The following is a 144,179-nucleotide window of genomic DNA, read 5'->3' on the forward strand; positions in this document are numbered from 1 at the left end:
TTGAAGTTCCTCCTGAAGAAGATGCACCACCATTTCTCTGCTCCTCAGAAATTAGAAGAGCAATCAACTCCTCAAAATCAAGAAATCTTTCACGAACTGAAATGGATGTCCAAAACTGTGCATAATCCTTTCCTAGACCATTCAAGGTCACAGAAACTAAATCATCATCTTCCATTGGCGACCCAATGGAAGCAAGTGCATCTCCAATCTTCTTCACCTTCATGTGGTAGTCATTGATGCTCATATTTTCTCTTTGCACATTGTGCAACGCTTGCTTGAGCTGTATTTTCCTGGCTTGTGTGTTTGTGCTATACATTTTTGACAAAGTATCCCATGTCTCCTTTGGCGTACTTGCATCTTGAATATGCACAATCATAGAGTCTGAAATGCTGATATACAGCCAGTACATAACTTTCCTGGCTCTCTCATGCCATGCTTTAAATGCCTGCATTTGCTATTGATTGGGAACATCAGGAAGAACTGGTTCTTCTTCATTTCCTGCAACAAATTCCCAATATCCTTTTCCCATAAGAAATTTCGTCATTCTAAACTTCCATGCTTGGAAGTTGTTCTTGTCAAGCTTTTCAGTTACAATCTATGAAAGAGAATCTAACGCCATTACAAAACACTGCAAAAAAATCTGTCACTACAAAAAAACATAGCTTCACCCTCACAAGGGCAAATCTGCAAAACTGGTGAAAGTGGCATTTGACCACATAGTCACTTCCTAGTGACGATTTTGCATAAACAGGAAACAAGGATGATTCTGTAACTCCCAATGTCTCTGCACACAAGCATACGATGCAATTTCTGTGGTAACTTTTCACCGACCTGTAGAACTGTGGTCGCATAGCATAAAATAGGGTCTTTTCCTGAGTACGTGCAGAAAACGTCCGCCTCCAAAATAGGCCCCGAAATGGCCTCAAATCAAAAAAACAGAGCAACCGAGGGCTACACCGCAAAGGGAGTCTCAATCTGAGACAATGCACTCTTGCACTTTCTGGCTGTGCTACCTGCAGAGACTTGCTCCCAAAATAGAAAAATGGAAGCAACACTGATCCTCTTACCAGAATACCGTGAACTTGGCTTGCTTTGTCCGAATCGGGCATTCGGCCCCTGTAATTCGGACCTGTTGGGCCAAATTTAGATTTTCTCAAATTTTAACCTGAAGACAGTGAAATTGACCGAGAAACCATACAGAGTCGAAACCATATCATAGATCGATCACTGGGTTGAAACTTAGAGCAAGTAGTTCAAAATTCGGCTATAAACGGACTTTCAAATCACGTATGGCATTTACCGTAACGGCTCTGCGGGCCAGGGGGGACTGCCCCCTCTGGACCCCCGCAGAGGGGGCTCTGCCCCCTCCGCACCTCCCCCGAGTAGGTTGGAGAGAAAACGTGCATTGTGACATGTCCTCCAAATTGGACCCTAGTGTAGCAATGGCTCTACATGAGCATGGATTCTCACTTGCAAAAGAATAACCAAAAGCTCATACCTGAATAGAGACAAACAGAGACCCTAGAACCTCAATGGGCCCATGTAGCCAACAAGGGCAAAAAGGCCACACCACGAGAACACAAAGACATTGTGTTCATACCATGTCTAGTCAGAGCGAAATGCAACATCAGCAAGCTGCAAATGCCAAGATGACTAGACATGACACTCTTGACGAGAGATGTGCCTTGAGCAACAATGCACTGACAACCCAAGACATTGGTGGAGAATCCACGTCTGGTCATGCAAGTGGGGACTCAAGGGCATCTATCAGAAGGCTTAAATTTACAAGCCAGGACCCAGAAGATGAAGACATAGTACCACCTGCTTATCTTAGGGTCAAACTCACCGCGAAAAGAGAGCATATTATTGATGCTCTGATTGATTACGGTGCAGATTTTAACATCTTGACCTATGAATCATGGACCCTACTAGGCCAACCAGAGCTCACACCGACTTGTGCAACTCTTAGCCCTTATGGGGGACACCCACAAGCACTCATAGGGAAGTGCAAAATCCTTGCGACAATTGAAACGGAAAGCTTGCCTATCCTATTTCATGTTCCTCCAAATAGTGTTAGTTGCGGGAAAGAAACCCTCCTAGGAAGACCCTTCAAAAGGGCGACCAAGTGTGAGGCCGACTATGTAGCACAGAGGATACATCTGACACTACTAGGTGTGAGGATAGTCACAACCTTCAACAAGGGTGACCTCATCAAACCTCAAGGGAAAGGCAAGCAAGGTGCTGACATAACAGTCAAACCAACTAACAAGAGCAAGGACTTGTTGGAAGAGTTAATCCAAGCACAGGTCGAATAACGAGAACCAGTGAGTGAGGCCATGCCCGAAACAAGAAGGTCAAGAGATAATGCCAAGGACAGGCTTTGGACTTACAAATATCGTAGAAGACCCCAAAAGAAGCCCAAGCCTTATAGACGCAGGCATCGATGGAGGGTCAACACAACGCTGCGATGGATATCCAAAGTGTTGCTATGTGCTCAAGGGTACTACGCAGGTAACCAATGGATTTGGGTACCAAAATCCCTTGCTAAACCGCCTCTATCAGCTGAAGGCCAGAGTGCATCAAAATCATGGCACAGGAGGAAAGTTAAGAGAAACTCTAGGTCTCGTGGCAAGAAACCAGACATGATTGTTCGAAGGAAAGAGCCTCAGCCTAGCATGCTAAATAGACAGATGTCATATGTAGCCATTGAGCATGCACAAAAATCGTTAGTGGCCAAAGAGCCTTTGATTTCCCAAGAGGAGAACAAGCATCATAGGCACAACATTGCTCAAGGCAAGGCTGATCGCTCAACAAAGCAAATGGCACAATCATCTAATAGCCTCGAGCAAATCATTCAGCCAGTGCCAAGTCCACCTAGGAGTCCTAGATCTCCTACATCCTCTCTTTCTAAACGGACACAGGAAGCACAATAGTGGTTGTCAAGGGAAACTGCTCAATTCCAATCTCTATCTCCATCTAAGCTTCCAAATGTCCAAGAGGTGGGACATGACGCCATATGTAGCTCTCGACCCAAGGATATGCATGAGCAACCTAATGTGACTAGATCAACTCATGCTCGATCTACACAGATGAGTGCTCAAAGGGCAACAAAAAACACGGCCACTTTCGATCGCCCTAGGGACTTGACACCGCAATCCACCAAGGGTAGCCAACCCACTAAACTACCTGCTACTACTTCCAATCAGGAATCATAGCAGTCAGAGCCCTTGGCTGTGACAATGCCCCTTGTGGAACGTGTCCTTAGTAGTTTACCTATGGAGGAGGTGTCGCAACCAAATCCCTCGACAACTCCAGCACTTTCAAAGTGCCTAAAGCCTAGGTTGGAGGAGTTAAACACAAGGGAGTTGGTTGAAGGGCCAGACTCTCCGAAAAGGGAGGTAGTTGTGCTCTCACAACCTAGTGAGGCTATTCAGCAGGCCACGGCCATGTCCCGTGAGGATACACTAGAGGAAGAGAATGCTGAGGCCCAACCAAGCACATCAATGGTTGACCTAGTCCAGGGTCCTGAGTCGTTGAGAGATGCACCTTCATTGACCAAGAAAAAGAGGAGAAAACATCGAAAACAATAGCAACTACATGTGGTTGTGGACCCCAAGAGCATTGAGACCAAGAGCGAGGGAGAGCTGGGGAATAAAGCATCAAATCCATCCACCAATGAACCCATTGATGTCTCTCCTAATAGCGGTGAAGCCTCAGTCACATCCGTGTGCTCTGAAAAATCGAAGCAGCCATTGCCATCAACAGTTGCTTTCAACACTCAATCCACCGACAATAGAACTCACATCGACCAATCAAGAGTGGACACAACGTCGTCACAACAGGGTGACAAACCTATACCAGTCACATCTGAGAAGAACCATAACAAAATAGCAGCAAAACCTCAGGAGAAACGTGAGAACCCCAAGAGCATAAGAAATCCTAGCGTTGACCAATCTTGCTCATCTAGGCCTAAGCCCCCAGCTATGCTAAAGCCTAAGGAAACTCTTAGAACTTTGCATGAAATAGCAACCAAGCAAGCCCTCGTTGAACATAGAAGTGTCATGGAATGCTTAACTGAGTTGGATGCTAAGCTCAAAGTGTTCGCATGTGTCTACGTCCTTGCGGACGTGGGCACAATCCCCAAGGAGCAGCTTGGAGATTACTTGCCATTCCCCTTATCGTGGGAAGAGCAAGAACATCTTGACGAGCACTATAACAAGCTCTTACGTGAATGCATGCGACTCATCTCTGACGAGGAGGCTGACGAACTGCGCTTAACCATCACATTCAATGAAGTGCTCTGCCGACCGAAACTCATAGACATAGAGCAACTAAAGCGACTGTCAGCAGGCCAGAGTCAATTTGAGCAGCATTGGTATGAAAGTCGCGTTGTAATGGCCGAACTAGGGGCTTAGATCATGACAGTCTCTGAGGAGTGATTGGCCAAATGGCGATCCAAAAGGGACCCAACCTATGTGGCACCAACTTCCCTTCGAGTGCTGTCTGTCGTTCAAGGTATGGACTTGGCTAAACCTGGACAAGAAAGCTCTCTGTTTGATAAGGTTCTCACTGAGGAGGAGCTACATGTTGCCAGTAGACTCGGACAAGGGTGCTACTCGATGTGGCAAAATACCTATCGGTACTAAGTAAGCTGCCACGAGTGCTGGATGCGTGTGCTACGCTCAAGTACAACCCCGAGTTCTACAATTGGTTCTTATCCTCGTGAAGTGACATGGATTCATAAATATGTATATAAATAAACACTGATTTTTGTGTCACCGTGTATAAACAATATCAACACACACAAGTAATGATAGTCAATCAGTGCAGGGAGAAGAGTTGGGTCTGACAGGCTAAGCTCCTCAAGTCTTCCTCTCATCACGCATTTAAAAGTTGTGTGACCATCCCCACCTCCAAGTGAAGGGCATGCAACCCTCATTACCGCCATAGGAAGCCTTGACCAACAACTTTGATGGTGTAGACAGGGTACCGTCCCTTTCTATACACCTTCTTCCCTTTCCGGTCTATCCTTCCGAGGAGGAGCCTTGCCTAAATCCATGACCGCCAACCGACGTAACTCGGCGTGAACCAAGATCTGCTAATGGCAGGAGGCTAAATATACATCACAGGGGCCATCCCTCTACAACAAGCACTACATGCCCTACCCCTCCCCTTCTCATCCTATGCGCTTGATAACCTGCACTATAATCCCTTACATATGAATGGTCTTATCATGTAACAAATCCTAATCCTTGATTCGCATCTTGCAGGGTCCCCGCGAGGAAAACATTGAGAACCAAGGGCAGCTAGCTTGCAAGGACGCTCTCCGCAGTCGTCGGGAACATGCAGCACACATCCCTCCACCAGTGTGCTACGTGCCCACTCTTAAAAGGTACGCCAAGAAACGCGGCCCTTAGTGACACCGCCCCGAACGAAGGCCGAAGAATCCGTGGGCCAGGGGAGTGGATGCTCAGGGAGGCACACAAAATGTGGCAACGCTAGTTCCACAGACCTCCAACGCACGCTCGGGCACCAGGTGCTCACGAAGTGACAGGGCGGCCAGGGATAGGGCAAAATTTAATGAATTGTTTAAAGACATCCTGGAAACGGTAGCGGCTCGAGACTACACCATTCATGTCCCGACCAACAAGTTTCTTGCCCACCCTCACGGAAGCCCCGCACCAGCATCGCCCCGATCGCCTAGCCAATCAGCTCACCCCGCCTCATACCTATCAACTAAATCCCTATGATGTGCAAGTAGCTCGACAAGTTAGCATGCCAGAGCATTTTCTTTTTTTGATGAGTAAAGGGGCAAGATCCCCACTTGTACACATTCCCGTTACTTCTCGTTAATGTATGCGACCTTAACAAGCAATGAAATAGGCATCCCAATAGACATCATTGAATTCTGAAAAATTATGTCTTATCATGATTGCATTTGTTTGATGCACTTAACACAAGCGAGCATATACTCTCACGAAGTGACAAGTGGATGCAGGATAATACAGGTCCTTGTGCGAAAGTGTTCAATCCCCGATCACCGCAAGACCATTGACCCCACAAAGAGCCGCAACAAAGCCATGCTGCCAAAAGCAAAGATCACCCTTGTCGACTGCCCACATCGCATGGTCCAAAGCACATTCATGGGCCATGCTCCCTTTCTAGGTCAAACTCTATAGTTGGCTCATGACAGTCGTTACCTCAATTGTGCCAACATCGTGTGTGTCGCAAGGAGCTTTGCAATATCTCAAGTGTATCTCCCCATCTCAACAATTGCTTCTCTAACAACGAGGCTAGGGCACAATCATCACTGTAATATCCATTTCCTGAGCCTTCGAAGCTTGACATTTTCCAACCCATTGAAAGGCTGATAGCCTCAACATATTGTAATGGTTGTACTCAGGCAAGTCCAAAAAAAAAAAAAGAACAGAACGAAAGAAAGAAATAAAGAAAGAAAAAAAAACACAAGAAAAAGAAACAAAAAGAACGAAAGAAAGAAAGAAAGAAAGAAAGGAAAGCAAAAAAAAAAAACGAACGAAAAGATAAGAAGCACCCACGATCACAGCACAGCACCTAGGGGTCCTCAATTTAGGTACGTTCAGTGACCTTGGTCGACTGGATCCGTCCCTAGTCCCCTAGCCCTTTAGCATCACCCACAATTGTTCAAGGCACATCAAGGGCAGGACATACCTAAGGAGCTTGTCTCGCCTATGGTTAGACCTGTCACCCTGACCCACTTGCACAATTCTCCCTTGCACTCTGTCTTAGTACCATTGCAATGAGTGGTGGTAAGCACCGCATGATTGGCCATGAAAAGTACACCGTCCTCATCAATCAAGTCCAATAGCTTCCAGCCTACCGAAAGTGCGGTGTCCTTGTATTCAATTATGCTCCGTCGTGCAGTCACAATGCAAATGATGTCTCATATACCTTCACGTGTACTTCTTCTCAACATGGACAACTTTGCTTCATCCACACATTGTTACGAGAAACTAGCCCACTGTCTTCTAACTACGTAATATCTAAGTATGCACGAGCACTTACATAATATCTACACCAAAGTATATACACAGTTTGGGTCCTCAAGTGCAGGACAATACTCTCAGCTTGCTTAGAGTTCGACCTGTCTCCCAAACTAATCAAATATGTCTTGTGCATGATAAGAAGACTAGCACTACCCCTTAGGAAGAGACCACACGAGAGGTTTTCAAATTGCAGGTATTGAAGCCTCCAATGAAATTTCAATCGCTCTTTAGCGACACCCAACTCTGAATGCTTATCCCTTACCATTCCACAAGCCCGCAAAGAATCGTCATATAAAGAATCCCCAAAAAACCTACACTTGTGCTAGCCATCAATGCAATCCCCAACACAGAACAACCCTACCAACAACTCCAACAACCCTTCCACCAGCCACCTTGGCCACCAACAGGCCCCCAGGACCTTCTTTCACACCACCACCAACACTCCTCCACAGGCATCCTTGTCACCCACGTCTTCGGTACATGCTACAGCCTGCTACCTACGATGGTGAGTGCCATGGGACTGGCACTCGTCTAGGAGGGGGGTAATGTTAACCCAACACGAAGGAAGCAAAAGGAAATGAAAAAGACGCAAGGCAAAGGCGAAAAAAAGGTAGCCCGACTGAAGAAAGAAGAGGAGAAAAGGCCGAAAGCGCAAGGGCAACCTTAAAAGTCCAAGGCAAATACAAAAGGGGAAAGGTGCATTTTAAAATACAAAGGCGCACCTTGAAATCTTGTAAAAGAGTGCCAGGCGGTGGAAAATCTGGAAAGCTAAAACAGAAGATAAAGACAAAGGCCAAGGCAAAGAGAAACGGAAGACAAAGGCGCACAAGGAAAAGCGCAAGTCAAACTATTGTAAAAGAGTGCAAGTGCAAGCGCATCATGGTTTAATTCAAGGAGCGCCGGGCTCTCACCCATGCAATTTGTAAATGTAGACGGGCAATGGAAAGGAAGCTAGGAAGATAGAAGGACAATGGGAAAAAGGGCCTAGGCTACGGCCGGCCATGTAAAAAAAAGGAAAAGGGGATGACTGCCCAAAAGGGATTTAGGGTTTTGTATATAAAGTTGAAAAGTGAATGAGAAGCTCATTCTTGTGTGTGGCAAAAAGTAGCTCTCCCCTTCTTCTTCTTCTTGTTCTTGCTTGCTTGAGCTTGTGCTTGAGAGAGGGAGTGTGAGAGTGTGAGGGAGTGAGTGTGTGAGGGTGAGGGACCGAGGAGGAGAAGCTCTCCATCTTCTCCTCTCTTCTTCTCTTCTCTTCTCTTGTCTTGTCTTGCTCGCGGCAATGGAGCTTGGAGCGTGGAGCTTGAGGATGGAGCTTGCTTGAAGCTTGCACTTGGATCGTGGAGCTATCGGAGTGCGTGGGAGAGGAGGTAACTCGAACGGCATGGAGGTAAGCTCACTACACCCGTAGATATGGATGGCGCGTCGGCTATGTGAGAGGTAGCCATTAGTGCTCAGCTTGGAACGCTTGAAACAATAAGCGGTCCGTGGGTCTTGGCGGTTGAGTGAAAGCTCCCACATGCATTTGCGCTGAGACCAAGAAAAAGATGAGGAAACAGCAAAAAAAACAACAGTTGCACGTGGTTGTGGACCCCAAGGACATTGGGACGAAGAGTGCTGGAGAGCTGGGGAATAAAGCATCAAGTCCATCCACCAATGAACCCATTGATGTCTCTCCTAATAGCAGTGAAACCTCAGTCACATCCGTGTGCTCCGACAAATCAAAGCAGTCGTTACCATCAATGGCTGCTTGCAACACTCTATCCACTGACAATAGAACTCGCATTGACAAATCAAGAGTGGATACAACACTGTCACGACGGGGTGACAAATTCGCACTAGTCACACCCAAGGAGAACCATGACGCAATAACGAAGCCTCAAGAGAAACATGGAAACCCCAAGAGCATGAGCAATCCTAGCGTTGACCAATCTTGCTCATATAGGCCTGAACCCCCAGCTATCCTTAAGCCTAGGCAAACTCCTAGAACCTTGCATGAGATAGCAACCGAGCAAGCCCTCGTCGAACATAGAAGTGTCACAGAATGCTTAATTGAGTTGGATGCTAAGCTCAAGGTGTTCGCTCGTGTCTATAGCAGACATGCGCGTATTCCCTAAAGAGCAGCTTGGAGATTACTTGTCATTCCCCTTATCTTGGGAAGAGCAAGAACATCTTGACGAGCACTATGACAAGCTCTTACATGAACGCATGCGACTCATCTCTGATGAGGAGGCTGACGAACTACGCTTAACTGTCACGTTCAATGAAGTGCTCTGCCGACCGAATCTCGTAGACATAGAGAAACTAAAGCGATTGTCAGCAGGCCAGAGTCAATTTGAGTAGCGTTGGTGCGAACGCCACGTTGCAATGGCCGAACTAGGGGCTCAGATCATGACAGTCTCTGAGGAGCGATTGGCCAAATGGCGATCTCAAAGAGACCCAACCTATGTGGCACTAACTTCCCTTCGAGTGTTGACTGCCATTCAGGGTATGGACTTGGCTGAACCTAGCCAAGAAAACTCTCTCTTTGATAAGGTTCTCACTGAAGAGGAGTTACATGTTGCCAGTAGACTCGGACAAGGGTCCATGCTGCTCAATGTGGCAAAATATCTATTGGTACTAAGTAAGCTGCCACGAGTGCTGGATGCGTGAGCCACGCTCCAGTACAACCCCGAGTTCTACAATTGGTTCTTATCCTCGTGAAGTGACATGGATTCATAAATATGTATATAAATAAACGTTGATTTTCATGTCACCGTGTATAAACAATATCAACACACACAAGTAATGATAGTCAAGCGCAGGGAGAAGAGTTGGGTCTGACAGGCTAAGCTCCTCAAGTCCTCCTCTCATCATGCATTTAAAAGCCGTGTGACTATCCCCACCTCCAAGTGAAGGGCATGCAACCCACATTACTGCCATAGGAAGCCTTGACCAAGGACTCTGATGGTGTAGATAGGGTATAGTCCCTTTCTATACACCTTCTTCCCTTTCTGGTCTATCCTTCGAGGGGGAGCCCTGCCTAAATCCATGACCGCCAGCCGACGTAACTCAACGTGAACCAAGATCTGCTAATGGCAGGAGGCTAAATATACATCACCGGGGCCATCCCTCTACAATAACACTGCATGCCCCACCCCTCCCCTTCTTGTCCTATGCGCTTGATAACCTGCATTATAATCCCTTACATATGAAGGGTCTTATCATGTGACAAATCCTAATCCTTGATTTGCATTTTACAGGCCCCCCCGCGAGGAAAACATGGAGAACCAAGGGCAACTAGCTTGCAAGGACGCTCTCCGCCAGCCGACGGGAACATGCAGCACACGCCCCTCCGCCGGTGCGCTACGTGCCCACTCTTAAAAGGTATGCCAAGAAACGCGGCCCCAAGTGACACCGCCCCGGACGAAGGCCAAAGAATCTGCGGGGCAGGGGAGCGGACGCTCAAGGAGGCGCACACAATGTGGCAACACCAGTGGCACAAACCCTCAACGTACACTCGGGCACCAGATGCTCAAGGGCAGAAAGGGCAGCTCGGTGTTGAGATATCGAGCTCCACTCGTGATATGCCAGGGCGACCGTTGTGCATTTATGTCACCGACTTGTCAGTTCCAGATGCAGTTGGTACACCGCCCATGAATAATAGCTAGATGACAGCTATCCTTATCTACTCTAGTTCGTGGCTCAGTTAGCATGCCACTTTAGTTAGTTGAGTTTGGTTTGAGACCCATATATAGGGTTCTTCTATTTCTTTATATGAGAGTTCATTTTGGCTTACACAACTAAGAAGAGGAAAATTGTTTTCAGACTCTAGCTTTGTGTGTATTCCCCCATTGTGCTGTCTAGATCGCCATCTAAGCTTCACACAGTGGAAGCACAAAAGAATTTACTGATTCTCCTCTTATCTATTGTGTACTCTCTATCTCTTTCTCAGATTCTGTTCGCTGCGATGTGTAATATTTTACATGGTATCAGAGCCTAGGGGGCTCTAGAGATCGGAGAGTGTGCAAGAGCAAAGGCTTCAACAGCAAAGAGAAACTATGTCGACTTTCGAAAGTGGTTCTAGCGCATCAGGAAGCGGTACAGGAGGTGGTGCTACTGTATTGCTATTCAAACACAGAGGATTCGTCCACCAACCTTCAGCGAAGGCAAGTTAGATGGTACAAACTACACCTTGTGGAAGTTCAAAATTACAACTATCCTTGATTCTTGTGAGCTTCTGGAGACTGTGCTGGGGACTGACGCAGAACCACAGCCTACCCCCGACCCATCAAATCCTAGTGTGATGATTCCTCCGAATGCAGATCTTCTACGAGCTTGGAAAGGAAGGAATGCAGATGCATTGTGTGCCTTAGTTACAAGCTGTTCTGACAGTATACAACCAAAGCATCAGAGGCTTGGAATGTACTAAGAAGTCAGTATGAAACACGAAACCAAACAAGGACTCAAAACTTGGAGAATCAACTAGCAGCGGAGAAGTTTGTTGAAGAATTCATCACTCGGATTAAGAATCTGCGCGACCAGATGGCTGGCACTGGGATACAAAAGACTACCGAAGAGCTAGCTCGGAGGTGTCTTCGGATTTGTCCACAAAAGTTTGATGGACTAGTAACTGCCCTTAATACTCAGGTGAGACCTCAAGCTTTGACTTTTGAGGAGTTTTGTGCATTATTAATGGAGGAGGAGTTGAGGCTGAAAGCCCGAGAAGGAAGCAACAATGGAGATGCTGCATTCTCTGCCAATGCAAAAGGCAAAGGTGGTTCCTCCACCAAAAATGATGGTGACAAAAAGAAGAAGGGCGGCAAGAAGAAGTTTCAAGGAGAGTGCTTCTACTGCAAGAAGAAGGGGCATACAATTGCAGATTGTCGTGTCAAGAAGGCAGATGAAAAGAATGGTACCCTTAAAAGTAAAGGGAAAGAGACAGCCAATACGGTTGAAGCAGAGTTGGAATTATTCATGGTGACCATTGAGGAAGTGTGCTCCTCGGCGCAAGAAGAATCTACCACTGACTCATGGGTGTTGGATAGTGGGGTCTCCGATCACATGACCAACAAGAAAGATCTATATAGTTCTATGTAGCCTCTACAATAATCCATCACTGGGACGGTTGGAAATGATGCTAAATGCCCTGTTGCGGGCACATGTACTATTTCTTTTGTTGTTGCAAATGGTGAAGTCAAAAAGCTTTCAAATGTGTTGTATGTTCCCGAAATCAGGAGAAATGTGTTATCAGTTGTGCTGCCATAACTGATCTTGGTCATGAAGTGAGGTTCAAGAAGACAGGTGCATAAATTCTTGATAGTGCTGGCACAATTGTTGGCAAAGGAGAAAGAAGGAACAACCTATATGAGCTAAGTGCTCTTACAGCCACCGCTGGAGTGGGCACAAGTAAGCTTTGGCATGAAAGGTTTGGACACATCGGATTTGCAGTGTTGAAGGAGATGCAAAAGCAAGGTATGGTTGCTCACCTACCTACAATAACTGAATTGAAGGAACCATGTGAAGCTTGTATGATGGGCAAGCAACAGAGAAAGACATTTCCACAAGAAAGCAAGAATAGAGCACAGGCTCCTCTAGAGTTGGTGCATGCTGACTTGTGTGGTAAGATGCCTACACAAGCCTTGGGGGGATCTTCTTATTTTATGTTGATTGTCGACGACTACAGTAGGAAGATGTGGGTGTACTTCCTTCGTGATAAGGCTCAAGCTTTTGATAAGTTTAAAGAATGGCTAAAACTTGTTGAGAATGAAACATGAAAAAGTGTGAAGAAAATTAGAACAGATGGTGGTGGTGAGTTCAACTCAAAGGAGTTTGAAGGCTTTTGCAAGAGCAAAGGGATTAAGCGTCAATTGACGACGCCTCACACACCTCAGCAGAATGGTGTTGTGGAACGCAGAAATCGCACCATTGTGGAGATAGCAAGATGCATGCTAAAGGGCAAGGGATTGCCTAATTATTTTTTGGCTGAAGCTGTTAATACTGCAGTCTACATTCTAAATCGGAGCTACACAAAGGCTCTCAAGGGAAAAACACCTCATGAGGCTTACACTGGTAAGAAACCATCTGTCTCACATTTCAGAATTTTTGGATGTGAATGTTATGCACATGTTCCAGCTGAGAAGAGAAACAAGTTAAAACCAAAAAGTAGAAAATGTATCTTCTTGGGTTATAGTGATGAGTAGAAGGCTTACAAATTATATGACCAAGAGGTAAAGAAGATCATCGCGAGCCATGATGTGGTGTTCAAGGAGGAGCCGCATACAGTGGAGGAGGAGAAGGCAAGTTCTTCCACTTTATCATCAAGCGAAGAAGTAGTCCACTATGAACTTGTCCCGAGAGCTGTCCCTATCCTTAAGGAGGAGGAAGCATCATCTTCAGATGATGAGGAAAAAGTTCACCAACCTGACATCACTCCACCGGAAAAGCCATTGCCGGGCTGGGTGAAGCAACTCTATGACCACAATAATCCTATGCCTGCATCTGTTGAGGAGAAGGCAGACGGACCAAGGAGGTCTTAGAGAATAGAGGAGCAAAGGAGGGCTTCTGCTCACATAGTCAATATGGCCTTGATGGTTGAGATTATGAGAGAAGTAAAGAAGCCAATTGACTTAGAAGAAGCACTTGCAGATCCATCATGGAAGGTTGCTATGCAAGCGGAGTATGACAGCATAATGAAGAATGACACTTGGGAGTTAGTGGATCGACCAGCAAAGCGGAAGGTTATTGACACCAAGTGGATCTGGAAGGTAAAGTACAAGGCTGATGGTACCTTAGAAAAGTACAAAGCTAGACTGGTTGCCCAAGGATTTTCACAAGTTGAAGGGTTTGATTTTCAAGAGTCATTTGCCCCAACTGCTAGAATGACCACTATTCGCATGGTACTTGCAGTGGCTGCCCACAAGAAGTGGCCAGTGTACCAAATGGATGTTAAGTCAGCGTTCTTAAATGGTGACCTCAAGGAGGAGGTGTACGTGGCTTAGCCACTAGGGTTTGAGGCCCCCCATTCCGAGAACAAAGTGTGTAAGCTGAAGAAGGCATTATATGGGCTGAAACAAGCCCCCAGAGCATGGTACCAATGGATAGATGAGTTCTTTTTAAACCTAAACTTCAAAAGATGTGCCTCAGATGCTAACTTGTATGTTTACAGGGATGGTAAAAAGTCTATAGTGATTGTCCTATATGTGGACGACCTTCTTATTACAGGTGACTATGAAGATATGTTCAACCAAACTCGAAAGGCTTTGAGTTCTGAGTTTGAAATGACAGACTTGGGCTTGCTGCATTATTGTTTGGGAATTGAAGTCTGGCAAGAGCCAGGAAAGATCTTCATCTCTCAGAAGAAGTATGCATGGGAGATCTTGAAGGCATTTGGCATGACCGAGTGCAAGGAGATAGCTACACCTATGGAGGTGAATGCAAAGTTATCCGTCGAGGATACATAAACACTAGTAGACATTGGGAGGTATAGGAGGTTGGTCGGCAGTCTGATCTACTTGTGTAATACCAGACCAGATATCAGTTTTGTTGTTGGTGTTTTGAGCAAGTTCTCAAACAAACCTCATGAGAGTCATTGGAAGGCTCGGATGCGGGTGCTCAGATACTTGAAGAAAACTCTTGACTATGGTATCACATACAGTTTCGAAACTTCTCTTGTGGGGAACTGTGACTCATATTGGGCAGGAGACAGTGATTCCAGGAAGTCAGTTTCTGGTTATTGTTTCTCTTTGGGTTCAAGAATTTTCTCTTGGATTAGTAAGAAGCAACCAACAGTGGCATTGCCTTCTACCGAAGCAAAGTACAAGGTAGCTTGTTTTACTACATGTGAAGCAGTATGGTTGAGAAGGATTCTATGGCATATGGGAGTGTAGGATGAACAACCAATTGTGCTGAGATGTGACAATCAGAGTTGCATCGCCATTGCCAAAAATCCAGTGTTTCATGCACGCACCAAACATATAGAGATCCATTATCACTATGTGCGTAATTTGATGGAGGATGGGATAGTGGAACTGGTCTACTATCCACAGAGGAGAATGGAGCATATATCTTCACCAAAGCACTTACGAAGGATCTGCTTCAAGTTCATATTCAGAGACTCGGCATTGGGCCGAGGAGATAGTTTACCTATGGGTGGACATTGAGGGGGGGTGTTAGATATGATCAATGCCCCAACCTCATTAGGTGCCACCAATGATCCATGGTGCTTAAAGTTGTAAGGCCCCCATTATGAGGAGAAGCCAAATGTGAGCCCGGACATTGGTGGAGTCCTGACTTATATATCAGATGAGGTCTATGTGACCGGATGGCAAAAAGGTGACCATTGTGGGTCTAATCTTTGGGTTAGACAGAATTCCCTAGAATATTCCTTGGCCGACTAGTGGAGGCTCATATGGTAGGTCGGTCAGGCCGACCTAATAGCCTTCGCGGGCTATAAAAGCTAAAGCCCTTCACAGCCATCCATCATTCATCTTTCACCCAGTCAGAGTTGTTGTTTTAACTAGCCTTAAGCTCTTCATCTATCTTCTGTCTAGATCGCCATCTAAGCTTCACACAGTGGAAGCGCACGGGTGGACAGATCCATCTTTGTATCAGTTGTTTGGAGCTAAAGAATTTACTAATTCTCCTCTTATCTATTGTGTACTCTCTATCTCTTTCTCAGATTTTGTTCGCTGCGCCGTGTAATATTTTACATTACATTGGGTGAATTAGTGGATTAAACCCTTTAGTGCCTTAGATACCTTTGAGGAGGCTAGTAACTGTTGGGAAAATCCTAAGGTGAGAAAGCTAGTGTGAGAAGTGGTTACTCATAGGTTAAGGGGGTTTGAGCTAATCATGGATGAGACAAGGAAGCACGAAAATATCCTCTTTTTATCTTGAAAAGGAGGAGGAATGGTTTTTGCCTTGAATACTAATTCATTTAGGTTCTTGAGACCAATGGGCAAGATAGAGATCAAAAGAGTGAGGCATATTTGGAGGCTACAAATAGGTGAAGACAATCTAGCTACTATGTTGAACAAAATTGGGTTGGTGAAGTAGAAACAATCAAGCATATGTTTTGGAATGGTTTTTTGGCTTCAAATGCATGGTCAAAAGTAACTCCTAGGTTGAAAATTCAAGGAAACGAACAAGATACAATTTGAAGCATGCACAATATGGTGAAAGCGATGTCAATAGGAGCAATAGAAAGATTAGCAACTATGGTTTTTAGGTTCCCAGGTTTTAAAGGCAATTTGGGAGGCCATACGTAAGTTGGTTTTTCAAGATGACAAGACATGTCAAATGGGGTGAAATAGAGTCCAAAGTCAAATGGTTTTCTGAACCAATGTACAAATTAGGAAATGTGAGAGGGAGAAATAAAAGGCACTTAGTGTTGGAATGTAATCTAAGATGATGTAAAGTACAAAACGTTATTATTTCTTTGCTAATTAATATTACAATTTGTTTGCATCTAATCAAAGGTTTTGAGCTGATATCTAGGATCTAACTCTTCGAGGAAAGAGAAAGAGAGAGAGAGAGAGAAGAGAAAAAGAAAAATTAGAAAAAAGGAGAGGAGAAGAGAGAGAGAGAGAGATAGAAAATATATAAACATAAAGAGAGAGAATTATATATAGGGAAAAGTTAAAATTTACATACTTTAAGCGAGATGGGGGGAGGGGGAAAGAAAGTGAAAGAAGAGAGAGAGAGAGAGAGAGGGTATATGTAGAGAGAATTATAAAGAGAGGAAATATAAACTTTAAAAAGAGAGAGAAATAAAATATAAAAGAAAAAAAGTGAAAAATAAAAGAAAAATGCAAAGAGAAGAAAAAAAAGAGAGAGAATAAGAAAAAAAGAACAAAGATAGGGAGAGAGAAAAAAAAGAGGAGAGAAGAGAGAAAAAAGAGAAAAAGAGAGAAAATTGTGAGAGAAAAAAATTTAAACTAAAATAAGAGAAAAAAAGAGAAAAAATTAAACATAAAGAATTTGGGAGAGAGAGAGAAAATAAAAAATTAAGAACAGAGGAAAAAAAGGAGAGAGAACGCCGCAAGCGACCTAGCGTTCCGGGCGCGCACGCTAGTAGTTATTAGTTTACATATAAAGGCAGACGCTCTCGGATTGTAGAATCTCAGCGCCGCAAAATGTTCGCCTGCATCCTGACGAGGGTACTGCGGCAGATAATAACATCATCCTGTGTTTATAATTAATGCATATGGCGACGCTTGGCTTGCGGTCATCGTCATTAGCAAACGCTCGCTTCCACCCTTTCTCCTTCCTTGACGTTCCTTCTCGTGGTTCTGCAGTTCGCCTTATCAACCTCAGCTCCTGCGCGCCGCGGCTAGTAGCAGGTGATCCACAGAGAGAGAGAGAGAGAGAGAGAGTGTGTGTGTGTGTGTGTTTTTTTTTTTTTTTTGTTTTGCTTTGCCCAGTTTAATTTCTGCAAATTAAAAGTTTAATCCCACTCCCACGAGTCCTCAGTTGACTCCATATGGCTCTGCAAAGATTCAGAAGCAATTTATAAAGTACTAAGGCCCCATTCATTTGAGCCTCACCCAGCCATCTTTAGGTGGACCCCGGTGACCTTCCTGGAAAATCAGTTCCTGAAGGTACTTTCGGTCCCTTGTATGCCCCCAGATTGATGTCTTATTCGACAAGCTGGTGCAGTGGGCTTCATTTAGCTGGACTTTGAAGAAGTCTGGCTGTCACCAGATTAGTGAGCTTAACATGCATCTAGAAGGTCAAAGCCCTAGTATATCAGATCGTTGTGTGGCTCACAATGCAGTAGAATACCCAGCTCAAAGGAGGCATTTTTGCACTTACAGATGCTACCAGATAAGACTTCCATTGGACATGGATGGATGAAGGATCTGAAGTTTCCTTAAAGATGCTGAAGGCTGTGTTCTTCTTACACTATTTTGAGGTTAGCAAGTCTCATGCGGTGGTTTGTAATGCTAGATCAGTGGTGGTGTGAGTAGCGTTGCAACAACACGGATGCTTGGTAGTCTAAACTTCAGGGCTGAGACAGATTAGCAACACTTGTTTAGTTGTAGGAAGATACTGTGAAGAAGAGTGTGGAGGCACTGCTAGGGTTTGCACTGAGGAAACATAGAGTGCACGACCACAATAGAAGCACAATGAGACAAACACAGACATAGAAAGTAAAACGCAAACCCTAAATGCAAAACTCAAAACTCAAACACAAATAGAAGAAGGGATAGAAAGAATACAACTCTAAAGTGAATGAATGCTGTAAATGAATGTAAGAGTATATAGTGTACCCAAGGGGAGAGCAGTGTGCCGGAGAGTGACATCCATCAGAGACAGATCCCAAGTGCTATGACTACTAGTCAGAGTGATAGAGTGAGAGAAACACCAAACTCTAATCACCAGAGCGTGAGGAGACTAAGGTGATTGCAGATGATGATGCGGATGAAACGGCAAAATGTAGCAGTAGAATGCTGCAATAAAATGCCACAGTAGAACGCCGCAATAAAACGCGACAGTAAAATACCACAGTAAAACGTGGTAGTAAAATATAGTAATAGAACGCCACAGTAGAATGAGGTGATGGCAACAGTCGTAAAGGTTGGACTGCCATGTGGTGGGAGACTAATGGTTGAGATCTGCACACAAGGGTGAGAAACTTGCACAGAAGAGATGGGACTGAATGGGGGACAGCTTGTCTATTTATAGATGAGGATGGATCTCCCCAAATTAGGGTTTCATTGAACTATCTCGAACCACTCATTGTTTTAGGGTTTTCATTAAATTAAGCTTGTTTTGGGGCTGTTTAAGTGGCTAATCAGCATGGAATGCATTTCTTAGCTCAAGAGATACACCATCTAGATAATTGTGGTAATCCCTTTCTAGTTTGCTTGGAGATTAAATGTGTGGCTCTTGCAAGGATCAATGTGGTGGTGGTGGATGCATTTAGCAAATGGCCACATTAGGGTATGGTAGGTCACTATAGAGTGCTTTCTCTTGTGGCTGAAAACCACCTTTTGCTACCCTCGGAGGGTGAAACACAACATCATGTTGTGTTTTGCCTTAACAAAACAGAGACTGATGCTGCAGCACAAAATAAAAATCAGCTTTCTGATCTTGTGTATCTTTGAATAATGGTGCTGAAGTCCTGAATGTAGCTGAACCAACTTAACGAATAAGCTTAAGATGTGTTGCTTCACCTTGATGAAACACAGACTTGTACTGCAGTATCTAGTGGAAACATGTCCTTTTGATGTCATAAATCCCCATGCAGCAATGTTGGAATGTTGACTGCAGCTCAACCAGCTCAATGAATAACTTGACATGTCTTTTAATAGAGAAATACACGTTGAGATTGCAATATTTTATGATTAGCAAGACTACAAGTAAATAATGAAGATGCAAAAGGGGGGGGTGTGAGTTGACTCACATATCATGAAAGAAAATTGAAAACAAAGTGTTCACACTCATGCTAACTCTTAACTTTGTTAGTAGTCATTTGTGTCTTGCACAGTCATCTCTTGCTTGGGAGCCTCAATTAGAGTCAAATGAGGACATTAGGAGCTTTACCATTCTGTCCCTTTGTCATCTCATGTGTTTCGTCAGAGGAGGCAACTCTTTCTAGAGCATGCACTTCAATGTGTTTCTTTTTGAGTGAGTTTTAGTGTGCCCTTTTTCCGTTGTACACTCTCACATGATATCATAGCCAAAAGAGAGGACTCCAAGGTTCTACGAAGAGAAGACCACACTCTACTTGCTGTTTGGTGCAGATTTTGTCGTAAAGAATGCAGATTTTCTGCGTTCTTTGGGCCTTTTAGGAAGTGTGAGGGCATCTACAATTTCCTTTTGCAGGGTGTAACTGATTTGTCTTCCATTTAGGCAGCCCAAACTCAAAATACAGCAGTTTTGTGTGTTTGTAGATTTCTTTAAAGAGCTACGGATTACTGATTTGATGACTCAGATGAGGAGTCAATCCATTCTTTTGAAGACAAGAATATACATGAATCAAATTGTTGCTAAGAGAGGCAGGAAGATCAAAGTTTAGAGCCATGATTTTCTAGAGATTGTTACTCGGATAGATCTAGAAGATTGGAGCAGCCTTATTCCCCTCGCTTTTCTATATGTCTCTATTAGGGCCCTTGTTGAGCTAAAATATGCATTACTTGCTGATTAGCCTCTTAAACAACCCCAATACACACTAAAAATGCTCTTTTAGAGTAAAACCCTAAAACGGGGAGCGGTTCGAGAGAGTTCAATAGAAACCCTAAAACGGGAAGCGGTTCGAGAAAGCTTAGTGGAAATCCTAATTTTTGGGGTGCCCTTCTACATCTATAAATAGGCATTTAGCAATCATCCTTGTTTTGCAGGTTACACCAGCCCACACACCCTCTGCTGCTGTTGGTGCCCAGTTTCCAGCCTGCAACTCGCCTCCATTTGCTGTCTAGCCATCATCGACTGCAGCCACATCGTCTTCAGCTTGTCCATTGCTGTAGGCGACAGCTCTCAATTGCTGGCGACTGCTCCAAACTGTCCCAGACTGCTGTTCAGCCTGTTGTCCATCATCTCTAGGGTCAACCAACCTGCGTTTTCAGCATTGCAGGCCTTGACACTCTCAGACACTTTTTCAGCCTGCTGTTTACAGTAGACTGTGCACAGTTTCCAGGCCCCGATTGGTGGTACATTGCTGCGTTTACCAGTTTCCAGCCTCCAGACTGCTGCGTTTTGGTGACCAGCCTGCTGCCATTCACTATTCAGCACTCCTACACTCCGACTGGTGGTCACAGACTTGGGATCCTTCTTCGGTGGACGTCACACTCCGACATTGCTCTGCCCTTGAGCACACTGTACACTCCGTTCATTTACAGCATTCATTCACTTCAGAGTTGTGTTCTCTCTCTCCCTTCTTCTGTTTGTGTTTGAGTTTTTATGTTTGAGTTTTGAGTTTTGCGTTTAGGGTTTGAGTTTTGGCCTCTATGTTTGTGTTTGTGTCTGTGTTTGTATCTTTGTGTTTCTGTCGTGGTCGTACACTCTGTGTGTCCTCAGTGCAAACCCTGGCAGTCTTCTTAATAGCCCCTACTATAGGTCCTTGTATGGTCGTTCTGGCACCATTAGTGCAAGTGCCTGTTTTTCCTTCTTTGCCCAAAGAAGTTTGTCTTGATGGCTCAAATTACTCCCTTTGGTCTTGCAAAGTGGAATGCATACTTGATACCTTTGATTTATGGGCATTTGTCACCATCCCTATACACTCTCTAGTGGAGGATTCCCGCATTGGTTCCACGATGGACCAAGATGCCTTTGGGATTAGCTCAACTCTAGTGTCTGGACCTCTCTTTATGAGTTTGTAGGATTCTATCCTTGTGTACGTGTATAGACTTTAGATGACAGTGGAGGTGTGGATGAAGCTTTCTTCTCTTTATTAGTAGAAGACCTTTGCCCAGCAAATAGCCATATAGAAAAAACTTTAGATGCTTTGGGTTGATGACTCTCTTTTCATGAAGGACCATATCAACAAGATGGAGGAAGTGCGAGATGAGCTTGCATCCCTTAGCAGAATGATTTCATTAGATGGCGATGATAATGAGGTTATAGCTAGTGGATTTGGATCTACAAAAGCTTTTATTACAGGTTTAGGAGGGGACAACAAGAAGGACATCAAGAAGGCCAAGAATATGAAGAAATAGGTTAAGCACTTGGAGACTTCTTCAGGCCATGACATAGATTCAGAGAAGCCTTAATGCTAATATTGTGAAAGGGCACCCATCTCAAGAAGTGCTAGAGGAAATATCCTTCTCTTTATCGGGGAGTGAAGGATGGATGAAGCTACATTATTTGAGTTCTCTATCTCTACCCTAATTGCTACTTATTAGTTTGTGTTCTTTCACATCCATGAGATGGAGGGCAAACTTTCTATAAATAGACAGGATGCGTTCCATTCTGTCAATCTCATTTTTGCAGATTACAGGTGTTGAAGCTTCATTGTCCACATGCCGTTCATGGAGGATATCTTAGTCGGAGTTGTCCAAGATTGTTGTCTATTCACTATTGCCTATTTTCGGTTTGGTCGTTGTGTAGAATGCATGAGGAGTGACAATGGAGGTGAATTCATCTCCCACGAGTTTTCCAAGTTTCTACAGGAGCACGGTATTTCACACCAACTTACCTCTATTTTATCAATATATTTGGATTGTGACAATCCAATGCCTCTAGTATCATGAATAAACTGAATGCCCAAATAGTAATGCAAAGGCTCCAAATCTGACATTTCAAAAGTTGGCTGCAAATTTTTCTTAAATGCAAAAATTTGACCAGCATGTGTCCGTGTGAGTAGAAGATCATCCACATAAAGACAAATGACCAGCAAGGATCCCCCTCTTTGTATATGTAAAGAGTAGACTCTGATGGACTGTTAATGAACCCTTGGTTGAGTAGGAAGGCATCAATTTTGGCATACCAAGCTTGTGGAGCTGGTTTCAAACTATACAAAGCCTTTTTCAGCTTGCATACCTAATGTTCGGATCCTTTAACTACCAAACCCATGGGCTGTTGAGCATACACTTCTTGAAGTTCCCCATGTAAAAATGCAGTTTTAATGTCGAGCTGGTGTACAATCCAGCCATAATGGGCAGCCAATGCAACCATACATCTAATAGTGGTCATATGGGATGTAGGAGCAAATGTCTCCTCATAATCAATGCCTTTCTTTTGCACATCGCCTTTTGCCGCAAGCTTGGCCTTGTACTTATCAATGTATCCATTCACTTTTCGTTTTAGCTTATAGACCCATTTAGTACGAATGGCTTTCTTTCCAACAAGTAATGTAACTAAATCCCATGTTTGATTTTTTATGACAGAATCATATTCAGCTTGCATTGCTGCCATCCAATGCACACTCTGTTGTGCATCCTCAAAAGAATCAAGCTCATGATCATCAAGTGTGTTTGCTGGCGTAACAAACTTCAAATGCCTTGGTAGGGCATTAATTCAAAACGTGACAAGCACATATAATTTCTTCTATCCAAAATCCATGGGTAATTTTTTAGCTTTCAGCATACATTTGGCCATCTCCATGATTGACGGGTTTTTCCTTTTCGCAACCCATTTTACTACGAGTATATGTGGTACGTAGTATGGGGGAGTTTCGGAAACAGGAAAAATCAGAGTTTTGGAGTTTCGGCCAAATTTTGGAAACAGGGAAATGACGTTTCGGATTGTACACTAAAAAAAATAGTATTATGTGGGTACGTAAATATATCAATGCCTACAACATGTACCGAAATTTCATATAAGTCTTTGAGTCTTTATGTCATATGATTGAAATCATGATTCATTACACATTTCACGAGTTACGAGTGAAGATTGAGGAGTCAAGACTGAGGACTCAATGGCTGAAACTTAAGACAGCTTAACACAATTCAGACTCAATTTTCAAAACTTAAGGTAACAAAATGAATTAGAATTTATGACTCATGAATAATCTATGATCTAAAGAGCAATGAAGACTGACATGAAGAACAATGGAACAAGAATCAAGATGCCTAATAAAGTGGGATCAAGATACAATGATATATGTAACTATGTCATGTGAATAATCTATCAAAACTCCAAAGTCCAGTGAGGCTATAAGTATCGATATCAATGAACAACTGGCAACTCTAGTTTGGACTCTACACTGCTAAACTATCTCCTGTATATCACCGTTTACGAGTCATGACTCATGACTCATCCGGACTTTGAGGATCTGTGTACCATCTCCTCGTCCGACTCCGAGGATCTTGATCGAGAAGTTGATGAAGCAGCCTCAGCCTCATTCTCAAACTTTGGCTTTGACTCTACCTTTGATGCACGACCACGTGTGGTCCTCACAACCCTTCTCTATGCACAAGTCTTATGCACCGGTGCCAATAGCTCCTCATAGAGCATCGAGTAGATATCCCGTTTCTCCTGTGGTATCTGCGGAATGTCACACACCTTCTCTATATCAATCTTGTTAACATTCACCTGTAAAGGTGAACGAGACAAATATATATCATATGAGAGGAGCATAGTTGCACGAAACGCCATTTTTGGCCCTCAGAAACGGCGTACCATTTCTGCTACGTAGAAACACCGTTTCTGCTACGTAGAAACGCCGTTTCTGACCCGCCCACTTTTTTTTGACTTGTCAATGCATTCTTTGCAGGCCTTTTTAGGTGATTTTGCCCTATGTTTTTGAGTTCCCACGTGAAAAAACGAGAGCCCCAATTTGAAAATTGCTGTAGCCTGTGCATGCTCGTTTCTCGAATGCTGCCGGCAGCCATGGGCTCTGCATACACCTGCATTTTGGCCTGCTCTCTCTCTCTCTCTCTCTAGACTCTCACACATACACAGTGCATACACAATCGTTGGCACTGGAGTCTGGGCCTTGGCACTTGCAAGTTGCTCTCTCTCTCTCTCTCCCCCCCCCCTCCCCACCCCCCCCCCCCCCCCCCCCCCCCAACATGCGCATGTGCGACGCAGCGAACTCAGGATTTAGGTGGGATTTGGGAATACTCAACATGCCAAAGGATCAAGCATGGAGTCATGTCACAGTGCTTCAAGCTTACGGAGGTGGTAGTGGCTCCAAGCGGTGGCAATGCAATTATTGCGGCATTCAAAGAGGAGGGGCAGCCACAAGGATCAAAGATCATCTTGCCCATGTGCCCAATAAAGACATTGGTCCATGTGAACATGTGCCTGCTGATGTTAAGGCTTCCATGGAGCATTGGAGGCTCAGTTGCTTGGCTCTACAGGTGCATCTAGTATAGGAGAGGGAAACCATAGAGATGATGAAATTTCAGCAACAGGAGGTTCTATAAAGAGGAGTAGAGGAGCTTTAGAGACTGACACAATGAGTGGTGCACATATAGGGGGTTCTATTGGTGGAGCACACGGGACACCTCGGGCAACAAAAGGTTCATTGCAGGGTGCTAGTATTAAAGCGGATATTCAAAAGCAAGCCATTACAGAGGCCACTAGAGAGCTCACTCGATTATTCATTTAGTGTGCCATTCCTTTCCATGTCTTGCGCACGCCAAGATGGAAATCAGCCATGAGGGCTGTCAGCTGCATTGGATGTGAGTGGGAAGGGCCATCGTATGAGGGTATTCGGACAAGAGAGCTTAAAAATGAGAAAGCCCGCATAGAGGTTCAGTTTGCAGCCATTGAAGGCCACTTGGATGAAGTATGGTTGCATAATCTTGTGTGATGGGTGGTCTGATGTACGTAGATGAAGTGTCTATAAGATTCTAGTCTCCTCTTGCAAGGGGACAATGTTCTTGAGGGCCATTGATACTTTGGCGGTTGGCACAGTGGTCGCTAGCTCATATATTTGGCAGCATATACACAAGGCAATCATGGAGATAGGGGCAGATAATGTGGTTCAAGTAGTCACAAACAATGGGTCCAATTGTGTTTCCATCATACTTGAGGTTGAGTTTCTGAAGATAAGGTGGACCCCATGTGCTTCTCATTCTTTGGACTTGCTTATGGAGGACTTGGAGAAGTTAGATTGGGTTGACAAGATTTTTTCAACAACCAAGTCCATGGTGCATTTTGTCACAAAGCGGCCTAAGGTGCAAAGTATCTATTGTTCACACAGTGAGTTAGAGCTACTCAAGCCCTCAAGCACAAGGTTTGCATATATGTTTATTGTTGTGGAGAGGCTTGTGCGAGTGCGCAAGGACTTGATACGCACAGTGGTGTCCCGAGAGTGGTGTGCTTTGGAGGATAGCCAAGATGCAAAACACATATCTTTCTCACGGATGGTAATGGATCAAGAATGGTGGGAGGAGGCTGAAGCCTTAGTGAAATCAATCCAGCCCATCTATTTTGTATTGTGCATTACTGATATGGAGGGGAGCACCATGGGGCTACTCTATGAGTACATGGATAAGATTGGAGAGGCCTTGAACAACAATACCTGTCTTCCTCGTAGAAAGTAAGTGATTTTTATGGTTTATGCAAATATGTATTATCATTTATGGTTTGCAAATTTATGTTTATCCACCATAGCTTCACTTGCCCATCTTGAATCCAGGATCGAGGAGCTTTGATGTGTATGGCAAACACGATGGAATTGGTTTCATAGACCAATCCATGCAGTTGCACATGTATTGCATCCCCTATGGCGAAGTGAGGATCAGTCTGCTGATGATGAGCTAGAGAATAGTATTTAGGAGTACTTTGAGAAGTGGGTAAACGGAGATTTGCAGATGGTCACAAGGCTTGAGGATGAGGTTCTCCTGTTTCGTAACCATAGCCTCTCCTTTGGTCGCTCGACAACCCAGCTTTGAGAGACAGTTGCAGCCTGTGTCTTGGTGGGAGAAATATGGGGCATTTGCACCTACCCTAGTAAGTTGTAGGCTGAGGCTCTAGCTTTTAAGTACTTAGTGTTCATACATTGCGCATTAGAAATGTTGTGCAATCTGAAATTTCTTTTCTTGTGGATTGTGAAAAAAATGCCTTGCTATTTGAGTTCTTTCACAGGATTGCAGCTTAGGCCCATGTGAAAGAAATTGGAGCACTTGGGCCCTCTTCCATACAAAGAAGAGGAATCGTTTAAGCATAGCTCAGTTGGAGAGGCTGGTCTTTTGTCATTGCAACCTTCGCCTTCTTGAGCACACATCTACCTCTCTTGAACCTCGCCAGGTGAATGTCCACAAGGTAGACATAGAGAAGGTGAAAGACATACCAAATATTCCTCGTGAGGAGTTGAACATCTACACCATGTTGTATGAGGAGATGTCAGCTCCTGCCCATCGCACACGAGCTTCATGGAGGGCCACTTCGCGACGGGATGGGGCTAGCACTTTAGCAGTTGTAGCCTCACTCTCTTCTACTAGTTCTCATTCTGAGTTAGATTCTACTTCTTCTAGTGCATCTGCTAGTGATGCAGAGGCCGAGGATCAGGATGATGAGTAGTCACTCCAGAGTCTAGATTCCAGACATGTTTCAGACATTTCAGCTATTTATGATTGTATCGAGGCTCAAGCCTTAACTCTTTATCTTTTTGGTATTTTGCTTTGATGATCCACTATCCATTCATGATTGCATATGTTCACAGTATCTTGTACTCTTCTTTTTGAAATGATATAGACACATATGGATGGTGGGAAGTGCATGTGTACTGTGTAATCTCTCTTGAACTTTAATTTGATTAGTGTTCTCTAATAATTGATTGTTGTAGACTATAGTTAAGAGTCTATAAACTTATGAAGACTCTAGAGGGCCGAGTGGCCCGTGGGAGAAACCAAATGATATTTATCTTTGCTTTGGATTTGGATGGTCAATTGTATACAATGGTTAATGAAATTGTTTAGTTTGTTATATTTTACATGTTTTTCCCATTAAATTGTTTTCGCCGTTTCTTGTTTCTTGTCAGGACCGAAACTTTGTTTCTGCCGTTTCTTGCCCGTTTCCGTTTCGCCGTTTCAGAAACTCCTGGCAACTATAGAGAGGAGATTCAATATGTTCAATATTCATATATATCACAATTTACAATCCAACTTTCAAGCAAATTAGCAATGTTAAGTGTCAAGGACTCAAGGTTAAAAAGTTAATTATACATAATACTAATCATTACCAATTTACTTATGAAGGCTCAAGGTCCTCTCAAGAAGCTGGAGATTGCAATGGCAAAACACTCAACGCTCCAGCTGGGCAGTTGTGAGCTTGTTTCTCTTTTTGGTGTGAAAGAGGGCCCATGTGCTCTAGTCCCTCTCAGTAGGTCCTAAATTACAATCTTGCAAGAGGATGCGAATGACAATGCGTTTCTATTCAAATTTAAGAGATTGAGGTTAAGTAATTGGCAATTGCTAATATGCATGCCGCAAAATCAACATTTGAGTGGACAATAGATTATAGAACTTGTTGCCTAGGTTGCATAATGCATTAGATAATCAAGATTCAAAATATAAAAGTCACCAGTCACATAACAAAGTAGGAGCACAAATGCTGTATTTCTCCCACCAAGAGACAGTGTCTCTCAAAGCCTAGCTGTGGGTTAACCAAAATGAAGAGAATGATTGTGGAATGCTAGCAAATCATCCTCTACTCTTTTCATTATATCTATATCATCCCCTGTGAAGCGTCTTATGTATTCCATGAAGCCCTTCTCTAACTCCTTTGCTAGTGTACTGCTTCTCGTTATGCCAAAGGTGATGCAAGATATGTGTGACAACATGGATTGGTTTATGGAACCAATCCCATCGTGCATTCCACATTGCAGGAATCTCATCAACTCTATAGATAAAATAAGTTAAAAACTTAGAAGTTAGAATAATGATCAATTATCAAGGAGTCGTTAATACCAAATAATTACATGTGTAAAAATTAAACAAAAACTTACTTGTCTTGGGGCAAAAAACTGTTGCGAAGCAAGGCCTCGTCAATTTTACCCATATACTTATATAGAAGCTCTAAAGTACTCCCCTCCATATCAGTGATGCGCAATACAGTGTAAATAGGAGTGAGACTTTTCACCAATGCCTTTGCCCTCAATCCACCAACTCTCATTTAAAATAATGCGCCTAAAAGCAAGAGCCTTTGGAGACTCTCTCTCACTCCATGTGAGCCATTCTTGGCATGGAATGGTCCGTATTAAATTTGGACTGCCCCGTATCAACCTCTCCAATACAATAAACATATAAGCAAATCTAGTGGTGAAGGACTTTAATAGCTCAAGTGTGCTATTGGCTCGAAACATGCTTGTGACAAATGGCTTTTTCTTCACAAATCTTACCATGCTTGTTGCCATCTTGAAAATGTCATCCACCCAAGATATTTGCCTAACATCTTCAATAAGCAAGTCAAGGCAATGGGATGCACATGGAGTCTATACTATGCTAGGAAACTCCTTCTCAAGCATACGTCCCATAGACACACAATTGCTTCCATTATTTGTCACCACTTGCAACACATTTTGGACTCCTACGTCCATGATGACCTGTCGCATGTGCTTCTAAATGAAAGTTTCTGTGATGATATGACCTGAGGCAAAGACATCGATGGCGTTAATGAACATGGTGCCTTAACATGAAGACACGAAAACATTGTAAACATTCCTTCGGCGCATATCTGATCATCCATTGCATAATATTGTGGATCCATATTTCACCCATGTCTCCTTCAAGGGCTCCAATTGAGACTCTATGTATGCTTTCTTCTTTCGAAGCTCCCGTGTGCGTAATGTATCTGCGGATGGGCCTTCCCACTTACACCCTATACGTCTTACTGTCCTGATTGTCTTCTTTCATTGATGTGTAGTGGCCACATTGAAAGGGATAGCACACCGAATAGTTGCCTCCACAATTGCCTGCCTCTGAAGTCCTGTATGGACACTTTCACCATGCAAGGAGCCCTTTTGCCCACCACCACTAGAAGATGGTAACGGGATCCTTTTTGCACTTGGATCCGATACAGATATGGATGCACTTCTTTTTGATGGGCCACTGGCACCTCCAATTTAGCTAGCGCTACTAGGTTCACTAGCCTCTCTTTGCCCCACTTATGCTTTATTAGCCCGATGTGGTGTTGGATGAGAGGATTCATCCTTTTCTAGCTCAATACCCATACGCTTTTGGCGCCAAAGATGGAGACTTACTGTTACTTCTGTTGGCACATTTGCACAAGGCCAATGTTTTTGTTGGGAACGCATGCCAAGTGGTCTTTCACGCTTGTTACACTCCCCGATTTCTCCAATCCACAATAGTTGCGCCGCCACTTCTTTGATTCGCCGGAGTCCTCGTATCCCTTGATTGGAGTGATGTGCCTCCAATATGGGTTTGGTGCCATGATATGATTAGCCTTTAGGACCTAGGTAATGGATTAAAGGAGGAGGAGAAGAAGAAGAAGAAAGAAGAAAGGAGAAGGAGAAGGAGGCGGGAGTTGGAGGTGGGAGCTAGAGGTCCGAGGAGAAGGAGGTGAGAGCTACTGGAGTGTGCTGTACGCGCGAGTCGGTCGTTTTTTTATTGCGGGAAGTAAGAAACGATACACTGATGATAAATACCTCGGGATTCAAGATACTCTGAAAATTATTTAGAAAGATATTCACCTCCCCTTGTCGATGCCAAGGGTTCGAATGCAAAAGCTTCTTTGGTTTTTCATCATGGTAATAAAATTCTTGAAGCAAGAAATGACTTTTGACTTGTCAAGAATTGCGTGGTGGGGGGAACTTGCTTGAGCTGTTGCACTAAACACACACCGTACACACAACAGGAAGCTCACTCAAGAACACAAGAAGAGAGATGGAGACAAAAACGTTTTCTAGCTGGTTTCTTATTCTTTTTTCAGATACAATACAATGTACACAAAGTATAGATACGATACAATATAAAGGAAAGTGGCCTACTAAGTCGAACAGTGCATAACTGACTATACTAATTGAGTGGCGCTATATCTATGCCATCTCTAGGTAGGTGTAACCAACTAAATATAATAAGTAATAAGTCAGTGGCCATGTGAGGATCATAATGACCACCGACATGCTAATTGTAGACGCACGGATCCAACTAGCCAGGCAGTCCATCATTAATGTTTGTATGTCTTGAGCTTGCCATCTCAACACTCCCCCTAAAGCTCAACTGTATCTTTGTGACTCCAAGTAAGCTTTGAAACTTTTTTAGCTTCTCTATACCCAATGCCTTTGTAAAAATGCTAGCTATCTGATTTTGTGTGCTGACATATACCAAGTTAATCTCTCTTGCGAGTATTTTTTCTCTCACAAAATGTCAGTGTGCCTCAATGCGTTTTGTCCTTGCATGCAACACTGGGTTACTAGCTAGTTGTATGTTGCTCATGTTGTCACAATGAATGATAACTAGACCATTTTCCTGCACATCTAAATCACCCAATAACTTTTGCAGCTATACCACCTCATATACTGCCATAGCAACACCTCTATACTTGGTCTCTGTACTCGATAGAGCAACTGTAGATTGCTTTTTGCTGCTCTATGTAACTATTGCATTACCAAGGAAAAACATGAATCCACTAGTAGATCTTCTGTTTGACATGCTAGCAGCCCAATCTGCATCTGTGTATCCAAACACCTGTATATCCTTACCTGTCTCATTAAAAATCCATAATGTAAAGTGGACTTCACATATCTCAATATGCGTCTAATTGCATCCAAATGAGGCTTTCTAGGCATTTGTATAAATTGACTGACAAGACCAACAACATAGCTCAAGTCTGGCCTTGTGATAGTCATGTAAATCAGACTTTGTACTATCCTCTTGAACATAGTAGGGTCTTCTATCTCATCCCCAATGTTAGCACTCAACTTCACATTTTGCTCTAATGGTATTGAAAGAGGCTTACGTGTTGTCATACCATATTTGGATAATATATCCAAGCCATATTGCCTTTGAAATAGCCATATACCATCATCACATTTAATCACCTCAATACCAAGAAAGTATCTCAGCTCATCCAAATCCTTCATCTCAAACTTCTTCATTAAAAAGTCCTTGACTTCAGCAATCCCATTGTCGCTGTCACTTGTAATAATCAAGTTATCCACATAGATGACTATAATGACCAAATCTGCATTTTCTTTTCTCACATAAAGTGAGTGATTAGCATCAGAAACATAAAAGCTTCTGGTCCAGATCTTGTTAGATGATGTTATATGTGCAGGTTAAAGAATGTGCTCTATGGGCTGAAGCAAGCACCTAGAGCATGGTCTAACAAGATCGGAGAGTATCTTGTTAATATTAGCTTTTATCAGAAACATAAAAGCATCAGATGATGTTTCTGGTCCACTAAGGCTCCGTGATTCTTGCTTTTCTTTCTGTACATAGCTATCATGATCATCATCATCATCTAATACGTCACTAGTAGATGCATACTAATTGCTCATCTCATAAAAAATAACGTCCTTGCTTATTTTGAACTCACTTGTGATAGGGTTATAACAATGATATTCTTTCTGCTCTAAGGAGTATCCAATAAAAATACATTTTTCAGCCTTTGGATCAAGCTTCTTTCGCAGCTCATCTTGCACATGAACATATGCAATACAACCAAACACTTTCAAGTGTAACACATCGAGCTTCTTGCTTGTAAAACATTCTTTGGGGGTCATCCCATGAACTTCAGTTGTGGAAGTTCTGTTCATAATATAGACAACATGATGAATAGCTTTAGACAAAAAGTGTTTTGACATATTCTTTTCAGTCATCAATGCCCGTGCAACTTCTCCAATATGCCTATTTTTTCTTTTTGCAACCCCATTTTGCTGTAGGGTATACGTACAAGTAAAGTGTCTCTTTATCCCATGAGACCTTAAGAAGCCGCTTAACTCATTAGAGAGATAATATTTTCCTTCATTTGATCTCAAGCACTTTCAAGCCTATTTCTGTTTCAATAGCCACTTTGAAAGATTTGAAGTGCTTAAATATAACACTCTTTTCCTTCTTGAAGTGTACCCATAGATAATAAACGTGACAAAGTATTTACTGCTACCAAGAGATAGATTCTGTGTAGACTTCCAAACATTTGTATGTACAACATTAAGTATATTTTTGCTCATATCTCTGTCATGTAAAAAGAGTTGTCTTGCCCAAGGTTGTCCACATCTAATGGACGGGTCAACTCGTCCAACCTGTCCTGTCCGGTTCGCTTGTCCATTCTCTATGACCTGTCCGATTGTGCCTCATGAGACCGTTACGCTGCACGCGAGTCCCGACTTCCGTACGCCTGGGCCTTGCGGCCGATAAAGTTATAAATGGTCACTTTTTTGACCGTTTTCAGGTCCGTTTTTGTTTTCTTTCTTACCTTTCTTTTCTTCTTTCTTTCTTACCTTTCCTTTTTTATTTTTTTTCTTTCTCACAAAGACTCAAGAGAAAAGATTAAAGATTAAAGTTTTAAACTAACAAGTTTAAAAACTCTCTTCTTTCCTCTCCCCCTCTCATGATTCAAATTTCATCCATCTCTCTCTCTCTTATACACACACAATGGATTATGGCACAATGCAACTATCGTCTCCCATGGATGATGGGCCACCATTCAAATTTCAGAATTTGAAATCTCTCTCTCTCTCTCTTTCCCCCCCTCCCAAGGGCCAATCCTAAAACCCAAAGCACTCTCTTTCTATAAAATCTCCCCTCCCCCACTATCTCATTCATCCTTTCAAGTTCTTCACCCCTGCTACTCCTTTCAAGCTCTCCATCCTTACTACTCTCTCAAACTCTCTCCTTGAGTCCTCCCTTAACCTCTCAACCCTTCCAACCTTCTCCTCCATCAAGCTATAGCCTCTCTCTACCCCTACAAGCTCTCTACTCTTTCCACTCCTTTCTTTAATCATCTCACCCTCCACCTGTGACCCTCTAGACTCTCTCTATACATCATCAATGGCACCCCCTCTCCATGAGGCCTTTCACTTTGCATTGTGCCTACTTCGAACGAGTGAAGGAGAAATCGAACACTTGCAAGTGGCAATGCAAGTATTGCCCAAAGCTCCAAATCTCATCTGTCACTCGCCTTTTCATCCACCTTTGCAAATTAGGAGGGGAAGCCACACCATGCCCTGGTATTCCTAACGATGTCTATAAAGATTATCGTTGGAAATACTTGCCATTGAAGCGACGCAAAGGCCTTTCAAGGGTAAGTGAGGAGGTGATCTCTCCTGATCATGAGGTCTTGAATGCGGAAGACGATCCCTCTCCAACTATCTCGGTTTCCTATGTTAGAGAGGCCTCTTCTATCCCATCTAGAAAAAGCCATTTGATTGGTGTACCGATGTCCAAGAGACAAGCCACTCTTGCCCAAGCAACGATGCAAGTTTCCGGTTCTCTCTCCTTTCTCAAGGAGAGGTAAAGGCAAGTGGAAATAGAGATTGCACGAACCATAATTGAGTGCAATCTCTCTTTCCATATTCTCAAAGTGGATCGATGGAAGTGGATGGTGAAAGCCATTGCCGCTGTTGGTCCATGCGAAGGATGATACGGTGTCATGTACAATGATATGCGTACCAAGAAACTCGATGAGGAGAGAGAGGATTGATAAGTCCCTTGAGCCCATGCGTGCCGGTTGGGCAAAGTATGGATGCTCTATCCTATCACAACACCTCGAATTGTGCATCTATGGGGCGGAAACTTGAGACCGAGTTTCCGTCCATAGTATGGACACCATGCGCTACACATTGTCTAGATCTTCTTATGAAAGATATAGACAAGTTGGAGTGGGTAGCGAGGATTGTCAACGATGCTTGCACAATCGTTGGCTTTGTTAACTCCAAGATCTGAGTTATTGCGATTTATTACTCATACTTAAACTTGGAGTTGAAGAAGCCCTCAAAGACTCGGTTTGCGGTCATGTGGCTTTTTCTCGAGTGTCTCTATGACGTTTGCAACAAGCTACGAAAAACAGTTGTCAGATAAGTTTAAGGAATGGCTTGAAGGGGAGTCCACATCAGGCCAAGTGGAAGCAAAGGCCGTTCAAAGGCTTTGCTTAAAGGATGAATTTTGGATGGATGTGAGGGGCATTATCATTGCCGTCACTCCCATCTACAAGGTGTTTCGCATGACGGACTTGGAGGGAGCTACTATTGGCCTTCTCTATCATCTTATGGTGGATGCAATGGAGGAGATACAATCATCGACCATCTTGGATAGAGAGACCTTTTCTTCATGGTATTGTTAAAAAAAAGAAAGATTCATGCTTCTTTTTAGTTTTAGAATCTATATTTTATATTGTCTCACACTCTTTCTTTTCAAATTTCACCTCTAAATCTCTATTATCTTACATCTATTGTAGTGATATCTTGGATATCACCCCTAAAGAGATGATATTTTCTTTTTGACAAAGAAAAGATAGGAGTGGATAAAGCGACCCATACATGGGTTTGCGGCACTCTTGTATCTTGTCTTAAAAAAACCTTCTCTCTTTATGAATACCAATGTCCTTGCCGATCGTAATACATTTCTTCCAAAGGCTTTGATAGAAGAGCACCATGGTGCCTTTCTCCAGGAGCTTATTAATTATAGTTATCAAAGGGGCATCGCTTTCGCATCTACCATTTGTTGGAAGCAGGAATCCTTGATGAAGCCCCTTTTTTGGTGGAAGTCATTTGACTACGAATTGCCTCACCTCTAAAGAGTGGCCTTATGTATTCTTACATAGGTTTGCAAATCTCTTCTTTTTTTTCATTTAATTCTAGTTACAACTTACAATGTGCAAGTTTAAAGTTTAAACTTACTTTTTCTTCACATGGCTTAGGATTGTTCGTTGGATGCATGTGAGAGGAATTGGTCTGTCTATTTCCTTGTGCACACCAAAATTCATATTAAGCTTAGTACACAACAATTGGAGCGACTAATTTATTGTTGCTCCAATTTACGCATGCTGCGCAATATGCATGAGATGTCTATAGCAAGACAGGTATCGTATATCTAATTTTTATACTTTTTAGTTCATAACTTTATTCATAGATTATGAAATATATTTAAAAAAGTTTCATTTATTTAATCTAAGGTCTTCATTATTTAAATGTATAGATAAATGTGGATTCACTCAAGCTTTCCGTTGGTATATTTAAAAGTGTGACTTGCGAGAGAGACTTGGAGAAGGAGCAAATCTTTAAGGAGCTTTACTTGGAGCTTGAGGAGATAGACCGGTGGGTCTCTCGCACTCATGCACGGCGTGTTCGTGTTGTTATTCGCCCTCGTGCTGGTAGCGATGGAACTTTCACTTCAACATCCACATCGGTTGCTTGTGATGCTTGTGGGGCCCTTAGATGCTACACGAGGTGTGGGAGTGGCTCGAGAAGTACTCCTAGTTCGGCCTAGGAGGACATACCTATCATTGCCTCCCACCTAGAGCTTAGAGAGCCCGAGTATGATCACGAGGGAAATGTCATTAGTGAGGGTGATGGCTCCTCAAGCAGTGACGATGATGCTTCCACCTTCGATGCCAAGAGTATAAGAGTACCTAGAGTAATTATGCATCTTGATTTGGATTGAGCCATGGATGATGGCTTTTATCTCAATCCATTTTTATACACTTTTTGTATGAGATTGCACATCTGGCTTATAATAAAGTTGTTGGTTTTATTACTCATGCTACATAGTATACTCTGGAGTCTTGTTTCAACTCTCTTTTGCACTTTTGACTTGAATCTCTAAGTTTATGTTTTAAATTTTAAGTCCAAACATTAAACATAGACTTAAAATTATATGTATTTTTTTTTTCATTGGACGTAGGTCCAAGATTTATTAGTCCGATTAGTACCGTCCTAGCATCGGACTGTACTAATCGGACACCATCGGACGTGACAACCATAGTCTTGCCGGCTTTCCAAATCGGTAAGCTTCACACACTTTATGAAATTCTGTAACTCTAAAAGTAGGCAACCTTGTAACCAATCCTTTGGACTGCATTAATTTCAGTCTTTGCAGATTTGCATGTCCAATATATTTATGTCATATTTTAGTGTTTGCAACCACTCTTTTTCCTTTAGCATACATAGCAACATTCATTGTAGGAATTCCAGTACCTAAAGTGAACATGTAGCCAACTCCACTTCCTTTTGCGACCAACCTGCACTTATCATTAAAGTCTTCTACAAAACAACCTTTTGTATTAAATTGAACATACAACCCTTGCTTTACTATTTGGCCAATATACACTAAATTCTTTGTGATTGATAGCACATGTAATATATTTGTCAGACTCTTTGTCTGACCATCATGCAAGGACAAGGAAACCTTTCTAATGTGTAAAATTGGGTGGCATGAGTCTGTCAGAGTGCAGCGGTGCGGAAGCGTAGGACTGAGAGAGAGAGAACGCAGAGAGAGAAGGGAGAGAAAGAGACAGTGGACGATGAAGATCTGCTGTATATAGAATGCTGAATACAAAGATATACACGGGCGCAGTGCGCTGGACTGCGTGTCTCCACCTCGACGATGCGACCTGCTGTCCACCTCGAAGTCTGCTGCAGTCTGCACTGTCTGCTGTCTGAAATCTGTGAACAGAGACAGAGACTGCGCGTCACCGGTCTGTAATCTGCGTCAGAGAAGAAGTGTACAGACTGCTGAAAGTGTCGACTATTAAATAGTCGAAATCTGCCACGAACTGGGGCGCCAGAAACAGGGCGCAGCCTGGAAACAAGTCAGCTGCATTAAATGCAGCCGACTGGGCTGCAGACAGTCGGACTGCCACGTGGCAGTCCGATTGACTGTGCAGGCTATGATCTCTCTAACACCCCCTCTCAGAGCCTGGACAGGGCAGAAGCCTGAGGGATCTGGAATGTTGCCGAAGTAGAGCCTGAGGAAGCGCCTTCGTAAACAAATCCGCAAGATTGTCCTCCGTCTTGCAATACTCCACAGTGATGGTCTCATCCAGAAGCTTTTCTCGGATGAAGTGGTACTGAATCTCAATGTGCTTCATCCGGGCATGAAAAACAGGATTCCTTGCCAAGGCAATGCAACTTTCATTGTCACATCGCAGCAATGTAGGACGAGACTGGGGGCACCCAAGCTCCTCCAACAATCTGCGAAGCCACACAACCTCGCATGTGGTGGAAGACGCGGCCCGATACTCCGCCTCAGTAGACGAAAGGGCTACCGTAACTGCTTCTTGCTACTCCATGAAATAACACCTGCACCCAAAGTAAAGCAGTAACCTGTAGTAGACCGCCTGTGGTCCACGTCACCGGCCCAATCCGAGTCGCTCCAACCTGCAAGTACAAGATCTGACCCATCTGTCCCTGCGGGGTAATGAATCCCCAAATCAGACGTCCCCCTCAGATACCGAAGTATCCTCTGAGCAGCCTGCCAATGCACCGTCTTAGGTTCACTCATGAACCCTGCCAAGAGCCCAACAGCAAAACATAGATCAACCCTGGTGTTGAGAAGCCAAATCAAGGGCCCAATCAACTGTCGATAGCGGGACGCATCCGCCAAAGGAGAAGCTGAATGGGAAATGGCCTTCCAGTTCGGTTCCATAGGAGTAGAGAGGGCCCGACAATCTTCCATCTCAAAAGACACCAAGAGCTCTTGTACATATCTCTGTTGGGAGAGAAAGATCCCCCTCTGAGACTGATAAATCTCATGGCCCAAAAAGAAATGGAGTAGACCCAAATCCGTCATCTCGAACGTCCGATGTAAAGCTGACTTTGTCTCCTGGACCTGCTGTGCAGCATCACCTGTGACAATCAAATCATCAACATATAATACAAACAACACACAACCATCCTCGGAAGTGTGAACATACAGCTGCGGATCGGCCTTGGACCGCCGATATCCCAACTGAGACTGGAGGAACGAATCAATCTTCTCGTTCCAAGCTCGCGGGGCCTGCTTGAGGCCATACAGGGCCTTCTTCAACCTGTAGACTTTCCCATCTGAAGAACCAAAGCCAGGAGGCTGCTCAACGTAGATCTCCTCCTTCAAATCACCATTCAGGAAGGCCAACTTCACATCCAACTGAGAAACAGGCCATCTCCTATGGCCAGCCAAAGCAAGAACAGCTCTAATGGTTGCCATACGAGCTGTGGGGGCAAAGGTGTCATGACAGTCAATCCCTGGGCGCTGTGCAAAACCTTTAGCAATAAGGCGAGCCTTGTGCTTATCCAAAGTACCATCACTGAGATATTTGGTCTTGAAGACCCACTTGACTCCAATCACCTTCTTCTTCGGGGGGCGTGGCACAAGTGACCAAGTGCCATTCCTCTCAATAGCCTCCAACTCAGCTTCCATAGCTTTCTTCCATGGGGCGGACTGTAAAGCCTCCTTCACGGAGGTGGGCTCTCGATCCTGCATAACACGGGACATCAAACAATAGTTGGAGCAAACAAGCTCCGAAGAATGCGCCTGGTGCCTCCGTGACCGCCGCGGACCATCCTGCGGTCCCCACTCCTCAGGAACCCCCTCGATCCCTGAATCACGGAGTGTGTCACGGGCCCAGCGAGGAGGAGGTCGAACCTCCCCTCGTCGTTCTCCATCAGCAGAAGACTCTGGAATATCCACCAGAGGTAACTCCTTAGAGGGGTCCGGTGGAACAGTAGACTCTGTGTCAGAAACAGGATCATAATCAAAAGGCACGGGCTCCAGTGGAACTGTAGAAGGAGCCCAACTCTCCCCTGGATCGCCAAGAACGGGATGCTTCTCACCCGTTGAAGTAGCCGGAACCTCCACAAACCGCACATCACGGCTAGTGTATACATCCCGCTTGACGGGATCATACAGTCGGTAGCCTTGGGACTGGGAGCTGTAGCCAACAAATACCTGTTTTCTGGAAGCCGCTTCAAATTTATCACGGTGGGCCTTGGGAATGTGAACATAGGCATCACAGGCAAAGACTCGAAAGTAAGAAACATCTGGCTTCGCCCCAAAATAAGCCTCAAATGGAGTCATCCCTTCCACGGCCGAAGTAGGGGATCGATTAAGAATGTGGATTGCAGTAGCCACAGCCTCGGCCCACAGAACCTGAGGGGTCTGTCGGTGCTCCATCATGGTGCGTGCCATCTTGATCACACTGCGGTTCTTCCGTTCTAGAATACCATTTTCTTGAGGAGTATTGGTATTGGCAAACTCCTGGTGAATTCCTCTATTTGCACAAAACCGAGCAAATTCATTAGACACAAATTCACCTCCCTTGTCGGATCGCAAGGTCTTCAACTTTCGGCCTGATCGGTTCTCCTCAAAGAGAAGCCAATCCTTGAAGTGCGAGAAAGCTTCTGACTTTAGTGCCAAAAAGTAGGCCCATGTCATCCTGCTGAAGTCATCCACGATTAGCATGAAGTACGAGCTCCCACGCAGGGACTCATTCCTCATAGGGCCACATAGATCCGTAGATACTAGCTCCATCGGTGAAGTAGACCGCCGCGAAGCTGTGTGGGGAATGGCATCTCTATGCTGCTTCCCCCGTATGCAGGAGACACATGGCTGCTGGCTCACCACTATATCCGGCAACCCTCGAACAAGCTGTCCACGTGACGCCCTCCGAAGATAGTCATAGTTCAGGTGACCAAACCGAGCATGCCATAACTCAGACTGTGACTGTGAGGTAAGAAGAAGAGTAGAGAGGGCAGTGGAAGACTTCAGTTTGTAAATGCCGTTCTCCTCATATCCGGATGAGAGAACCTTCCTCGATCCACGATCAAGGACTTGCACAGTAGAACTGTCAAACTCCACCAAAAGACCAAGGGAGCAAATCTTATGAACTGAAAGGAGATGGTACCCTAATCTTGGTACATGCAAAACCTCTGAGGTATGGGTGTCACCTCGTCCATCCGGAATAAGCTGCATCTTACCCCGACCTGCAATAGAAACTGAAGAGCTGTCTCCAATGAGAACCTGCCCACGCGAAGGTCGCAGCTGGGCAACACCATCTGAGGAAGGAGTCATGTGCCGTGAGGCACCACTATCAACAATCCACTCTCGAGCTTGGGGAGCCGTCATCGCAGCATCAGAAGCATTCGGTGAAGCGTCCTCAATGACAGCTAGATGAAGAAATGCAGCTGATGAGGGTGCAGCCACCACTCCTCCTGTGCGCCCACACTCGTTTCAGCCTTGTTCCAAGGCGTAGCCCTCCTGTCTGCCCTTAAACGCAAAAAACGCAAATTTGTGTCGCGATGGAAACTCCTCTTCAGGTTGATTCTGCGCTCAGTCAGCCCTCAAACACTGCTCTGATACCATGTCAGAGTGCAGCGGTGCGGAAGCGTAGGACTAAGAGAGAGAGAACGCAGAGAGAGAAGGGAGAGAAAGAGACAGTGGACGATGAAGATCTGCTGTATATAGAATGCTGAATACAAAGATATACACGGGCGCAGTGCGTTGGACTGCGTGTCTCCACCTCGACGATGCGACCTGCTGTCCACCTCGAAGTCTGCTGCAGTTTGCACTGTCTGCTGTCTGAAATCTGTGAACAGAGACAGAGACTGCGCGTCACCGGTCTGTAATCTGCGTCAGAGAAGAAGTGTACAGACTGCTGAAAGTGTCGACTATTAAATAGTCGAAATCTGCCACGAACTGGGGCGCCAGAAACAGGGCGCAGCCTGGAAACAAGTCGGCTGCATTAAATGCAGCTGACTGGGCTGCAGACAGTCGGACTGCCACGTGGCAGTCCGACTGACTGTGCAGGCTATGATCTCTCTAACAGAGTCATCACCCGTCTACACATAACCCAGATTTTGTAAGTCTTATCTCTCTCCAAACTATTCTACATGACTGATCATATGATTAGATGCACTTGAATTGACATACCATACATCATCATGTGTCCCTTTTCCTATAATAGTATTCATCATATGTTGCATAATAAACATGTGCTCATTTTTGTCTTCACTTTGTCATGAAGATGATGCATAGTTTTCTTGTTGCAATTTACCATTATGGATATCATCCTTCTTAGCATAACAATGGGTTGCAATATGACTTGTTTTGCCACAACAATGACAAACAATAGCAGAATTTCTAAAACCTCTATTTTGCCGTCCATTTCTTTCTCTAGAGCTCCCTCTGTCTCTAAAGTTTCCACGGCCTCCTGAAACTTGCATTTTACCAAATTGCTGATTTAACTTGTTTTGCTAGTTATCACCAGCATGTGTCAGAAGTGGTGCAGCAATGGAAGCGTAAACATAAGCTGTAATAAATTACTGAAACACAAGACAAAAGAGAAAGGGAAAGAAATAACACAATATAGATGAGAACTCAGATGTATGCTCGGGAAATGAAATCCATATACCAAGACATGAGACAATACAGAAGCAATGTGAGTCACCGGCTGTGGAGGCACTAGCACATGCTCCCTCTCTCCAAGAACTGTCAAGTGATGAATGAATGTGGAGGAGGGAGCTTGACAATATATAGGCTAAATAACTGTAAAAAATATGACTGGTCGGCCAACATTAAATGCTGGCCAACTGGCTATAAATAATACCAAATTTCCATAAATACTAACAAATAAAATGCCTAAAATATCTCTAAGCCCAGCTTGTTGTACCACATGTACAGACTCAACCATAAACTGACTAATCTGCTAATACTCCCTCTCAGATCATAGGTGATCTGATACAATACAATATATAATGATAAAGTCGCATCATAGTACATACAACAATTTCCATCAGCGTAGAACCATGGATACGAAAGTAGTGGGTGTGCAAGATACTACCAGGGTGCCTTGGAGACAACATGATGTCGATGTTGATCGTACCAGCTCCTGAAGATAGAGAAGATCATAGCAGCTCTCAATGTCTGTCTACAATGCCTCTGATGTAGCACATGTGACCACCTTGTCATCAATGCTGCAGCGCATAAATGACCATGGATTCCCCTTCTTTGGCAAAACTGCTAAAGTGTCCCCTCATGTGAGCTCTAGACGAAAGCCACCTGCTCTCTGTCAAGTAACCAACCCATCATGAACCTGGATGTCAATCCTAGCTCCAAGATTTGTACTTGCCAAACTTCGGTCGATGCGTTAGGGATGCCCCTCTCTGGATCCTGTGCATCCGTATAGAAATATAGATGAGGCACGGCTGCCCCATCACACCACCCTCTCACACTCCCTCTCTAGCACTAGAGAGTCGTGAGGGATGACCTCATCACCACCACTAGAAAGCAGTTGAGGAAGGGGCCACCAAGCCCTTTCCACGATCTGAATAAGAGGATCCCTTCCGCGCCGTGGACTTCGCAGTGGCCGGAGGATCGGAATCGGAATCTGAGGTAGATGATGAGTCATCGGAGGAGTTTGCATCTCGCTTCGTCTTCTGCTCCTTTTTCTTCTTGGAAGCCGCTAAATCTTTGCAGTTCTTCCTTAAATGACCCTTCTTGCCACAGTGGTAACATGGGGCCTTCGACTTTTTTGTCTTCAAACCCCTCTCTGAAGTAGCAAGAGCCTCACTTAAATCTCCATAATGTGACGGAAGCCTCCCCTGTAGTCATAGAGTAGCCTCATGCTCAAGTAGCATAGAGGATATATGAAGAAAACTTGACGGGAGTCGTAGATGTTTGTGCCGGCAAAGCATTCGCCACTCCATCAAACTCCCGAGGAAGCTTGTAGAGGACCGTACCAACAAGATGTGCCTTTGATAGGGCAGACTGCATAGTGTGAAGCTGGTCCTGGGTTGGGTAACTCGAAGTAGAAATGATTGAATCGTATCTTTGGATTCAAACTTCAGTTGCTGGAGTTGGTCATAGAGAATAACGGCCCGCATGGTGGAAGGAGCCTCATACATCAACTACAACTTCGACCATACGTCTGAAGCTATCTTGTAGGAGGTGACTGCCGGTAGGACTTCTTTGGAAATACATCGAAGTAAGGCCGAATAAGCACCCCATGTAAGCATTGCCTCCTCATGGTTATCTTCATCAAAATCAGATGGAACAAGAGAAGGCTGTTGAGGACGTGCCATAGCTCGGCCAACCACGTACCATAACCACTTCTAGATAAACCATGCCTTCATCACCGCACCTTCATCACCGCACTCCACATGTAATAATCAGGTCCATGGAGCTTATCATCAATGGATGTGCATGAAGGAGCCATCTATAGAGGATTGAGAAGAGAAGTAGAGAAAAGAAGGTATTTGGAGAGGGAACACAGCCAAAACACAAGCACAGATTGCAAAAAGCAAGAGTTCACATACAGTATAACCCAAAATCTGATCAAAATAAGACAAAAGCTATTGTAAAAAGTTAAGAAATCAATCAAAAACAGCAAAAATGGCTTGATAATGCAAGCGCCCAGCCAGGAGGAGATGCTAAAGCACCAAAACGCAGGCTGGAGCAGACATGCAGGCTGTACGGATACTGACATCAACAAAAAACGCCTGTAAAACAGGTCACTTGGTTGGAGCAGCAGTCGCCTGATCAGCAAGGGTAAAAACAATCCTGAAATCAGCATGAAAACATAACAAGAACACAAATCTTGAGCTTTGATACCATGTCAGAAGTGGTGCAGCAATGGAAGCATAAACATAAGCTGTAATAAACCGTTGAAACACAAGACAAAAGAGAAAGGGAAAGAAAGAACACAATACAGATGAGAACTCAGATGTATGCTCGGAAAATGGAATCCATATACCAAGACATGAGACAGTACAGAAGCAATGTGAGTCACCGACTGTGGAGGCACTGACACATGCTCCCTCTCTTCAAGAACTGTTAGGGGATGAATGAATGTGGAGGAGGGAGCCTGACAATATATAGGCCAAATAAATGCAAAAAATATGACTGGTCGGCCAGTATTAAATGCTGGCTGACGGGTTGCAAATAATGCCAAATCCCCATAAATACTAACAAATAAAATTCCTAAAATATCTCTAAGCCTAGCCTGTTGTACCACATGTATAGACTCAACCATGAACTAACTAATCTGCCAACAGCATGTCCTATACCACGGCCTCTCGAAGAGGATCTACCACGTCCCCTTTCTAAACTACCAACTCTTCAAAATTTGGAAATGGTTTCTATACATATATAGAAGTAACGAATGATTTTCAAGCCTTCTCATTATTAAGACCACCTAAAGTGGATGAAACTAAATCATCATCATTAGGCATTGCATCAATCGTTGCTAAAGCATTTGCAATGCTCCTCACCTTCAAAACATACTCATTGATGGATATTTTCTCTTTCTTCAAGTTATTCAACTCTTGCTTGAGTTGAATCTTTCGTGCCTTTGTATTTACTGTAAACATGTTCTCAAAACAAGCTGCATGTGAAGTTTTTGCATTCCTGATATGTCCTAGTATAGTATAATGAATGAGTGCAGATAACCAATACATCACCTTTTTGCCTTTTGCATTTCATTCTTTCCATGCCTTTAATTCATTTGCAGTCGGAGGGATATTTAGCTCTGGTTCCTTTTCTTCACGTGAAACAAACTCAGAAAGGCCCTTTCCAATGAGGAAGTTCGTCACACGGAACTTCCATGAAGGGTAGGTGTTCTTGTTGAGCTTCTCAATGATGGGATCTCCATTGTTCTTTGCCATTATGGTAAAAATGATATAAAACAACAAGTTTTATGCAATCTTTCATAACAAATGCACAACAATACACCAAGCAACCTTTTTCACGGATTGCTCAATAATACATGTAATCTGCAACATGTTTGCAGATAACACTTATGTTTGCTTGTTGGCAAACACCTCAAAAATTATAGATTTTTAATCTGCAACTTGTGCACCCACTTTTGATCGATACAATCGAAATCACAGTATACTTTGAAATTGCTGTCCGTAACCTTGCGGCTCTAAAACAGGGCTCAAAACAGCTTCTGATGCCCAAAAAGCAGCAGGGAGGCTCTAAAACTTGAAGGGCTTATTTATAGAATACATAGTGCTTTGCACGCACACCAAATCTCACAACAATTTGAGATTTTCACTCTGCCTTGCTTTTTGTGCCTCCATAGGCACTATCCAAGAGAGAGAGTGGAAGAGTAGCCTACTAAGTCAAATAGTGTATAACTGACTATACTAATCGACTGGCATTATATCTATGCCAGTTTTAGGTAGATATAACCAACTAAATATAATAAGTAGTAAGTTAGTGGCCGTGTGAGGATCATAATGACCATTGATGTGCTAAGTGTGGACGTGCAAACCCAACTAGCCAGGCGGTCCATCATTAATGTCTGCACGTGTTGAGCTTGCCATCTCAACAAGACTTATATTTCAGTCCATTAACCAAGTGAATTGGAATTTGGCATCTATGAATGTGTGAAAATATAGAAATCCACCAAATGGATTTGGTCCTCATAGGACCACAAACATCACTATGAAGGAGATGCAAAATAGATAGCAAATGAATGTGAGAATCCTTTGGAAAGGAGAATCGATGCATCTTACCAAGTAAAGAACCTTCACAAATGTGATTTTGATGGCAAGTGAATTTTTGGAAGGTCTGTGACCATATCCGTTGATTGGAGCTTCATCAATGTTTAATAGTTAATGTGACCAAGTCTCTGATGTGATAAATGTGTATCATGAAAATATTTCTTTGTTAATAAGGCACTATCAATAGGATTTTAGCAAGTTGCTAATCATAAGTATCAAGATGATAGAGACCTTTAGTGAGGGTCCCTGTTAGGACAATGGAAGAAGAAACTTGATCATCATATATTGGATATTGCGGGCCATAAAAAATGACGCGAAACCTTGAAGTTGCAATGGTTGAAATGGAAATAAGATTCTTCTTGATGCTGGGCACATAGAAAACATCATGCAATGTCAAAGGAGTGCCCAAGACGGAGACAACCTGCACATATCCAATGCCTTTAATTGCATAAGAGACATTGTGAGCACACATGACTATACCCCCCTTAGGTATATCAAAGAGAGATGAAAATAATGTTTGGCAAGAGGTGATGTGCTTAGATGCTCCATTCTTGAAATACCAAGTAGAAGCTGCATCAGTAATAGAAAAACGAGCGTCATGAATAGAAGGATTATATTGACACTTGAGCGAAAAAAGTATAATCCTTAAATTGAGAATAGTTCGCAGTCTCATGTGTAAGAGCAAGACCAGATTCCTTCTTTCTCTTCTTTGATGCGATGTGCTTACGATAGTCAGTGATATCGTGCCCTATCTTTTAGCAATAATTACATCTCTTAGGTTTGGTGAATGTACACTTGGAAGGATTGAAAGAGGATGGAGCAGCATGGAAGGGTGTCGTCGATGTTGAAGGGGAGGAAGAAGAAGGATGACCAGCTTGAAAGTTTACCGATTTTTGTCTAGCAGCCTTGTTTTTTACGTTCGGTTTGGGTTTTCCACATTGGTGGATGAAAAAGGCTTGTTCGGTCACCATGGTAGCATTGCGGTTGAGCTAGCTTTGTTCTTCCTACAAGAAAAGAGATACAAATTGGTGGAAATGGTTGGTAACATGGTTACCCATAGTTATCAACCACAAGGTGGTAGCAAAACCTTGATGTGACTTCGGTAGTCCATTGAGAGTGATGGATACAAGCTGATTATTAGGAACTTTTTCATCAATATTAAATAATTGCTCAATAAGATCTTTGATGCCGGTGAGATAGGCATCCATATTATCTCCTTCTTCCATGCGAACATCTTCCAATTGCTTACGTAGGTAGGCAATGCATGCTTCATTGCGCAGTTAATATAATGATGCAAGCTTATCCTTTGATTCCTTGGATGTCTTGCATGATTGGATGTGTGGAATGATGACTCTCTTCATTGATAAAGCAATTAGGGCATGTGCTTGGACATCACGACCATCCTATCAAATTTGATATTGAGTGGGAGGCGTTGTCAAAGAAGATGATTCGGTATCATAAGAACCACCTCACAATGTGGAGATGGGAGGTGGTGCTTGTGTTGGAGAAGTTGGCCTTTGCTTGGTGTCGTTCACAACATGCTATAGACTTTTTGCAACAATTATCACATCATGTAAGCTTGCATTGGGTAATTGGTGCTATCGAGCTGACGCCAAGCATGCCCAACAAATCATTATTATTGCTGGCCATGAGTGGAAATCAACAATAAAATGATATTTTCCAAGCGAAGAAAGAGAATATATGCCCGAATAGTAATAAATCACTAATAGAATAGATGTATGCCTCAATGAAGTCAAATAATATGTAGAATTAATTTTTTCTTGTTGTTTTTCTGTTGAGGAGAGAGAAAAATATGCACAAAATCATTTTTAGAAATAAAGTATTACCCGATCAAGGTGTCAAGCATCAATATGCTGAAATCAAAGATCAATGGCTGAAACTACTCCAATAATGTGGATAGCAATAGAATATACTGAATATTCGCGCAATAATACGCCAAAATAATAAAATTTGTCATCAATGTTGGGAAAAAAATAGGGCCAGCAGCCAAATTATATGATTTTGGAGCACGTCAAGGGCTAAGAAAATGAATTGAGACAAAAGACCCAAATTTTGGGTGCCTCGGTGGTGGGATTGGGTAAAAGTCTCAAATTTGACCCAAAAAATGAAGAGGAATTGAAGAAATCAGATAAAATTTTTACCCAATTAATACTAAATTCTGCACCTCAAGGTGAATTGAGCCTCGATATTGGTGAAATTTGATGAATTTTAGAAAAGCCCGAAAATTTCTAAAGAAATTGTGAAATTTTTTACCTGAATGGTACTAAATGTTACACTGGATAATGAATTGAGGCTCAATGCCAACGAAGAATGCCGAATTCTGGAAAAGCCCCAATTTGGTGGCAAAATTGGAGTTAAATTTGGTTAATTTGTTGAAAAGCTTCAATTTTGATAAAGACCAACGACTTATTTCTTCAATTTGATAATGAAATAGAGTAAAATTGATGGAATTCGTGATGGATTGGGTGATTGTAATGGAAATCCCCAAATCGGTCCCAAACTGTGCTTGAGAAGGGGCTAGTTGAAAAATAACAAAATGAATAATTTTTTAATGTTTTCAATTTTGACTCTATCGAAAATAAGGCGGAAAAATGTTGTGATGACGTGGTGTCTTGTCAGTAGGGCCTAGGGAGTGCAAGTTGTTGATTGGCATGTCGGCAGACAGGGAGCTGCGTGAACGCATTGGTAGGTTGGTGTAGAGGCAGTCATAGTGTGGCGAATTGTGAGGTGGCGACGTGTGGTGATCAAGTAGTTGGTGACGAGACAAGGATGCAGCAGGTCATAGGACCATTGTGGTGAGACAAGGATGCAGCAGGTCATAGGACCATTGTGGTGAGGCAAGACCAGCGTGGCAGATCAGTTGTAAGACGATAGTCAAGTGACACTCTTGTTTGCTGGTCAACGCCAAGCTCTTGGCGGCAACAATGATTGGATTGTAGGCGTGTGATGATTCTGTAGGAGCACAAGTAAATAATGGAGATAGTTGAGCCTTCAAGGGCAGTGAGCTAGGTCTAGTTGGTTGGGTAAAGATGGCGGCACAAAGTGTGCAATTGCCAATGAAACTTGAGCCGGCGCAGGGGGTGAACGGCTTGTGGGATAGCCAGCCAAGCGGGGGTTCAATGGCAATGGTTGGTGGCGAATGATTGTGAGTGATGGTAATGGCATTGAAGGAAAATGTTTTTGATACCATTGTTGGCCCATGCATGGAGCAATTGTGCGATTAATTTAGTGGAAAATGAATGAAAATGAAAGAATTAATCGATGCACAATGATACTCGATCACGAATGAGAAGCAATGTATTGATGAGTGAAAGCTCGGCTGAAGGGGCTCGAGAAATGAAAATGTCCTCCATGGGGGTTATGTGATAGATAGCTCCATTGTCCACAATCAAAAGAGTAGTTGGAGTACTCGGTTGTGACGAGTGGGCATTGTAGTCACCTCATTAGGAGGCAATTCATGGATGTGGGTAAGACTTGCATCCTCAAATGTCTCTACGGAGATGATATGGGTCTCTTCAAACCACAAGTCCTTTGGCATTGAGAACATTGTGGATTGTGATGGTTGACCGGTGGCAGCATAGGTCTGGACTCTAGCCTCGTCCTTGCCCTTATTAAGGGTTGCCACCACCCTACCATCCTTGCTTTGGGTTGCCCGACTGAGGGGACGTGGTTTTGTATTTTAGCTTTTGGTGTTGTGCCGCATGTCTTTGATCGACACTCGTCGTAAAAGTGGCCAATCTTTTGACAATGTTGACAATACCGATTTTTTTTCAGTACATTTTGCTACCCGGGTATTAAAGAGGATTGGGAGTTTCCTTGGGTCTCACTAGTTTGATTTTGATTTGGATTGGAAATTTGATTTTGTTTATCCTCGATGCCCCTTTTGAGAAGAAGCAATGAGAGCCCCTTGTGTAGATGTCAAACTATGAAACTGATCGAATAGCTGAGTGTAATATACTAGTTGACATTCAAACTCATAGAAGGTGGGCATAGTGGGTTGTGAGATCACCTGCTGCACAAAATGGAAATATTTTTTGGTAGCTTGTTTAGAAACAGTGTGACCTGATCGTCTGAGGACTTAGAAGCCCTTTTGGTAAAGAGATCGGCGAGAAGGCGCCGATACTCAGCTAACTTGATTTTCAAGTCATCTCAATTAGTGATTAAAAATTTTTGGAGGTCATGATTCAAAATGATGCAATGGGTTCTATCTCGAGCCGCATAGCACTTAGTTGAGTGTGCCCAATGCTTAGACGCTAAGTCAAAATGTTGAAGCTGTGAATGAAATGTGGGTAATAGATCTTGTATGAGCTCGACAATAACGAAGGCATTCCTAGCCTTCAATGAGTGGACAACCTCATATGGAATAACTACAGGATTAGGTTGGAGTTCCAACCCTTACACAAGATTTCATAGGTTCTGTGAGTCAAGGACATGTCTTATTAGATTTGACCAAGTAGTGAAGTTTGACATGTTAAAATGAGTCTTATCATTACAGGCATGTTTGGCTGATGAGGAGGAGTAGCCATGAGATTTCAGATAAGTGGAATAAGAAGTTAGTGGTGGAGGGGGATAAGTAGGAGGGGGAGGTGGGTAGATAGAAATAGGTTGAAAATGTCCAATGGGTGCCGATTGATGTGGAGGTAGTGGAACATGAATGTTCCATAAAGTGCCGGTGGAGGTTGAGGCATTGGGACATTTAAGCTTTGTCCAAAGGTCGTTGGCTGGGGCATAGCAAAATGATCAAAAGGTCCACTAGATAATGCCATGGAGGCAAACTGTGGTACCAACTAATCCACACTTGGTGAGGGATGGGTGCCATTCCCAAGTCGTGAAAAACCTGAAAGCATGGGGATGGGAACCTCCATCATGGAGACACCACCTAACTAAGGAGATGAGGTCCTAAAAGGCGTGCCTAAAGGTGAAGGACCCCCCTGGTGTGATGCGTGAAGGCATGAAAGGTGCACTTAATGGAGATTGAAAGGAGGGTGCAACAGAACTAATGGGTGGGAGATTAAATGGGTTTGTCATTTGTGTTAGGTTCCTTTTGTCCATTAAATGCAAATGAAGAAATAGATGAATGACCAAAATCATATTGATTATGAGGTGTAAAAGCTAGAGGGAAAGATAAGGAAGGCTGCCTTGGAGATTGCCATGTGCGATGCCACGAATATGGTGGATCTAGAGGCGACCACTCCTCTTTGAGACTAAGCAAACAAGGAAGACTGCCATGTGCAATGCTACGAATATGGTGGATCCAGAGGGGACCACTCAGAAAGATTGAAGAGGGATAAATGCGCACAAATGTATGTTTGGAGAATAGAATGCCAATGCATAGGAGGTGTGCAAGAGGCAATGTAGGTGTGATCATGCTCATGCAAAATGCTATGCAATAGTGCCACTTGGATAGTGCCCTCATAGGGGAATTTTTCACTTGCTGAAGTGCCCTCTTAAAATCATGTCATTGTGATGATGCGGATGAAGATACAAAGTTGCTTGCCTATGTGCTGATTGGTAGTTACATGTGTGCAATACCGAAAGTATTGTTCACACCTAAGAGATGGTGTGAACTTATACACTAAATAGGAGCAATGTCTCGGTCCTAGAACCCATCATAGCGCAGAGCTGGGAGGCTCACATATTGTGATTGAAACCATGTTTGAGACAATATGCTTTCTACATTTGGCTGTACAATACCCCAAAGGACAGGTACTCTAGACTAGCCTTCTAGTCCTCCGCGACATCTAGCAGCAGTTGGTCGTAGGTTCTAATTGACAAGTTGATATTTGGTTTTGGCTACATGGGTTCAACCTCTAAGTGTTGCCAACCAGCCGGATGCTCTATGATAAATCTGTTAGGAGGAGACAGTCAGAGAATCACTACATGTGGGCTGCCCAATGGGCTACCTTTGATACTGGCCATATGCCAGCGCTGTTGGGTGCACTTCCTCTAGATATGGCATGTGCACTTGCCTGAGGGAGTGATCTTGGGTGGAGCAACAGAGATCAATATAGCCCATGGCCCAATTTGTTGTAGGTGGGACAGGACCCACTACCATGGACAGGTCTAGGCACATCATTATGTGCTTCCAAGGGCACCCCAGCCACTATTTTAATGAGGAGGATATATTCACCATGCTTCAATGACCCATGGGGGCCATCCTCAAGAGTCAGATAATATACAGTTCCCTACCGATCCAATTTCCCCACACGAGTCCTGTTTCTCCCCTGGCACCGCTGTACTCTCACATGATATACAGACATGTACCTCGCTACTCTGTTTTCAGTTTCAGCATTCTAGCTTTAGCTTAAGAAGCTCTTCCTTTCTTTTGTCCGAGAGATGTATGTATCAGAATCATGGCATTGTATTTGTTTGGTCTCATGGGCCACATTAGCCTCTTTAGAGATAATTTAATGTGTGTGTGTCTTCATCATAGGAGTGTGCATGCTTTCAGCTTTCCCACGAACCAACAGTGAGGAGGCAGCAGCAGCTTACGCTGTGCACACTGGGTGACATCGATCTAGGTTGGCTAGTAAGGTTGGACCTAGGTTGCATTTGGTTTGGTTAATATAGGGATTATCCTACTTGTTCAAGATTGTCTCCTTATCTTCTTTGTATTCTCCATCTGCAGCTATGGAATAGGCTTTGTGAGCTAGTGGGCCCCATCCCTGCTAGTCCATCTTGGAAGTGTTCACATGCAAAGCTCTAGCACAAAACTCAACTCTGAGAGCATAAACAGTGCATGTGCATTGGAACAATGACCAGTACTCCAATCGATTATAGTAGTTTGATCATGGGAACCCCTTGAAGCTGGCTGCTTGTGTTTGATGGGTATCATATGATACAAAAGTCCAGTTTTTCTGAGTACATGGCCTGCATGCATACTGACAGGGAAACAAGAGGACAATGGGCCAAACCAGCTGCATATGGATTGTGTTTACTAGGAAATGCTTAAATGGCTCAAGGGAAGTGTCTCCTGTTAGAGATCAGTCGCCTGGTTGGACTGTAGCCAGGCTGTACAGTCGAACTGCCACGTGGCAGTCCGACCTGGTACAGTACAGTCGGCAGCCGACAGGCAGTTATTTGGCGCCCAGTTTTTTGGCTATTTATAGCTGTGATTTCCAGCAGTCTCCCACACACTCTTCTGCTCGCAGATTACAGACTGGAGGCTTGCGCAGATTCCGTCTCTGTTCGCAGATTTCAGACAGGAGATCGTGCAGACTGTAGTGGACTTTGAGGTGAACAGCAGGTTGCATCGTCGAGGTGGAGACACGCAGTCCAGCGCACTGCGCCCGTGTGTATATCTGCATATCTTTGTATACAGCACACTTTATACATTAGATCTTCATCTTCCACTGTCTCTTTCTCTCTCTTCTCTCTCTCTGCGTTCTCTCTCTCTCAGTCCTACGCTTCCGCACCGTTGCACTCTGACATGGTGTCAGAGCAGTGTAGAAAGGCTGATTGAGTGTAGAACCAACATAAAGAGGAGTTTCTATCGCGACACAAGGTTGCGTTTTCAGCGTTTGAGGGTAGGCAGGAGGGCTGCGCCTCGGAACAAGGTTGAAGCGAGCGTGGGCGCGCGGGAAAGGAGTCCAGGTGGTGGATTTGCTGCTGTTTACTGCTGTTTGACGAGGAGGAAGTTTGAGTTTCAGCTTTAAAGTGCAGGTTTTGCTTTTTCATCGCCTCCGGCGCGGGTGAAGAAGTTTTGGGACGCAGAAGAGCCCTAGCAGGCTGAGTTTTCACAGTCAGAGGGGGCTGCTTTTGCGTTTGTGAAGGCATTACAGGTGAAGATGTCTACCGAGATTGACTTGGAGTTCCAGACGATTATGGACCGGAAGGTGCCTGTCTTACCGGCTCTTCCCGCAGATCAGAAACTCGATGGCGACAACTACCGCATCTGGCGTGTGATGGTGTTGGCCATCCTTGAGTCCTATGATTTGGCGGAGCTTGTACAGGAGATTGACCGGCCCTCGGTGAGAGATGAGTCCAAACTCTCTTCCGATACTTGTGCGGAGTTGGCCAAGGCACAGTCTCACTGGGACAAACTGAATGCCAGGATACGTTCCTTTCTTTTTCTGTCTTGTACTACAGCCGTGATAGCTCACATCGAGCACTTGACGGTGGCTCGGGAGATATGACTGGAGCTTGATCAGATGTATAATCGGATGACCCTTATGAAGCGGGTTTCTTTGGAGGTACAAATGCGGACCTTGTTCGTGAACAAGTCTTCTTTGTTGCGGGAGCACATCAACAAGCTTAGACAGCTTCAGATGCAGGTTCAGAATGCGGGGAAGCCGATTTCCTCCGAAGACATGGCGATCACACTCTTGTCTCAGTTGCCGCCATGATTCGGTGCTTTCTACTTCGGCCTTATTGCTTCAGGGCGGGAGTCCACTCTTTGGTGGGAAGAGTTGGTTCCTATGGTCTTGGACCAGGAGGAACAACTGAAGGGACAGAATGCTTCCAAGACGGAGGCACTGAAGCCTCTCAGAAGAAGGGGAAGGACCAAAAGAAGAAGAAGGGGGATAACAAGTCAAAAAAGGATAAGGACAAGGACAAAGAATCCACATGCCATATTTGTGGAAAGACTGGCCATTGGAAGAAGGATTGCCCTAACAAAGACAAGAAGGACACCAACAAGGACACGAAGGATTCTGGAGCGGTGGCTGCACCCTCATCAGTTGCGTTTCTTCAGTCGCTTGGTCGGACTGTAGCCAGGCTGTACAGTTGGTCTGCCACGTGGCAATCCGACCTAGTACAATACAGTCGGCTGCATTTAATGCAGCCGACAGGCAGTTATTTGGCTATTTATAGCCGTGATTTCCAGCAGTCTCCCACACATTCTTCTGCTCGTAGATTACGGATTGGAGGCTTGCGCAGATTCCGTCTTTGTTTGCAGATTTCAAACAGTAGATCGTGCAGACTGCAGCGGACTTCGAGGTGAACAGCAGGTTGCATCGTCATGGTGGAGACACGCAGTCCAGCGCACTGCGCCCGTGTATATATCTGCATATCTTTGTATACAGCACACTTTATACAGCAGATCTTCATCTTCCACTGTCTCTTTCTCTCTCTTCTCTCTCTCTGTGTTCTCTCTCTCTCTTAGTCCTACGCTTCCGCACCGCTGCACTCCTACAGTCGGCTGCATTTAATGCAGCCGGCAGGCAGTTATTTGGCGCCCAAATTTTTGGCTATTTATAGCCGTGATTTCCAACAGTCTCACAGATACTCTTCTGCTCGCAGATTACAGACTGGAGGCTCGCGCAGATTCCGTCTCTGTTCGCAGATTTCAGGCAGGAGATTGTGCAGACTGCAGCGGACTTCGAGGTGAACAGCAGGTTGCATCGTCGAGGTTGAGACACGCAGTCCAGCGCACTGCGCCCATGTATATATCTGCATATCTTTGTATACAACACATTTTATACAGCAGATCTTCTTCTTCCACTGTCCTTTGTATACAGCACACTTTATACAGCAGATCTTCATCTTCCATTGTCTCTTTCTCTCTCTTCTCTCTCTCTGCATTCTCTCTCTCTCAGTCCTACACTTCCGCACCGCTGCACTCTGACATCTCCATTGTGAAACAAAATTATCATGTGGTTATGTTTCCATAGGATGCTTACGGGCATTCTGCTCATACACAACATAAGGACTCGTATATTTAAGTCAGTAGGAGCTGACTGGCGTCGTAATTACACTGCCTCTCCTCAGGACATCAAGAGTTTGTTTTTTGTCAACTTTACTCATGAGTTTGACATGATTAAACGGATTGGAGAACAGAGGAATTTACAAGTCTGGTTTACAAGACATTGAATCTTCAGATTGCTTTTAAAAAAAAAACGTCAGATAGTTTGGATCTGAATAATTTTGGGGCTTGTGGTTGGTTCTGTTGATGTTGTAAAACTGATATCAGGTCTGTGATGTTGCCACATAAAGACTAGTTGTTTGACATCATCGCATAGTTTGCATCTCAATGATAGTATGATAATGTCACATCAGTGCATATTTCGAGTTTTACATTGAGGTCACAGCTGTGCTTAGTTTGCATCTTAACAATCTTGGGCTTGTGATTTCATTTTGTAAAATTGATGTCAGTTTTATGATGATGTCACATTAACATTAGTTGTTTGACAGATCCATGTGATACTCATTGATTTTGTGAAACTGACGTCAGTTCTATGATGATGTCACATTAACCTAGTTGTTTGACAGATCCATGTGATAGTCGACATTCCATTAACATTTGTAGGGCGTCAGGACAAGGAAGTGCCAGCAATCCAGATGAAGACTCTGGCAAGGATAGGCATACTGGTGCTGGATCCCCTTGCAATATAGATTGGCGTACCTTCCGTGCAAGATTGGTTGCAAGTGAACAGATAGTAAGCAAAACAAAAAGTAAAAAGGAGCCTAGTGTAGAAGACAAGTCTATTAGCGTTTCTATGCTTGGTGATAGTTGGGCACACCCTCTTCATGGCCCTGAGACTGGATGCCTCCTTGTAGCCACAGATAAGCTAGATGGGCAAATTCCCTTTGAGAGAACTGTAATCTTGCTGCTTCAATTAGGCTCAAGAAAACCAGTTGATGGTCCTTTTGGGATTATCCTCAATAGGCCAATTGTACATGCAATGAATGAGTTCAAGGGTACATCACAAGAAATAGCTGATGCCATCAGGAATTGCCAGCTTTTTTATGGCGGTCCTCTTGAATCAAACATGTTCCTTTTGATGGACGAGACTGGAGGGAAAGATGGCCTTGAGGAAATCATCCCTGGCCTCTACTATGGGTACGCCGATGAGTTGCAGCCATTCGACAATGAGGCCTTCCATCCACAAGATTACCGATATTATGTTGGCTATTCAGGCTGGGATTTTGATCAGTTGATGGCTGAAGTAGAAGCAGGTTTATGGCATGTGGCTGCTTGTAGCCCTAACCTTATCAAGAGGACTTCATGTGATCGCCTTTGGCAAGAAGTACTGCTTTTAATGGGAGGATCTTATGCAGAGCTCAGCCAGAAGCCAAAAGAAGACTTTTGAGCAGGCATAATCAGTGCACCTATAGCATGTGCTCTGCCCCCGGGCCAGTGGGACTTTTTTAACAGTCTGAAAGATTGTAATGAAGTATTATAACTTTTTTGTATAGAGTTACAGCATATTTCAATACTTGGAAGTTATCTTCAAGGAGGTAATCCTGCCATGTTACATTCAGGGAGCCTAAACTAGGAACTATTCTTACACAGCTTGGTTGATTTTTGTCATTGATCGACTCTACTTGAGGGATGCCTACGAGCTTTCCTGCTACCTACCATAAGACACCCTTGCTGATTGTCAAACATGCCTTTCAAAAAGCTACAATGAAGCATAGAATCTGCAAATAACTGAATGCAAAAGCTACATTGAAGCGTAGAATCTGCAAATAACTGAAAGCCTCTGTTGATGTTCAGCCTGAGATGACACATATAATTAAATTGAGGTGGAAGCTAGACACTGTCCTGTTTTGATGCTAACTTGTATGTGATAGATGTTCATATGCTACTTATTAACTCTTCGTTATCCAGCAAGCTATTTTCAGTAACATGCAGTTTGGACAGACTACTGACAGACAGTACTGAAGGAAGTTATCTTATCATATCCTAATTGTACAACCAACTTTGCAAAATTAGAACCTTAGCTGGGGCCTTCTGTCTAACATTGCAGAGCCAGTACTGTGGCATTGAATCCTTTGCTTGATCAGATCCCTCATGAAGTCACAATTCATTGCAACAGATAATATGTGGTAGCAGCGACCAAGTATAAGTATGATCCAAAGGTTTACCCTACTGGTCTACACCTGGCAGAAGTAGGGGAGATGGCGGTTAGAAATCTAACAGGCTGAGGTGTGCTGGTGTGTGTAGAGTTACTTTCTTGGCACCCTAGGTTTTCTCATAGATAAAAGATGTTTCATCTAAGTCATTTGGAAGTCTTTCATGGCTTTTGTTCACTTTGATAGTGTTTTCCATGGTTTATTGTTGGCTCAATCAAGGAAGCTTGTTCTGCAGAAAGATCTTGGCTTGACCTGAGATATATTTGCTTTGCCATGACTTGTATGAATGGCATCCCTATAACCTGAGAGTGACGGTGCATAGTATCTGAAACTGTTTCAGAAACTTTGAAACGTGTTTCGGATCAATCTTATTATTATTATTATTATTATTATTTTGGTTGAAGAAGAGTTTTTGTTTAAGGAGAGACCTTGAACTTTACTGACATGTGTTTCGGTTTTTGCTGATAGGCAATGTGTTTTAGTTCACCTTCCAATTCTGGCCTTCAAATTACACTTTTATTGCTTGTGTTTGCATGCCTATTTCTCTTCATTAAAGCCATCTATAGTGAGGATGAAAGAAGTTATAGCAAGATTTGCACAACTCAGAAGGTAGTACTAACTCTCAACTCTTGCTAACAAGCTGTAGCTGAAGGCAAGTGGTGTTATGTGCATTGATATATTAAATTACCTATTGAACTAAAATCTGAACTCCTGTTTTCAAAGCTGATCAAAATTTGGAAAATCTGTTTTTCACCACTTCCTTTTCCCTTGTTTCGGGAACTCCCCCATACTATGTGATGATGATATGAGATGCTGTCATGTATGGGTGGGTTAGCTCATACTTAAGGAGAGAATCACAACCTCACCTACAAGATTGATGGACTTCCATGTCATGTTGGTGAATATGCATGCTCTTTTGTGTTTATGGGGACAGACCACCATGGATGGGCTTCTGTGTTTGATTGGTGAGTTATGCTCCTCCTATGCATTCTATGAAACTCACCATGTATGGTTAGGAATTTGCTTTTAGGTTTTGCTAGTTGTATCAGGACAAACCTAATAACCAAGCATGCATTTATGCATAAAGTCTGCTCTCTTATAGCTAGATTTTGGTAAAGAAAAGGGAAGAGGCATGAGTGTGTTGGCTATTATGTAGCCAGGCAACAGTGAAGCATATAGGTAAAGTCCACAGATTCGACCTCTACAAGTCTGTAAACATCATCCATGATTGTTTGTGTATGAGCATCAATTCTGTCAGGCATATCAAGTGACCCCATTATGAAACCCTGGATGCACCTAGTGTTGAGCACAGCTAAATTAGGCCATAATTATGTTAATTATTGACAATGGCCAAATTTACATCATACAACATTAGTGCCAATTTATATCATCTTCAAGATTTGAGTTTGGGGAGGACAAAACCCTGTTCAAAACTTTGTTAAAGTGGGCCAATGGGGAAGCTATCCTTCATGCCCTTGCTGCTGCCATATCTGCTTTAGGACAACCATGACACCATCTTTGGCCTCCATGACTGCACTAGACTGTAGTCTTGCTGTTCTAGGCTCTCCTATTCCTATCTAATCGTAATGGGTTAAAACACCCTTTCTACAACCTTGACTGCTGCTCTATCTTGTCATTCTACTGCATAGCTTCTGATGCCTGATGGCTGAATGCTGTTGTTTCAGCCTGCCATGCAATCAGACGTGATCAAAATGCAGTTGTTTTCTACCCCAACCACGGCAGCTGTTGTCTGGACTTTTGCTACCGGCCAAAGCACAAAATTTCCCTCATTATTGGCACCCAAACACAGATTTTACCTTGCAGTTTGGTACACCTATCTCGAGCACTTGCTGGCCACTCAAATTCAAGTTCTGTACGAGTGACAATACGCTCTATAGCTGCTATTTGTGCCATCATTTGGCTCTATGTTTAGTGGCAATGAGCCAGACCACCTCTCCTACTGTCCTTGATCCTTATGTGACCCTACTATTGCCCTCTATGTTGAACCTTCACTCCTTTGGCCTCCATAGTAGTTAGCATCTATACCATTGCTCCTCATGCCGAGCCTTTATTGCACCAAAGTAGTGGGTGTATGGATTGGTGATCCATTGTGCTTGTTCATCCATTTCTGTATGCGTTGTACATTTCCCTTAACAAGGTACACTGTACCTATTCAATCCGACCAGCTGTATCACTCGAGCATAACAACCATAATTGGTACTCCTAACCTCGTCAACATGAGTAGAGACAAAGTATCAGAAACAAACCATCCCTGAGATCCCATAACAAGTGAAATACACGTGCACATATTGAACCTTAAGGGCTAACTTTACATATGTCATTGTAATCAACACTCAAATGTAAAGAAAGACTATGGCAAGGTGTCATGTTTTATGTACGACACTTCAAAAACTTGAAGGAACTAAAGAAACACAGTACACATGTGTACTTGAGTTGCACCTAGGGGTCCTTTAAGTTAGTGATGCTCCAAGGCTTTGTAGTCAACTATCTCCTTCACTACATCCCTTGCCCCTTCTTCTAACCCCACACATGCTCAGGGCACACCAAGCATAAGACATACATAGGAAGCTTCAACGACCTAGCTCCTTGAGTCATGATGCATAATTCTTTTCCCCAATCCCTTGAGTTCTCTTTTCCAAGTGCCATGAACCAATCCCCGAACAACAATGCTAGGAAAAGGTATCACACAAAAGAAGTTTTTTGTTTCACCAACCTTCTCTTCAATTGATAGTTGAGTCAAGTGGAGGCATGCGTGTTATTGTTCCACTTGGGTAGTGAATCCACAAAACTCTATTTTAACATTTCTTGTCAACATCTCATTTTCCATGCCTTGTTATCAATCAAACGCTTCCTATCCCAACAACAGATGGCAATCACCCTTCTCGCACTAGTCACTAGTTACCCGAAACAACGACCACAAAAGAAGTTGATCCCTTTAATTATGTCTTTATCTATGTAAGTTGTTGTACTCACACTCCAACCTACACACATATTGGGTCCTTAAGTTTGCTTTCCAAAGAGAGAGCATTGCCATTTAATCGCGGGGAGACAAAGAGAGACAATCTTAGGTAATGTCTCACACTTAACATCAAATTCCAAAGAGAGAACGTCGCCATTTAATCATGGAGAGACAACCTTAGGTAATGTCATTTAATCACAAATCAACTTATACATAGACTGGGTCCTTAAGTGTGAGAAACTCTTGGAAAGGTACATCATAATATCAAATTCATACAAATTTTTGAATCAAGATTATGGCATGTATATATATAATACACATGTATAATGATGTCCACTCATCATTGATATTCTTAGGCTTTCATTGGTAATATGCATAAAATCACCTAGACAAAATGCACTATTCTTCATCTACTTCCTGTTTGGAAACATCCATATAGTGTTTGATTGACTATTTCAATCTATGCCAAAAGTTTAAAAACTTATAGTTCAAATTGGAGAAACTAATTGAAAATGTTTACGGCTTGCAATTGATTAGGACAACATGGATTGGAGATTGTTAGTGTATATTCATCAAATTCTACCATGTGCCCATGATATTTAACGTTCTAATGTTTCTATTGTTGGACTTCAATTTGTGACTGTTATTACACTAAAATTCTAAGGTCCACCAATTATTGGACTAAAATTCCAAGGCTCATTGACTACACTAAAGGCCAAAATATTATTGTATTCATAATTATAAGGAGAGAGATTTATGCTCCATTCATTGTTGAGTGGAAAGTCAAAACATAGAGGCCCCATTCTCTCAAGAGGATGTGGAGATCCATGGCATTGTGTCTTGTATAAAAGACTTCCAAAGGCCTCCTAGAAGAATTAGAGATGAGCATTGTTAAGATGATTTAGTTGAAATGAAAGATTTAAAATTAATCTTTTCGTGATTCAATTCAAAGGAAGCTTGCAAGTGACAACAAGATGTATCGCTATGGATTTTCTTGTAGACATCTATGTCTCATGTTAAGATGGGGATTTGTCAAAAATTGAAAGGGCCAAATCATTACATCATGTCATAATTTAAGTGAGGAATCATGCCCTCTATTGGAAATATAGGACTATATTTAGAACCTAGAACTTTGTCTTCATTATGATGGAAACAAAGGTGTAGAGAGAATGGAGTGCAAAGAGAAAATGAATAGGAAGGACTATGAACCTAACATAGCTCCCTAGACCAAAGATGTTGATTAGTGAGAGCTCATTATGTACATGTGTGTGGCATCTACTGCTAAACCCAAATTTAGAAGGCTTCAAAAATATTGAAAAATTTAACAACATCCAAGGATTGGTCAAAGATCAAAGGAATCATATGAGTCAAGTTAGTAGACATTAATGAAGTACCAAGCCAGTTAAAGCATGAAAGGGTGTCAAAAATGGTGAGTGAAATTTTCGCAAAATATTAGGAAAATTTGATACTAGAAATCTAGTGGCAAGACTTTGTTTTAAACAATTAGATTTAATATCATCCTACAACAATGCATCTTTATTAAAAAGTGATATTGGATTCGCTCATGCAAAGTGTAATATCTCTTGTAGTCATAGTTCACAAGGTGACCTTGCAAGAAAGGAGAGGCCACTTGTTTTGGGGGGGGGGGGTGTTGTGTGAGCACCTATTGATGTATTGCTAGTTAAATAACATGTTCTACCCCAAGTACTCGAAATTATATGTTTCTTTATTACTTGCATTGTATATCATTAGGCAGCAATAGCGTGAAACTTCCATGAAGCAATATTTCTCTTAGTGCCTCTCTCTGTCTCTCTCTCCCTCCCCTCTTCTTCCTCTTTTTCTTCTTTTACCTATTACCTCTCTCTCTCTCTCTCTCTCTCTCTCTCTCTCATGTCCTTTGTATGTTGCCTTGTCTTCTTATTCTTCTCCTTCTCTATAGTTTTGATTTGAGCTATTTTATTGATTTTTTCCAAGGCAGCATAGATTCATTAAGTTTGTATGAGATTTCAAAGCAAGATGTGTAGCAGTCAAGTCAGTTAGCCAATCTCTCTCCATTTCTTTTGGTCTCAAAATTTTTTCCTATTTTTAAATCTCTCTCTCTCTACATATTTATTCATATATATTTCTTTTCTTAAAACTTCTCCAATTTTTTTCCTTTCTCTTTATTCTATATTTGGTTTTCGCTCCAAAATTTTTTCTTCTCTCTATCTTTATTCTTTTTGTCATATTTCTTTCCTCCTCTCTCTCTCTCTCTCCATATGCTTGTAGCGCCTGCCTAGCGTTTCTTTGCCTGCTCGTCCAATGGGACACTGTTCCTCGCCATGTCTACTCATATTGCTCATCGCCTTGTTTGATTCTTGCCCTGTCACACCCACCCATCGTTGTTGGCTGCCAGCCATAAGTGCACCCAATCTGCCGCTGCTTGCGTGCTACGTCTTCACGTAATCTTCCTGCCACCTCAAGCTTATCCTGACCTTCAACATCCTACGCACTCCTTCAACTCTTTCCTCTGCTGTCCTATCCTTCCACTGCCTCCTCTTGTCTTCTACACAACCCTTTGAGCTCACCTCGATTCCTGCCTTGTTGCCTCCACTTGGTCCTCCTGGTGCCCCATGAGAGAGAGAGAGAGAGAGAGAGAGAGAGAGAGAGAGAGAGAGAGGTTTTGGAGAAAGAGAAATGTAGAAAGAGCCATTTGTGGAGGGCGGGAGGGGAGGGGAGGGGGCCTAAAGTATTGTAGGTGAGTCGAGGCTCCCCAACAAGTCTTGACGTGTCCTATTGCCAAACAAAACGAGAAGAGAAGCTAAAGGATTAGAGATGAAGCTAGCTATTTGGCTAATGCCACTAGATGCAAATAACTTGAGGAACCCTCGTATTGTGGAGTGCTTCTGAGTGCATATTTCTCATATTTTTTTTGTCTTTTCTTTAAATATAAATAAATACAAATTGTATAACTAGGCTCATAGCAATGTATAGTTGAAAATGGAGAGACTATAATGGAGAGATTAGTAGGTTGATTGTAGATAGTAAACTTGGCTCATAGAATGGAATTGTGCACTATAGTGCTCCTAATGAAGATTGAAAATTGAGCCTAGATCTTTAAAGTACAATGCATTGTTGTTAATTAAGTTGGTAAATAATAATTATACTAGATTTAATGAAGTAATTAACAACTCCTCCTAAGGAAGCGGATAACCATTGAATATTGAAAAAAGTGTGTCTCAATGTTGATGGTTTCCTTGTGTCTTTGTCTTTTGCTTGAGATTTTAGATTAATCTTGTTGTTGTGATGTATCTACAACTTCGGATATTCAAGGAAAGCTTTAATTGCTGATATCATCTTTTAATCTTGGGTTTTCAATGCTTTTTCATGCATTGCCATCTTGCACTCAGTTAGTGAAGACTTCAGAGTATCATGCTATGGATTCGAGGCCAAAAGATAGAAAGAATTAATCACAACGTACTAATTTTCACCATTGTACTTGTACAATTGCAGTGAGCTCTTACCTCAAGGTTGTTATGTCTCTCCACAAAATGTAGCAATGATTTGAAAGTTGGAGGGATCCTCGGGTAAGTTACTCATGAATATATGTGTGCATCATGTGGGTTCAAAATAGGGTATTTTTAAAATACAAAATTTCAAAATTTTATACATAGAAGGGTGTAATATAAAGGGATTATTTACAATTTGAATAGAAAATGGTTATGTTTTATTTAGGAAAAATTCACAGATATATAAATAGGTCTTGAACAAACGTGATGTAGAGAATATACATGTAGTAACTTCCTCGAGGAGGGATCAGCTTTGTTGCAAAATTTTGAGCAAAAGAATACACAAAAAAACTATGTACAGAATTTGAGGGTTAGTTATGGACAAGAGTTATTGTTTTACAAATTCAAGAATCCATTAGGTGTAGAAATTGGGATTATACTTTGATCCAATAAAAGTATTCAAGTCAGTTTGGTGATCACCCCACAAACATAAGTAGTCAGGTTACAAAGCAAGGAAGGTCTTGTAAAATAATTGGCTATATCTAATTTCTTTTCAATTAAAATCTTATGAATCAATGGGTGATGTTGCAACTTTGATGGCAAGTTCAGATTTCAAGGGACAAAGATGGAGCAGAGAGAGCTAGAGGCATGACAAGTAGGCTCTACTTACTAGTTATTGATGTCATTCTTTAACCATCATCATGAGGTGATTGCCACCACAAGTAAGATCAAAGTGACATGTGTAATGCCTTTATAAAAATGGAATTGAGGAATTGCAATTCTTCTTAAGCTCACATTTGTTACTATTGGTCGCATAAGCATAAGAAGGAATAAGTTGGGATGATTGCAATTACTTCTTAGAAAATGTTTTTAAGTTTTCCTTGATAAATATACTTTTGTGAAAAAGATGCTCATTCTCTTTCCAAGTGGGGTACCATTTTGAAGCAAGTTGAACCATGTTATCGTTGATAAAGCCCATATATATCATGGCGAATAGTTTCACAAAAGTACAAAAAGTAGAGTCAAGTTGGAACAACTTTTAGATTTAAAAGAATTTTCTTTTTTTAGAAAATCAACACCCATATTGATAAGTAGGGGGATCGATTTGTAGAAAGGTGTGAGCAACCTTTTCGAGAGTATTTTGGGTTTTAGTCTGCATAGCTTGGTTTGATTGGTGGGTTGGGTTAGTCAGGACTTTAGTAGCTTCAGGTTTAAAGTTTAGAATCTCAAGCATAATGCTTTTTGCTACTATATTCTTATTTGTACAAGTTAGTAGGAACTTTAGTAGCTTCAGGCTTAACGTCTAGAATGTCAAGAACAATGCTTTCTACTACTATATACTAATTAGTAGAAGTTTTATATACATCACTTTGCTTCATAACATTTCATGAAGATATGCTCTGTATAGTAGTGGAAGTAGAGGAAAGATTAGGTTCAATGTCATTCAATCATGGAATAAACCAATCAAAGAAGTTAGGGTTATATTGAAGTGAAGCATATCCATCAAGAAATTTATGGTCTAGGGTAAGGCCAAAGATATATGTTACGACATCCAATACCGTGCTTCATTTTCCCAATCTACTGGCAATGCACAACTCTTTCTTTGAAAGGGTTTTGCCATACAAATGATGTTTTTTTGAAGGTTTAGTAAGTTTGATACCATATAGAACTGTAATCAATCTTAGGAAAGTAGGGGTAACATATATTGAATCATTCATTGACATCTAGAGAGCCTTTTTTTTTTCTCCTTCACATTCTAGTACGTTTACTTTCTCTTTGCTTGTCTTGCAATGCTCATTATAGAACGAGGGAATCAAGTGAAGCTCGTAAATCATCGGGTTCATCATGCTCTTTTTTGTACTTGAGTTCATTATCTACTTGTGATGGTGAAGAACCAGAGGCTTGTTCCTTAGTTGAAGCAACATGTTTAGTCATAGCTAAGGGCTATGATTGTTTGGGTTCTAGTTTGGATTTAGAAGTAGTAACCATTGGCTCAATGGAGTGGTCAACCTCAGCAGCCAAAGTTGACTATTTAGCTGGATCCTTGGATAGATTTAGAGGTAGTCTTAGACTTGGGAATTCTAGATGTGTTTTTGACAACACTCTTAGAGGGATGTCATCAAAATTTTGATATTTTCTTGTCTCTCCCTCATGGATCCTGTTTCTTTGATTGAGCAGTTGCACTACTAGATTATTGCCATAGGATTTCTTATTATTCTTTAAAGGTGATAAGCATTCTTTTTGGATTTGGAGGAGTTTGGATATTTGGGGATACTAGCAACTACCTAGGCTATTGCTTATCAACACATGAGGGTTGTGTCAAGTTTGACTTGGGATATCCTCTTTCAGCTTGAGCTACATTGTAAAGATGTTGATACTTCATTTCCTTCTTTTGACTTGATAACTTCTCATACACTATAGGTGTTTGTATTAGACTAGTAACCACATCATAGTATCATGCATCCATGATTGTAGAGAAGTGTCTTTTTGCAAGTATTGGCATTTCACTTGCAAGTATTGGCTTGTCAATCTCTAATTTCTCTAGTTTTGTTAACTTGGACCTTGACCTAGATTTGCATTATACCTTTTTCTCTTTTTCCTTGATTTTGATAAAACTTGGAATGTGCTTATGGATGTGGTTGTGCGGGTGGTCTTTGTAACTAGATCCATTGATTTCCCTTATAATACCCTTATGCATGTAATGTCACTTTTTGGGAATCCATTGCGGCATTGTGCTAACTCTTCATTGATGCTTTCTATTGTATCTCCTAGGTCTTCTCTTCATTTTGGATAAAGTTATTGTCCTTATAGCCATAGAAGCTAGTGTGTTGTTCCTAGCAGCTTTGGCCTTTCCTTAAGTTCTAGGAGGATTCTTATTCAATGATTCTCTCTTGTTCTCCTGTGCCTTGATCACTTCTTTCAGAACTCCCTATCTGTCCTCATTAGGGCTCTTACGACATCATTCTTACCCTTCCCCGAAGAAGAGAGAAGGTGGCCTTTACTAAAAGTGACGACTCTCATTACACATAGTAGGCTCAAGTGTATTTAGTGTGCTTCATAGGCTACTTTGCAGTTGGTTGTGTGATGAAAGGTCTTCCAAGCATATATTCCTTCTTCATAAGGTTTGATAGAAAAATTTGTCATATTGACAAATCTCAATCCATAAATTATAAATCAAGATGTTGTAATCCAACCCTTCATCAATGAGAGCATCAATGATGAGCTCTTGCTTAGAAGTTGACCTTAAGATATGTAGGAGGTATTAACTCTTTGTCTTCCAGGTCACTATTCCTGGCTTTGAACTTTTAGATGTTAGGCCTTGCAGACCTAACTAGGGGGGGCTATTGGATGCCTCACACATTTGGAAATCATGATAAATGTAAGTGACATCTTAGGTTTGCCTTGGTGTTTATGCTTATCTCCATCTGGTCTGCTAGCCTTGCATGTGGATCTTGTGTTGCTAGCTCCATTATCTCAACAAGAGATGGTTGGATGGAAATGTTCTCTCTTTCTTGTTGACTCATAAGATTTGAGGGCTAATTGAATTTGTAGTCGAGTCGGTAGTTTAAGCATGACAATAGAGTATCATGCCCTCAATAGCTAGACGAGAAACTCTTTGACTCTGAGTCTTGTAGTGCCAAGTTCTTATGTGTGTGTCATAGTTTGGCTTTTGAATAACTTTATGTGATTTGACCTTGTGGGTGTGTTTCTATCCCTTGAAGCTCTACGCTTGATCCATGAATCTTCTATAGCCTTCTCAATTTTGTTCCCTTTGTTTAAGTTCTTATCTCATTAGTTTTGATGATTGTCTCCTCGAGCTTTTTATTCAATGGATCTTCCTTTGGTCAATCTCTAAGCAATTGATCTTATAATTAGGATGGGTCAATGTGCAATCAAGTGTGTTGCATGATGTTGTTTTAAGGTCAAGAATTAGTGCCTTAGTGTTGGGGGTAAAGGTGCCTTTGCCTAGCCGCCCGTGTATTACTACATTGACAGTCACCGCCACTGCACACTGCAGGTGGTGGGCTCACCGTCACTTTATTCTTTATTCTTTTAGTGACAGTTTGAATAAAGGAAGGCCCGGTCACACATTGTGACTTTGCTCTGTCGCCATAGCTCTCGAATCCAACCTTTGATCCATCGCTCCCTTTCAACTAGTATCAGAGCTTTGCTTTCTGACTCTTGAGCTTGGTTCGTGGGATTCTTAGCATCCCATCGACTCCCTACTTGCATTGGGTCTCCTTCTCGATAGCCATATCCGACTCCTTCGAGCTCCCGTCACTCCCTAGCTTCCCGAGCACCTTCCCGGCATTGTTGGGCATCTTCAGGGCATTACATCAGAGGTATTTGATCATTTTCTTTAGGATTTACTTTAGTTCTCAGGTCTTATAGGCTGTAAACAAGTTGTGGGCAGCCATAGCTCACACCTCTTGGAGCTTCCTTCACTTGGATCTTGCTTCCAGCCTATTAAGGCTTGCTGAGGCTTGGTGTAGGCATTCTTTGGCCCTCATTTGTGCCCCTTTGGGCCCCATTTTTGACACGTGGGACAGCAGACCGCCCCAGCCAGCTCATGTTTTTTTTTTTTTTTTTTTTTTGCGTATGTTTCAAAATCTGGCCCAAAAATCACTCTTTTTGTCATATCTCGGGCATTCGGAACCCGATTCAGGCAAGGTAAGAGTCTAAGTTGGGGTTTTGGAACGCTCCCGACGCGATGGTGATGTCAGATTTGCCAAATTTTGATGACAGAATCTTCTGCAATAGATTTCAGATTTGAGACAGCATGTATTTGTATACCTATGCTTGTTTGGGCATGACTACATAACCGGTTTGATGCCTATTGCATCCCGATTGATTGGGGGATTGAAGCTACATATAATGCTTTGATTTTGACCTGATTTTGGGACTGAAAATACACAGTTTATAGCAGTAAATGCATGTTGAATACTCTTGGGTTGAAGCTATCTTTCATGCTTTGACATATGCCTATTGGTTTCGGATGTATATCTTAGGTTATGCTATGATGTATTGATCATCGAGGGACGACTTTGAGCTTGTCATTGAATTGGATGCTTTTGGAAGCTTAAGCTTATTTCAGCCCACACTTATTGACATTGGTATATGCTTTGACAGTGATGCTTCTTGGGTTTATGCATAGCCGTTGCCTACGGCTTGATGCTCATGTCACGGTTGATTACCCTATGCATACGTTGAGCTTGAGTGCTCATTGAAGCTCCACCTTGGATGAATTTTGGATTATTTGGAGTAGTCTTGGATGTTACTTGGCTTGTCAGAGTTTGGATTGGGATGTATTTGATGTCTTATATACTTACGGATGCTACATACAGATGCTCTACCACCTACATGTTCGGGATGTACTATTGATGTATTGTCTTGGACCTATGTCATTGGCACTGTGTCTTGCCTTGGCTTGAGCTCTTGAGCTCATACATACAACTTTTGTGCTAGTGGGAGCATTCTTGAATGCTTATCAGACATTGAGCAGGCGGTACTTTTATGTATTGAGCCGTTACATGCCATTGAGCAGTTACATACACTTGAGACTTTGGGACTTCTTACCTTTTGGGATGATACATCATATGTCTTGGCTCACTATATGCTTATGAACTAAGTCTCATTTTTGGATCCGTATCTTTGTGAACTGACACCTACTTGTGTCAAGTTTTGGTAGTGGCAGGAACACTTTGCCCCGTTGACTGGGGGGTGTGCCTACTCACTGGCAGATGTTTGTATGACATACTTGGGTGTTAGATTCATGCTTATCGACTGTCATATTCTTATGCTATGCCCGCATGATGCCGGCTTTGGTCTTGGCAATATTTGATTGCCTTGGGATCCGATTTTGGCACTGTTAGCTCTCTTTTACTGAAATTTGAAATTTATTACAACAAGCATATATGTATGGACTGACATGGATTTTTCATGTTGAAACACTCTAAAATGATATACTTTTACTAGTACTTGGTGGGCAATAGCTTTGGTTCCACTTTCCTCGCCATTTTTCCTCGATTTTGGTGATTTTTTGGTCATTTTCTGCAGTAAACAACAAGTAGTTTTGAAATGTCTATAGTCTTCCAGCCTGCATTGTGGCGAGTTCGTCCATTGATCATGCTATTTTCAACATCACTAACCTTGATGGTACGAATTACTCTTATTGGAAGAGCTAGATTTGGGAGGTGTTGGTGCAGAAATTGCAGATCAAACCTTTGAGGTTAAGCGGACATCCGCCTGCAACTATGCTAGATGAGGAATGGCTTGAGCTTGATGAGTTATGCAAGTCCAACTATTATATTGTCTCTCACAGAACAGGTTCACTATAATGTCTTTGAGGAAGAACAGAGTGCATGGTAGTTGTGGGAAAAGATAAAAAATCTCTATGACAAGAAAAGTCCAGCGAGTCAGATGTATTGGCTGAAGCAGCTTATGGATCTATGCATGAAGGAGAATGTGACTATGTCTGCTCACTTGAGCCAGTTCCATGCTATACTCAAGAACTTGACTTCGCAGGATATCACTTTTGCAGAGGATGTCACTCCTCTTTTCTTGCTTGGTACTCTTAATGAGTCATGGGATGTATTCCGCACTGCATTATGTGCCTCTACTGCTACCTTGAAATTATCTGATGTTGAGAGTGCTCTTCTGCAGGAAGAGGTTAACCAAGTCTTGTGGGAAGTCATGTAGCAAATCCCGTGGCAGGAATGCAGATGTTACTTGTCACCATTGTGGGAAAAAGGGCCATATTAGGCCACAATGCCATGAATTGCACAATGAAAGGTGCAAAGATAAGGGGAAAGACAAAGTGGAGGATAAGTTTTCTGATCGCAACATAGTGCTTGCAAAGTCCAGTGTTAAAATTGAAGAGATCAATATTATACAACCTGATGATGTTGATGATGATGATTATATCCTAGCAGCTTCTTCTAGTGCTTCGCAGATGACAGAGATACACTCTATGTATGCATAGTGTTGGATCTTGGACTCAAGTGCGTCCTTTCATGTGACACCTTGCCGAGAGTGGTTTCATTCATACCATACTATTTCGGGTTTTGTGCACTTGGGTGATGATAACACTCTTGATATTGTGGGCATTTATGATGTTAGGCTGCAGTTTCCTTCTGGCAGCAGTTTTGTTATGCAGGATGTACATCATGTACCTGCTTTGACACGCAATCTCATGTCAGCTGGACAGCTTGATGACGCAGGATATCATGTATGTTTTGGAGACTCTGCATGGAGGAAGATAACTCGTGGCAGACTTGTGATTGTGAGAGGTGCCAAGGCTGGCAGTCTCTACCCCTTGATTGTATCAGCTTTTTCCCTTGATCATGTTTTGTCTGTGGGTTCTATCCCACATGTATCTCTTTGGCATGCCCGTTTGGGCCATATGTCTTTGAAGGGAATGAAAATGCTTTCTGGTTTGCAGTACTTACTGCCCCTTGATTATGCATGTTTTGATTCATGTGAGCATTGCCTTTATGGCAGGCAGACTAGGTCTATGCATAAGAAGTCTGGTTAGCTATGCATGAGTGAGCCCTTGGCATTGGTACATTTGGATATCTGTGGGCCCATGCCTTGTTAGTCTATGGGTGGTGCAAAGTATTTTGTTACGTTCATGGATGAATTTTCACAGAAAGTTTGGGCTTATCCTATTAAGCTGCAATCCGATGTCTTGGATGTGTTTCAGAGATGGCTTGCATTGGTTGAGAACCAGTCTAGGTATAGGCTAAAATGCCTAAGGACAGATAATGGGGGTGAGTATGTCTCACATACTTTTGAGAAGTTATGTGATGAGAGGAGTACTAAGCGTTAGTTGACCGCCCCCTACATCCCCCAGAATGGTTTGGCTGAGCGGATGAATAGAACCATCTAGGAGCGTGTATGTAGTATGCTTAGCCATGCAGGCCTATCATAGAGCTTTTGGGCTGAGGCAGTTAGTATAGCTGTGCATGTCATAAACATATCACCCTCTAGTGGTTTGGATTTCCAGGTTGCAAAGGAGGTATGGACTAGAAAACCTCCCTCTTATGCGTATCTCCATGTCTTTGGATGTGAGGCATTTTGCTATGTGCCCAGGGACAAGAGAAGTAAGCTAGATCCCAAGAGTGTCAAATGCATTTTCCTTGGTTATGGGGATGCATGCGAGATGGGTTACCGTCTCTGGGATCCGCAAGTGCGGAAAGTCATTCGCAGCCATGATGTAGTCTTCCATGAAGAAAAAATGCATAGGCAGCTTGAGAGAGTTGTTGAGATCCGCAGGGTCATATTTCAGGAGGAGCCGAGAGCTCCCGCATAGCCAGTTGGGCAGTCTACAGCTGCAGTAGATGCTCATGGTCAGGGTGTTGGACAGGCAACTGGGCAGGCAGCAGAGCCTGCCGTGAGACGGTCTACTAGAGACATACGTCCACCTGATAGATTTCAGCCCTCGATGCATTATGTCTTGGTTACAGATGTAGGAGAGCCTTTCACCTATGATGAGGCTATGCACAGGGGTGACAGTCACTCCTGGGAGAGGGCTATGCAGTCTGAGATAGACTCCCTGCATAAGAATGACACTTGGGATTTGGTTTCCTTGCCTACGGGCAAGAAGGCTTTGCCATGCAAGTGGGTGTACAAGCTAAAAAGTACCCCTGGATACCCCAAGACGACATACAAGGCTAAATTGGTAGCAAAGGGTTTTAAGTAGGAGGATGGTGTGGACTTTGACAAGATCTTTTCTCCTATGGTTAAGATGACCACCTTGCGCTTAGTCTTGGCTTTGGTTGCTCAGCTTGACTTGGATTTATACCAGATGGATGTCAAGACGACTTTCTTACATGGGGACTTACATGATGAGATTTATATGGAGCAGCCTAAGGGCTTTGCAGAACGTGGCAGGTAGTACCTAGTGTGCAAATTGAAGAAAAGTTTTTATGGCTTAAAACAGGCACTTAGGGAGTGGTATCATAAGTTTGATGCCTTTATGCAGTCATAAGGCTATAGCCGGAGTGCTATGGATCCGTGTCTTTACACAAAGAAAGCTCATGATGGTTCTTTATTGATTTTGGTACTCTATGTGGATGATATGTTGATAGTAGGGAAAGCTCATGATGAGCTAGTTGCTCTTAAGGCTCAGCTCAAGAAGAGCTTTGAGATGAAAGATTTGGGACATGCCGCTCACATACTTGGTATGCGCATTACATGCGACAGACATCAGGGACTCCTCCACTTCATTAGGGCCAAAAACGTTTCAAAAATGGCACTTGTAAGAAAATGATTAAGTTACTAATTAGTTGAGATTTTAAAATAATGAACCCTCCAAATTTGGCCATTCAGACGTGATTAATGAGAGAATTTATTATTCATTTAAGAGGTTAGCCATTAAGTGCCTAAGGACGTTAACTCATGTCAGAGGTCACTTTTTAGCCATTATTCTTTCTTTTTGAATATTCTACTATCACGTTTCCCACCAAAATCACGCTTCTTTTTTCGTCTGCATTCATTTGAATGATCGTTCTCTCCTCTTCACTTTGTTTCTTAGTTCTTAAAGCAGATTTTACTCTGTCGTAAAATTTCTCACCAAAATCACGTCCGGTTCTTACCAACAGCGTGCATTGGTCTCCCTTCGTCTCCCTTCGTCTCCTTTCACAAAATCTTGAGAAGGTGATCAACAATCAAAAGAGTCTCTACACAGAGGATCAATACCACTTACTTGCCGATTGAGCTATAGAGATATGGTCCTCTATGGACCTGAGACGAGATCATCTCATTAGTTTTCAGTAGACCCAACTAGGTTGGGACATCCAAGACGCATCTTTACTTCGACCCCTAAGACATCCATTCTGTAAGATTTTGTTTCAATTAAATCCAAGCTTTTTCTTCAATCTCTTCAATTTGATTCATAAGAAAATGGGTAAACGAGTCCCATGGTGTTGATGCAAATGTTTATTATTCAATTTTGTTTATTAAAATATAAAAAACATTAAACAAGTAATAGATAGAAGTATTAGTGATATTGTGTATCATATCAACTTTAGGACTAAGATGATTTTATGTGTGCAGGATGCTTTGAAGAATATGAAGGATACAACTTCTTACTTGATATTAGCTCTTGGGAGTATTTTTCTCATCATACCCTCAACTATGATTAGCACTATAGGGTTTCAAGTTTCAATATCTTCAATTGTGATTCTTATTAGCACTATCAAATTTCAATATCTAAATGGTGGCTTGATGTCATGGGATGATACTACTCATGCTATCATATCCTAGCAAATCTCTTAAGATCTCTTCCCTTGATTTGTAAGAAGAAATAGAAAGGACTTGACTCTATTTCTTTCTCTCAAAACTCTAATTCTAATGCAGACTGATTTTATAATTGAAAGCATCACTACATTATTGATTCTTTATCCTTGTATATCTTTTTTCAAATGTAATATATCTCAATTTCACAAAAAAAGACAATCAAAATAATCTTTGTGATTATAGATCTCCTTTACTCTATAGTATTCATGATCTTATTTATTTTTTAAAAATAGTTTAAAGAGTATTATATGATGTTAAACAAAGTTCTCTACATGAAATAACATGAACTTTTGACAAGTCAATGAAGTTAGATAAATAAATAACATGAACTTCCTTGAGCTAAAGAGCAAAAAAGAGCCTAAAAAAGACCCCAAAAATCACAAAAAAACACCCAAAAATAGCATGTCCGATACGGCGCGAAAATGGGGTGTCCGAGCTGCTCGGACACCCCATTTTCACGTTTTATCGGACATGCAATTTTTTGTGCCGTATCGGACATGCTCGGACACCCCCCTTGTAATGACTTATTTTTTGTGAGACCTTAAACCCATAAAAAAAATTCAAAAAAAAATTCCATAAGTTTATTATGCTCTTATAAAATTTTAGAATTTTTAAAAGATTTTTTTGAGCTTGTTTACTATTTTAAAATAAATTTTTAGTAAAAAAAGAGCTTGCTCGGACACCCCATTTTCGCACCGTATCGGACATGCTATTTTTGGGTGATTTTTTTTGTGTTTTTGGGATCTTTTTTAGGCTATTTTTTACTAAAAAATTATTTTAAAATAGTAAACAAGCTCAAAAAAATATTTAAAAATGTTTAAAATTTTATTAGAGCATAATAAACTTATGGAAAATTTTTTGAATTTTTTTGATGGGTTTAAGATCTCACAAAAAATAAGTCATTACAAGGGGGTGTCCGAGCAGCTTTGAAGGACCCCTACGGAGATTCTCGCACCATATCAACTCATCCACAATACGAAGTGAGAAGTATAGTACAAAACATTATGCTTTTTTCCACGCTCGCGCCGTATGAGCTGCTCCACGATACAACACGAACATGACCCTGCGAAAATTTGGCTTTGCTGCTCTCGTGTCATATCAACTTATTCTCACATGGTTGACTTTATGACTTTATGAATTATTCTTACATTGTTGCTGCTCATGCTCATAAGATCACCCTAATGAACAAAGATTTTAATATGATTAGCAGAATAAGGTACCGAGGATGATGTTTGTAAGAGAAAAATCGATGTACTTGGACCTGTTAATTATAAGAGAATGGGTGAGGTGTATGGGCAAATGGTTATCGATGTTTCTTGCACTTCTGAGGAAGAGGACTATCTTAGTATATCTCATGAGGACAAGTCCATGCTAGTTGTAAAAATGATATTTAATTGTTAGATTCTGTAGTTTATTATTGCATAAGGTAAGGCATTTTGACTCTAAAAATTTTTAGTATATAGAATAATTGTGCTATTGATTGCAAATAACACCCCTTTATTTTTGCGATTAGCTTTAGGACATTGATTGCATCTCTTAGCCAATAAATCTCTAAAATTATGTGTATTGTTGATCCACTGTTATCAATGGAATTTTTTTCGAGATTTGGTTCAAATATAGCAATGTCTTTCAAAGCTTTTGATTCCATCACAACTACCATATTTTTTTTAATTACATCGGATACACTCACCAGAGAAATTATCCTCATGAACTCTCTAAGTGGTATCCATGGCCAAGGAAGAATGTGGGTTGAATGGAATACTGCTTGCTTTTTGGTTAATTATTTATTTTATTTGATTGTCTATTTTAGTTACATGTTTCCATTTGCAGTGCTAGCAGGCTCATGACTACCTTATTGGACACCACATATGAGGATATTGTTGATCCTAGAAAACCATATAACTCTCTCTAACAAGAAGTACCATCGTAAAGTCACAAAGTCATACATATACTTGTGGAAAGAGAGTGCTTTTCAAATGGCTGCAGGACAATAGATTCAAAGATACTCAAGATAGATGGAGTGAATGCAAGTCTCTTTCATATTGTTGGTTTTTTTAGGGACCCTTTTTTACCAACTTGTCACATTTTTTCTCGTAGTGCTACGATTACCCTAACTCATATATGCGATGGATAAGGGAGCAATGTATTGAGTTGATTTTGGATAGGGTAATCACACTAGTTGATTCCGATTCCCCTCCACAAAGCCACGAAACATGCATAATAAAAAAACCCACAATCTGATCAGCATAGATAATGTATGTGAACACCTTATGAATCGCATGGAAGGTTCCACTTAAGCTTTTCATAGGTTTCCATTCTGTACTTGTTGATAGAAATATATCTACAACCAAGAATTCATTATTAGTACTTGCTTAAATGAAAAAAAAAAAAAACGTTATCAACTCAAGTCTTACAATGTGTTTGCTGCGAAACATACTCGTTTGGAGGCAAGTGGATATCCTTCACCATATAAACATGTTGCAGTTTGATAAACTACCCTTCATGCATAATTTTGAAAGAAATGATACGTCCCTTCCAGTGATGTTTAATATCCTTTCGTTTTTTTCTTTTCACCTTGTGAGAGTCCTTGCAAGAGGGCAGCATGGCAACCTAATCGTTTATACTAAAGATCTTTGGCTCCCAATTTTCATCAACTTTGCTATAGACAGTGCAAGAGTTTACTAAACGAGAAGAGCGCCTTCTGGATGCCATACTTAAATTAAATTTGCAGAGAAAGAAGCTCATCGAGAAAGATGAATGAACCAAAAAGCAGCAAAAGAAGCTCACTGAGAAAGGTGAATGAACTAAAAAGGAATATTAAGAAGACTAATGAAAATATATTGGGCGCCAAAAAGTTTTCGACTTTCAAAAAAATCATCATTAACTTCACAACAACTTTATTATGTCATTTGTCAGATTTTATAAGTAAATAAGGACTTCGGGACTACCAAAACATGTCAGACATTGGAGATTTTGGCTAAAAAGGAGGAGAGAATCACGAAGTGGACTCTACTATCTCCAAAAAAGAGGAGACAAGAATACCATATTCTTACACACATGGCAAACTCTCTTTGGCCCTTTTCTTAATCCCTGATTAACAAAAGTGCATTTTTTGAAGCGTTTTTGGCCCTAATGTGTCACAGAGGGAGTACATTCATAAAGTCCTTGAGCGCTTCCGCATGCAGGACGTAAAGCCTATTGGCTGTCCATTGCCTTCTTATGTGAAGGTATCACAGGCTGATTGTCCACAGACAGAAGAGCAGAAGGCCGAGATGGCCAAGATTCCCTATGCATCCGCAACGGGCAGTCTTATGTATGCCATGATAGCCACTTGTCCAGATATTGCCTTTGCAGTTGGTGTTGTGGCACACTATATGGCTACACCTGGCAAGAAGCATTGGGATGCCGTGAAGGGTATCATGAGGTACCTGAAGGGCACTGCAGATATGTGCATATGCTATGGCAGCCAGGATACAGGATTCATGGGGTACACTAACTCTGATTATGCAGGACATGCAGATAGTATGAAGTCCACTTCCGGCTATGTATTCACATATGCTGGAGGTGCTGTTTCTTAGATGTCCAGGGTGTAGAAATGTACAGCCCTTTTTACTACATAGGCCGAGTATATTGCAGCCCCACTGAGGCTTGCAAGGAGGCCATTTGGTTGGGTCGTTTGGTTGCTGACCTTGGGTATTGATGCTATCCCTACACTGCATTCGGATTCTATGAGTGCTATTCAATTAGCCAAGAATCCGGTCTTCCATGCGAAGACGAAACACATTGAGGTGAGGTATCACTTCATATGTGGGGTCATTGAGGACAAGTCTGTTGACCTTGTCAAGATCTCGATTGACCAAAATCTTGCAGGTCTGCTCACGAAAAGCCTCTCTACAGAGCGCTTTGCCTTCCTCAGGAGGTTGATGGGAGTGGGATGAGATGACGTCTTTCCTCATTCTGTTGTACATGTGTACATGTTGTACTGTCTTTTTTCTTTTTCTTTTCACTCCTCACTGGGGCATATTCGCCTTTAAGTGGGAGGTTGTTGGGGGTAAAGGCGCCTCTGCCTTGCTGCCCGTGTATTACTACACTGATAGTCAACGCCACTACACACTGTAGGTGGCGGGCGCCCATCACCATCACTTTATTGTTTATTCTTTTAGTAACAATTTAAATAAAGGAAGGCCCAGTCACACATTGTGACTGTTGGAGTTCCCATTTCTAGTCTCTCCCTTTCTTGTTCTTGCTCTCCCGCCATAGGTCTTGAGTCCAACCTTCGATCCGTCGCTCCCTTTCACTTAGTAGGCAATCCACTCAATAAATTTTCTTCAAGTGAATCAAACTCACTTGAGTTCAACACAAAGAAAACATAAATTTTCTTCAAGTGAATCAAACATAGCGTTTCTTGCTCTCAATTAGCTATTGTTCCCTTCAAGTTGTGCCTAAATGACTATGTGGTTGTTTGGGTTTTGATCCTAGATACCCATGATTCTAGGTGCTTTGTCCCTAAGTGATTCATGCCTAATTGATATCAAAGTTAGATCCTAATGATCTAAACCTACGAGTGTTGTGGCTAGGTGTGAGGGAAGCATGATAGGGTTAGGATGTGTTAGTTGGTGTGCTAAATGTGCACACGTAAGATGATGACAATCTCTATATAAGGTGACTTGTGAATAGGCTAGGAGTGGATTTGCTAGGATTTGATGTGCTAAGGTAAGTGTAATGTCCCATGCACCCTATTGTGCATGACCTAATGATAAAACTCTACTCTTGAAGTTTGGTTCCTATAATGCCTAAGAAAGAGTATAGGACACTCTTAACTTGTGACTTAAGGTCCCACTATACTAGGACAAGTTTTAAGGGATGAAACTGCAAAGGGGATGTAGCTTGTACTTTGCGTAAGCATTTGGGGTCCCTATGGTCATCGTAAATTGTGGTTATTCTAATGTGGGAGGGCAAGGCTCAAACCCTTTTGCTTGTGCCTATATGAACAATTCTTATGCTCTTAGAGTAAATAGGTTCTATTTCCTCTAGTAAGGTCGATGCATCTCCAAGCGCTAACTAGGATACCAATCTTCCTAAGTGGTCTTATGTGGCTTTTGTTTCATGGGCCTACGCAAAAATGCAAGACCAAGGGTGTGCTTGGGGTGCCCGATTGTGAATGTATGTTATAGAATTTTGTGCAAGAAAGATGATGCGAGTTTTTTACCCTAACACCATCCTTATGGGGGTAATTTACCCTAAACTAAGATGTGCATATATGCTTGAGGCTAAAGAGTCTGCATCACTACCCAATGTGCACTAAGGTGCCTTAGCCTAAGATCTCATGCAAGAGTGTACCTATGGATCCGTGTGAACTATCCCTAGTGAATGTGTTGGTTAACCTATGCGCCTAGGTGCACCTTGAGAGGCCTTTAAACGTTTTGTGCATGTCCAAGATGTCCTAAATGCACTAAATGGTGTGATTGTGATGCGAGGAGTGCCACCCTAAGTGCATTAGCCTAATTGTGATCGAGTGCTTTTGCATATATATAGTGCCTTCTAAGTGTTTGGCTGAGTGCATCCTTAGTGGAGTACTTTTCTATTGTGCAAGCTCAGCCCCGCGAGTCCATGTGAACGCACCCTATACATAGTGAATGAGTGCATTAAGTGCATGTGCATGAATGAGTCAGGGGTCATGGGTGCATGTGGACGACTACTTGGTGCACGAGTGCGGACTTATGGTCGTGCACGGATCGTGCGCATGAGTGCCCTCTTAAGCGAATTAGTGCACAAGAGCCTGGCCGAGCCGGTGTAGTATAGTGTGTGGTGTGCACGAGTGCCGAACGTGTTGTGTGCAAGTGGAACTAAATAGATCTACGTGAACGACATGATGTGAGGCCGCCGTGCAGAAGTGCGACGTAGTGTGTGTGCACGAGTGTGATTTGTCATGTGTGCCACCCTGAGAGCTTGGAAAGAAGCCGACCGAGAATGCCTTTGAAGCATAGATCGAAGCAACCAAGAATGCGTTATGCATGAATCATGCTTGAACTAGTGACAACTGCAGCTGGGACGTGGATTGGCCGCCAAGTCGAGTTGTTCACTCGGACGATCTGCGTGTTATGGAATGCTGTGCACGAGTCACAGGGGGCAAAACGGCTTGAAGTGGTACCGCCCAAGACGGCCTCAGTCAACACAAGATGTTCGCCACCTGAGGGGTGCAGACAGGCAGCCAACTGTGGTATATTGACCGCCGCCACACTGCTATGCACGAGTGTGTAGAGGATCGAGGTATAGCACGTGCATGAGTGGCAGCAGGTGGAGGCAGTGTGCGCCATTCATGATTTAGCAATGAGTATCAAAGTATTCATAGTAAAAATAATAGAAGAGACTACTCCTGTTACATTGGTGGAGATGGCGGACACAATACAAAGCATCTCTACAATGATGAGCTCTCATGCATTGCCTTGAAGTCTCACTTCTTCTACACAAGATACATCAAATTTACCTTGAGATAGAACTATTGACGTAGGTCATTACCACATTAATGCATATGGTTAACCAAACTAATCACACATTGTTCACAATGTTGTATCATTAGCAACAGCACCAATATCAATCAAAGCCTCGAGTCCAAAAAGCTTTGTCCCTTTGCCCATTATTGAAGGCATCCTCTTATGGGTATATCACTTTTATAAGTGTCATATGCAACCATCATTGGTCTAAAGATGAAAAAGTAATAGTTAAAATCCTCTTAGAGGGAATAGAGTTGTTGTACACTAAATAAGGCCACATGCAACACTCATAGCAACACAATTTTCCATCATTTAATACATAAGAAACTCTTACTCATTTGGCTTGATGGCATATTGATTCAAACCAAGACTTGAGATGAGCATCTTCAGATGCTTCATGATGTTCTTCATCCTCCTCTAGGAAAAAAACTATGAATCCAATTCCATCTTCAGGTGCTCTCTTCCATGAGGAAGCATCCTTGAAGCTCTCTTCCATGAGTAAGCATCCTTGAAGTAGCTTTTATGATGTATTTATCAAATAATAGTAGAGACCCATAGCATCCTTGATTGAGTCCTACCATAACATGTCAAGTACAAGTAAGACACTTCTCTACAAATTCACTAATTTGACTGAGTCCTACAACTTCATGATAAGTGCAAGTAAGATGCTTCTCTACAACTTAGGGCCATCAACATGTACATTAGTATATGAATCCATTGTGATATAACCAAAAAGTGTCTGTATATCCTTAAAAAGAAATTCAAACATTTCATACCTTTCATCATGGAGAATGCCCAACTACTATACCATCTTGAAGTGTTGATATCATCATCTAGCTAGCAAACTCTACATTTTCTGCACACTTGACTATGTACCTAACGTCATTAGACATTTGTGGATAGCTACTACTGATGTGTTTTAGGAGAGACATCTATTCAAATGACACCTCACCTTAAAACTATTGTACCCCACTACTTTTCTAGAGGTGCAAGCATTGATTAAAGGCAAAGTTTGTCCAAGAAACCTGTAGTATAATCACACAACATTGATTGATGGTGAAGCTTGACTTGTAATGTCAAAAGCATCTCTTTAGAACAAGCTCTTCACTTAGACCAATGGGGATAAAAAATATTTCTTCAATCATTATGCACCATTTTTTTTTCAACCCCAGGGTCCAACCATATCTCTATGTTGTGTTGAAGGATGTTCCTCACTCTAACTAGGAAGTACCAGCTAGTATAATCATCACTGACTAACAATAGAAGAAACCCATAGCATCTTTGACTGAGTCCTACCAACATGTCAACAAGTAAGAAACTTGTTTACAACTTCACCAATTTGACTAAGTCCTACAACAACATGACAAGTGCAAGTAAGATGCCTCTCTACAACTTATGGCCATCAACATGTACATTAGTATATGAATATATCGTGATATAACCAAGAAGTGTCTATGTATCCTTAAAATGGAATTCAAACATGACGTACATCTCATCATGGAGAATTCCCAGCTACTACACCATTTTGGAGTGCTATGTTATCATCTAGCCAACAGACTGTCCATTTTCTACACATTGGGCCGCATATCCAACATAATTACACATTTTTGGATTGCTACTGATGCTAACAAAATGAAATAATTAAACATTTTGTAGTTACATATACATTTTGTTAATGTGCTTGTAGAAGAAGACATCCCTTACTTGAGTATCTTCAATCTTCAATCCAAGGTTGATGAAATTATGAGCCTCACAATTAAAACTCCAAGACTGCAAAAAAAATCCAGCTCATAACATATTTTAGTTGCGTAGACATATCATAGTCTATACTAGTTTAGCAATATTGCTACATTTAAAACCATAGTCTGAAGTACTTTAGCAATAGAGCTACATACGTACTTTAGCAATAGTTATCTAAACCATACATAAACAAAAGGTTAAAAAGCACGATTAAAGGTGGGCCCATGGGTGCGATTTCAATGGCATGGCTACATGTAGAGTCCACTGCATGCAGCTCTGACAGACTATCCTCCTCCTCCTCCTCTCTGCAAGAGGTTTGCGATCTTAGTTTTCATGCATGCTATGTCAAAGGAACAATACAGTTCAGAGAAGCACGATCTTATCTCAAACTTCAACATCTCTAGACATGAAGCCACAGGTCAGTTCATAGGTGCAAAGAGACTCATCTGAGTAATCACTTTCAAATAAAATTTCCTCCATAAAAGCTTTCTTTGTAGCCCTGTACTCTTCCACACCAATTGAGAGCAACCAATTTTAGGCTCATCAAGAACATATGACTCCAATATAGCCACAAGACACGCCACACTTTCAAATGAGCAAAGTAAAAATTATGAAAGTAATGTACTTGTTAGTATCTAATTGTTGATTGGAAGAAATATGAGGAATCATCTATCACTCCCAGCATTAGAATTGTAGGCTTTTGTTTTCATCGAAGAGCAGCATTACCCTGTAAATAGCATGGAGTAGACAACGGGCAGTCGCAACCACTCTTGATTCCAAGGAAGGGCCTATGGTCTTTATCAGTATTAAATGACTAAAACTAGGGAATAGGAAGTTGCAACATCTTCTTCATTCAAAGGAAGGGCCTTTGGTCTTTATCATTATTAAATGACTAAAACTAGGGAACACGAGACATAGAATGCAGTGGGACAGTGTAGATGTTTTCATCTAACTGACTGAGAGCAGTGCTCAAAGAATTTGTGTAAATGATCAACTGACAAGAATACAAAGAGGTAGAAGAGAAAACGGATATACGAAATCAAAGTTGATCTACTCATAGCTTGGTAATGAATGGAACAGGAAGAAGATCTGAAAGTACCACACGAGGGGCAGTCTGCACATTCTAATTGTGGAACCAAGGTAATTTTTTTAATGCACCTCCATGGGGAGGGCAACATTAAGCACCCTGGAGGGGATGCTGACGGGTTGCCTTCTTATCTCAGACAGGTATGAAATGTGACTGAAGAGATGACCGGATGCCGTAGAACGGAACAACAAAACCTATGGGGCCATCAACAGATCCAATCCAGATCAGAGAGATGATTGGCACCATGGAAGCATCATTAAATGGCTAGTAGGCACTGTGTCAATGACACAGAACCTGAAAAGGGGGATACAAAGACATTAATGCGCTTCTTCCGGGGCGTGATGCCATCCCTCTCCACAAGGGCAGTCATTGCAGCTCTCATTTCTCTCATGATTTTGGTCTACTAGGGAGAAGGGATTGGAGTTTCCTATGGGAGATTCAGGAACTATTGATCCAAATACTTGTGTCAATAGATCATGCTGAGCACATCGGAGCTCCGAATAATACTTGATCTGGTCAAGAAGTGTGCCCACTAACCTCTCAATACACAGTTATTGAAATTACCTATAGAGCATGGATCCAAGCACAAATCCTAGCCCCTAATCCCCGAGGGGTGAGGATCTACAATTCCTTTGAGGATACGTTGTTGATCTGCATGTATCTGGGAAGGGGCATCTTCAGATCCACCATCTTTGACTAGAAGGTAGGTTGCAAAAAGAGCTTGACAGCTCTGTCCAGCTGCAATATTGCAGTAGTTTTTATTTGTTGAGATATCGAGCTCCACTCGTGATACGCCAGGGTGACCGTTGTATATTTATGTCACCGACTTGTCAGTTGCAGACGCGGTTGGTACACCGCCCATGAATAATAGCTACATGATAGCTATCCTTATCTACTCTAGTTCGTGGCTCAGTTAGTATGCCACCTTAGTTAGTTGAGTTTGGTTTGAGACCCATATATAGGGTTCTTCTATTTCTTTGTACTTGAGTTCTTTTGGCTTACACAACTAAGAAGAGGAAAACTGTTTTCAGCCTCCACCCTTGTGTGTCTTCCCCCATTGTGCAAGCAAGAAAGCTTCAAGCGAGACTCCTTCCTTCTCTCCCACAATCTTGACATGGTATCAGAGCCTTGTTCGTGGTAAGGAGCTCAAGAAAGCAAGCCAAGCTCGCGGTGGTCTGGTAAGAGGAGCAGTGTTGCTTTCATTTCCTGTTTTGGGAGTAGATCTCTGCAGGTAGCATAGCCGGAAATTGCAGGAGTGCATTGTCTCAGGTTGAGACGCCCTTCGCGGTGAAGCAAGAGGGCAGTATATGTTGCGGGTGAGGGCTTTAGCCCTCGGCGACCTTGTTTTTTTGATTTGAGGCCATTTCGGGGCCTGTTTTGCAGACGGAAGTTTTCTGCACGCACTCAAGAAAAGGCTCAGTTTTATGCTGTGCGACCACTGTTCTACAGGTCGGTGAAAAGTTACTGTAGAAATTGCATCGTATGCTTGTGCGCAGAGACATTGGGAGTTTCAGAATCATCCTTGGTTCCTGTTTATGCAAAATCGTCACTAGGAAGTGACTGTGTGGTCAAATACCACTTTCGCCAGTTTTGCAGATTTGCCCTTGTGAGGGTGAAGCTGTGTTTTTTGTTTTTTGCAGTGACAGAATTTCTTGCAGTATTCTGTAATGGCGTCTGATTCTCTTTCACAGATTGTCACTGAAAAGCTTGACAAGAACAACTTCCAGGCATGGAAGTTTAGAATGACGAATTTCCTTATGGGAAAAGGATATTGGGAATTTGTTGCAGGAAATGAAGAAGAACCAGTTCTTCCTGATGTTCCCAATCAACAACAAATGCAGGCATTTAAAACATGGCATGAGAGAGCCAGGAAAGTTATGTATTGGCTGTCTATCAGTATTTCAGACTCTATGATTGTGCATATTCAGGATGCAAGTACGCCAAAGGAGGCATGGGATACTTTGTCAAAAATGTATAGCACAAATACGCAAGCTAGGAAAATGCAGCTCAAGCAAGAGTTGCATAATGTGCAAAGAGAAAGTATGAGCATCAACGACTACCACATGAAGGTGAAGAAGATTGCAGATGCACTTGCTTCCATTGGGTCGCCAGTGGAAGATGATGATTTAGTTTCCGTGACCTTGAATGGTCTAGGAAAGGATTATGCACAGTTTCGGACATCCATTTCAGTTCGTGAAAGATTTCCTGATTTTGAGGAGTTGATTGCTCTTCTAATTTCTGAGGAACAGAGAAATGGTGGTGCATCTTCTTCAGGAGGAACTTCAAAAGAAGCTGTCTTCTACTCAAATGCTGGAAGAGGTAGAGGCAGAGGTAGAGGAGGCCGATTTGGAGGCCGTGGCAGAAATCAGAATATGCAGCAAACTCAAGAAAACCAGTCCTATGGAGGAGGACGTGGTAACTCTAGAGGCAGGGGGAGCCAAAGAGGTCGTGGTGGATGGCAAAGAGGCCAAAATGCAAACAGTAATGTTGAATGCTACTACTGTGGTAAAATGGGTCATATGGCTAAAGACTGCTATAAAAAGCAGAATGACATCATGAATGGAAAACTGCAACAAGGGAATTATGCATCTTCTAGTAGACAGGGTGATGACAGAAATGAGCATTTGTTCATGGTGCAGCACATGAACAATTCTATGACAAGTGCAGAAGAAAGCAATGATGTATGGTATGTTGACTCAGGTGCATCAAACCACATGACAGGTCATGCAGAATGGATGGAGGATGCAAGGAAAATGGAAAAACCAGGATTTGTGGAGACTGGTGATGATACTGCACATCCTATTGTGCAGATTGGAAAAATTCCCTTGTCTATGCAGGGTGGGAAAAAGAAATACCTGTCCGATGTATTTCATGTCCCGAATATCACCAAGAATCTGGTTTCAGTTGGTCAAATGGTTGAACAGGGCTTGCAGGTCAGATTTAATCCTCATGGATGCTTTGTTGAGGATATGAAAAATAAAGGTCGCTTGATAGCAAAAGGAAAGAAGAAGGGCAGAATGTTTACATTGGATGCAGACATGTCTGAATTGAGTGCAGCAATGTTTGCACATGGGACCGGTGTAGTTGCAGATATTGATATCTGGCATAAACGCATTGGTCATGTTAATGTACAGCGACTTAAATCAATGCAGGCCCAAAATATTGTTGCAGGATTGCCCAAATTCAAGGTTGCAGAAATGCATAAGGTATGTGAAGCCTGTCAGTTTGGAAAACAGGCAAGGAAACCATTTCCTAGACATGTTCAAGAGAGTGAGAAGCCATTGGAATTAATTCACTCTGATGTGTGGACAACTAAGGCTGCATCTCTTGGAGGCTGTCATTATTTTGTCAGTTTTATTGATGACTATAGCAGAAAAGTTTGGGTGTATTTTATGAAAAAGAAAAGTGAAGTTTTTGGGCATTTCAAAACTCTTAAAGCTATGGTTGAAAAAGAAACAGGCTTGCAGATAAAATGCCTAAGGTCAGATGGAGGGGGAGAGTACCTCTCAAATGAGTTTGCAAAGTTCTTGCAGGAGCATGGCATAAAGCAGCAATATTCATGCAGTTATACCCCACAACAAAATGGAATTGCAGAAAGGAAAAACAGGCATATTGGAGAGGTATCTCGTGCCATGCTCAATGAAAAAGACTTGCCAGATTTTTATTGGGCTGAAGCAGTTGCTACAGCAGTCTACATAATGAACAGGACGCCCACTGCAGCAATACATGGAATGACTCCAGAGGAGAGGTATACTGGTAGGAAACCAGATATTTCTCATTTGAAAATTTTTGGTTGCATTGCCTATGTACATGTGCCAGATGAGCTGAGATCCAAGTTGGATCCAAAAGCTGAGAAGTGCATCTTTATTGGTTACTCTCTGCAGCAAAAAGGGTATAGATGCTATAACCCTTCTACTCGTAAGTTTACAGTGAGCAGAGATGTTGTTTTTGATGAGATGAGTAGCTGGTATAAACCAGTAAATGTGATTGATGATGAAGATGCACAAAATGGTAATGCTACACAGAATTCACAGCAGCAGTCACAAAATATTAGTGGACCTGGAGCGTCCTCTAGCAGTGGTTCACATTCTTCGCCATGGACAGGCAGATTGAGATCAGGAGAATCTTCTCAAAGCAATGCAGATAGTGGTATGCAGGTATCACGAAAAGGAAAAGAGAAGGTTGATCAGCCCATGTTTGATGTGAATGCAGGTCACTCTTATGTGGATGGTGAATCCAGTGGCTCAGAACAGAGCATTGATGATGAGTTGGGTATTCCTTCTATTGTTACACCTGGAGTAAGGAAGACCAGGGATGTTTTGAGAGCACCTGGGAGTGAACCTACTTTGCGCAGGTCTACAAGAGCTAGGTATCCTGTGGATAGGCTGAAATATGATGGATTTACAGCCATTCACTATGCATATATGGTCAAAGTGATACAGGAACCAGAACCCACATCTTTTGAGCAAGCCATGGGAAAAGAAAAATGGGAGAAAGCCATGGATGAAGAAATGGATGCCTTGGAAGCAAATGCTACATGGGAGTTAGTACCTTTGCCTAAAGGTAAGAATGCAATTGGCTGTAAGTGGGTTTATAAGGTGAAGCACAATGCTGATGGTTCTGTGAACAGATACAAGGCAAGATTAGTAGTCAAGGGGTATGCACAAACATATGGCATTGACTATGAAGAAACATTTAGTCCGGTTGCAAGGATGGCAACCGTAAGAGCAGTCATTGCTATGGCTGCATCAAAGGGATGGTCTTTACATCAGATGGATGTAAAGAATGCCTTCTTGCATGGTGATTTGCAAGAAGAGGTCTATATGGAGCAGCCACCAGGTTATGTGCATGCTGTTCATCCTGAGTTTGTTTGCAGGTTGAAGAAAGCCTTGTATGGCTTGAAGCAAGCACCTAGAGCATGGTCTGACAAGATAGGACAGTATCTTGTCACTATTGGCTTTCAGATTTCCAAGGCAGATTTCTCACTTTATGTGAGAAAAACAGAGAAAGGTATTATGCTGCTTGTCATTTATGTTGATGATTTGATTATGACAGGTGACAGTGATGAAGATATCCTTCATGTGAAAATGCTATTGAAGCGGAAGTTTGAGATGAAGGATTTGGGAGAGCTGCGTTATTTCTTGGGCATTGAGGTGATTAGATCACCAAGTGGGATACAGCTCTTGCAGAGGCAGTATGGATTGGACATGCTGTCCAAATATGGGATGACAGGTTGTAAGCCTATTTCAGTTCCTTTGGAGCAAAATGTGAAGCTGAGCACAGATGCAGGTGAGCTTCTAGAAGACCCTACTATGTATAGACGCATAGTAGGAAGTTTGATTTATATGACTATTACCAGGCCAGATTTGAGCTATGCTGTTGGATTGGTAAGTCAGTTTATGCAGGCTCCAAGGAAACCACATTTGGATGCGGCTAGACGCATACTTAGGTATGTGAAGTCCACATTGCAGTATGGACTATTTTATGAGACTGGGGTTCAGATACAGTTGCATGGATACACTGATGCTGATTGGGCTGGTAGTATTTCTGATAGACGATCTACCAGTGGATATGTATTCTCTTTTGGGAGTGCTGCAGTCACTTGGAGCAGCAAGAAACAGCCTACAGTTGCCTTGTCGAGCACAGAGGCTGAGTACAGGGGTGCAGCAATGGCTGCATGTGAGGTAGCTTGGTTGCATAAGCTACTTTATGATATGCATCAGTCTACAGATGGGCCAGTTGTCATTTATTGTGACAACATGAGTAGTATACACTTGGCAAATAACCCAGTCTATCATGCTAGAACAAAGCACATTGAGGTGCATTATCACTATGTGCGAGAGAGGGTTTTACTAGGTCTTATTGATCTAGTTTATGTCAGCACAGAGGATCAGGTAGCTGACATATTCACGAAGGCATTGGGCGCAGAGAAGCTGCGCAAGTTCAGAGACCTGCTTGGTGTGCAGGAATTGGGATTGAGCTCGAGGGGGAGTGTTGAGATATCGAGCTCCACTCGTGATACGCCAGGGTGACCGTTGTATATTTATGTCACCGACTTGTCAGTTGCAGACGCGGTTGGTACACCGCCCATGAATAATAGCTACATGATAGCTATCCTTATCTACTCTAGTTCGTGGCTCAGTTAGTATGCCACCTTAGTTAGTTGAGTTTGGTTTGAGACCCATATATAGGGTTCTTCTATTTCTTTGTACTTGAGTTCTTTTGGCTTACACAACTAAGAAGAGGAAAACTGTTTTCAGCCTCCACCCTTGTGTGTCTTCCCCCATTGTGCAAGCAAGAAAGCTTCAAGCGAGACTCCTTCCTTCTCTCCCACAATCTTGACATTATTTTCCTTCCATGGAGAGGACTATCACCAATACCCTCAACCCCTTCTACACCACAAGAGAAATATCCAAGCAGGCCTCACCCTCTATAAGCAAGCTCATCATCACCAAATCCGCCTACATTGAAGTGTTCATATGTGTTGCTACATGTGATTCTTATAATTCATTTAGCTTTGATGATCATTGGTGGACTAATACAAACATGAAGTCAATTCACATTAGTATACTAAAAAATGATAAGGCTCATCTAGCTAATGATAATTTATCATGTGTATGATTTACCTTGCCAAATTTAGCCCAAAATCCACCAGTTTCTCCTTGTTCATCCTCGTATTGGCGAGTGTTGGTCTTCATGATTTTTAGGGAGAGCAAGACCTCGGCAATTGGGAATGTTGTCGAAGGCATGGTTGCTAAATTTTTGGAGGCGTATTCCTTGGTGGGGGTACTGGTTGTGATCGGGAAGCCTTCAAGACAAAGACGATGTTGCTACAAAGGCCTCCCCAGAGAGACAACAGACGACTGCCCTTCAAGATAGATGATGGGCAGAATTCGACAGAGAGCTACCCTTCAAAAGACCCCCCCAGATAGACAACAGACGACTGCCCTTCAAGATAGACAACGGGCAGAAGACGACGGACGGCTACCCTTCAAAAGGGTGTTACCATTAGCAAATTTGTTTTAAGGGATGATGCTGCTACAAAGGCCTCCCCAGATAGACAACAGACGACCACCCTAAGACAGACCATGGGCAGAAGACAATGAACGGCTACGCTTCAAAAGGGTGTTACCATTAGCGAATTTGTTTTAAGGGTTTTGCAAGATATTTTGGCCCATGTAGTTTCATTTGTTTCTAATGTTTGATCATCCTATGGGAATCCTTTAGAAATGAGCCCATGATGGGCTTCCTTCCCCATGCTCATGATCACAGTATATGCCATGGCACGGATGTTGAGCATGATGCATGAGCATATTTTTCCTAACTTTCAATGTAGATTAAAAAATTTGATAGATAAATATTGTAGAGATCTCTATCAAAAATGCAATTTGAAGCATTTTCAACTAAAGTATTTAAGATTTCTAATCTTGAATTTCTACTTTTAAGTATAGAGAACATATTTTTTTCTAACCCCTCCAAGGATTATAATACAATTTGATTTGAATTTTTGAGAATAGTGATTTATGCCAAGTGCAATTATTTTGAACTTATCACATAAAATTGCTCTTGACCATTTTGGAAACAATCATTTCCAACATTAACATTGCAAATAAAACATCTACTCACAAAATTGAATGATGATTGTGTGCATTATAGATGGGGTTGTTGATACATGGAAGAGCTCTTATGACTTTAATTTCTTGTAAATCATGGCTCATGGCTTAAATTGATTTATTTTTAGTTCTTTTACTATGATATGATGATATAGATATTTGATATATTCTATCCTCATTTACTACTCTTGTAAATATGGCCATCCTAAACCCATGCTTCAATGATAGAAGGATTAGAATTTGTAAGAAAATAGTAGTAAAGTTAAATTATGCATAGGTCCATCTTCACTTGGCACAACAAGCATAAAGACTAGTCTTGGCAAGCTATAAGATATGGAGCTTGAACTATCATGAATTGGAGCTTGAACTGAGGATAGTTGTGCTGTGAGCCCCTTCATGTGAGAAATGAACTTACCTAGGTCTTCTCCTTGCTTATACTCCAGACTACAAATTTGGATCTTAAGGAAATTTTTAGAGTTCTTTCCTATAGCACCATAAAGCTTGAAAATATTTATGGTGCTACATAGGGTTCATATGCCTATGTCTCAACATTTAGTTCCACAGCTCCTTGGATATTATATATAAAGATAGACATCGTAGATATTTTCTATCATAGATATAACGGGCTATTATGTCCCTAGCCAAACATGAGTGACTTAAGGTAATGTCCTTGGTCACATGATTGGTTGCTACTTGCAAAATATTGCAAGTAAATTGTGTGTGCTATAGAATATGAAGGACAACTAGATGGGCTATGGGTATAGGTACCAATGCATTTTATATAACCATTTTTCAATCTATTTCCCATTTTTATTTCTTTCTAAGACACACTTCCATGTGCAATCTTACCATGCCATTGGCACTTTATGTTCATTCCAAACTACTTGGGATTGGGGGCAATCCCAGAGCAAGTGCTTGGTACATTCCTTGTTATTCCTCCATGATACATGCCACAAGGGTACCTTAACAATCTTGGAGATCCTAGCTCTAATAGGTAGCCTATGTTGATTGTCACGTGCCACTATATCAGTGCATTTGATTTGTTTGACTTCATAGCCCACCGCGCCTTTTGAGCTCTCTTTCTCCATGTTGATGGTCTAGTGTGCAAGAATTCCTTTCTCCATTCTACCTAAGTCTCCATAGCCAATTTGGTGGGCGCGGGCCTTTAATATCCCTTTCTTTCTTGCACACCCAAAGTGGGTTGCCTATGGGGGATGTTATAAGCTTAATTAGGTGCGCTAGTTTGGAGGCTGGTGAAGTTGGCCATTGGGTTTTGTGTTCAGATGTGACCTTACGGAGCCAATGAATTTCTCTCTCTCTAAGGCCAATTGATGAGCAATTGATCACATGTAGTTCTTTCTAGGTTCCTCCATCCCTAAGATTTATTGTTTCTACCTACTCCACAATGTTGTGTTGATTGGAAGGAGAGCTCATATATATTTTGTTCGATGTAAGGATTGACTAACACTAACCTTGGATGCCGATAGAGTTGGAAACTCCTTATAGATAGCCAGTAAATCAATCCATGATTTCTTAGCTTGCAATATGCTAGCATTGTCATTAGTGAAAAATTGCACCATGAATTGCTATTTGTTAGATATGGGTAGGCCCTAGATAGCAGCAGCGATTGCCTTATCATTTCTTTTAAGTGAAGGGTCGATGATGAGGGCAAATACCTGTGTGTGTGTGTGTGTGTGTGTGTGTGTGTGTCTTGCTTGTTTACAAACCTGTAAAATGCCATGCTCAGGTTTCGACACTTTTTTATGAAGCCCCTTTCTCTCCCGTTTTTTATTTCTCTCCATCTCTCTCTTCCTTCCCCTCCCTTCTTCTCTCTATTTCTCTCCCTCCTTCCCTCCCCACTCTCACTCAACTCATCTCATTGCAAAGACAATCAAAGATAGAAAATAAAAAGCTTAAAAAATAATGATATTGAAAGAAATGTCACTCCACCTCTCTTTATCTCTCTCTCCCCCCTCTCCCTTTACTTTTCTTTCTTAACCTTCTCTCTCATTCTCTCATTGTTTTCCTATTTCTCTCTCCCTCTCTCTCGCTCTCTATTTTTTCTCTCTATCTCTCTTTCTCCCTTTCTTCCTCTTCTTTTCACTCTCATTCCTCTCTTTACCTCACCCTTCTTTTCTACCTCCTCCTCCTCTCTTCCTTCCTTCTCCCTCTCTCTATTTCTCTCCCCCTCTCTTTCTCTCTATATTTCCTTTCTTTGTTTCCTCTCTCTTTTTTTCTCCCCCCCCCCTCTCTCGTTGTTTCTCTCACTCATCCTCCTCTCTCCCTCTCTTCATCTCTCATTTCTCTCTTCCTCTTTCTCTTTGTTTCCTTTCTCTCCCTCTTTCTCTCTTCCTCTCCCTTTATTCTTCTCCCTCCCTTCCTCCCTTCCTCTCTTTCCATGTATCCCTTTGCAAAGAAAAAAATAAAAATAAAATAAGAGAACGCCAAAATAAAGCAAGAAGAGGCAATGTATCTATCTCAAAGATCTGAAGATGAAACCCTTTATACCTTCTCTTCGCACCTTCCCTCCCTTCTCCCTTTGCACACTTCTTTTCCTTTTTTGTGTATAGCAGCGGTGGAGGTGATGATGGTGATGAGCTCCCTCTCCCTCTTTGTTAACCCCAACACGAAGAAAGCAAAAGGAAGCGGAAAAGACGCAGAGCAAAGGCGGAAAAAAAGGTAGCCCGACTGAAGGAAGAAGAGGAAAAAAGACCAAAAGTGCAAGGGCAACCTTAAAAGTCCAAGGCAAATGCCGAAGGGGAAATGCACATTTTAAAATGGAAAAGGCGCACCCTGAAATCTTGTAAAAGAGCGCCGGGCTCTCACCCATGCAATTTGTAAATGTGGATGGGCGGTGGAAAGGAATCTAGGAAGATAGAAAGACAATGGGAAAAAGGGCCTAGGCTATGGTCGGCCATGTAAAAAAGGGGAAAAGGGGATGACCGCCCATGGGAATTAGGGCATGTATATAAAGTTAAAAAATGAATGAGAAGAGCATCCTCGTGTGTGGTAGACAGCGTCTTCTTCTTCTCCTCTTGTTTCTTACCTTCTTGCCTCCTTGCTTGTGCTTGAGAGAGGGATTGAGAGCGTGTGAGGGAGTGAGGGAGTGATCGTGGGAGGGTGAGGGATCTTGGAGAAGAAGCTCTCCATTTTCTCTCTTCATCTTCTCCTCCTCTCTTCTCTCCTCTTGCCTCGAACGTGGCTATGGAGGATGAAGCTCATGGGAGAGGGATTGAGGTTGCTTGAGCTTGCCTCAAGGATCGTGGAGCTGCAGGGGTGCAAGAGAGAGGAAGGTACTCGATCGAGTATCAAGGTAAGCTCACTACACCCACAAGGTAGGCATTGCACGATGGCTATGTGAAAGGTAGCCATGGCTGCTCAGTTCGAAACACTTGAGTAATAAGTGGTCCGTAGGTCTCAGAGTAGAGCTCGAAGAGCTCCCACACACTCTCTCTCCCTCTTCCTCTCTCTCTCTCCCTCTCAATAGTGATACTTATAGCGATGCTAATGACAAGACTATACTATAGGAAGAAAAGGATTGAAATAGTGGTGATATCTTTGCCGTGATTATTGAGAGAGAGAGAGAGAGAGAGAGAGAGAGAGAGAGAGAGAGAGAGAGAGAGAGAGAGAGAGAGAGAGAGAGAGAGAGAGAATGCGTGTGTGTATTTGTATGTATTGCTAGGGATAAAAGAGTTTGTGCCTATGCTGCCTATGTATGCCTATGTATTCACTATACTTCACTACGCTTATGGTACTCGCACATCTGTACACTACAAGTAATAGGACCATACACCTATACACTGTAAGTGGTGGGTGCCCATCATTGTCACTTCATTATTTCTTCTTTTAGTGACTAATAAATAAGGAAAAGCTAGCCACACATCGTGACTATTGGAGTTCCCACATCTTGAGTCTCTCTTTTCCTCTCTTTCTCTCTTGCTCCATTCTCTATAGCTTGCACCTCTCTTGCTTCTGCTTGCTTGTGATATTTCCACTCGGGCTTCTCCCTTCAATTGATATTAGAGCTTTGATGAAGGAGCTTCACTCGTCAACCTAGATTTGAATACCTACCATTCATACTTATGGCAGCCATGACTTTAGCTTGCAAGGTATGCATTTGATGTTCCCTTTCTTCCTGGTTGATTAGAGCTTCTTTAGAGCATTCCAGAAGCTAAATTGAAGCATCCTTGAGCTCATCCAAGTGAGCATTTTCTTCAGCAACACTAATAGGAGCTTAGCTTAGCTTGGCTCAGAACGTGGGTAGAAACAAGGTGGAGTTTTCATTAAACTCTTTGTGCATTGGCGTCTCACTTTTGTGCTCCACTAAACTTGCACAACAAGAAAAGAGAAAAGCCTGGTTTCGCACCGAGCACCACGAAAGCACTAAGCACAACGTGTGAGTAAGGATCAACGCTGCTTTCAAATAACAAGGAACACATCTGGATACCTAATAACATTAAGGAACCCACTAGTAGGAGGAGACCCCAAGACTTAGACAGGTACCTGAACGCCCTACTAGTAGTACCTGGAGAAAACACAAAGACACGGGAAGCAACAAGATAGAGGAGTGGAAGCTACAGGAGCTGATGGGATTCATCGACAACCTCGTGGAGCTGGAAGTAGAAACAATGTCGGGATCAAGAGGCGATCAAGGGGAAGACCAATTAGATTTAGGAGAATTTCCAACTTCGGTCTAGGAACTGGTACATGACTACGATCTACTCACCAGGACTGAGATCCAAGGTAGACCTGTAGAGGAAGTAGTGGCTAACCTGGAAGAAGAGAGAAGAGCTATCAAGAGAGCATTGGAAGGCATAATTGCCTACAACCATGAGCAGAGGGCTAGAATGCTGTAGCAGGACGTGGATATGTACGAGGCTAGACGAGTACTAGACCTAGTAGGGGCAGCCAAGTCCGGACCGAACGTAGAGAGGGAACGGGTAGCAGAGAGGCTGGCATGACGTTGAGTGAATTGGTTGCAAAGCGACTCATGGACAATACATCCGCGGTGCAAAGTGCTACTGCCCTAGCCAACGGGCTACTATCAGGATTGGAAGTCACGCAAGGAGCTAAAGGGCAGGCTAGAATACCCATAGTGGCAAAACAACTAGCTCGATACGAACCTAGCAGTGACCCGTACAGCTTCATGGAGCAGTTCGAGCAAGTGTGTGAGGTGAACGACCTTACTGACCCTGCGTAGCAAGCTCAAGCTTTTGGCCTGTGCTTAGGCGACAAGGGGAGGACATGGTACTCTAGTTTGGATGACATAGAACATACAAACTTCTCTTGTCTTAAGGGCCTCTTCAACAAGAGGTTTTCGGAGGTAGGGTACTCGGACAAACTCATCGTTAGGTTGATGAATATTAGTCAAAAGGAGAAGGAGGACGTTAGGGATTACGTTATCTAGGTGCGCAGTCTCTATAATAGAATCCCTGCCAATGAGCGACCCACCGAGAGGGCAATGTCTACAGTGTTCATGAATGGGATTCGAAGCGAGGAGCTCTACAAGGCTTTGGCCAGTAACTCCACCTTACAACGATATGTGCTAGCTCAAGTCTTCGAGGAGGCAATATGCGTAGATGATCAACTCAGGGAACGCAGCATGAGGATTACCAACCGAGATAGTGTGAGTCAGAGGGACCCTGAGAGATCAGCCATCTTAGGGGAAAAAGTAACTGCTAGCGCGCATGACAAGGGAAAGAGTGTAGACCACGACCAAGGGATGGCAGAGATGAGATTGGAGATTGCGTGATTGCAAGAGCTCATTAGAAAGCCTGTGAGATTGCATGTACAATGTGTGTACTGCAGTGGTAATCACCTCCAAGTGGAGTGCCAAGATCCTAGATATCGGCTGTGCTCAAATTGCGGTAGATTCGGACATGATGCAGCGCACTGTAGAATGCCAAGGAGACTCCTGTATACACAGCAGTACAACCCTCCATACTTAGGCAATAGGCCACCAAATTTCTTCGGCAAGGAAACCTAGTTAGCTCTTCCAGCACCAATTGACCAAAGACCTGTCGTGCCTAGGCTGGAGATGAACCCAACTGGCATACCTAGGCCACCAGGGCCTTTTGTGACTCACCCACCTAGCAATGCTCCTGTTCACTTTGTGGAGGAGCCCAATGAGGAAGAGGCATATGTCAATCCTTATGTATCCTATGATGAGGAGGGCAACCCAGTCCTGATGGACTATTGGCCAGTACCGGTGATGGCCTTAGGAAGAGGACGAGGCAGAGGCTTTAGAGGGCCAAGCCAGGATCTGGTCACATGCTGGACTTGCGGCCACCCAGGCCACATTTCATCACGCTGCCCAGAGCGAGAACAAGCTAACAAGGACAAAGCGGATCTTCGATGCACAGAGTGTGGAATCACACATCTGTTTCCTAATTGTCCTAGGCGGAAGCCATCAACGAGCGCTACCAACATGCCATCGGTACCTTTGGGGCTCTTTGGAGTTGAGACTTTCGGTAGTGAGGATATGCCCATCCCACTACATGCTATGACGCGAGCTCAAACGAAACAAGCAGGCATCTCCTTACTAGGGCCAAGTAACCTTGATGCAACCTCAATAGGGAAGAAAAGACGGAGGAGACGAAAAAGAGAACTGATGTGAAGATAACCCTTAAAACCGAGGAAACGACTACATTGGTAACGGGAAAGAGGGTCATAGACGCAGAGGTAGAGACCTCGGCTCCTAAGATAGCAGAGCTGGGGAGTGCCAAGGTAGGGGAATATCCCCATCCCAAACGGCAACTTGAAGCTATAGCCAAGGTCAAGGAGTGGATCAAGGATGCCCAAAAGCACCTTGAAGATGCTGAACCCATATTGGAAGAACCCATGGACGACTTCTCCAGTGTTAGCACATGAGTCTCACCCTCAAAACCACAGATTGGGAACATGCTTGCACTACTAAAAGCGGCTCAGCAACAAGGCCGGAGGGAAGCTTACTAGGGCAGACAAGATGCATGGCCTAGGACTGCCAGCCTCAAAGGAAGGCAAGGGTCCAATAGCCTCTTCACAACTTTGCTGTCCACCCCAGTAACTCTAAGCCTGGAGGATCTGCTTAGGCAAAATCACTCCTTGTGGCAGGAGTTAAAAGACTCAATCGAGGGACACGCGGAACTTGTGGGCACTGATCCTCAAGATTACGACGCAGTTACATGGATCCCAAGTCTAACTCTACATGCAGATCCTAAGTCTTTGCACATTAATGCTTTTTGGGAGGGCACTGAAATGCATGCAGTTTTGCCCGTCCTAGCCTTAGGAGACATGACTCGGAAGGGAATTGTAGACACAAGCGCCGGTGTTAGTGTGCTAAACCATGCGGTCCTAGAGGCATGGGGAAACCCTCCCGTAGAGACCGCTAGATTCAATGTCACGCCAACAAACGGAATGAAGGTAAGACCATTTGGGGTCTTAAAGAATTGGCCAGTAAAGATCGCCGGTGTGCAATTCTTGGTAAACTTCATTGTCATGAAGGGAGTGGATTACGACATACTATTAGGCCGACCTTGGATGAGGAATGCACGAGTCATAGAGGATTGGGAAAATGGATTGATTTTCCTACGGAATAGAACTAGTGCAGTGAGGGTAGAGATGGACACTTGGACGATGACGTCTGTTGACCTGACAGCCATCTCAGCCATGCTGAAAGGCAATACTCAACCGACCAAGCCCTACGGGTCACTTGCTAGGTATATTCCTTGCCCTGAGGATGAGAGGGATTGGATGCACGTGCTGGCAACCATTGACCTACCATTCTCGAATGAGGAAGGACCACATCAGCAGGCTGCTAAAACCGCCACCGTGACAACTGAGGAGCCAGTTGTGCCGCTTTGCATGATGGTAGGAAGCTCGCGCAACCCAAGCAAACCGGCCTCGTCTCACATCCCCAACAACAAACTAGAGCTTCAAGAGATTGTAGAGTATTTGACCGATAAATTGAACGGCAATTTGGCCGCTAACTTAAAGCCTCTACGTGACCTTTTAGCTAAACCAGAATGGAAATGGAACAAAGTCCATGACCTGAACTTGTTATATAACTGGGCTTTAGTTACTGACGATAAGGAGAGTGAACAGGGAAGCTTAGGGGATGATGAGCAGTCGGAAGAACATGACCAGGATGATGAGGAGTATGACGACTGTCGCTCTTCGGGAGAAGAGAGTGAAGAAGAGGTAGACACGATAGAGTACGACACGGAGGGAAAAGCGATAGAGCAAGTCAGGGTAGACTTAAGGCCTAGAAAAGAGGAACTCAGTCAAAATGAAAAAGGAGTCATACTAATAGAGTGTGACAGATCCTGGCTAGAACGAATAGAAGCCGTAGATTACGAGCAAGCTGGAGTGGCACAATGGTGGGTAATCCCAGTGCTCAAGACGGATTCACCTACGGAACTAAGACCCCCTGGGGAAACACCTTCCTCAAGTGAAGGATGCAAGTTCAACTCAGAGTCGGAAGTTAGTACTGAGAGTGATCCCGAGATACCACAACCCTCTGAGGTCAAACGCACCAAGGGAGACTTGCCAGTCCACCTGAGGCGTAGGAGGCTAAAAGAGGAGGCAAAGAAGCAAGCAAGGGGCTCGGAAGCGGAAAGGCAGAGGAAACCACAGGATCTACCCAAATGGTTTACAAAATTTAAAAAGGGTGACAGAGTGGTGGTCCTGCTAGGTGCAAAAAGACAAGGTCAGACTAGTGAACCAATAGAGGGACCCGCCAAAGTCAAAGAGGTTAACTTGGCTAGGAAAGGCGAAAAACCAAGACCGGTATTCATCGCAGATGACTTGGTGGAAGAGGAAGAGACCAAACTTGTTGCACTCCTGCAAGAGTATATCAACGTGTTTGCCTGGACATTGGACGAACTTAAGGGAGTTGACCCTAGGGTCGTGACTCATAACATCGCAATGATTCCAGATGCAGTGCCAACAAAACAACGACCTTACCCCATGAATCCTAAACACGCTCATGCAGTGAAGGAGGAGATTGACAAACTCATGAGGGTAGGTTTCATATATGAGATTGAGCACACGGACCGGGTGTCACCTATCGTGATTGTCATGAAGAAAAATGGAAAGATCCGAGTGTGCGTAAACTACAAAAAAGTGAATGCTGCTACGAAGAGGGATAATTATCCTTTACCTTATACAGAGCACATGCTGGAGAGGGTAGCAGGGAAGGAAGCCTACAGCTTTCTGGATGGCTTCTTGGGTTACAATCAGGTGCAAGTACACCCCGACGACAGGCACAAGACTGCCTTTGCCACGGAATGGGGCGTATTCGCCTACATTGTCATGCCTTTTGGGCTAATGAATGCTCCTGCAACTTTCCAGCGCCTAATGTGCACCATATTTAAAGACATGCTTAGGCGCGAACTAGAAGTGTTCGTAGATGACCTATGTTTACACTCTAGTTGGGACGAACACTTGAAGAAATTGCGAGCTGTCTTTGAAAGGTGTAGGTTGTACCACGTCTTGCTAAACCCCTTAAAGTGCCAGTTCTGGGTAAAACACGGATGCATCTTGGGGCACGTAGTGTCAAGGAATGGCATTGCCACTGACTTCTCCAAAGTCAGAGCCATTGTTGACCTACTGCCACCCGACAACTACAAGGGAGTTCAGTGCTTCCTGGGACACACTGGATACTATCGACGATTCGTGCTAAATTATGCATTAATAGCTAGACCTTTGTACAAGCTATTGATAGTGTTTGAGTGGACGGAGGAATGCCAACGCGCATATGAAGAATTGTAAAAGGCTCTTACGACTGCACCAATCTTGCGAGCCCCAGACTGGAACACAACATTCCATGTGCACATAGACGCCTCTAAGTTCGCTATTGGAGCCGTGCTATGCCAGCTTGGTGAGCATAACTTGGATTACCCGATGAGTTTTGCCAGCAATCAGCTCACAGAAATCGAGATGAACTATTCCACGACAGAAAGGGAGGGGTTGGCCATGATATTTGCGGTAAAGAAATTTAGGCATTACCTGTTGGCCACTCCCTTCGTCTTCTTCGTTGACCATCAAGCCCTACTATATCTTGTGAACAAGCCTTGCGCTATGGGGCGCATAGCTAGATGGTTACTCCTTTTACTAGAGTTTGAGTTCTCTGTGGTTGTATGCAAAGGAAAGCAGCACTACATGGCTGACCACAGTCCTGCATACCCACAAGAGAAGCCGCTGGACAAGGCGTGCCTGATGATTTGTCAGGACGCCCATCTTTTTAACTTGTCTAGTGAACGAGAATTGTTTAGAGCGGATCTGACGCCATATTGGGCCGATGACATAGTGCAAGTGCTAGAAAATGGATTACCAGAGCGACCCATTGAGAAGGCCAGGCTGAAGAGACTTATTCTGAAAATTCAGCCCTACCAACTGATAGCTGGCCAACTCTATAGGATGGGACAAGACGGTTTATTGCACATATGTGTGTGTGAGCACGAGATGCACGACGCATTAAACGAAGCGCACGACGGAATCGCTGGCGGGCATTTTAGTGGGGACACAACAGCTCAAAAGGTGCTACAATCCCAGTTATGGTGGCCCACCCTATTCCGTGATGCAGCTAAATTTGTAAAGCACTGCGATGAGTGCCAAAGGACCAAAGTGCCTGTGCGAAAGGACAAGATGGAGATGACCCCTGTCATAGCCAGACAACCCTTTGAAAAATGGGGCATCGATTTTGTTGGGCCTATCAGTCCTGCAACACAATATTCCCAAGCTCGATACATCATAATGGCAACCACTATCTAACAAAATGGGCAGAGGCACAAGCCACGAGGAAGAACGATGCTAGGACCACTGCAAAGTTCTTGTGGGAGCAGGTCATTTCACGGTTTGGTTGTCCAATTGAACTAGTAAGCGACCAAGGCACACACGTCATTAATGAAGTGATTGCCCACTTGCTCTCTACTTTCCTAATAATTCATCGGAAGTCCTCTCCCTATTACCCTTAGGCTAATGGCCAAGCCGAATCCATGAACAAAATCCTGGTCAATGTGCTTACCAAAGTTGTGTCTACTTCGAGAGAAGTGACTGGGATAACAAGCTAATGGCGGCCTTGTGGGCCTATCGCACAGCTTATAAAATGGCTATAGGATAGACGCCCTTTAGGCTGACTTACGGAACTGAAGCCATTCTGCCCGTAGAATTCTTCATCCCTAGTTTGAGGCTAGCAGTCCAGGAACGTTGGGAGGGAAAAGAGGCTTGGACCAACCGTTTAGTAGAACTTGAGCGCTTAATGGAGACCCAACTCCTCGCCACTCATTCTCTAATTTGTGAGAAGGCTCGACGAAAGATGTGGTTTGACAAGCATGTCACGCAGCGAGACTTCGAACAAGGGGACCTTGTTCTGCTATACTCAGTAAAAGGGCATAAACAGAAGATGAAGTTTCGGGGACTAGGGCCTTTCAGGATACGTGTAATCGGTAGGACCGGAAATGTCGAGTTGGAGACACTCGACGATGAGGGAATAGGCTTTTTTAATGGTAGCCGCATTAAGAAGTACTATCCTCCTTCACATCCATTGCACGAGCCGCCCATGCTAGAACCCCCACTGAACGTCCGCATGGCTACTTTAACTAACCTGACAGATCAGGATGAAGAAGTAGTGGCACCGGCATACCTGCGGATCACAGTTGCAGCAGGAGCGGTGTATTCTTTCGACGCCTTGATTGATGAAGGTGCTGACTGCAACATTCTAACACATGACCATTGGACACGCATTGGTCAACCGCCACTACAGCCCACTAACGCCCAACTCACCCCGTTTGGGGGTACTGCTTACCCAATCCTAGGGAAATGCAAGGTGGTCATTTCCATCGAGTCTGAAAGTTTACCGGCCTTCTTCCATGTGTTGCCTGACACTAAGGACGCTGGTAATGTATCACTATTAGATCGCACTTTCAAGAAACAAACCAACTGTAATGTGGATTACAACCTAAATCACATCCATCTTGCCATCGGCAATGTGCGCATAGTGACGACTTTCAGCAAGGGCTTCCCTAACTCCCCCACTTTTACGAAGCCGCTGATAGAAACCCCTACGACCATGTTTCAGCTCGAGTCTAAACAGACGAAAACTACGGCCACGTGCCAAATTCTCAATCCCAGACTCAGGCCCACCAAGAGCGCGCCCAAGGCCAAAGAGTCCAAGTTTCTATGGGTGCCGAAACGTTGCAAACCACATCCGGGTAAACCACCCAAGTGTGATCCTAAACGTCCAAATCATCAACCGTCCTAACCCAAGAGGCAGTCTAGGCGCTATCGCTGTAGACGCACTAGCACGCCGCACTGGATTCCCAAAGACCTCTTGTGGGCACAAGGATACCACGAGGGCAATCGCTGGATTTGGGTGCCTAAAAAGGGCCAGCTAAGAACCTCATCTACAAACAACCTCACCCTAACGAGAGGGGTTCGCACACGTGGCGCCCAGAACACAGTTAACAGGCCAGGGCTAGCGACGGCTAGCAAGCCTCAGCTCGTCTATCGACCAAAGCAAATGCCCTAGGCCTTAAACCTACCTAATCCTAAGAACTTACAAACCACGATGACTGGCCGCTTAGAACCAAATACAACCCCCATGTCTCTAGAGCTTCCTACAGCGGCTCAAAGTGTTTCCCATTGCGAGGCCCGAACCGTGACATCGATGGAGGAAGTGACAACAACTATCTAGTCTAGTTGCACCAGCACCACCAGAGGGTCTTAGACCCTCCTATGCAATACGACCTTTCCTCTCTTTGGCTAAGGACCTTGCCGCAACTTCTGGAGACGATTTAATAACCTACATTAAAATGTTAGATGAAACTTTCACTACATTTGCTAGAAGCTACGAGAGGCTAGACCTAGGTCTTCTTGACGAAACGCTTGCTTCGGATGTTCAAGCATTACCATGCACTTGGCAAGAATACGAACTTATGACCACTAAAGTTCCCAAAATTGCTGCCGAGCTGATAGCAAACGATGAAATCTCGAAGGACCAGGCTGCACTCAGAAGACTTATCACTTCTTACTGTAAGCCTCCGTGTTCTGCTCTTGAACAGGAGCTGCAAGAGCTCATGCAGATGGCAAGCTCAACTTCCACATTCTTGCAACAGTGGTTTACGCTAAGGATCCATTGGGAGAAAAAAGGTTGTCGCATAATTACCAATGCTGAGCAACGCAGGGCAATCAAAACTATCAAATATGACCCCACGTACATGGCACCCATCTCGTTTAGGGTCTTGGCCATCACCCGTGATCAACATTTGGATGACCATGCGCTCGCCCACCCCTACATTGACCAATTCCACATCCAAGAGGAATTACATGTTGCCAGTCGCCTCAGTACTAGAGATCTCTTCCACGATGTTTTGACCTACATTTCCCAAGTCTCCATCCAACCATCCACTCTGGATTGTCATGCCCAACTCGAATACAATCCAAACTTCTATAATTGGCTATTGGCTAGGTAAGTCAATCCACATGAACAAGTACTTACCTCGCCCTTCCTTGCTAATCCTAGGAAGGATTCTTTGAAAGATTCCTGACGGAGGGGGGAGCAAGGTGACCAAGAGCAGAGCAAAGATGAAAAGCTATGTTATCTAGCTAGCAGATTGTTATAATTAAGAAAGTTTCTATGGAAGAATATTGCAGAATAAAACAAGAGAAATGGTCAAGCCTCTAAGCAAGTGTGCCCACTTTAAGCCCATCTATTTTTATCTCAAACTTAGTTCTAATTAGAAATGCGCCGATTGTTGGGCATTAATTGTTGGCATGGTGTGTTGATAGGTCACCGCCATGGTAGGACAAGACAAAGAAGGGAAACTACCATTTTCAGAAGAGGAAATGACCAAATTCGGCATCGCCGTCGAGACGCGCGGATTCAGTCACTTCACCTTCAAGCACACACTGAATCTGGATGAAGCCATCATGGAGGAACCCGTGATCAAGGACTTAGTGGATAGATGTCATCTCCACAAGTACGTGGAAAAGGTGGGGCCGGCGGTGGATTACAGTATGTGCGCGGATTTCCTGAGGAATTTCGACAAAAGCAGGAACTGTGGCATAGTCAAAATAAGGACAGGGGAGCAAGAATCGAAGTGCCCCTCAATGCAACGATCATAGAAAAGGCCCTGGGGCTTGTGCCAAAGAAAGAGAGAAGTGAGAATCACAAGGACCACTCGTAACATACCTAAGATTATTGCTAAAGAACGTTAAGAAACCCTAGATTTTTGTTGGATCATAGAAGCAGCTGTCAAATGAAACACTATAAATGGAAATGGCTAGACGTTTACACCATGCTGGGGGTCAAGAAATAAGCGGTGTGTACTGTGGATGGAATTATCTTGGCTCACATTTCGGACCCAATGGTGAAACTACAAGCAAAAATGATCCATACCCTCTTCTTGGGCCAGCATTACAATGCGCTGATGAACAGGATCGGGGTCCCACTGTTGGAAAGCATAGCAGCAGGAACCCTTGAAGAAATAGACTGGAATGGATTCGTACAGAAAACCATTCAAAGTTCAGCTGCCCTCCTCACCCCGGCTGAAGCACCAGCAGAAGGAGAGTCCCCTGCCTCAACAGTGCGCTCCACAAGGAAGAAACCTGCGCCGAAAGTGGCTACAATCAGATACGGGGGCATCCTGACAGCCATCATAGAAGAAGCAATAAAGAATGAGGGCATCATGGAGGAGGAAGCGGCGCATCAAAGCTCAGCTCACCACGGCGGAGGGGAATCGAGCGAAGGAATGGTAAGCGACAAGGGACAACAAGAAGTGCCGCCTCCACGAGCGACCAAACCTGCAGAACAAAGCAAAAGTGATAGGAGACACAATGAGAAAAAAGAGAAATTAAGTAAGGAAGAACGGGCTGACTTCAAAAAAGCTAAGAAAGAGTCTTGAAGGGCCGAGGAAGAAAGGAGGAGGAAAGAGGAGGAGGAGATCACCAGAATAGGAGAGGAGTCAAAGAAGGTGGAAGAGGATAGGAAAAGGAGGGCAGAGGAAGAAGTTGAGGAGTAGCGACTCAAGGAACTGGCCAAACTGGCGGAAGCCACCCGAAGGTCGGTGGAAGAGACCCATGGGGAGAGAACTCAAACCCGCAAGCCCTGGCCATAAAGCCGAAGCCAGCGCAAGTGTGGAAGCAGCATCGATGGTCGTAGGCAAGGGCAAGTCCCTCCTACATCCACTCCCTCCCTCCTTTGTGCCAACAACAGCTGAAATCACAACCGCCGCCGTTGCATACCCCACGCCTCCTCTCGACGCGACACAGCTCATGACCATGATGCAGATGCTCGTGAGTAGGGTGGCCGAAATTGTCCCTGAAACTCGATTGAAAAGGCCCGTCACCGTAGATGTAGAGTCTCAGCAAGACCCCAAACGACTGAGGCTGGAGGCATCGGACCACCACGCCCAATACTCCCATACCTGCCGCAGACTATGACGCATATGTGGCCGAGTTACTGACTCAACTGGACAAGGCAAAAGAAGAAAAGAAGGTGGCCCTGCTGGACTTAGAGAAAGAAAAGGAGACGTCAGCAGCCCTCCGGCTAGAGGTCTCAAGGCAGAAAGCTGATAGACGGAGAGAGATAAAGGCCCTGCAAGACTAGCTAGAAGAGAAATCAAAGCAAGCCCAAACCAATGAAAGTCGCCTTAGGCAAAGGCTGGAGGATGAGGAGCAGAGCCTGGTGGCAGAACAAAGGAACATAAAACTTTTGGTGCAGCAATACAATGATCTTCAGCAAAAGGTAGCCCAAGTGGAAAAGCTCTACCGGGAGGCTCAGGAAGGCGAGGCCACTGTTCCATAAGAGCATGCAGCAGAGCCCCAGTCATGGCACGAGCAAGAAGAACATGACAGGCTAATCAGGGAAATCGAATTCATGAAAAATGAAGGGACGGGGGTCTCAGTATAGCTGAAGCAAAACGACTACAGGATGAAGTATAGTGATTGCAAGATGCACTGGAGACCTGCCAGGAAGATGTGGAAGCCCTCATGGCCATGACCTTTAATCTAAAGAGGCTGCTCCATGTTGAGATCCAGAGCCTAGAACAGTTGGTCCAAGAGAAATCAAAAATCAGTTGAAGAGAAAGAGGGATCGTTGAAGAACAGCTAGCTCAGAAACTAAAAGAAAGAAACCAGTTATGGTTCTTATCAAATAAGCAGCAACAGGTGGTAACCACCCTGGCGGGCCAGCAAGAGGAGCAAAGGCAAAAGATGGAGGAGAGAGCCATGGAGTGGGAAAGAATTAACTTTGACAGGGTGAGGGATTTAACAGAATGGCTTGCGGTGGCAGAGTGTGAAAGAATGTTGGCCAAGGCCAGGGTTGAGGCTGCAGAGATAACCATTAAGACCCAGCGACATGCCTTTCTCAGCACGGTGCTCCACGTGACGCAAGCCGAGGGCGATGATACAGTGGAACAGGTAAAAAGAAAGTTGGAGCTAAGCACCCGGGCGCTACAATACGGCCTTCAAGAGCGGGAGCTTCCAACAAGTACATGAATAACTAAAGAGCAACAGTTCTACTACCTGCGCTGTATAGGCCTTTCCACTGTGGAGCTCAAGGAGTTGGGTTTTTTAGGAGCAGGAGCAGCCATTGCCACCACCACCAGTCGTTCCTACTGTGGTAGAGCAAAATGTCGAAGAGGGCCTGGACTTCGAGCAACATGAGGACGAAGAGCCACCAAGGATGCCGAGTCCGCCTCAACTGGAGATCCCACAGGAGGAACCTGCCGATGCCGAGCTACCTGAACACATAATTGCAGCAAGAAGAAAGAGGCAGGAGCTAGCAGAGGAGGCCCAACATCGAGCACACATACTTCCACGATAACTTCTTGAGGAGCCCATGCCACTGCGAAATGATACGCATCCTGTAGATTGGCCCCAGGAGTTGATCATATGGCACCAGAGAGAGCTACATAGAAGGCCATTCGAGCTTTCATTCTCTTTTCCACGCTCCCTGGACCGGGCCCTACCTCTAGGAGTCATAGCCAAGATCAAAGATCTGGCTAACGAACTCGCAAACAGATGAATGCAAGAGAGAAGCATGATAATAACCAGGTGGAGACAAGAGCCACGAGAATACTGGGAAGACAAGGTCGGTCTGGTTCCCAAATTTGTCCAAGGCTATGAGGCATAGCCAAAATGGCGGAGGAGGATTTGGGACACCAATTTTGACGCATGGACTGCATTTTGTAGCTCCCTCCCCGAAGAGCGCAATGATCCCATCTACATGCCCTACCCCCGTAGGCATGGGGTGGATTACAACAGAGATTTGCATGGGGATTTTGACTTCACGAGAATCTATAATGTAAATTCTAGAAGCTCGGAGGAGTGCTTAGTATTTAGGGTACAAGATCTGCTTCCCTCCATAAATCGTTTCCTTGTAGATTTCTCTTCCTACCCCGATCCCGCATTCTTAACTACTTGTAATTAGCTCCGACTTCTCAAATTCCTGCTGCTCCAGAGACCTGCATAGAGGAAGCCCATCTCCCTCCACTCTTTTTTGATCTTAACCTAGGAATAGATAGTAGAGCCATGACGAGGTTGATGATGCGTGCTACTCTCCTCCCAGCTTTCTGCTTAGAGCTATTAGAAAATATGAGTGACACTCGTTTTGCAAGGTGTAATCACCCCTTTTTGTCCACCACTCCTCTAAGAGCTAGGGCCGGTATTAAGGAATACTTGCAAAGTGGCGCATTCTTATCACGAGGCCTGCGACCGCCTCGTGACTAAATAGGTGCCCCATACATTGCCCAATGTACTTTCTCTCATTCACCACCGAAAGAAAAGGGAAAAAAAAAGTGCTTGCTGTCTTCATTCACTATTGTGGTGCACCATACTCACTACATCTAGAGTCCTCTCTAGCCCCTCCCCCACTTCACACTTAGGGCACATCAAGGGTAGGACTTTCGGGCCTGTCACCCTGAGTTCCGCACTGCACCTCAAAAGCCACACAAAGTGGGTCCTCAAGTGTGGGACATTACCAAGGGCTTGCCTAAGGTTAGACCCATCTCCCAGTTCCACTGGCACGGGCACCATGCACTACACAATGAGACAGACACGCCCCCTAGGCAGTGCACCACTTTCCTTGCAGGTTATATTCGTGGTTCAAGAACAAGCTGCTTGGCTGAAGGCGACCGTCTACTACATCCTCCAATGACAAGGAATTTTTCCAAAAATCGGACATGACCCCATTACTACGACTTTAGGAGCTTCGATGCGAAGGTTTCAATGGCACCACAGATTTCATGTTGACAACTACCCCCCTACTAATGGGCTACCATTGGCATAGATCTTGGAACCTCATCGTCCGATGATCCATGCCCACTGCCTCAAGATCTACGGATCGCTTATTAGCACCACAAACCTGAAGACTTTCAAATCAAAACGGAGGGTTCTCTACTCCCAGACAAGGGTTTTTAGCCTAGGCCACGGCTTTTCAAGGCAAGCAGCGCTTGGAGGGTTTCTCTAGAATAAATCCCTCCAATACCATCCTCCTAAGGGACTGCTTCTTGTTTCAAGCGTTTGGATACTCAAACGACGACCGGCTCCATCAGGGCGCCAGAACAGTGAGAAAGATGCCGAGACTCGTCAGGAAAACTAAAACACGCTGGAATCTCTCCTGGTCATCGTCATCACACCCCATCACCTGTCATTCACAAGCCTTAGTGTCCTCTACTCACCTGGTACACCTAGCAATAGCATCATCTATCCCACTACTTCCCACCACAAAGCCATGGGACTGGCACTCGTCTAGGAGGGGGGTAATGTTAACCCCAACACGAAGAAAGCAAAAGGAAGCGGAAAAGACGCAGAGCAAAGGCGGAAAAAAAGGTAGCCCGACTGAAGGAAGAAGAGGAAAAAAGACCAAAAGCGCAAGGGCAACCTTAAAAGTCCAAGGCAAATGCCGAAGGGGAAATGCACATTTTAAAATGGAAAAGGGGCACCCTGAAATCTTGTAAAAGAGCGCCGAGCTCTCACCCATGCAATTTGTAAATGTGGACGAGCGGTGGAAAGGAATCTAGGAAGATAGAAGGACAATGGGAAAAAGGGCCTAGGCTATGGTCGACCATGTAAAAAAGGGGAAAAGGGGATGACCGCCCATGGGAATTAGGGCATGTATATAAAGTTAAAAAATAAATGAGAAGAGCATCCTCGTGTGTGGTAGACAGCGTCTTCTTCTTCTCCTCTTGTTTCTTACCTTCTTGCCTCCTTGCTTGTGCTTGAGAGAGGGACTGAGAGCATGTGAGGGAGTGATCGTGGGAGGGTGAGGGATCTTGGAGAAGAAGCTCTCCATTTTCTCTCTTCATCTTCTCCTCCTCTCTTCTCTCCTCTTGCCTCGAACGTGGCTATGGAGGATGAAGCTCATGGGAGAGGGATTGAGGTTGCTTGAGCTTGCCTCAAGGATCGTGGAGCTGCAGGGGTGCAAGAGAGAGGAAGGTACTCGATCGAGCATCAAGGTAAGCTCACTACACCCACAAGGTAGGCATTGCGCGACGGCTATGTGAGAGGTAGCCATGGCTGCTCAGTTCGAAACACTTGAGTAATAAGTGGTCCGTAGGTCTCCGAGTAGAGCTCGAAGAGCTCCCACACTCTCTCTCCCTCTTCCTCTCTCTCTCTCCCCCTCTCAATAGTGATACTTATAGCGATGCTAATGACAAGACTATACTATAGGAAGAAAAGGATTGAAATAGTGGTGATATCTTTGCCGTGATTATTGAGAAAGAGAGAGAGAGAGAGAGAGAGAGAGAGAGAGAGAGAGAGAGAGAGAGAGAGAGAGAGAGAGAGAATGCATGTGTGTATTTGTATGTATTGCTAGGGATAAAAGAGTTTGTGCCTATGCTGCCTATGTATGCCTATGTATTCACTATACTTCACTACGCTTATGGTACTCGCACATCTGTACACTACAAGTAATAGGACCATACACCTATACACTGTAAGTGGTGGGTGCCCATCATTGTCACTTCATTATTTCTTCTTTTAGTGACTAATAAATAAGGGAAAGCTAGCCACACATCGTGACTATTGGAGTTCCCACATCTTGAGTCTCTCTTTTCCTCTCTTTCTTGCTTGCTCCATTCTCTATAGCTTGCACCTCTCTTGCTTCTGCTTGCTTGTGAAATTTCCACTCGGGCTTCTCCCTTCAATTGATATTAGAGCTTTGATGAAGGAGCTTCACTCGACATTGCTTCAACCTAGATTTGAATACCTACCATTCATACTTATGGCAGCCATGACTTTAGCTTGCAAGGTATGCATTTGATGCTCCCTTTCTTCCTGGTTGATTAGAGCTTCTTTAGAGCATTCCAGAAGCTAAATTGAAGCATCCTTGAGCTCATCCAAGTGAGCATTTTCTTCAGCAACACTAATAGGAGCTTAGCTCAGCTTGGCATGATTTATACCAATTTTTAGGCTGTTTAGATAGCATACATGGGCAACCTTCTTAGTTCTTGGCACTCATTGATCACTTGGAAATAATTGTGGAGCCTTTTTGGAATTAGTGCTTCACATTTGGCATCATTTTGGAGCTCCCTACTCATTGTTACTACTATAATATACAAACCTATAGTTCATAGGTCTGGAATAGAATACTCTCAAAACTTAGAGCTCATATCTATGCCTATTGATGCTTATTTCATGGTGGCACATTCATACATGCTTGTTTAATGTTTTGAGATGACTTTGGGCTACTTTGAGTTTCCGTTGCTCAAATTTTATAGTCCTTTTTATTAGTGTAATAAACAAGGCAACATGCATGCACTTGTTGTGAAAGGTTGTAGAAGACTCACTTGCTATTTTGTATCATTTTTGTGCTAATGGCAGAGAGAATAGTGAAAACCCCATCATTGGGAAGCTGGACAAGAAAAACTACCCAGCATGGAAGTTTTGTATGATGAAATTCCTTACTGGAAAATGCTTTTATGAGTTTATTTTAGGTGAAAAAAAGAAGCCAAAGTTAAGTAACCATATGTCTGTGAATGAATTGAAGGCGTAAAAAGAATGGAATGCATTTAAGGACAAAAAGGTGATATATAGGCTATTTGCAATCATTGATAACATTATGATGAGACATATCAGAAATGCAAAAACTTCACATGCAGTTTGGACACTTTTTGAGAACATGTTTTCAGTATATACAAAGGTACAGAAGATTCAACTCAAGCAATAGTAAAATACTTTAAAGAAAGAAAAAATACATATGATCAATGAGTATGTTTTGAAGTTGAGAAGCATTGCAGATGCTTTGGCAATGATTGATGCAATGTATGATGATGATGATTTGGTTTCATCTACTTTAGATGGCCTTAATAATGAGAAGGCTTGGAAATCATTTGTTACTTTTATATATGTATGAAAGCCATTTTCATATTTTGAAGAGTTGGTCTCTCTCATGATCACCGAAGAGATCAACACGTATGGTGAATCATTTGAAAGAAGTGGTAAATAGGTCCAACATTTTTACTCAAGTTCAGGAAGAAGGGAACATGGCAAATCCTCTTCAAGAGACTGTGGTATGGGATGTGTTGGTGAAAGTCAACAAGACATGTTAAATCCGCATTTCAGTGAAATGCAGGTTTCAAGAGGCCATGGAAACTTTAAAGATAGGGGGAGATACAGAGGAAGAGATGGATGGAAGAGTAGAGGTTCTAGAAATTTTGATATTGTTTATTATTATTGTGGTAAAACATGTCATATTATAGCCCATTGTTATACTAAGAAGGATGATATGTATAGTAGTAAATTGCAACAAGGAAACTATGTATCGTCCTCATGATAGAATAAAGACAAAAATGATATCTATTTGTTATATACCATATGATGAATGTTGTTATAGAAAAGGATACACATGATGATATATGATATATCGATTTAGGTTCATTTAATCATATAACCAATCATGCTAAATGGTTTGGAGAGATGTAAGATTTACAAAATCTAGGTTATGTACAGATGGGTGATGATTCATGCTACCCAATTTCACATTGGAAAGGTTTCCTTGTCTTTGCATGATAGCCAGATAAAGAGTTTTTCTAATATATTACATGTGCCATCAATTAGAAAGAATTTAGTGTTTGTTGGCCAAATGGTAGAGTATGGACTGCAGGTTCAATTTAATGCAAAATGTTATTTTGTAGAAGGAAGTAGAGTTGACTGTATATTTACTTTAGATTTTGAAATTTTTGTTATGAAAGCTACTATGTATGCTAAAGAAAAATAAGTGGTTGTAGACATTGAAATATGACATAAACGTATTGGATATGCAAATGTACAAAGGCTGAAATTAATGTAGTCCAAAAGGGTTGGTTACAAGGTTGCTTTCTTTTAGATTGCAGAATTTCATAAAGTGTGTGAAGCATATAAGTTTGGTAAGTAGGCAAGACAACCTTTTTTGCATGACAGAGATGTGAGCAGAATCATACTTGATGTTTTGCATATAGATGTTTGGGGGTCTACACAAAATGTATCTCTTGGTAGTAGCAAATACTTTGTTATCTTTATTGATGATTTCTCTAGGTGTATTTCATGAAGAAAAAGAGTGATGTATTTGAGCACTTTAAAATATTTATGAATAAAAAGAGTGATATATTTGAGCACTTCAAAACTTTCAAGGCTACTGTTGAAACATAAATAGGCTTGAAAGTTAAGTGCCTGAGATTAGATAGAGGGAGAGAATACCTCTCTTATAGGCTTGAAAGTTAAGTGCTTGAGATTAGATAGAGGGAGAGAATACCTCTCTAATGATTTTAGTGACTTTTTGAGGTCTCATGGGATAATGAGATAGTTTACTTGCAGGTATATCCCATAGCAAAATGGGATTTTAGAAAGAAAAAATAGATATATTGCAAAAGTTACATGGGCATTGATGGATTGAAAATAATATTAACTGGAAGTAGGGAAGTACTAGGACTTCCACTTGCACTCAAAGAGCTACTTGTAACACTTAGGTTACTAGAATGGTATGAATTTGTTCATACTACTGTTTATATTATGAACAGAACTCCCACAGTTGTAGTTCATGGGATGATCCCCAAAGAATGCTTTACAAGTAAGAAATATGATGTGTTACACTTGAAAGTGTTTGATTACATTGCATATGTTCATGTGCTAGATGAACTACGAAAGAAGCTTGATCTAAAGAGAGTATCATTGTTATAACCCTATCACAAGTGAGTTTAGAGTGAGCATGGATGCTATTTTTGATGAGATGAGTAGTTGGTATACATCTAGTGGTGATGGATTGAATGATGATGATAATTGTGATAGTCATGTGTAGAAAGAAAAATAAGAATCTTGGAGCCTTAATGGACTAGAAACATCATTAGATACTACATCTACAATTAGCCCTTGGCTTGGGAGACTAAGGAGTAGCCCCACATCTTCAGGTACATCTATAAGTGTTATAGGTAAAGACAAAGGGAAGGAGAAAGTGTCAAATGGTAATGATGCATCTACAGTCATTTGGAGATTATGGAGTTTTCGGTGATTCAAAGAGTTTGTAATGATAAGCTTGGTGTTCCTTCAGTCAGGACACCAGGTGTACAGAGAGCACATGGTAATGTAAAGGCTCCACTGAGTGATCTAGTGGTATATATAGGTTTAGCAGGGTTAGATATCCTATTAAAAGATTTAATTTTGAAAGTTATGCAATTCACCATTATGCTTATATGACAAATGTGGTTGAGAATGTTGAACCCACTTGTTTTGAGGATGTTATTGGTCATGCTCATTGGGATGCAACAATGGATGAGGAGATGGTTGCATTAGAAGCCAATAAGACTTGGTATCTAGTACCATTGCCTAAGGACAAGACCGCTATTGGTCATCGTAAGTGGATTTACAAAATCAAACATAATGCAAATGGTTATGTTAGCATGCATAAGGCTAGGCTGGTTACAAAAGGGTATGCTCAAACATATGGCATAGATTATGAAGAGACATTCAGTCCCCTTGTTAGAATGGCAACTATTAGATGTGTGATTGCTTTGGCAGTGACTAAAGGTTGGAGTTTGTAGCAAATGGATGTCAAAAATGATTTTTTGCATGGTGAATTGCAAGAAGAGGTGTATATGGAGCAGCCAGTAGTTTATGAGGATTTAGAGAATTCTACATCTATGTGCAAGTTAAAGAAGACACTCTAAGGGCTGAAGCAAGAACCTAGAACATGGTCTGACAAGATCAGAGAGTATCTTATCAACATTGGATTTTATATTTCTGATATTGACTACTCACTTTATGTGAGAAAGGGAGCTTTAGGCTTGGTTATCATACTCATCTATGTGGATGACTTGATTATTATAGGTGACAGTGACAATGGGATTATTGAAGTTAAGACTTTTTGAAGAAGAAGTTTTGAGATGAAGGATTTGTGTGAACTAAGGTACTTTCTTAGTATTGAAGTGATAAGATGTGATGATGGTATATGATTGTCCCAAAAGTAATATGGCTTGGATATATTATCCAAGTATGGTATAACAATATGTAAGCCTTTTTCAGTGCCATTGGAGTAAAATGTGAAGTTGAGTGCTGATATTGGGGATGATATAGAAGACCCCACTATGTTTAGGAGGATAGTAGGGAGTCTGATTTACATAACTATCACAAGGCCAGACTACTACGCTATTGGCCTTGTTAGTTAGTTTATGTAGATGTCTAGAAAGCCTCACTTGGATGCAATTAGATGCATATTGATGTATATGAAGTTCACTTTGCATTATGGAACTTTTGAATAAGACAAGTAAGGATATATTGGTGTTTGGATACACAGGTGCCGATTAGACCAATAGCATGATTGACAGAAGATCTACTAGCAGATTTATATTTTCTGTAGTACAACAGTTACATGGAGTATCAAAAAGCAACCTATAGTTTCTTTATTGAGGTACAGAGGCTGAGTATAGAGGTCCTGCAATGGCAACAAGTGAGGTGGTATGCCTGTAAAAGTTATTGGGTGATTTAGATGTACAAGGAGTTTGTTCAATTGTCATTCACTATGACAATATGAGTAGTATATATCTAGCTAGGGACCTAGTGTTCCATGCTAGGACAAAACACATTGAGGTGTACTACCCTTTGTGAGAGAAAAGGTACTTGCAGGAGAGAAAAGGTACTTGATATATATTAGCACACAGGATCGGATAGGTGACATTTTTACAAAGGCATTGGGTATAGAAAAGCTTCAAAAATTTCAAAGCTTACTTGGAGTTGTAGAGATACAGTTGAGCTTGAGGGGGATTGTTGAGATGTCAAGCTCAACACATATAGATATCGATGATGGACCACTTGGTTAGATAGGTCCTTACATCTACACTTTTTATATCAGTGGTCATTATGATTCTCACATGGCCATTGACTTATCACTTATTATATTTAGTTTGTTGCATCTACCTATAGTTGATATAGTTATAGTGTTAGAGTCGATTAGTATAGTTGGTTATGCACTGTTTGACTTGGTAGGCCATTTTTCTTTATGTTGTATCTTATCTATACTTTGTATACATTGTATTGTGTGAGGAAGAAGAAGAAAAAGACTAGAAAGAAAATGTTTTGGTCTCCATCTCTCTTCTTGTGCTCTTGAGTGAGCTTTCTCTTGTGTGTATGGTGTGTGTTTGGGGTAGTAGCTCAAGTAAGTCCCCTACTATATGATTCTTGACATGAACATGCTCTTAAGAGCTTTTGAGCTTCGAGTCTGAGCTTGGTGGCACTTGTATAGCTGTGGTTACATGCTTTGGTTGATATAGTAATTATTACATATGATCTTGAATATTTCATTGGATTTTAGCTCTTGAGTTATGCTTTAAGTATTTTGGATGCTTGGATGTCATGTATATAATGTATTGAGCTTGTCTTGCTCAATTGGCATTCGGTTTATTCTAGTGGAAGTTACTTGATACTTGGCTATTTACATTGAGCTTTGGATTCATTATGTAGTGGAGCTTAAGCTTCTTTCATTAAGACAGTGAGACCTATTGAGCTATGTACATGCTCTTTTTATGTTTCTTAGATGCAATTACTTTTCACTAGGTTGATTTGATTAATGCTTTGAACCTGGCATCTATTTCTATCGGAGTGATATCAATGATGTATACACACTACTTGGCTATGTATTAACCTTTTCTACCCTTGCTTAGTCGTTTTTTCATTTGGTAGGTCTCTTTTATTCCTCCTAAGACCTACTACATGCATAATGTCATTAGGAGAGTTTTGAGGTCTTGAGAATGCCTTTTAGGAGATAGAGAGAGTGTGCTCTAGACCAATAGGAGCAAAGTCTCCGTAACGAAAGTTTTATTTTAAAAAATATAGAAAATCATATATATATATATATATATATATATATATATATATATATATATATAATGACTTTGTATTATCAATATCTATTTTTAGCCTCTTATATTCATGATTATGACATTCTTTACATTAATAATATACAGTCCTAACCACTTTTATTTAATGATATGTTTGGATTAATAATAATGATATGTTTAATCTAAATTTAAATTAGTAAAGAGCTTGGCACTTATTTTTTTCCATCATTTCTTTTATCTCTCTCGCGTATTTCCCTCCTTTGTGGTAGATGAGTTCTCTGTGTGTGTATGTGTGTGTGTGTGTGTGTGCTATGGATACAACAATTCGACCTTCAACAAGACATCCAAGCTCCCAAATCAAATTCATATTAGTGTTTAACTCATTTCCAAAAGATGAAAGATGGATTCCTATAATGGCGAAGATATGAAAGCTTATTTATCTATGCTTAGAAGGGTATAATTCAAGATTTCAAGCTTGGATAAATAAGAATAACATAAAAGGATACTAGTGCAACATGTGTTTATGCATAGAGATCTACATTTGGAACTTAGAACTTTAAATCTTCCAATGCATAGACCAAATTGTAAGGATTTAATTCTTAAAGTCTTTCTTTTATCGAAATTGGTTTAAGGTTTTCCATTGTCACATTTGTTCAATTGTCTTGTAGATGTTTATCCCTCTAATATTGAGGAATGGCAATGGATCGAGTCTATTGCCGATATTATTGATGTGATGCATGGCTCAATTGGAGAAGAGATGTACAAAGGTAGAAAGAAGAGAGAGCTTATAGAGAATAAAATATTCTTCTACGACCAATCTTATATTGTCCCCATGTAGCGTAGCCAATGGGGATCAATATTCCCTCTTACTTTGCCTGATTTTTCAAGCTTTGAGTGGCCTTTGCCAAGTCCAGTTACTAGTGAGAGCTATAGATGTAAAATATTTTCTGAGATACAGAGAGCATTAAAACCTAATATCTCAAGTAGGCTAAGCAAAGTTACTTTGTTTATGCTTATTAATATATTTATTGACTTCTTTTCTAAAGCTGAGAGATAAGAAGATCAAAGACCATGCTCTCAATGAAGAGACTAACATATGATCATGTTATATAATTTGTTGATGAGAGATGGGACACTAGGACAGAATGAAAAATTATATGTAAGATAGATCAAGACTCTATAGCTTGTAAATATATGATTGCTAATCAAATTTCATACTTAGCCTTTACTATAGTAGATGGCATTATGTTGGTGGTAGTCTAGTTGCTTTAGACCAAAATCATGATAATTTTAGCAAAGATCCTATAATGGATCTTGATGTTTGGCACAATGAGGGCATTATTGCAATCCTAAAGGTTAGATCATCATGTATGCTACATCAAGTGAGGATGGATTTACAGAATGAAGATATTGAACTGCTGTACTCATTTGTGTTCTAATTTAATAACAAATGAGTAAGTTTTTATATCATATCATATCCACTTAGATGTATATTTGATTTCACTTTCTGATTAAGAAATATTTGTAATATTAAAAAAAAAGAGATATCAATGAGGAGAGAGAAGAATATAAAATGCAAGGATATTGAAGAAAAGATATCGTTAGTATCAATATAAAATACATGTACAAATTTTGTGGTAAATTTTTGTTAGCCATCTCCATGACTTATACACACAAGGGCTTACAAGTAATGAGGCAAAGCTACTTCTTTTTTTGAAAACTTTTCTTAGGAAAAGATAGATCCTTTCTAGGAGTCTATTTGCATTTCTTTGATGCTTTGGTTGCCTTGGGTGTTGAAGGCATAGCTTCACGTGTTGTAGTTACATGCACCTCCTCTCCTTCAATGTCAAAGCCCCCACTATTGTCCATTCTTGTTGGTTGTATACAATTGACCATTATGTACTTCATGACCTTTGCTCTTATATACCAAAGATACTCACTTGTATAGCAATCCCTTGTTAACTATCATACATTTGTAAGAAAAGATTTTTAGTTCATTGTTATTTTTTACAATGGACTATATTATTATGATCAATGGACTATTTTGCAATAAACCTCTATCCTAAAGTTTATTATCTTTCACATTACTGTTATAAGTTTATCATCATTGAGATAAATAAACTTAACCAATCTTTTGGCATTTGCAATTACTCTCCAACCACAAGAGTGACTATCATCCTGATGAGGACACTGCAATCAACAATATAAAATAAAACTATGAAACTTGTTTATGGTAGTTTATAGAATAAATTTTTTAATTATTTTCCAACCATATTAATCAAGACATTATCGTCGCAACTTGTCTATATTGCATTGTTGCAAGTAAATCAGAAGGCATGGGAGGCTTTTTCTCTAGCACTTCAATCAATCTTTTTACATCTTTGTACCAGAAAGGCAATAAGATTTAGAGTAATTGCAAAAAAGATCAAAATATTTAGAGTACTTGCAAAGAAAAAGGATCAAAATATCAAGGAGACCCTAGATTATATAACTTACAACTTGGCATTTTCATGGCTTCCTTTCATGGAATTGATGAGGAAACATTGCCTCTCCACACAATCTATTCCAATTATACTCCAATGAGAATTGAAAACAATCATATTTCTAATCTAGCAAAACAAGATCTCATAAAATCTAACCTAATTTTAAATTACTTACTTTTCATTGTATGGAATTAGAAGAACCTCCAAAATTTCAAAGTCCATTGGATTGAACCAATTATCAAATGCACTTGCATCAAGCACACTCCTCATATAGTATGAGATAGATGGATCAAGAATCTCGAATTTTTGTTGTATATCAAAGGGAAACTCATGCATTACACACCTACCAAAGGAATGGAGATAGTAATGTTGTGGTAAAGGCGCCTCCGCCGTGCCGCCCCGTGTATTACTACACTGACAGTACCCGCCACTACACACTGTAGGTGGCGGGCACCCGTCACGTCACTTTATTCTTTACATTCATTTTTTAGTGACTAGTAAATAAAGGAAGGCCCGGTCACACATTGTGACTATTGGAGTTCCCATTTCTTGTCTCTCTCTTTCTTGCTCTTGCTCTCCCGCCATAGCTCGTGTGCAAGCTTCGATCCTTCTCACCTTTCAACTGGTATTAGAGCTTAGCTTCCTCTTGCTCGAGCTCGACTCGGTGCTTCTCTACATTCGCATCAACTCCCTTCACACATTGGATCTCCATCCCGGCAGCCATATCCGATCTCCCCAAGCTCCCGTCACTCCCCGGCTTCCCGAACACCTTCCCGGCCTATTTAGGCACCTTCAAGGCATTGATATTGAGGTATTTAATCATTCTTTCAGGGTTTTATTTTAGTCTACAGGTTGCAAACAGCAAGGGCAGCCATGGCTTCAAACCCTTGAAGCTTATTCTCCTCATATTGTGCCTTACACCTATCAAGGCTCAAGAGGCTTGTCATAGGCCTTTGATAGGCCCTTCTTGAGCCCCCCATTACCCCCTTTTCAGCCCATGTGGAGCAGCAGCAAGTTCAACACCAATAGGGCAGATTGCACCATTTTTTTCCAGGCTGTTAGCACTCGTCTACTTCAGCTCCACACTTGGCCATTGCTTCTTGCTCTCTACCTTGATCAAGAGGGCTATAGACTTCATGTTTGATGTCATTCAAGATTTGGGCATTGGTCTTGATCATTCGGGGCTGATTTCTTCAGATTTGGGACTGTCAAAGACTGTCATAACAGGCTGAAAATAGGGCAGCACCATTGGCATTAGCATTTGTTGCTTATACTCCATTCCGGTTGTGCTATTTGATGCCCGTATGCAGTCTACATGATGCCTAGTGCCTTGGGAATGTATGCACATGATTATGCCATGATTTTGGCCTGAAATATTGGTTGATTTGGGACTGTTATTTACTATTATACAGTGCTGGAAACAAGGCAGCCACACTTGGCATTGGCATTTGATGCTTATACTCTACTTTGGTTACATTGTTTGATGCCCGTATGCGGTCTACATGATGCCTAATGTCTTGGGAATGTATGCATTCAATTTGCCCATGATTTGGCATTGTTTTTGGGCTGGAAATTGACAATTTTGGACTGTTTAGAGCTGCTGTACATGAGCGGGCTAAAGCTCTATGCATTACATGCTTTGGTCCGTGGTTGATGCCTCTTAGTTCGTCCATGCTTGACAGATATTTTGGAGCTCCGATTTGGATGTTTTGAGCATTTCCGACTCACAGGGATATTGACTTTGGATTGCTACGGGATGTATTGACTTGACAGAGATCTTGCCATTGGGATTATGTCTTGCTTAGTGGTTGCTACATCAGTTGCTTCATGTATGTCATGCTCTTGGGAAGCGTATGACGCATTGACTTGGTCACTTGTCACTGGTACTTTGTCTTGGGTTGCTTGAGCCCTTAACTCGATTGTATGCCTTTTGTGTGGAGCCCCGAGAGGAACACCAAGGAAAAGGGAATTCTCTTGCAAGAAAATCTATCTTGTAACATCAACAAGCTTGTTTATCATGTTTCATATGATCACAATGAAGAAAAGAACACCAGGCACAACAAATCTTCATACAGCATCATGTAAATCTCCCACGGTTTTTAATAGAATCAACCATATTCTTCAACATCTTCACAAAATCCATCAATAGAACAAAGAAAACAAAGAAGTACACCATCTTTGAATGGAAATACATCACATAGTATTCATCTTCAATATCTTCATAGTCTTCTCTCTCAATCTCTCATATACAATCACTCTGTTTTAGTAGAATTGGCTATCTCTGACTTTCTCTCTCTCACTCCATCAATAATACATCATATCCTCACTACAATCTCTCCAAAATTACTCTCAATAATCACTCTTAGGTCGTGGATACCCCTCCCAAGAGGTATTTCTGATATGAAGAGTCACCAGAGCCACTACAGTGTCCTTTCATAGCTCACTACTGTCACTTCACTCTAGTCTTCTCTTGAGTCTTCAGCAGCTACTTCTTCCACTTCCTCCAGCTCCTTTGCACTTGTATTCACCTCTTTCCAAGGCTAGAAAACTTTCCCCAAAGTCACACTCTCATCCACCAGAACACATACAGAAGCATACAAAACAGTCTACAGATCAGTACCAGAACAGAGACAGTACAGAACAAAACAGAAGCAGAACAGAAGCAGAAGCTCTACAGAAGACCTACAGAAGGTTACAGAAGGTCATCAAAACCTCATAACTCACTCTCAACCCATTCCAAACTCTCACAAACCATTCAATAAACTTTCACAATATCTCATTCTTCATCAATCAATACTTCATCCCTCCTTACAGAAGACAATCAGAACAAAACAGACCAAAACAGAACAAAACAGAAGGTATACAGAACCAATCAGAACCTATCAGAATATCACAGAACCACCAACAAACATCATGAACTTCCAAAACACAATCATTATCATCTAAAACACTCTCAAACCACTTCTAAATCAACCAATCATCTCATAAAATCAACCATTCAGCTCTCAAAAACAACAAAAATCAGCCAAAAAACAAGTCATTTCAACACTCAACATATCCCCACACTTAATAAGGAAGCGTCCTCGCGACCCAGGAAAAAGGGAATACAAGTTCATAGAAAAGCTCAACTTTGATCGTCAATATCTTTTCACAAAGAATCCATCCAACACGACCCCATCTTATAACCTGTTTCTGATATAAAAATACAAAGAAAGGAAAACTCGTTTTACATTAACACCTCTTATCAAACTAAAAATCACCACAAATTTGTAAAGGATATAAGAGTTTGCTTCTTCTTCATCAGCATCAGCTTCAACTCTCCAACCACGACCCCAACTTTACAAATCTCCAAAACATAGCTCGTACACAAAATCCAATAGGAAACCACCACGTTCGTTTGACATACATGAACTCACAACACAAACACTAATACACAACACAACCATCTGAATGACTTCTTCAAAAAGAGAGTTTGGCATTAAAAAGCTTGCACCATACATTGGAAAGGCATCAATGAAGATGATCCCTCTTAAAAGATTGATGTTGTCGGAAGCGATCCATAGATAAGGATTCATCTACAAAGTTTTTAGGAGGATTTTGGAAAAATTGGAGACAGCACATCCTTTCCAACAGGACCAAGTATCTGCTAGGCAAACAGAGGGCATGAAAATACAGTATCTCCAGCTGTTGGGAATCAATGCTAACATTGACATTCATGCACAACTTTGGAATAGGCTTTGAATCAGTATGAGAGTGCCTATGCATATACGCCAGGTACCAAGCAAAGTGAGCAGTTAATCTCACTGAGGGATCTGCAGACTGTGAATATTGTTGGGCAAAATGAACATAGTTTTGATAAGCTTGACTGGAAGCTGTCCATTCTCCTGGAATTACTGGCCAATTAATCTGCGGTCCTGTAAGGCAATCATCCGAACTCCATCCCCTTCTTCTGGAAATCTGAGTATCAAAACCGTCACAGTCACTAACCAACTGAGGTGGTTGAGATATGGAAGTGTTAGGAGAGGGTAATGGAATAAGGGAAAGTGGATGTAGGGAAGGATAGGAAAAATCATAAAAGGAAAAAAAGGTTAAAGAAGGAGTGGCAGAAATTTGTAAGGAATCACTAAGGAACGGTGTTAACTGATAAATAGGAAATGTGGAGGGTACATTTATGAGGGGTGAAGGACAGGGTGGAGAAGGGGAAAATACCCTATCCTCAATAAAGGAACAGTAAGTGAAAATAGGAATTTGAGGGAAATTGGAAGGTTAGAAAAGAAGTGGTAAAATTACTGTAGAATTAGTATGACAAAGGGAAATATATATAGCATAGCGGTGAGCCAATTGTTGGTAATAGAGGAGGGTAGGAACAGAAGGTCCTAAGAGAGATCGTCTATGATAGGCATCAAAGAAGGTAGCATCAAATGGATTATGTTTGGAAAGATAGGTTAAGAGATCCATCCTCAGTTGGTTAGTACTCTGGACAAAGGTAGGAGCTGTGTTTTGTCTTTGATTGAGGACCACCGAATCAATCATGGGATGCCACGAATTATCCTGACAATCAGCTACTTTGGAGGAATAACTTTGAAACATATCAGCTATGCGCAACTCCAAATGATTGACATATAAAACAGCCTGTAAGACCACATCCCCCACATACCATGCCATATCTACCTCATTTGGAATTAACAAATCTCCTCGGAGATACATATATGACATCAACATGGTGTCTGGCGTGACAGAATCTTCAAAAACCATTCTGACTACCTCTGTCAACAACTCAGTAGCCAAGCCCCACTCCAGGCATCCTCTTGAAAAGGTAAATCCATCGTGGAAAGCTTCATGTAGAAGACCAACTTCTGTAAGTGGTAGTGGACAAAGAAAGAATGGTCTGGTAAGACATATTCCTGAAACTGTTCAAAGGTAGACCATAACAAGTCCATTCTGGACTGCAATCTTTCCACTTTGTCTTGGAATAGAGGGCACAAAGTAGCCTGTCTCTATAGGGCAGCCAAGTCCTGCTGTGAAAGAGAAGGAATTAATGGAACAGGAGGGCTTGGAGGAACAGAGCGGGACTTCGCCAGCTGATCTTGCAACTGCTGGATTTGGGAGGCTTGGTTGGCCACTGTGTCATTAGCCATCTGTAAAGCTGAAAGCTTGTCATCTAAAAGAACTTGGAATTCTTTCGCTTCGCTGGACATCCTCTCCTTCTCTGCTGAAAGGCTAGTAACCTGTGACTGAGCCTCGAATAACTGGGTCTTCAATGAAGAAATCTCATTGCTTTGAGTGGCAACCAGTTGGGTTTGCTGTTCCATTTGCTTAAATAGATCTGCTAGGGTATCCTTAGCAGAAGCTAACTCAGATGTTGCCTTATGCAACTGGTCTTTGGACTGCATGAGCTCCTCATAGAAAGATGCGTACAGCTGTTGAACACAGGCTGTCATTGACAACTCAATGGAACTTTGAATATCCTTGCAGAGGAAAGGAATGGCATCTCCTGAAACGAGACTGTTCAGGGAAGGAAATGAGATCTCCAAGGATCCTTCTCGATGTGCTCTGAACAGGTTATTGCAAGTGAGATACCCAGGGAGTTCACTGCCAGAAGTAGCAGGGATAGGTACTGAGGGAAGTACAACAGGGGCTTTATCCGCTACCCTCTTCAAGCGTTTGCGTTGTATGACCAGGGGAGGCGGAGAATCATCATCCTCAATGTCAATAGGTGCTGACTCTTCTGAAGGTGGAGGAGGAGGTACTGGATCTAATGGAGGAGGTGGAGGCACAGTCTTCGGTAAACCTGAATAGGTCAAGAAGGCAGACAAATATGATCCGTAGGTAACATTGGTAACATTACCCCTGGTGACTTTAACAAAATGCTGATCCATTTTAGTAAGGAGGTATGTGCTCCAATCAATGGCAACTCCTTTCAGCACCATCCTGGAAGCTGTGAAAAGCTCTTTGGACAAATAGTGGGATGGCGTTTTGACAGGCATGAACCTGTCCTGAAGGAACTGACACATCGTCTTCCGTACGGGATCAGTGATCATAGAAAACGAAACTCCTGAAGAGTTTATCACCTTCTTAACATCAAGGACTTCCCTTGTCTGCTTCTGCAACAGCTTCAGAATCTCTTCATTAGAGAAGAGCTGACGAGTGGTCACAAAAGGTTCTCCTTTGAAGGGAAGAGACAGAGCCTTCCCTAAGCCTCGAGACGTCAATGTCATAGACATTCCTTGGACTACGCCTGTCTTCTTGCTGTAAGAGGCCAGGAACTCATCACATAACGACGGATCCTCTGGAAGTAATGGAAAAGGAGTGGCCACAAAAGCAGCAAGTCCCGCCTTCGTAAGGGGCTCAAAAGTAAGTAGGGACGAGTAATCCCTACTAACTAGTGGGACGTACTGGATAGGGGGAGGAGCATGAGAAGGCGCCATTCAGATGGTTACACACACACCACAAACACAGACAATCAAGGAGAATGCCTGCAAAGCAACAGACAAAAACCAAGGATAAGAGAATTACCAATCAAACGTGACACAACCTACGAACCCCAAGCAAAGCACATCCTAGAAAAAATTTGACATGACCTTGAGACAAATGCGACCGAAAGCTTCATGCGATGCATCAGACAAACACCCTGAACCCCGTATCAGGCAATAAAAGAAAAAAAAACTGCATACCGTACCCTTAACCGTAACTAAGACAGGAAACCAAAACCATACCATATCCGACACATATCAAAACTATATCGGTGATAAACCAAGACTGGACCATGGAAAATAACACTAATGACTGCGCATACCCATCCCACGAAACGCTTCATTAAAAAGGGAATTAAGTGCAGTGAGGGGGGAATTAATTTAATGAAGGGTTGATTTTAATTAATTAATAAAAATGGGTGAATTTTTATTAGGTGATAAACCTTAGCAAGAAAACGGCGGTTCCTTATTATACATTTATTTACCAATTATTAGGTTAAGCGGTGCAGTTATTCGATTCCCGGACTTCGATTCCTGATTGGGTCTCTAAATGCAATTCATTGATTACAAATTAAGGTGATGTGGAGCGCTTTTTTGCCAGCGCGTGCTCATGTGACGGGTGGTTCATTTTAATTAAAATTTAAAGTGCCTCTTTAGCGCACGTAGCGCGTGCTAAGTGAACGGCTGGTTCATTTTAATTTAAAAAGTATGTGTGTTTAGCGCGAATGCGCGTGCCATGGTGGTAGTTAGGTTTGATTTAGGTTAAATATTGGTTTGTTGGTTTGTGTGTTTTTTTTTTCTGGTTGTCTTGTTTTTTTAAAAAAAAAATATTAACCGTGGGTTGTGGGGTAGCTTGTGTGTATGTTTTATTTTGTTTTGTGTTGTTTTTTGTTTTTCTTTTTTTTAAAAACGAATAAAAGGAAAATACCTGGTAGTGGGTGTATGAAAATGCAAAGAATGCGCTTCTCCGCTATCCAAAAATATCTGGATGTTTGCTCTAGACGGTTAGTTGGTGTGTTGAAGGAAAAAGGTTTGATTGATTATTGTATTGTATGTTTAAGGAATTTAGGGGGAAAATTAAATATTATGATAGCTAAGAAAAAGATACCAAAAATAAATAAAAATGTGAAGGGAAGGGTTAGGAATTTTTCAAAAATTAATTTGAAAATTTTTAGTATTTTAAATGAATTTTTAGCATATTTTTGGGTATTTTGAAAGAATTTGGAATTTTAAAATAGGCAAAAATATTTTTTTCTGAAATTTAAAAGTTTGAGAAAAAGAGGGCCATGGATTGCAAAAATAAAAGGAAAGGTTTCTAGATTTTCTGTAATTTTTCAGAATATAAAGTGGATTTTTAATTATTTATTTATATTTTTCAATGTTTTTGTGTGTTTTTTAGTTGTTATTTAAATGGAAAAAAGGCGTTACGGGTGTGGTAATGAAAAATGTGGGAAAAATACCCAGCAACAGGCTGCGTGACAGCTGCGTGGCAGCAACGGACTAATGATCTTCCGCACTCGATCCCGCACACGAGCATGCACAAGCAACCGCGATCACGCACTCGGGCGTACACACCTGCGCGTGTGTTGACAGCTCAAGGGTGTTTGCAGGTGGGACTGGGGTGGATGGAGGGGGTTGCGGTGGTGCCGCTGTGCCGCTGTGCAGCGAGGCTGCAGCGTGGGACAGGGGGCTAGGCGGGGGTTAGGGGGGTGTGTGTGGGACAGGGGGCTTAGAGGGAGGTGTAGTGCGTTGCGGGTTGCGGGTCTGGTTGCAAAGAGGGAAGGGGGGTTTAGAGAGGGTAAGGGGAAGGGTTAGGTGTGTAATGGGAGGGTAGGGAAGGGGTGTGAATGGGGGCGTTGGAGGTAAGAAGGGTTATGTGTGGGGGAATGGGGGTGTAGAAGGGGGGTAATGGGTTAGTAGGTGGAAAGGGGGGCTAGTGGGGGTTAGGTGTGAATTTGGTGTGCCCGGGGGTGAAGGGGGGCTTGGAGGGGGGTGGGAATGGTAGGGCACGTGGCAGCACGGCGGCGTGGGGCAGGCATCCAGGCGACCAGCGCAGCTCACGTACGACTCCTTCGACTTCGATCCGAACTCCAGCAACTGCGGCAACGCCGCCTGCCTGAACCCAGCCTCTCTCCTCCGCCAGGCGGGGCTCTCCCACACGGGCTGTGAGATCACGCGCTACCTGTACGCCACCTCGGATGTGCACCTGCCGGCATGGCTACTGAAGGGGAGGGCCGCCGTGTCGTCGACGTGGAACCGGGACTCCAACTGGATGGGATTCGTGGCGGCGGCGGCGTGGAGCGGGCGTCCAGCACGTGGCATCATGGGGCGCCACAAGGCGGGACAGGGCTGGCAGACGAAGAGGGAGCGGCACGTCAGGGAGGCAGGGCGCACGAGGGCGATGACGGCATGGGGCAGGCGTCCAGCGCCGAGGTGGGGAGGTCAACGGGGCGGCAGGGGGGAGGTGGTGAGGCCCACGGGCAGGGCACACAGGGTGAGCAGAGGGAGGTGGCACAAGGCGAAGTACAGGGGAGGAAGGGCGCCGTCAGATGAGGAGAAGAGGGAGGGGAAGGAGGGGAAGGAGAGGAGGAGGAGGGGAGGGAGAAAAAGAGGAGAGGAGGATGAAGATGGAGGGGGGTGTCAGAGGCGTGGAAGAGGGAGGCGGGAGAGGAGGGAGATGGAGGTGAAGGAGATGGAGGGGGGAAGGTACGCAGGGAGGGGAAAAGGAGAGAGGTGGTTGGTGGGGAAGGGTCGGGGAGAGAGAAGGGTGGGGGGGGGATAGGGAAGGGTGGGGTGGAAAGGGCGCCCGAGGGTGAATGGGGGGTGCCCGGGGGTGGGAATGGGCGGGGTACGCCCATGGGAGGGTGTCTATGAAGGGGGGGGGGGGGTTGCCCATGGGGTGTGGGTGGCTATAAAAGAATGGGCGGGGGTGCCCATAGGTGGTATGCCCAGGTGTGGGAATGGGATGGGCGGCTGCCATAAAAGAAAGGTGTACCCCTGTCCCGCGCGCGTGCGCGGGGCGGGGTAAAAAAAATTTGCCAGTACGGGATCGAAATAGTGCCGAGATGGAGGTACGGGGCATGCGGACGCGATCGGGGCGCGTAGAGACGCGTGAAATTGAAAACGGACGCGTTCACGCACGAGACGAGTCGCGCGAAAACACATAAAAATAAAGAAAAATAAATAACTCCCAATCCGATCATCAAAACGAAATGCCATAAAAACAAAAAGTGGGCAGGACAACAGGAGAAAAACAAGGAAAATATGGGACGGGGGTTCCGGGAGGGGTAAAGGGCGGTCACGTGCAAAAAACACAAAAAACGAACCAAAAACACAAGTAAAAATTAATATCGAAAAATCCGTGCATCGGAATAAGGGGCAGAAAAAAGGAAAACTGTGCAGAAAGATGTGCCCAACAATCCTATCACATCAAAACATAATTCCGACAGAGATAAGACACGTTCACATGGAAAAAACCCAAAAAACAAACCTGAAAATGGGATCGGAAATTAATAGCGGACAACCCATTCACTAGAATGACATGCAGTAAGAAGGAAAAATGTCCGCAGGAAGGGATGGCACAGGGTTATCATGTTAAACTGCAGTTCCGGCAGAAATAGGAGGGGTTCACATGTGAATAATACCAAAAATACTCCCGAAAACACATGTAAAATTTAATAAGTAAAAATCCAGAAGTCGAAAAAGGGTGGAGGAAAAAGAAAAAAGGTGTAGGAAGGCACAGGGGACACGGCTGTCAAATCAAATTGGAATTCCGATGCAAATAGGGCAGGTTCACATGGAAAAATGTCAAAAATACACACGAAAAAGTCTTAAAAAACCGGAAAATTAATAACGGACAAACCATGTATCGAAATGATGCGGAATAAAAAGGAAAAATGTCAGGGGAAAAGCGATTGTCAGGGCTATGACGTCAGATCACGGTTCCGAAGCAAGAAAAGCGCGTTCACATGGAAAATCGTCTAAATTGCGTAAATTGCTTGAAAAATTAATAACTCAAAAACCGTGCACCGGAACAAAGGTAGGTAAAAAGGAAAAATGGTCAATTCAAAGGGAGGAACAGGGCTATAAGGTTGGATTGGGACTTTGGTGAACGTAGGGTGCATTCACATAGAAGGACCTCAAAATCAGGGAATGAAGGAAAACTGCAGGGGAACAGCCCCAAGGGTGGATGGAACATAACCGGATGACTGGAAAGGGATCCCATTAGGGTAAAAGCAAGGCAAGGCATTCATGCATGAACAGGGTAAGGCATATGCAGAAGGGTATGCAATGTAGACGCGTAGGGACGCATCCCCACACTTAAGACCTTAACGGATAGGGTTAACCGGGCAACAGGGACCTAGGACCACGCCATAGACCATCCACTAACGTCCCCACACTTAAAACATGACCATCACTAAGAAACAGAAGTTTGTAGGGTTAGAAAAACTTGGCCCGTTTTGTCAAGAATCAAGGTTGAGTATCGATGGCACGTCCAGTGTTGTTGTCGGCGCTGGAGGGACCAAGGCATCTTCTCGGCACACGTTCGTCACGGCAGGGACCACGCCGCAGCACCCAGGGAGGTAGCTGATGGAAGGAATCACAGGAAATTCGTCGATGATGAGGGATATTGCACTCAACTCACAATCACTCAATTGGAATGAAAGAACAGTCACTCGCCCCATGACTAATATCACTTGAGGAAGAATGATTAAAACCCATATCTCATACCCGGTTGAGGAATCATCAAAGGGGAATTGGTGCAAAAAGAGTATGCCAGGGTGCACAGTTGATGGTGCATTAGTGCGTCCAACCCGTCTGGCATAGGTGCAAGGAGGAAGGCAAGGGAGCCTTACAGTGCCGTGTACAGAACAGGGTGACGTGTCTTGTGTTGATGGTAAAGACCCATCCCGTGGGTGCATAGGGAAACGTGAACATACCTGACTCCAAGTGTCGTAACGTCCCTCAATCTCACCTCTCGGTATTTGATTGAAGAAACTCCAGTCACACTCAACCCACCCTCTGTCTCACGCTCTGTGGATAGATACAGGAGGGCAGCCTTTTCCTGAAACCCATTGATGTAATCCTCACAGTCGCTTGTGCAAAGGTTGTATGCCTTGTGTGCATTTGATGGTGCAACGGTGCATCCCGCCCTGTGCTGGCCTACGGTGCGAGAAGGAAGGCCAGGGAGCCTTACCGTGCAGTGCACAGAAACAAATTGTGCTTTGTGCATTGAGAGGCCCATCCCGTGCGTGCAACACTTCATTCACACTTCTCACCTCGCATTTGATTTGAAGGGAAAAGACTGGTCTCTCGACCCACCCTCTGTCTCACTCTCTGTTGATAATTACAGAGGGCAACCATACTCACTTCCCCATCCGGTTAGGATGAAAGCTCACATCACTCAAGGGGTTGTCGATGAAGATCGCGTCATCAGTTGTTGAAGAGGCATACCCAGGGAGGTAGCCATCAAATCGAACATTGTGTTGGATAGGAACATGTCGTCTGCTAGAGGACAGTTAGTCACTTTGCAAAGAGACCCAGGACACAGCGTACCAAGGACGCAGCTTCGGAATTGGATCCTGGGAATATCAATTAATGAATCCACTTTCTGGACTGCTGGGTGTTACCACCTTTTCCACAGCCAGCTTCTCGCCCAAGGGTGTTTACCACCTTTTCTTGGAACGAGGCCTGCTATGACAGGGAATTGCTTCCTTTTCTCTCATAACAGATTTGTTTATTTGTTTTTTTTTTCTTCTTTGGTTTTTTTGTTCTTTTTCTTATTTTCCCCTATTCCCGAGGGTGTTTCCACCTTTTCTCGAAGAATAGGTCGGCATGACAGGGACCTTAGTCCTTTTCTCCCATGACCGATATGTTTTGTTTTTTTTTTCTCTTTTTGTTTTTCTGCAAATTGAGCAAGGGAATGGTAGAAAAACCATGTGTCAAGACCAACCTCGCCGCTGTCGCTGGTGGAAAATAGAGGATAAGAAATCAAGACTAGAAGGGGGTTTGGAGGGGACAGAGGGTTGCACCCTCTTCATCAGAAGTGATTGAAGAACGGCTATCAAAAGTAGCATCATAACAAGTACAGTGCCGCGCCAACGAGGGAAAGGATCAAGTGTCCGTAATTGTCAAGATCCCCAAGGAGGGAAGTACTTCTTCAGGCGATATCCATTGATCAGAAAGGGATCATCAGAGGCATCAAGGGTCTGTACTTGGACAGAGCCATTAGGGTTGACTGCAAGTACCTTATAGGGGCCCATCCACCGCTGTTGGAGCTTACCAGGAAACTTGCCAAATCGTGAATCATAGGCTAGGACCAAATCACCTTCTTTGAACTCTTTGTGCTTGATGAAACTGTCATGGTAAGCCTTACATCGAGCTTGCGTGGCTTCCATGCATTGTAGAGCCATCCTACGAATTTCGTCCAAACATTCCAAGTGCAGGAGACGGCGTTGCAGTGAATCGTCATCCCCCAAACGCTCTTTGATCGCCACTCTCAAAGACGGTAGTTCCAATTCAACAGGAAAAACAGCTTCTGTACCATACACCAACTGGAAAGGTGTCTGTCCCGTTGCTGCTTTATGGGAGGTTCTGTACGCCCAGAGGGCCTCTGTAAGTCGATCGTCCCAATCACGACGATGTGCGGCAATTGTTCTTGTCAGAATCGAGCATAGGATGCAATTGGTGACTTCGACTTGGCCGTTGGCTCTGGGGTAATAAGGAGTGGACTTGCGATGGCGGATCTTATACAACTCTGTCAACTCTTCCATGACTTTGTTAAGGAAATGAGTGCCTCTGTCACTTACCAGCTCTAAGAGACTACCAAAACGGGTGATGATATTCTCGTACATGAACAGGCCACGCTGTTACCATCGTCCCGCTTTAGGGCTCTAGCTTCACACCACTTTGTGACATAATCTGTACATACGAGGATGTATCGGTTCTGTTTCCTTCTAGTGGGAGGGTCGATCGGACCTACGAAGTCAATGCCCCACTTCTCAAACGGCTTTAAGGGAAGGATAGGTTGCAGTGGCATGGCACTTGTCTTCGTGGGTTTCCCCATTCTTTGACAAGCATCACATCTTTTACAATAATCATAGGAATCTTTGTGGATGGTAGGCCACCAATATCCCGCTAGCAGAGCCTTCCTGGCTGTAGCTTCTCCTGCAAAGTGACCTCCACATGGCTCGTCGTGGCAAGCCTTCAGAACAATCCCAATCTCATCTCCTGCAACACATCTTCTGAGCACTTCATCTTTGCCTTTCTTGTACAGTGCACCGCCGAGCAGGGTGTATGGGGCTGATTCTAGCATGAGCTTCTTCCTTTCCCGACTAGAGATACCAGGAGGGTACTGTTGGGTTGCCAACAGATTGGCAATGTCCGCATACCAGGGAGTGATAGTTTCTACCAAGAATAGGGAAGCATCAGGGAGGTCTGGATCATCCTGCTCCTCGTCTGCAGTTTGTGGGATACGCGATAGATGATCAGCCAGAACATGAGAACGACCAGGCTTAGTAATCACCTCAAAGTCGAACTCCTGGAATAAAAGAAGCCATCTCATCAATCGTCCTTTCACATCTGCTTTGTTCATCAAGAAGGACAGGGCCTCATGATCCACATAAAATTTAAAGTGGGTGGATAGGAGGTAATGGCGAAACTTTTCCAAGGCAAACACCATTGCCAAGCACTCCAGCTCGGTTACTGTATAGTTCCGTTCCCTATCAGTGACTTTTCGGCTTGCATAGTAGATTGGTTGATCCAACTTGGAGGAGCCCTTTTGGCAGAGGACAGCACCTAAGCCTTCAATTGATGCATCAGTGTGTACGTGGAACTCTTTCGTCCAATCAGGAGGTTGCAGAATGGGTGCCTCTATCAGACACTGCTTCAAAGTGTGGAAGGCTTTGTCACATTCGTCCGTCCAAGTAAACTCAGCATCTTTCCTCAGAAGCTTGTGCAAGGAGGTTGCCTTTGTCGCAAAATGGGCTATGAACCTTCTGTAGTAACCCACATGGCCTAGGAATCCCCTCAACTGTTTGAGGTTGGTGGGTGCTGTCAGAGCGGGGATCTTTTCGATCTTTGCAGGGTCTGTTGATATCCCTTGTGCTGAGACAATGTGGCCCAACAGAACTCCAGAAGAAACCCCAAAGATGCATTTGTCGGGGTTGAGGGAAATCCCATACTCCCGGCATCGGTCAAAACATTGTTCCAGATGTTCCCAGTGTTCACAAATCAAACTATAGACACAAAAGTCATCCAAATATACCTCAATAAAGTCGTGCAGATGATTTTGAAATGCGGCCATCATGACTCGTTGGAAAGTAGCAGGGGCATTGCAGAGCCCAAATGGCATCACTCGATAAGCGTAGGTCCCCCATTCTGTGGTGAAGGTCGTTTTGGATTGGTCTTCTTCTGCGATTTGGACTTGGTTGTATCCACTGAATCCATCCAGAAGGGAATAAAGCTCATGTCCTGCCACTGTGTCCAATAGTTGGTCTGTGAAAGGGATAGGAAAATGATCCTTCTTCGTCTTGGAATTAAGCTTTCGGAAATCCACACATATTCGCAATTTTCCATTCTTCTTGGGTACAACCACGATGGGTAAAACCCATTCACTATTTGCCACTGGATAAATGAACTCGGCTTCCAGAAGCTTCAACAGCTCCGCTTTCACCAATGTGGAATAATTCGGGTTCATTCGCCTCTGTCGTTGCCGTACTGGCTTGGCATCAGGCTCCAAGTCAATATGATGTTGACATATTGTGGGATCAATCCCCTTTAGGTCTTTGTAAGACCATGCAAACACGTCCAAATTTTCTTTCAACAAGTTGTACAAAGTTGACAACTCCTCTTCTGGGAGACTGCTACCCACCTTCAAGTGGCGTTCAGTGCCTTCTGAATCCACAAAGGTTAACTGCCTTTCACCTTCTACTTCTCGGATGAAGGTCCCACGGACCGCTTCTGGATACAGATCCGACTCCTTCAAGGGAGTGGTGTCCTCGTCTGATGTCCCACTAGAACCAACTTCTTCTTTTGGTGGAGACTTAGGTTGCTCGCTAAGACGTTGGAATGGGATTAGAGCTGTTTCGGGTTTGGTTTCAAAATTAATTACCTCTTGGCTTAAAGACTCATCTTCTGATGATACATCCAGGAACGTCACATAACAAGGACCCTCTGATGCCTGTTGGGTTGGTGGAATCGGTGCTTGTTGGCACGGTGCATCATCATCATCTTTCTTTGGCAAGGATAGGTTAGGACGGCAGGAGCCACTCTCAAAAGACGGCTTGTTCTTCTTAATCCATTTCTTATAAAGGTTTTGCATATGAGAAGATCCATTTACCAGACCGAATGGTACCATCGCCATTCTGTCCCATAGCATGAGCTCATCAGCTTCTGATACTTCTGGAACTTCTTCCTCAAATGTATCCTCTTCAGGTGGGATAGATTCTTCTGGCTCACTTTCATCATTCTCTTCGTCCATATCATATTCAACCTCTTCTGCCTCTGTCTCTGCTTCTGCTTCTGCTTCTGCTTCTGCTTCTGTAGGAGCTCTGTAACAGAAGAACAGATTCTCTGTTTCCTCTCCTGCCTCTGTCTCTGTTTCCACTATGGCCATGTAACAGGGAGAGCAGTACATCCATGCTTCTATCTCACTGTCAGAAGTGATTTCAGAAGTCATTCCTGGTTCAGGCAGGAAGTATTCACCCATTGATAATGGCTTTGCATCTTTTGGAAGTTGGCCTACAGTATCCACTGTTAAGGAATGTGCCATTATTTTCTTGGGAAGGATCTGTTTGACAACATCTTCGTCTCCTGATGTTCCATCTGTAGCCTCATTAGGGGAATCAGAAGATAATTCCAAGGAGGTGGATCCATGTCCTTTTTGAGAACCATACAATTTCAGCACCACTTTGTTGGGTCCTCTGCCCAAGGTCAAAGTTCCTTTGAACCAATCCGTCCTTGCTCTGGCTTCAAAAAGCCATGGTCTGCCCAGTAACAGAGGATAGGATGTACCATAAGAGTTTGGCTTCACCACCAGATAGGTTAGCCAATAATCTTTTCCAGCCACAGTAGTCTTCACATATGGAAGAATGCCCAAAGGCTTGATTCTACTCTGATCCGCCAGTCTGATGAGCCATTGGGTTGGTTGCACACCTTGTAGGCCTAGATCCTTCATTGTCACATCCGTCATAATGTTCACTGATGAACCACCATCAATCAGTGCATTTGCAATGAAGCAACCTTCTATCCACACACCAGTCTTTGGAGTACCCGGATCTAGAAAAGCATTAGCCACATCCACTTCTTTTACAGGCTCTGGAGCCTTGTTGGGCTTTGTTGCTGTTGAGGGAGCAATCCTTAAGCCACGTCTTCTTGTCAGTATACTTTTAAACCTTTTCCGGCAACTGGGAGACAACATCAATAATTGTCGGAATGTGAGGTTTGGTTTAAAGGTATCTAGATCTCTGACCAGATCGTATTCCTTAATAGGATCCACTGGCTTCTCTAATCGGTTAGGGAATGGGGCAACACCCATTTTCATTTTCCCTCTTTCTTCCATCAGAGGAATTACAGGAACTTCTTCTGCCACTTGTGGCACTTCCTCCTCTTCTGTATCCTGGACCTCTGGTCCTGTCTCTGTAACTGTCTCTGTAACTCTCTGTGGCACTGTAGGGCTCTGTACGGCACTGTTAGGCTCTGTTCTGTTCTGTTCTTCTGGTGGAAGATTGAACTTCACTGTTCTGGCAGGAGGGTTATTCTCTTTCTGGACAGGTGGTTCCTTCTGCTTTGCACGCGTGATGGCAGCAACTTCCAATTCCACCAAATTGGAGGTAGGCTCTTAGGCCTTGGCTGGACTATCAGTAGCACTGTTTTTCACTGGGGCTGGACTTGGACAGTCTTTTGCAGTGTGGCCTTCTCCTTTGCATCGATTGCATAAGGGCTTGTAATCCACTGACCTTCGAGGATTTGGACAATTTGGTGAGATGTGTCCTTTTTCGCCGCATCTGTAACACTTCACTTCTGATCTCTGACCACCGCCAGACTGTCTTCCTCTGTAACTTTGAGAAGGAAATCTTCTGGGTCCGAAATTAGGACCAAACTCTCTAGGCTTGGGTCCAATATCCTGTGTTGTCATTTTGGATTCCAACAAGTTAAATCTTGCGTCTTCTTCCTTTCTTCTCCTATCATGCATCTCCTTCAGGGAGCAAATGTCCTCTGTATGATTCTTCCGCAAACAGTAGGAACAGAAGGCTCCAGGGATGGTTGGTTTCCGTATGCATTCAGTGGCTAAATGGCCTGCTTGATGACACTTACCACACCAAGTATTTGACCGCATCACATCTCTTCCTGCTCCTGCAATGTTGGATATGCTTGCGGTATTCACTTTCAACGTCTGTAGTTGTTCTGTAATCACATCCATCAACTCTTTTTTGATGTTTGCAACTGAGTTGGATAAATAATCCTTCAAGCTTTCTCCTCCGGACGTACTGGCAGGAGGGTTTTGAGGAGTCTCTGTAATCACTGCATAAACTGGTTGGGCTGGTACAGAGGGGTCTCTGTTCTGGTTCTGATTCAGAGCTCCTGTTTGAACTGTTGGCTGTTGGCTCCAGTTGGTAGGATTCCACTGTTGCTGCTAATTTGGCATTGAGGAAATTGGTTGGGACCATTGTTGTTGTGGTTGAGCCATCATTTGAGGCATGGATTGTGGCCATTGTGGATTTGGTGCACTGTACTGTGATACCAGGGGCATCTGTTGGTAGGGATAGGGAACAGTCCCTGGAACTGCATTTGGTGGATACATCATTCCTGACATCAGAGGAGGTAAGACTCCTCTTCCTGTATTCATCGCCAATCTAGCTTCCACTTCATCGTACAGTCTTGCACCTTCTGTTGCAGCTTGCAGTGTGGCTGGTCTTTGCAGCTCCACAAACTTATGGACTTCTGGTTGTAATCCTCTGAGAAACACTCCCTTCTGAATGCCATCATCTAGATTATGGTTAGTCCATCTCTTCAGGATGGATTCCATTCGTGAGACATAGGCTTCCACTCTTTCTCCATAGGACTGACTTAGGTTCATAAATTCCTCTCTCATCCGCTCTTCAAAACCTTCACGCCTGAATTTAGTGAGGAAGGCCAACTTCAGGTCGTCCCATGTGCCAAAAGTTCCTGCTGCTTGTCTCTCATACCACTGAAACACCGCGCCCTTGAAAGTGGCGGGGAATATTGCAAACCAATGCTCAGGGGTTCTGGCATTGTTAGCCACACATGCTACCATAAACTCTGCTATATGAAGATCGGGGTCTTCATTGTACTCTCCCTTAAAAACTGGCAATGGGACTACATTCGCTGGTCTGTCATCAATATTTCCAGGACGGATCTGGCTTGGAAGTGGACCTCCAGCAGGAGGAGGAAGGGCTTGATGTGCCATTGGGACTTCTGTAAAGAGTTCCGCAAGGGCGTCAAAGGCAGCTTCTGCTGCGAGCTCGCTCTCGGCTCTGATTCTTGCTTTCTCTCTTCTTACGTACCTCTGGACTCGTTCCAACGCTTGCCTTTTTATTGCGTCATTCATCAGGGGGTTGACTCCACTATGTTGTTAGTGCTCCACAGAGGGTTAACAGAAGGCTTCAGTCTCTAGAGGACTCTCCTGCCAACATTTCTTCTACTTCTTTCCTTTCAACGTCCCTGAATTTTGCTTTCATTCCACTGCACAGAGGAAGGTATTCGGTTCTGAAGGTGTCAAAATGCATACGTCTGAGCATTGTGGTGGTGCCATCATTATAGTAATGCCAGCTTCTGATGGTTTTAATAGTGTATGTTGTGAAAAACACTTTCTCTACCAACTTCCAGTGGGTTGCTAATTGAACAAACAAAAGATTATCAGTACACCAAGCATCCCATGTATCTTGCTGTTGAGCGTCCACGAACAAATTCCAACTCTTTTCCTTCTTGTCTTTGTGAACCTCTACAGACCAAGACTCCTGAAGCTTCTTCACAATCTCCCACTTGATGTTATCTGGAAACTTCTCAATGAATGCCAAATCTTCCATGGATGGTCATTCTCTCTGTTTCTGCTCTTTAGTTTGTTCCCAAACAGTTTGCCACCAAGATGCAAGTTTCTGCTGCTTCAACATGAAGAGGAAACTGTCCATCACATAAAGCATGCATCATGATGGTGATGTGTTTCCGCCATTGTGGGATGAACTTCTTGTGGAAAGTGGCTTTGATTATGAGAAATTCCAACTCTTCAGTGGAAGAAGGAATTTTACAAACATCCATTGAATTCTTCTCTTCTTGGCAATGCCATTTCCTTCATTTTCAGCCTCTTCTGGTGCTTGTTGATGGCAAGATTCCCCGGCTGCGCACCAAAAACATGGAGCCCCAAGAGGAACACCAAGGAAAAGGGAATTCTCTTGCAAGAAAATCTATCTTGTAACATCAACAAGCTTGTTTATCATGTTTCATATGATCACAATGAAGAAAAGAACACCAGGCACAACAAATCTTCATACAGCATCATGTAAATCTCCCACGGTTTTTAATAGAATCAACCATATTCTTCAACATCTTCACAAAATCCATCAATAGAACAAAGAAAACAAAGAAGTACACCATCTTTGAATGGAAATACATCACATAGTATTCATCTTCAATATCTTCATAGTCTTCTCTCTCAATCTCTCATATACAATCACTCTGTTTTAGTAGAATTGGCTATCTCTGACTTTCTCTCTCTCACTCCATCAATAATACATCATATCCTCACTACAATCTCTCCAAAATTACTCTCAATAATCACTCTTAGGTCGTGGATACCCCTCCCAAGAGGTATGTCTGATATGAAGAGTCACCAGAGCCACTACAGTGTCCTTTCATAGCTCACTACTGTCACTTCACTCTAGTCTTCTCTTGAGTCTTCAGCAGCTACTTCTTCCACTTCCTCCAGCTCCTTTGCACTTGTATTCACCTCTTTCCAAGGCTAGAAAACTTTCCCCAAAGTCACACTCTCATCCACTAGAACACATACAGAAGCATACAGAACAGTCTACAGAACAGTACCAGAACAGAGACAGTACAGAACAGAACAGAAGCAGAACAGAAGCAGAAGCTCTACAGAAGACCTACAGAAGGTTACAGAAGGTCATCAAAACCTCATAACTCACTCTCAACCCATTCCAAACTCTCACAAACCATTCAATAAACTTTCACAATATCTCATTCTTCATCAATCAATACTTCATCCCTCCTTACAAAAGACAATCAGAACAAAACAGACCAAAACAGAACAAAACAGAAGGTATACAGAACCAATCAGAACCTATCAGAACATCACAGAACCACCAACAAACATCATGAACTTCCAAAACACAATCATTATCATCTAAAACACTCTCAAACCACTTCTAAATCAACCAATCATCTCATAAAATCAACCATTCAGCTCTCAAAAACAACAAAAATCAGCCAAAAAACAAGTCATTTCAACACTCAACATTGTGCCAGTGGGAGCATCTTGCATGCTTACTTGACCTTGAGCAGGGATTACATGCTATTGGAGCAGTCTATATCATTGAGCAGTTATGGATGTATTGAGACTTTGGGATTATAATCCAACAATTGGATGTTGCATTGAGTATATGTCTTGGTTCACAGGATGCTTATGAGCTGAGTCTCAATTTTGGATCCGCTTTCTTTTGAGCAGACACCTATTTGTGTCAGGTTTTGGCAGTTGGTTCTATATTTTGCCTAGATTGTTTGGGGTGTGCCTCTTACTGGCAGATGCTATTTGACATCTCTCGGTGTTATGCTCATGTATTTTCACTGTCATTTGGCTTTCCTTTGTCCTCTTTATGCCGGCTTTGGACCTAGCATTGTTTAGTTGACATTAGATCCAGTTTTGGGACAGCTTGCTCTCATTATTGCAATTCTGAAATTTATTACAGCAAGCATTTATTGGTGGACCGAGCAGTATTTTTTATGTTGAAATATCTTGATTTGGTGTACAGCACCTAGTACTAAGTGGGCAACATCTTTTGGCACACTTTCCTCGCCATTTGGAGCTCATTTCAGTGGTTTTTGGGCATTTTCTACAGTAAAACAGCCAGCAGTTTTACATTGTCTATGCATTTCCAGCCTGCATTATGGCATCCTCTTCGACTGATAATGCCATATTTAACATCACAAAGTTGGATGGTACCAAGTACTCTTATTGGAAGAGTCAAATTTGGCAGGTCTTGGTGCAGAAATCTCAGATTAAGCCACTTCGGTTGAGTGGGGAGCAGCCTGAAACTATGGACAATGACGACTGGCTTGAACTTGATGAGCTATGCAAGTCCATGATTGTATTGTCTCTCACTGAACATGTACATTATAATGTATTTGAGGAAGCACAGAGTGCATGGGATCTATGGAATAAGATCAAGAATCTTTATGATAAGAAAAGTCCGGCGAGTCAGATGTACTGGTTGAAGCAGCTTATGGATCTGCGCATGAAGGATAATGCGACTATGTCTGCTCACTTGAGCCAGTTCCATGCTATACTGAAGAACCTGACTTCGCAGGATATCACCTTTGGAGAGGAAGTAACTCCTCTTTTCTTGCTTGGGACTCTGAATGAGTCATGGGATGTATTCTGCACTGCCCTATGTGCATCTAGTGCTACTCTAAAATTGAATGATGTTGAGAGTGCTCTTCTGCAGGAAGAGGTTAATCGCAAAAACTTGGATGCCTCTCGTGTTTCACATGCTTTGACAGTTAGAGGCAGGAATGACAGGAATGATCGTGGTAATAACCGTGGCCGTGACTCGTAGAAGGGTCGGTCTAAATCTTGTGGAAAGTCGCGTAGTAAGTCGCGTGGGCGCAACGCTAATGTCACTTGTCATGATTGTGGGAAAAAGGGCCATATCAGACCACAGTGTCATGAGTTGCGCAATGAGAAGCGCAAGGATAAGGGCAAAGAGAAAGTGCAGGAGAAGTTCTCTGATCACATCATAGTACCTGCGAAGTCCAGTGTTAAGATTGAAGAAATTAATGTCATGCAGACCGAGGATTCCGATGGTAGTGATGAGTTCATACTTGCAGCTAGTTCTTCTGATGCTTCACACTTGACTGAGACACCTAGTATGTATGCACAGTGCTGGTTATTGGATTCAGGTGCGTCCTTCCATGTGACGCCTTAGCGTGAGTGGTTTCACTCTTACCGTATTGTATCTGGATCAGTCAAACTTGGAGATGACAGGTCTCTTGATATTGTGGGCTGTGGAGATATCCAGTTGTAGTTTTCCACTGGCAGTTCCTTTTTGCTCAGGGATGTACGTCATGTACTTGCGCTTACGCACAGTCTTATGTCTGCAGGACAGTTGGATGATGCAGGGTTTCATGTCTGTTTTGGGGATTCTGCTTGGAAGATTACCAAAGGCAAACTTGTGCTTGCTAGAGGCGCCAAGGCTGGCAACCTCTATCCTCTTGTTGTATCTGGGTCTTCTGTAGACCATGTTTTGGCAGTGGGCTCTATCCCACATGTATCACTTTGGCATGCTCGTTTGGGGCATATGTCTTTGAAGGGAATGAAAATGTTATCTGGTTTGCAGTATCTTCCGCCTTTGGACTATGCACGTTTTGACTCGTGTGATCATTGTCTTTATGGTAAGCAGAATAGGTCTACGCATAAGAAATCGGGTAGGCCATGCATGAGTGAGCCCCTCGCTTTGGTGCATTCAGATGTTTGTGGGCCCATGCTGTGTATGTCTATGGGTGGCACGAAGTACTTTGTTACCTTCATTGATGATTTTTCTAGGAAAGTGTGGGCTTATCCCATAAAGCAAAAGTCCGATGTCTTGGCAGTCTTTTAGCGTTGGCTTGCTCTTGTTGAGAACCAGACTGGGTATAGGCTGAAATGCCTTAGGAATGACAATGGGGGAGAATATGTCTCACGTGCTTTTGAGCAGTTTTGTGATGACAGGGGTATTAAGCATCAGTTGACCGCCCCTTACACCCCCGCCCAGAATGGTTTGGCTGAGCGCATGAACAGGACTATTCAGGAGCGTGTCCGCTCTATGTTTAGCCATGCAGGCCTACCACAGAGCTTTTGGGTTGAGGCAGTTAGTACGGCAGTGCATGTCATAAACCGATCTCCTTCTAGTGGATTGGATTTCTAGGTTGCAGAGGAAGTTTGGGCTGGTAAGCCACCCTCTTATGCGCATCTCCGTGTCTTTGGATGTGAGGCATTCTGCCATGTGCCCAAGGACAAGAGGAGTAAGTTGGATCCAAAGAGCATTAAATGCATCTTTCTTGGTTATGGTGATTCAGGAGAGATGGGCTATCGCCTATGGGATCCGCAGGCGTGGAAAATAGTACGCAGCCATGATGTAGTCTTCCATGAAGACAAGATGCACAGGCAGCCTGAGAAAGTGGTTGAGATCCGCAAAGTGATCTTTCAGGAGGAGCCTAGAGCTCCTGCACAGCCAGTTGGACAGCCTACAGCTGCAGCAGATGCTCATGGTCAGGGTGTTGGACACGTAGCTGGGCAGGCAACAGAGCCTGCAGTGAGACGGTCTGCTAGAGACAGACGTCCACCTGATAGATTTCAGCCCTCTATGCATTATATTTTGGTTATAGATGCAGGAGAGCCTTTCACTTATGATG

The 144,179-nt window shown here is 43.0% G+C and overlaps 1 protein-coding gene, 1 long non-coding RNA gene and 1 pseudogene across 4 annotated transcripts; all 3 read left to right on the forward strand.

Moving 5' to 3' along the window:
* Positions 1 to 17,081: 17,081 nt before the first annotated feature.
* Positions 17,082 to 57,461, forward strand: LOC148028626 (uncharacterized). 3 transcript variants are annotated; one of them, XM_087687428.1, is made up of 3 exons: positions 17,082 to 17,344; positions 36,200 to 36,301; positions 56,008 to 57,461. In XM_087687428.1, the coding sequence occupies exons 1-3, from the start codon at positions 17,203 to 17,205 to the stop codon at positions 56,826 to 56,828; spliced, it is 1,065 nt and encodes a 354-aa protein (XP_087543554.1). In that variant the 5' UTR covers positions 17,082 to 17,202; the 3' UTR covers positions 56,829 to 57,461. The 3 variants fall into 3 exon arrangements, with proteins under 3 accessions (XP_087543554.1, XP_087543556.1, XP_087543555.1); XM_087687430.1 differs by lacking the exon at positions 36,200 to 36,301 and having other exon boundaries at positions 17,084 to 17,344; positions 56,053 to 57,455; XM_087687429.1 differs by lacking the exon at positions 36,200 to 36,301 and having other exon boundaries at positions 17,085 to 17,344; positions 56,008 to 57,309.
* LOC148028627 (uncharacterized) lies at positions 24,513 to 35,209 on the forward strand (annotated as a pseudogene).
* Positions 57,462 to 63,322: 5,861 nt separating the features above from the next.
* LOC148028628 (uncharacterized) lies at positions 63,323 to 74,373 on the forward strand. The gene is made up of 3 exons (XR_015692455.1): positions 63,323 to 64,140; positions 64,672 to 64,768; positions 74,119 to 74,373. It is a non-coding gene; the product is annotated as an uncharacterized LOC148028628 (long non-coding RNA).
* The last annotated feature ends 69,806 nt before the right edge of the window (positions 74,374 to 144,179 follow it).

Source organism: Lygodium microphyllum, chromosome 11, assembly GCF_053477565.2.
Source record: "Lygodium microphyllum isolate KBCC chromosome 11, Lygodium_microphyllum_v1.1.10, whole genome shotgun sequence".
Lineage (NCBI taxonomy): Eukaryota > Viridiplantae > Streptophyta > Polypodiopsida > Schizaeales > Lygodiaceae > Lygodium > Lygodium microphyllum.

What these genes read in the sequence shown, in the direction of transcription:
- LOC148028626 (XM_087687428.1), top strand. Translation starts at nt 17,203, where the DNA reads ATGCATATGGCGACGCTTGGCTTGCGGTCATCGTCATTAGCAAACGCT. An exon ending in CGCGCCGCGGCTAGTAGCAG is followed by an intron (nt 17,345 to 36,199) that starts GTGATCCACAGA and finishes CATTGGACGTAG; the next exon opens with GTCCAAGATTTATTAGTCCG. An exon ending in CTTGCCGGCTTTCCAAATCG is followed by an intron (nt 36,302 to 56,007) that starts GTAAGCTTCACA and finishes GTTGTTTGACAG; the next exon opens with ATCCATGTGATAGTCGACAT.